The sequence below is a fragment of the Rhinolophus ferrumequinum genome, chromosome 3 (genome assembly GCF_004115265.2).
Source record: "Rhinolophus ferrumequinum isolate MPI-CBG mRhiFer1 chromosome 3, mRhiFer1_v1.p, whole genome shotgun sequence".
In the NCBI taxonomy this organism is placed as follows: domain Eukaryota; kingdom Metazoa; phylum Chordata; class Mammalia; order Chiroptera; family Rhinolophidae; genus Rhinolophus; species Rhinolophus ferrumequinum.
The window spans coordinates 36,368,676-36,512,854 of NC_046286.1; the positions used below are offsets into that span (position 1 = coordinate 36,368,676).

Here is a 144,179-nt window from a genome sequence, read left to right on the forward strand (position 1 = left end):
AATAAATGAAATAATGTACCATGAAATTGAAACTAGGTGGGGAAAGAAGAGAAAAAATAGAGTCAAGGTTTAGAGATCACAATGAGATTTAAAAAGGTCATAGTGATTATAGTTGTGAGGTGTTTTCTTTTTCTTTTTCTTTTTTTTTTAACTTTTATTTAAGTGTATTTTTCCAAGACCTATCAGTTCCAAGTCAAGTAGCTCCAATCTAGTTGTGGAGGGCACAGCTCACAGTGGCCTATGCGGCGATGGAACCAGCAACCCTGTTGTTAAGAGTACCACACCCTGGAGGTGGGATGTTTGAATTACTGTGTTTGCAAGAGAAGTAGACCCAGGGTTCAACCTATGGGTTGGTGACGAGATTAGGTGAGTTACAAGACATCAGAGAAGGTACGGCATTAAGGTTAGAATTTTGGGTGGCAGGACTTTTTTTTCTCCCAAATTTTCTTTAATGGACTAATTAGAAAAAAGTTTATTATATCCACTGTAATTAACCATCCATTAAAATCTAAAATCATTAACTTTTATTCATTATATTTATCCTTTATGTCAGAATTAAATTGTGTTTAATATGACAAGTTAGCTGACATCTGAATAGAATTTGCTAAATTTAAACAATAAAGACATGCTAGACTTTTAATAAAAATTAAATGTATAACTCAGAAAACTGGTTTTGTAATTAGTCATATTTCTAAAATTCAAACATTTTTAGTAACATCTCTGAGCTTCAAAAATGTATCTATAAAGAATGGCTACAAATTATTTGTAAATAAATATATATATACACATAGTACAGCTAAGTTTCAGAGACATATCCTAAATTTAAAGTTTTCTAGTTCCTGAAGGGATATATAATACTATCTATTCTTAGTCGATCATCTTCACATGAAAAAACAGTGGTTTCTGAAAATATCTTTAATCTTATATTTGAATAAGGAAAATTATAATTTCACTTGTAATTGCAAATTCACAGAATAAGAATAATTGAACTGAAAAGGAATTCACAGGTTGTTTAATCTAGTGGTTTTCATAGTGTGGTCCCCTGATCAGCAGCAGCATTTGGATCACCTGGGAACTTGTTAAAAATGTAAATTCTCAGGCCCACTCCATACCCATTGAATCAAAAAATCTAGGAATGTGGTAGAGCAATTTGTTTTAATAAACCTTTACATGTAATTTTGATGCATGCTGAAGTTTGAGAGCCATTGGTTTAATCCAGTACTTCTCTGTTAAAATTGGAATTACCAAATTCCATAGATTAGGTGAAATTAATAACACTTAAAAAGAAAACAATGGACTTTGTCTGAAAGCTCCTAACTCACATTGCTTAAAAGACATCTTTTACATAACTCTACCTTGTTTCCCATTCCATGTGTATTAATTTTCTATAATACAAATTACTGTAGCAAATTACTAACCTAGCAACTTAACAAAAAAATTATCGTTATAGTTCTGAAAGGTCAGAGGTTCAACATCTGTCTCACTGGGCTAAATCAAGGTGTCAGCTTTGCTTTCTGAAAGCCCTAGGGGAGAATCAGTTTCCTTGACTTTTCCAGCTTCCAGAGGCCACCCACATTACTTGACTTTTGGCACCTTCCTTCATTTTAAAAGCCTGTATGTATGCATTTTAAAATCAGTGATTATTTTTTGAAACTACTTTTTGGAGTTTGTACAAATAAGTCCAGTCACCCACATCTGCTTATTATCGACACGCCTCAGTAGCATTATACTGTCATTGGCAGAGACTATGTCATAGAGCGTTACAACTAGATTATGAAATATCCTCAAGCAACAAAAATAAATTATACTCGTTATATTTTATTACTCTTACTAAATTAGAAAAAAATAGTTCATTTTAGAAAATTTTTAAAAGTTTTAAATAAAAAGCTTTTCTTATACCTTGGTTAACAGGACAATTAAATTAGTTACAAAAGTTCATTCCCCCAAACACTGCATTTAATCGTAGTTCTTCTGTATCGTTTTAATTCTGTTGAATTCTGATATACACGGAATTTCGTTTTCTTTTTAAAAGAGGAAGAATGAGGGATTTAAGAAAATGTTGGCTTGGAGGACGACACACCTAAACGAGTTCAGTTTCAGTGATGGGACTAGTCATAACTTCTTTCCTTTTCTGCATTTTCCAAATTTTCATTAAGGAACGTGTCTCATTTTCATGTTAAAAAAAATGGGGGAAAAAAGAAAGGTAAAGAAGAAAAAGAAAAAAAAAAACCCACAAAGAACATTATATAGTCACTTGCAATTATAGGCCTGACTTGTAAGGTAGGGTATGGTGTTTAAAGTCTCAGGCATATAAATGACAGGACTTTTTTTTTTTTTTTTTTTTTTACAGTCATCCAAAGGGTACTGTAGAATCTTCCTTGATCAATTATTTCGAAACCTTCTTTAAAAATGAAGACCACAAATCATTTTCTAAACTTGTGATTGCCACTACTTCACTCTCTTTTGTCTTCAGTTGGCCATGGTTTAAACTCTAAGGCCTCCTCAAAGAAACAAACTTTTAACATTTCATAGGCAATTGTGGTGCCACGGAACCCAAATTCATCACCGGCCTGGCTTGGACGCATTCACACACTAGGTCTGCCATAAGGCCCTCGGCAGTCTGGATTTTGGACGAAACATGTCTAGGCCGAGCCGGCGCCGCTTAGGGCCAGCTCTACCGACAGCCAGGTCGGTGGGCACCACAAGTCGGTGTTCTGGACGCCGCAGACCGCTCCACGCGCGAGCCGAGCCTGGGCTCCTAAGGGGGAGCAGCGCTGGGGGCGGCAGCGTCGGGGCGGGGGCGGGAGCCGGGCGCCGGGCCGCAGCTCCAGCGCCCGTGGGGGAGGAGCGGCAGCGGCGGCGGCTGTAGCTGCTGTGGCGACGGACGCGAGGCGGTGGCAGAGACCCACCCCTGTCCACATGGACAGTCGCAAAGGCCTCCGCTGATGCATTCACGCCTGGGCGGGGTGGGCGGACGGCCGTAGCGGCGGCGGCGGCTGCAGAAGGAGCTAGGGGCCTGGGGGCGCCTGACGGTAGCGGAGACCTCGCCGCCACTGCGCGGCGGGTGCGGCCATTTTACGGCCTGGGACGAAGGGAGGCGTGTTTGTGCGCTCGCCTCCTACCTCTCTTCCTGGGGGCCCGCGGCTGGGGGAAGCTTCTCAGGCGGCCTGGGTGGGCGGTGGATGGGGAGTCGTGGGCCGAGAGGAACCGGGCCTGGGAAGCGCCGCCGTCGCCGTCGCCGCTCGCATTGCCCCGGAGGGGCCTGAGGAGGAGTCCAGGCCGCGGGCCTCGCCGCCCGCTAGCCCGCGATAGGCCCGGGAGCGCCTGGCCTGCTTTTGTGTAGGCCGGTGTGGACGTGGGAGCGCCGCCCGCCTGACGGCCGAGTTCTAGGCCCGCAACCCTGAGGCGGCTACCCTCCTGCGGCGCGGCCCCTCAAACCGGCGAGCGCGGCGGCGGTGTGAGCCATGGATTAAGGAGGCGGCGGCGTGGGAGGAGGAAGATGGCGGCTGGCAAGAGCGGCGGCAGCTCAGGGGAGATTACTTTTTTGGAAGGTACATCTATGTCTGCCCTTGCCGGAGGGTGGGGAGTGGGTATGAAAATACAGGAAAATGTGCTCCCCTCATCACCGGATATTCGGTTATTCACGCTGGGTAGTTTGGGGGCGGTGGAGGTACCGGGGGGCGGGGGCTGCCGGGGCGATGGTGGGGAGGGAGCGCGCTGGGTTCGAGTCCGTCGGTGCTGGGAGCTTGGCCGGGAGCGGGGAAGGCCGAGAAGGTCCGGGTGCATCGGGCTGCAGGCCGGAGTTGGTGGGTGGCCTTCGAGGGTGCTCGCCTGAGTCTGACATTTAAAAAAAAAATTTGGTGGTGGCCTAGGGATGAAAGTAGATTGCGTTCAGGTCTTGTTCAGGGAAAGTTTCAAATTGCTAGGGTTGGGTGAAATTGGGGGCCAATCTAAGTAGGGAAGAGAGAGGGGCGGTTGTTACTGAGTATGATTTTTACTCCCTGGTCTTTCTGTTTCGCAGAGCTTTAGGCTTTTTTGCAGCCAGCGTTCATATTAGGCCTGGCGTTGGTCCGATAGTCTTAAAATGTGTTTGCTAAAAATATTTTATAAAGTAATTTATGTGAAAAAAGAGAATGAGATTCAGTCTCAACTTTGGGACAGTCACCAAAGCTAATAGAGTGTGGGTGATCCCATTTTTATTCACTTGAGAAAGTTAAACATTTGCTGTTGGTGTACTAAAGCCAGTCTTAAGAAAAACTGTGTCATTGTTGGGGATGGTGGTAATGGTAACAGTATTGGCTCTTTGACCACATATATAAATAGGGACCCTCAAAATACAGCTACATTCGTTGTAACTGTGGACCAGAAACTTGAATTTCACATCGCTTAGTTTGATTATGGGTGGGGGGGTTCAGTGTTTACATTGGTAATTGAATTTATATAGATACATTGTTTAGGAAAATGAGTATCTGTGCAGTGACTGTTAAAAAGGATTAACTACTCTTTGGGTAATTTTGCAAGATGATTTTCATATGCAGTATAAGCGATACTTAAACAATAATTAGAAACATTTCTAAACTAAGAAAGTATAACTTAACAGTGGTAACAGGTTCTTTAAGAGGGTGTCAAGGGATGGGTATTCCTTGTTTATGGTTTTATTAACAATGCCTGGAACAGTGCCTGAAACACAGTCGGTACTCAATATTACTCTAATGAATGAATAGGGACTAGTAGATGTGGATGGGAAAAGAAATCTTAATTTTTAAAAATTCTTCTTCCATGAGTATAGCAAAGCAAAAGGAATCTTACCTTGCTTTGAAAGCCAGGCTTTATCTAAAAGTAATGAGAGTTTATGATATTTCTAGTAAGGAGATTTGGAAAGCTTGTAAGTTTTTCTGGGTTCATTTCTTACTACCTCCATTCTAGTTTAGGTAGAATGGATGACTGTCAGAGTCTGAGAGTGGTGCAGCTTGTGTTACAGGTGGTGATAACATGCGTTACTTTTTGTTTTGATATTTTTGTTTTGATATTGGAACCTCAAAAAATGGCTTACTGATGTTTATCATATTCTATATGCAGATAATTGTACTTCTGTGCTGTGGTAAGTTTCCAGCTTCTATACACTTCTAATTCGGTTTAAGTTCTGACTAAATGAACATAGGATAGAAAGAGCACACATAAAGCCAACACATATACAGGGCTAATGTGAATTTCAAACTGTTCCTTTTAGTTTAACTTAAGGGTCTGTGAATGCACAGGTGTGACAAATTTGAGTTTTATCATTTCTCCTTCAGCATTCTCATAAATAATTGTATGGTAACTTTAGAATATGAGCAGAAGGAAAAGCTAGGATTTCAGTTTCTCATCCGATTTTCATATATTGTACTGAATTTTTAAAAATAAATGAAATGATATTCAGCACTAATTGTATTTTTTTGTGTTTAATTTTTTTGTCTTTAATTCTTTTGGCTCTTTACACTTTTAGTAATAAAATACTCCACTGTAACTTGCCATACATTTTGTATTACTATATTTATATGTTTTCAAAATGTTTCCCCATAGGCCCTTAGGATTTCATACGTAAACGTATACATGGTATACTTTCCTTACTCTCTGGTAGACTTGAGAAACTGAAGTTGGTTTTAATTCACTCATCAAATATTTATAGCAGTCTACTCTATGCTAGGCACTGTACCATGGTAAATATAGCAGTGCATAATGTAGCTAAGGTCCCTGCCTTCATAGAACTTATATTTTAGTGGGAGGGACTCTTAATAATTTACTAAAAACCCATTTAGAACAATCTTACCCCATCTTTTCACATAGTTCTCTTCTTCACTTTATTTAGGTCAACTCAGACCTGACAACCGGCTAAAAATGTCATACTATGGCACATACATAGAAACACACGGTATTTCCTTTTACTGTTTTACTTTTTGAAATAGCATTTAACACATGAATTTATATTTTCATGTTTTTCAGTCCTAAAATACAAGCTCCATGAAAACAATGACTTTGTTTTTTCACCATCGTATTTATATTTGCACCTGGAACATATTTGTTGTTAATTAAATAAACAAGATAACAATATGATAAAGGCTGTGGAAGAAGTATATACACAGAACAGGGAAAGAATGGGAAAGTCATTTTACGTAGTGTTAAAGTCAGGAAAGGCCTTCTTGAGGAGACATACCTGAGTTAAGTAAGGTTAACACCTTAATTATGGGACAGTTCAGAGTATGGCAGAGGATGATGCCTGTAAAGTTTCTGAGATGATACATAGTTCCTTTTGTTAAACAGAAAGGTCATGGCTGAAATGTAGCAAGCAAAATAGAGTGATATGAAAGAGAGGTAGCAGATCTGTTCTGCAAGATTATACAAGTTTATTTCATTTTGAGAAGTGGGAAGTCATTGAAGAGTTTGGGGCAAAGTGTTATGATATAATTTATCTTTTTTTTAAACTGCTACTCAGTGTGGAATGAATTAGAGAAAAGCAAGAGTAAAAGCAGGGACGTGAGTTAGAATATTTCAGTAGTTTAAAACAGAGGGGCTTGGGATATGATGGTGGCACTGGAGATTGGGGAAGAGGATTGATAGAAGGTATGTTTGTATGTAGAGCTAACAGGATTGTAATGGATTGAATACTGAGGATCAGAGTAAGGGGGGAGTCAAAGATGACTCCCAGGGTTTTTATTTGAGGTGTTGGTGGGGGGTGGTTATTCCATTTACTGAGATGGAGTAGACTGGTAGAAAAAGGAGAAGCAAGTTAATAGCTGCTCTGGTCAAATTGAGTTTGAGATAAATATCTTTGTTACCCATATTCTAAATTGTTTTACATTCTTATTACTGCTAAGTAAAATGCTAATACCATTTCCTTTTCTGGCTTCATTAGGGAAAAGGAGACCTATTGGCTACTATTATATTGTATGTGTGAGTTTAATTAGGCCACAGCTTGTATCAAATTTTTTTCTTTTCTCCTCTTTGACTTGTTTCTTTTCTGTATATTTAAGGGTGTTTTATTCTCCTTTTTCCGTTACGATAGTTTGGCAGTTTTTTCTTTTTTCATTCAACAGATATTTATTGAGCAACTGTAATGTTGTAGGTACTGAGGCACAGTGATGAGGGGGGAAAATGGTTTCTCCAAGATGTCTAGTCCAGGGAGGAAAGTGATCAGATAATCACACTTGTAAATGTAAAATTATAACTGTCAAATTCTACAAAAATGGGAGTATTCGTAATAATGAGAATTTGATCTGTTCAGGGCGGTTTGAAAGGTGAATAAGAAAAGGTGGGGAGACAGCTTTTCAGGCAGAGGGAGTATGGTATGTTAGGGAACTAAAAGGAGGACAGTATGGTGTCAGCAAGGAGAGTAGTCCAGATGAGACGAGGTAACAGCATCATCAGACTTGCTTCAAAAAAAGGTCATGGTCCACCACATGGATAAAGCTTTAGAGATGGGCAAAATATTATCAGTAAGACCAGTTAGGAAACTTGCAATATAGGGCAGAGGTGATGGTGGCTAGCTTGTTTTTGTAACCTGTCTTTTGATATTTTCTCCCTTCTCTCTGGAACCTCTAACAAGTCTACTTCCTGTCACATTTCTTTCTTTTTTTTATGCTGCACTTGTTCATATCTAGTTTTCTTTCTATTTACTTTTTTCTTCTACCAAATAATAGTCTCACCAGTATTCTCCCAGTTTTTTCTGCCATCCCTTTCATGTGTGTACACATATGCGCATGCACACAACTACTTTGTTTACCTTTTCATCCTGTGCCAATCTCCCTTTGTGGACTTTGCCCACTAAGTTGAAAAGAGTGCAATGTTGTCCTCTCTATACCAGCAAAATTGCTTATATCTCTACATGAAAAGTGTTTTCCATTTCCCCTAAGCCATACTTAGCCTTACTTAAATGGCTATAAATGCAGTTCGAACCTAATCAGTTTGTCACTTTTACTGGGGACAGGGAAAACTTCATAATATCTCTTCAATAAAGCATAATTTCTCCTACTAAATAATTGGCGTTCCATGAATGTAAGCAAGGTCTTTAGTTTCAGCCTGCTTAGAGGAACACAACACAAAGTTCTCCATTTAGCACTGCATGTGTCATTCCTTATTCCTTACGTGTATGTATTTCCTAGTTTCATCCCAGTTGAATTGATAAATTCTGCTTATCACTTGATTTCATGTACTCCCATGAAACAGTAGAGTAGAAACTCTACTTGAAATGCAAATGATTTTCATTAGAAATCCATTGAGAGCATGAACTCAAAAGCCAGCATGCTGGAATTCAACCTCTAGCTCTACTGCTTATTAGCTGTGTGATCTTGTATAGATTCCTTAACCTCTGTGTTTTCATATCTGTAAAAAAAAGATAATTGTAGTTATACAGTTGTTATTGTATAACAATTATAGTTATACAATATAATACTTGTAGTTACCATGGAGATTAATGTGTTAATATATATTAAATTCTTAGAACAATTCCAGGCATATAATTCCAAGTACTTTGTATTAGTTGGTATTACTGTATTTATTTTCTTAGGGAGAGAAGAGAAAAAGAACTTCCTTTTCTTGCTTTTCCTTTTCTTCCTCCTCTTATTTGAATTCTAGTTTTTATTTTATTTCTTTCACTTACTATTTTTCTTTTTTTAGGTATTAGTCGATTGTTTTGATATTCTAGGTTGAGTGGTATAGTGAAAGAGGAAAGAAAATGAAATTATGTATTCCATTTGTCTAGACTTCATTAAGTTGATTGTTCTGTTGCCATTACAAAAGTATGTTGAATATTTAAGGAAATCAAGAGGTATGGAGAGTTTATGTGACCTAGATAGAGCAAATTAGTAGGGAAGTCAGAACTAGAGCCTGGGAACTGATTTATATTGTAGCCTTAACCACCTTCAGCATTCCCTCCCTGTCTCCTTCCCTCCCTCTCTTCTTTATCCCTTTACTTCCCCATTCTTCCTCTTTCCTACTTTATCTTTGAGGGGTGGGGGGTTGGACAAGAGAAGGAAAATAATAGGGAATTATGGGAAATTATCATTTATGATGGAGCAGCACTCTTAAGAGGGGGAAGCAGAAGCCATAGATCTCTTAAGGTACAACTTCAGAAATTACAGAGTTACTTCTGCCACATTCTGTCGGCCAAAAGTTCGCAGAGCTAGCCCAGGTTCAATGGGAGGGGAATTATACCCCACTGTTCCAGGGGAAGAGTGGCAAAGAATTTGCAGTCATCGTTAATCTACACAGCCATCTTTCTTAGACATATGTGTAATTTTTTTTTTTAAATTCAACAAAGTCATAGTATTTAACTTGACTTTATCTCTTAAACTTGAAAATGACAGTGCTTATGAGATCCAAAAGCTAATTTCTGGACAGTTTAGGAAGCTAAAGAAAATAGAGACCACACAATTTGTAATTTGTTTCAAAGATATGAATAACAACATAAGCAGTCATTGGTTTGACTTTTCTTTGATCAGGGATTGATTCGAGAATTTCTGAAACCAGGCAAGTATAAGTAAGAAGAAAAGAGGAAGAATGTTAGAAACTTTTCCTTTTTTCTTTCATTCAGTGATGTCTGGGTCATGCTGAAGTTACTGTAATCTTTCTCATTTTCATTACCTAAACTCTTAGAAGACATGATCACAATATTTATAATAAAAAAAATTAACACTATGTCAGTACCAAATACAACAGTTATTCCACAAAGTCAATGTCAGACTGTTAATGATCACAGTTACAACCCACCTAAGTTACATACTTAAGTCACATTACTTGGAATGATGCCACATCGGATGATCCACTATTATCAACTGCGAATTATGGTTGCTAACATCAGCTAAAAAAGACAGTGAGTACAGAAGGGAGATAATCTATGCAGTATTCACTTGACACTAAAATTGGTGTTGCTTTCAGCCCCTATTTTTTGGGCTGCCTTAGGGTTTTGTACTTCCCAGAACCTTTTGCATCCATAACCAAAAATTAAGACCTCTTGTCTCCTGAGGATACAGACTTCTGGTGCTAAAATTGGGACAGTGCTAGGCAAACTGGGACATTTAGACACACTGCCTTGTCCCAACTTAACAACTACCTTGAGGCCATCTGAAACTACAGGCTTGTGTAGGAAAAAAAAGCCATATTTCGTTCTTGCCTTTGGAGTTATTTACTATTTCAAATACATTTCATGCTTGCTTTTGAATATAGGTTTTGTTTTGTTTTTCTTTTCCTCCCACATTAACTGCATTACAGTCTTTGAAACACAGCAGGGAGAAAAAACAGTGTTGGTGTCCAGTGTATACTAGTATAGTAAATTCACTTTTTCATTTTTTGCAAAGGTTGAAGCCATTTTTCAGGACACAAAGAGCTAGAAACTCCCTAAGACTTGTTTGTAGACCGTGTAGTAACATTGTCTTTCCTCCATTCAAAAATCTGCCATTTATTTTTTTGCCCCCACAACCTTGTATGTATGAATCTGCCACTAAATCTTGGAGATATACTGAATATACTACCTCATTCCCACCATGACCTCTGTTGATTTTGCCTCTATAGAAACTAGTATCCTCTGCATCTGTAACTATTACAGCCATAGTTTGGATGAAGTGGGGTTACAAATGTTTTGGCATTTAATCTTTTTTTCTTCAGTCCACATTGCTTTCCATTCTCTGTTATCACAGAAAATACCAAAGAATGATTTAATTTTGTCATACTAGCTATTTTTTTTATTTTTTATTTTATTTATTTTTTTCATAATAGCTATTAAGTCTGAGAATCTTCAGCATTTTCTTCACAACTTTGAGGATCAACTTTTTTTTTTTTGAGTATTAACTCTTGTGTCTCCATTGTCTTCACCATTTACAGGCTTTACCTATTTCTCAAGTTTATCTTCTTTTAAGTTTATTATAAAACTGTCAGTTTTCTCCTTGTTGAATTATGTATTTGTACTTTCTTTCTAAAAACTTTTTAAATTAAGTTTATTGGGGTGACAGTGGTTAATAAAATAACATAAGTTTCAAGAGTACATTTCTGTATTACATCATCTGTATATTACATTGTGTGCTCACCACCCAGAGTCAGTTCTCTTTCCGTCACCACACATATGTGTGTCTGTGTATGTATATATATATGTATAAAAGATTTTATTGGGGAAGGAGAACAGGACTTTATTGGGGAATAGTGTGTACTTTTGTGGCGTTTTCAAGTCAAGTTGTTGTCCTTTCAGTCTTAGTTGCGGAGGGCGCAGCTCAGCTCCGGGTCCAGTTGCCATTGTTAGTTGCAGGGGGCACAGCCCAACATCTCTTGCCAGAGTTGAACCGGCGACCTTGTGGTTGAGAGGCCGCGCTCCAACCAACTGAGCCGTCTGGCCACCCAGGAGCTGAGCGGCAGCTCATTGACTTCATTCTAGTTGCGGTGGGTGCAGCTCACTGGCCCATGTGGGAATCAAACCGGCAGCCCTGTTGCCCAGAGCTCGAGCTCTAACCAACTGAGCCACCTGGCCGATCCCCATCACCATATATTTGACTCCCACATTTGCCCTTGCAGAACTAAAGTGTTTCATTGGTCCATCCCAATGCTGAATTCCCTTGTCCCTTGATGGTTCTGTTCCCCTTTCCTTGGAGCTGAAGGAACATTTGGAGCCACTTGGCTTTTGCAGTCATTTCAACCTTTTGAAATCATTTGGTTTCAACCATTTGAAATCAACATTTTGCCATCATTGCAACCTGTTGTGTATCAGCTTGAGACAACTAATTTTAGAAATTGAATATTCTGTGTAAACCAACTGCATTACTTTGGGATAAGGTACCACCCCCTGACATTAATGTTCCTTAGAAGATCAAGGAGCTTCCAGCAATACATAACAGCACCAATATACGTTCTGTGGAAACCATACTTTTTTTAAAATATAATTTTATTATTAGTTTCAGGTGTACAAAACAACATACCGATTAGACATTTACACCCCTCACAAAGTGATAACCCTACCCAGTCTACTACTCCTCTGACATCGTACATTGCTACTATTACAATACCATTGACTATGTATATTCCTTATGGTGTACTTTACATCCTATGAATATTATATATTTGACTAAATATAAACTAGAAGCCATACTTTGAATTTTGATCATTTCCTGGGCTAGTAGTAAGCTATACTCTGCTGATGCTGGGCAGCAACAGTGAGTACAACTCCCAGACAGGCAGGCAGGTAGGCCTCAGAGTAAACCACTGGTGATTCTGCGCGGTGTATTCGTTGTGTTAGCTGAGTTTGCTGAACCGTAGGCTACGTAAGTGTTCTGAGCACGTTTAAGGTGGGCTAGACTAAGCTATATGATCAGTAGGTTAGGTTTATAAAGTGCATTTTTGACTTAGGTTGTTTTCAATTTAGGATGGGTTTATTGGGACATAACCCCCAATGCTGCTTTTGTAAGTTGAGGAGCATCTGTACAGCAGGTCCTGTGATAATGTCGCTTCATTCAGTGTCATTTCATTATATTGTTGATGAGATGCCATTGAAACTTAATTGTTGTTTATATCAATTAGCCTATGGTAAAATTATACCATGGTTTGCTATACATCATTTCATTTAAAGTCACAGAACATATCAATGATGTTGAGGACTTTCTGTATTTTTATTGCTACATTTAAAAATATTAATTGTTCATGCAAAATTAAAAAATATTGAGTGCCAACCTAGAGTTAATCCCTATTCTGTGTGTGTGGGATACATGAGAAAACTAAACAAAATGCCCAAGGAGTTTTGTGTTTTGGTTTTTTTTGTGTATTTTCCTCAGTTTTTAATTGCTTGTTCATATCTTCTGCCATTTTGTTTTTCTCTTGGAATGTTGGGGTTCTTTATTCTGGGTAGTAAATCTCGGTTGAATTATGTGGATTAAATATATCTTATGAAATTATTACTTGTCTTAGTTTTTAAATGAATGGAATAATTTTATGAACAAAATTTTTTAGATTAGTTATTTTTTTAATGTCTTGTGCTTTTTGTGATACAAGAAATCCTTTGGTCTTACTGATCCTTTGTATTATAACTTTATTTTTTTGTTCTATTAATTACTGTTCATTTCTTTAGTTTCTATGGCAGCAGGAAAGTGCCAGTCAGCTATGCAGACGTAGTAACAGAATTTGAAAATCTATTTGTAGTGTATGCCTTACATTTCTTTACACTGAAAAATATTTTTAAAATTTTATTAAATATTTGCAAACCATATATCTGATAAGGGGGTAATAGCCAAAATATATGAAGAACTTGTACAACGCAATAACAACAACAAAAAAACAAATAACCCAACTAAAAAAAATGGTCATAGAACCCAAATAAACGTTTTTCCATAGATGACATGCATATGGCTAACAAGTACACTAAAAGGTGCGAAATATCACTAACCATTATGGAAACGCAAATCAAAACCACAATGAGATAGTCACCTCTGAGGCCTGTGAGAATGCCTATCGTCAAAATGATAAAGGGTGGCTGGTTAGTTGAGTTAGTTAGAAAGTGGTGCCAATAGTTGAGTTAGTTAGAACGTGGTGCCAATAACACCAAGGTTGCCGGTTCAATCCCACATGGGCCACAGTGAGCTGCGCCCTCCTTTAAAAAAAAAAAAATCTTAAAAAGACGAGATAACAAATACTGGAGAGTATGTGGAGAAAAGGGAACACTTGTGCATTGTTGGTGGGATTGCAAATTGGTGCAGTCACTATGGAAAACAGCTATAGAGGGTCCTCAAGAAGTTAAAAACAGAACTATCATATGATCCAGTAATTCCACTTCTGGAAATGTATCTGAAGGAAATAAAAACACTATGTCAAAGAGATATCTGCACCCACATGTTCCTATCAGCATATTTGCAGTAGCCAAAATGTAGAAACAACCTAAGTGCCCGTTGACTAATGAATGGATAAAGATGTTTTATATTTACATACACAGAGGGTGCCAAAAAAATGTATACACATTTTAAGAAAGGAAAAAACTATTAAAATTGTAATACAATGAATGACACTAGCATTCATTTGATTAAAACCATCTTTTGAACGAACATACTACATATTGCTATCGTAATTCAATTCAACTTCGAAAAGTAGTACATAGATAGCATCTCTTAAAATGTGTACTTTTTTTGGCATCCCTCCCCCGTATCTGTGTATATACACAAACATATGTACAGACACACAATGGAATATTATCCAACCATGAAAAGGAAGGAAATGCCATTTGCAGCAATATGAATGGATCTTGAGGGCATGCCAAGTGAAATAAGTCAGACAGAGAGACAAATATCTGTAATCTCACTTATATGTGGAATCTTAAAAAAAAAAAAAAAGCTTCATAGAAAAAGGTCAGGTTTATTGTTACCAGAAGCAGGGAGTAGGGAACTTGGATGAAGGTGGTCAGAGGATACAAACTTCCCGTTATAAGATAAATAAATACCAATCTGCATCCCCACCAACAGTGTATGAGGGTTCCTTTTTCTCCAGCCTCTCCAACACTTGTTATTGTTGATGGTAGCCATTCTAACTTGGGTGAGGGGATATCTCATTGTGGTTTTTATTTACACTTTTCTGATGATTGGTGATGTTGATCATCTTTTCATATATGTATTGGCCATCTGTGTGTCCTCTTTGGAGAAATGTCTATTCAGGTCCTCTGCCCATTTTTAATTGGATTTTTTTGTTGTTGAGCCGAATGTGTTGCTTATGTTTTGGATATTAAGCCCTTATCGGAGGCGTTATTTGCAAAAACTTATCCCATTCGGTTGGTTGTCTATTTTGTCAATGGTTTATTTTGCTGTGCAGGAACTTTTTAAGTTAGATACAGTAGCATTCATTTATTTTAACTTTTACTTCCTTTACCTTTGAGGTCAAATTCATAAAATGCTCTTTGAACCCAAGATCCATAAGTTTAGTACCTATGCAGCCACTATGGAAGGCAATGTGGAGGTTCCTCAAAAAATTAAGAATAGAATTACCATATAACCCAGCAATGCCTGTCCTGGGTATCTACCCAAAAAAATCTGAAAACGTTTATCCGTAAAGATATATGTACTCCTGGAACAGAAAAAGGACATTAGGTTAAAAAAGAAAAGGTGGGGGTAGTAGATGAGGGTAAAGGGGGTCAAATACATGGTGATGGAAAGAGAACTGACTCTGGGTGGTGAGCACACAATGTGATTTATAGATGATGTATTACAGGATTATACACTTGAAACCTATGTAACTTTACTAACCATTGTCACCCCAATAAACTTTAAAAAAAATAGTAAATAAGTACTGGGGTAATGTACAAAATGATCACTATAGCTAACACTCTTGCATAGTATATTTGAAAGTTGTTAAGAGTAAATCCTAAGAGTTTTCATCACAAGGAAAAAAACTTTTTTTTTGGTATAAGATGATGAGTGTTAACTGAACTTACTGTTGTAATCATTTCACAATATATGTGAGTCAAGTCATTATGCTGTACTCCTTGAATTTGAACAGTGCTGTGTATCAGTTACATCTCAATAAAATTGGAAAAAAGACTTATTTTATCTGTGCATGCAAAAGGTTTACGTTTTTATTTTTAAAAGACTTTTTTTTTTTTTAAAGAGCACTTCTAGGTTTACAGCAAAGTTGGGAGAATGGTACAGAGGTTTCCCACATGCCTCCTACCCCACACATGCACAGCCTCCACCAATATCAGCATCCCCACCAAAGTGGTACATTTGTGACAATTGATAATCCTGCATTGATACTTCATAATCACCCAAAGTTCATAGTTTATATTATGGTTCACTTTTAGTGTCTGTGGGTTAGGACAAATGTATAATGACATATATCCATCACCATAGTATCATACAGAGTAGTTTCACTGCCATAAATATCTGCTCCATCTACCCCCTATCTCACAACTGGCCAACTATTGATTTTTTTACTGTCTCCATAGTTATGTCTTTTCAAGAATGACATACACAATTTTCTCCTCATATCTACAGGTTCTGCACCACCGATTCAACCAACCATAAATTGAAAATATTTTTTAAAAAAGTTACATTGTTGCTGATGTGTGCTATGTAGTTAGGCCTACCATGGTTGTGTCTGAACATGTACAGACTTTTCTTGTCGTTATTTCCTAAACAATACTATGTAATAACTATTTACATAGTTTTTACATTATGTTAGGTATTGTAAGTAATCTAGAGATGATCTAAAGTATATGGGAGGATGTGCATAGATCATTTTATATAAGGAACTTGAGCATTTGCAGATTTTGGTATCCTAGTGGTATCCTGGAACCAATCCCCCATGGATACTGAGGGATGGCTGTAGTTGAAATCATACGGTGTGTAGCCTTTTCACTTTGGTTTCTTTCACTTAGTAATATTTGTTGAAGTTTCCTCCTCATTTCTTTTTAGTGCAAAATAATATTCCATTGTTTGCATGGACCACAGTTTATTTATTCGTTCACTTACTGAAGGCCATCTTGGTGGCTCCCAAGTTTTGGCAGTTATGATAAAGCTGCTATAAACATCGGTGTGCAGGCTTTAATGTGGACATAAGTTTTTAAACTCGTTTGGATAAATACCACCAAGGAATGCAATTGCTGGATTAATTACATGCTAACAGTATGTTTAGTTTTGTAAGAATCTGCAACTGCCTTCCAAAGTGGCTGTACCATTCTGCCTTCCCATCAGCAATGAACGAGAGTCCCTGCTGCTCCACATCTTCACCAGCATTTGGTGTTGTCAGTGGTCCAGAATTTTACTAGTTTAATAGGTGGATAGTGGTATCTCGTTGTTTTAATTTGTGGTATCTCATTGTATTTATTTGATGAGCTGATGTAGAGCATCTTTTTATATCCTTTTTTTCTATCTTTGTATCTCTTTGGTGAGGCATCTGTTAAGGTATTTGGCCCATTTTTTAAAAATCAGGTTGATTTTTTTTCTTATTACTGAGTTTTAAGAGTTCTTTGTATGTAATTTGAATGAAGTTCTTTGTCAGGTATGTGTTTTGCAAGTATTTTATCCCAGTCTGTAGCTTGTCTTCTAATTTTCTTTCTTTCTTTCTTTCTTTTTTTAAGGAGGGCACAGCCCGCAGTGCCCCGTGGGGGATGGAACCAGCAACCTTGCTGTACCAGCACCAAGCTCTAACCAACTGAGCTAACTGGCCACACTGTCTTTTGATTTTCTTGACATGTCTTTTACAGAGTAAAATTTTAAAGTTCAGCTTATCAATTCTTTTCTTTCATGGATTGTGCCTTTGTATTATATCTAAAAAGTGATTAGTGAGGTGACCGGTTAGCTCAGTTGGTTTGAGCATGGTGCTGGTAACACCAAGGTTGCCGGTTCAATCCCCACATAGGCCACTGTGAACTGCGCCGTCCTTAAAAAAAAAAGAATAATTAAAAAATAAAAAGTGATTACCATACTCAAGGTCATCTAGGTTTTCTCCTAACTTCTAGGATTTTTATAGTTTTCACTTTATATTTAGGTCTGTGATCCATTTTGAATTAATTTTTTGTGAAGGGTGTAAGATGTATCTAGATTAATTATTTTGCATGTGACTGTCCAGTTGTTATAGCACCATTTTTTGAAAAGACTTATCTTTTGCTTCATGTATTGCCTTTTTCCTTTGTCCAAGATCAATTGCCTATATTTATGTGGCTTTATTCTGGGCTGTTTATTCTTCTCCACCAATGCATTTGGCTATTTTGCAATACCACACTGACTTGATTACTGTAGTTTTATAGTAAGTCTTGAAGTTGGGTAGGGTAGTATTCATCCTCCAAATTTGTTTTCCTTAAATATTATGTTGGCTTTTCTGGGTCTTTTGCCTCTCCAAATGAACTTTAGAATCAGTTTTGCAACATCTACGAAATAACTTGCTGAGATTTTGATTGTGATTGCATTAAATCTATAAAGTTAGGAAAAACTCGACATATTGACAGTTTTGAGTCTTCCTATCCATGAATGTGGAATATCTCTCCATTTATTTAGTTCTTTGATTTCATTCATCAGAGTTTTATAGTTTTTCTCATACAGATCTTATGCACATTTTGTTAACTTTATAACTTAGTATTTCATTTGGGGGGCATGCTAATGTAAGTGGTATTGTTTTTTAAATTCAAATTCTGCTTGTTCATTATTGGTATATAGGAAAGCAGTTGACATTTTTGTGTTAACTTTGTATCCTGCAGCCTTGCTATAATTTATAATTGCTTATTAGTTCCAGGAGTTTCTTTTTTAATTGATTTTTTGGATTTTCTACATAGTTGATCATGTCATCTGCAAACAAAGGCAGTTTTATTTCTTTCTTCCCAATCTATAACCCTCTTATTTTCTTGACTTGTTTTATTGAATTAGCTAGAACTTCAAGTACAATGTTAAAAAGGAGTGGTGAGAGGGGTCATCCTTGCCTTGTACCCAGTGTTAATGGAAAAGCTTTGATTTTTCACCGTTGATGTCAGCTATAGATTTTTGTAGATATTCTGTATTAAGTAAGGGAAATTGCCCTGTATTCCTGTTTTACTGTTTTTATCATGAATAGGATTTGCATTTTATTAAATACTTTTACTGCATCTATTGAGATTTTTCTGTCTTTCTTAGTCTATTGATGTATGGATTACATTAATTGATTTTTAAAAAAATTTTATTGGGGAATATTGAGCAACAATGCGTTTCTCCAGGACCCATCAGCTCCAAGTCGTTGTCCTTCAGTATAGTTGTGGAGGGCGCAGCTCAGCTCCAAGTCCAGTCGGCCGTTTCCAATCTTTAGTTGCAAGAGGCACAGCCCACCATCCCATGTGGGAATCGAACTGGCAGCCCAGCTATTGAGAGCTCATGCTCTAACCAACTGAGCCATCCGGCCTCCCCATTAATTGATTTTTGAATGGTGAGCCAGCCTTGCAAAGCTGATACAAATCCCAATTGGTCATGGTGTATAATCCTTCTTCTGCATTGTTGGATTCAGTTTGCTATTTTTTTCTTTTTTCTCTCTTTTGAGGATTTTTGCATCTGTGTTCATGAGATATATTGGTCAGTAGATAGTCTATGTTAAGTAAGGGAAATTCCCCTGTATTCCTGTTTTACTGTTTTTATTATGAATAGGATTTGTATTTTATTAAATGCTTTCTTATAATGCCTTTGATTTTACGGTAATATTGGCCTCACAGAATGAGTTTGGAAGTATTCCTACTGCTTCTGTCTTCTGAACAAGATTGGTGAGAACTGATGCAATTTCTTCTTAAATGTTTGGTGGAAGTCACCAGTGAACCCATCTGGGTCCTGTGCTTTCTGTTTTGGAAAATAATTCATTATTGATTCAATTTGTTTAATAACTTTGGGCTCTTATTTAGATTGTTCCTTCTTTTGTGAGTTTTGGCAGTTTTTAAGGGATTAATTCATTTCATCTAGGTTGTTGAAGTTGTTCATAGTATTCCTTGATTATCCTTTTAATGTTCATGGGCTCTGTAGTGATGCTCCCTCTTTTACTTCTGATATTAGTAATTTGTGTCCTCCCTCTTTTTTCCTAAGTTGGCCTGACCAGGGGCTTATGATTTTTCTCTTTTTCAAGAACCAGCGTTTGAGTTTGATTTTTCTCAGTTGATTTCCTGTTCAATTTCATTGATTTCTGCTCTAATTTTTGTTACTTCTTTTCTTCTGCTTATTTTGTATTTAAATTGCTCTTTTTGGTTTCTTAAGATAGAAGCTTAGATGATTTATTTCAGGTCTTTTCTAATATATACATTCATTGATGTAAATTTCCCTCTAAGCACTGCTTTTACTACATCTCACAAATTTGGTAAGTTATGTTTTCATTTTCATTTAGGTCAAAATGTTAAGGTTATCTTGATTTCTTCATTGACCTATTTGTTTAGAAGTGTGTCGCTTAACTTCCATGTATTTGGGGGATTTTCCAGTTAATTTTTCTGTTCTAATTTAATTATGTTGTGGTCTGAGAGAAGACATTGTATGATTTCTGTTCCTATAAATTTGTTAGTATTTTATGGCCCAGAATGTAGTCTATCTTAGTGAATGTTCCATGTGAGCTTGAGAAAAATGTGTATATTTCTGTTGTTTGGTGAAGTAGTCTATAGATGTCAGTTATAAGCATACCTTGGAGATATTGTGGGTTTGATTCCAGACCACCACGATAATGTAGCTACTGCAATAAAGTGAGTTACGTTTTTTTTTGTTTTTTCCTGGGCATATAAATGTTATGTTTATACTATATTTTAGTCTGTTAAGTGTGCAATAGCATTATGTCTAAATAGCCTTAATTAAGAAATACTTTATTACTAAAAAATGCTGTCCATCATATGAGGCTTTAGTGAGCTGTAATCTTTTTACTGATGGAAGGTCTTGGCTCGATGTTGATGACTGCTGACTGATGAAGGTGGTGGTTACTGAATGTTGGGGTGGCTGTGGCAATTTCTTAAAATAAGACAACAATGAAATTTGTTGCATTGACTCTTTCACGATGATTTCTCTGTAGCATGCAGTATTGTTAAGTGGCATTTTACCCACAGTAGAACTTCTTTCCAAATTGGAGTCAATCCTCTCAAACCCTGCCACTGCTTTATCAATTGTGTGTAATATTCTAAGTGCTTTGTTGTCGTTTCAACAATCTTCACAGCATCTTCACCAGAAGTAGATTCCATCTCAAGAAACTACTTTCTTTGCTTAGCCATAAGAAGTAACTCCTCATCTGTTAAAGTTTTATCCTGAGATTGTAGCAATTCAATCACATCTTCAGGCTTCACTTTGAATTCTAGTTTTCTTGCTTGTTTTACCACATCTGCAGCTATTTCTTCCTCAGTTTGGCTGTTTGGCACAAGAGGCCTAGCTTTTGGCCATGCCTTTCTCACTAAAGCTAGTCATTTCTAGCTTTCGATTTAAAGTGACAGATGTGCAACTTTTTCATTTGAACACTTAGAAGCCACTGTAGGGTTACTAATTGGCCTAATTTCAATTTTGTTGTGTTGGGAGGTCCAAGAAGAGGGAGAGAGATGTGGGAACAGCTGGTTGGTGGAACAGAACACATACAACATTTATAAAATAATTTTGCCATCTTATATGGGTATGACTCATGCCCACCCCCAAATTACAATGGTAACATCAAAGATCACTGGTCACAGATCATCATAACAAATATAATAATAATGAAAACGTTTGAAATATTGTGAGAATTACCAAAATGTGACACAGACATCAAATGAGACAACTGTTGTTGGAAAAATGGTGTCTAAATACTTTTTGGATGCAGGATTGTCACAAACCTTCAATTTGTAAAAAACACAGTATCTGCTAAGTGCAATGAAACGAGGTATGCCTATAGCTCCAGTTCATTGATGGTGTTATTGAATTCATCTACTTCCTTCCTGATTTTCTGCCTGCTGGATCAGTCCATTTCTGATATAGCAGTCTCCAATCTATGGTAGTAGATTCATCTATTTCTTCTTGCAGTCTATTAATTTTTGCCTTACATAGTTTGACACTGTTGGTACATACATACATGTTAAGGATTGTTATGTCTTAGAGAACTGACCCCTTTAATTATGTAATGTCCTTCTTTATCTCTAATAACTTTCCTTTGACATCTGCTTTGTCTGCAATTAACGTAGCTACTTCTGCTTTCTTTTGATTATTGTTAGTATGGTATGTCTTTATCCTTTTACTTTTAATCTATATGTGTCTTTTCATTTAAAGTGGGTTTCTTGTAGACAACATATAGTTGGGTCTTGCTGTTTGACTCATTCTAACAGTCTTTCTTTTTTAATTAGTGCATTTAGACCATTTACATTCAAAGTGATTATTGATACAGTTGGATTAATGTCTACCATATTTGTTACTATTTTCTATTTGCTGCCTTTGTTCTTTGTTCCTGTTTTTGTCTTACACTGTTTTTCTGCCTTTGAACATTTTTTCTGCGTTGAGCATTTTGTATGATCCCATTTTTTTCTTACTTTGCATTTTAGTTACACTTCATTTAAAAAAATTTTCAGTGGTTCCCTTAGAGTTTGCTGTATACATTTACAGCTAATCTAAGTCTACTTTCAAGTAACACTGTACCACTTCACAGATAGTCTAACACTAAACCTCCAACAATTCATCAATTTACAGTTTAGGTTTTCCTACCATGGCATTAGATCTTATGGTAGTTTCTACTTTTTTTTTTTTTTGAACGAGTGGGCAGCTCACAGTGGCCCATGTGGGGATCGAACCGGCAACCTTAGTGCTGCTAGCACCACACTCCAACCAACTTAGCTATGTAACAGGACACCCCTCTAGTTTCCACTTTTGAGTGGAATAATCTGATAAGCCGTGATTATTTAAAGTTTTAAATAATCTGATAAGCCGTGATTATTTAAAGTTTTTACTTTTTATTTTGAAATAATTTTACGTGTAGGAAAATTGTAAGACTAGTACAAAGAATTCCCATATGCCCCTCACTTATTTCTGCAAATGTTAACATTTACCACAATTGCTTTACCATAGTCTCTCTCTTTCTTACTATGTATATTTATATACACATAAACATAATTTTTTTTTTTTTTCTGAACTATTTGAAAGTAAATACTCCACTGTCCTACCCTCTTCCCCTTTTTAGGAACAGAACATTCTCTTAAATTACTACAGTGCAGTTATCAAAATCAGAAAATTAGCATTGATGTTGTATTATTATCTGATCTACAGACTTTATTTCAGTTTCACCCGTTGACCTGAAAATGTTCTTTATAGCAAAAGGATCATTTTTTGCATTTATTAGTCGTGTCTCTTTTGGTTCTTTTAATCTGGAATAGTTTTTCAGTCTTTCTCTGTCTTTCTTTACCTTGATATACTTGAAATACACTGAACAGTTATTTTGTAGTTTGGGTTTGTTTGATGTTTCCTCATGATTAGATTGAAGTTGTGCATTTTTATAAGGAATGCAATAGAAGTGATCTTTTGTACTATTATTGATGAAATTGACTTTAATCACTTAGTTAAGATGATGTTTGCCAGGTTAGTCTACTGAAAGGTACTATTTTTCCCTTGTAGTTAATTAATACATATTTTGTGGGAAAATGCTTTGAGACAATGTAAATATACGGTTTCTTACCAAATCGCACTCATTAGCTTCAGCTTGTCCTCATTTATTTGTTTTAGCATCCATTGATGGTGCATGCTTGAATCAGGTATTACTCTATAATGGGTGATTTTTTTCCAGTTTTATCCTTATACATGTATTAGTTCACATTCTACTAAGTATATGTTCTTTAAAAAATCTTTTTCTTCTTTCAGATATACCTAGGGCCTCTAATTTTTGAGCCTTTCTAGGGTTCTGTACGTGAGTAAGTTTGCTTCTGTTTTGTTTTCCTTGCTCCTCACAGGCATTTTCTCCCCTTGCCTTTACTGTACTAGCTAGGACCCTCACTACAAAGTTGAATAGAACTGTTTATAGCTTATTGTAGGGGAAAAATTATAATGTTTGCTGAAGGTTTTTGTAGTAACTCTTTTTCAGGTTAAAGAAGTTCCCTTCTGTTCCTAGTTTGCTAAGAGTTTTTGTCTTGTGGATTATGTTAATAACTTTCAAAATTTAACTCTTGCTTTTGGAATTAACCCTCTTTGATGGTAATATATTATTCTTCATCACTGGATTTGATTTGCTCATATTTTTATTTAGTATTTTATATCTGTCTTCATGAGAGAGTGCTTGGTAATTTTCCTTTCTTGAACTTTATTGTCAAATTTGGGATGAGGTATTTTGATTTCATAAAATGAGATGCAAAGTGTTCCTTGTTTTGTTTTCTGGGAAAGTTTACGTAAATTTGTTGCTATTTCTTAAAAGTTTGAAAGAAATTACTGGAGAAGCCTTCTGGGTCTGAATTTTTAATTGGAAGATTTATAATAATGAATTCCATTTCTTTTATTGATACAGCAGTGTTGAAATCTTTTTTCTTTTGTCAGTTTTGTAATATTTATGCCTTCATAGGCATGTAGGTTTGCTTTCTCTACTCAACTAAATCAATTCATACCCATCTATCAAATTCTCATCTTTCATTGATTAGTTATACAGGTGCTGTTTTCTCCCTTGCTGTGTTCTTTTGTTCTTATGGGTTTCTATTTTCCTTCTTCCCCTTCCTTTTCTGTCATTTTGGTGGAGGGTATGGAGAAAAATGCATGTATTTAATTTGTGATACTTAAGTGGGATCGCTCAGTGTTTTTCTTTCCTCTCAATTTTGGACGTGGGATATAGTGGACATAATTTTCCACTCTCATTACGAACGCCAGCCACAACAGGATTTTGAAACGTGATATTCTCAAGGACTAGAGGATTTTAAGTTTTTGTCCCTACTCCAAGTTATTCTTAATGTTTTAAAAATTTGTTTGCTTTTTAGATTTTTTTCCACCGGCAGTTATTACTTTTGTGAGGTTATTGTTCTTTCACTTATTATTGTATAGGTTCTACTCTATAGATTAGGAAATCAAATGATTAGATTTGTTAGAATTGTGTGTGCAGAACCCCAGTTATTTAGTACGTAGAATAATCTCTTTTGACTTTTCACTGCCTGATGACGTTTTTGATTAACTTGCTCTCTCTTGGTTTTCAGAGCTTTTCCCATGTCTGCTGTTTCTTAAAATTAACCAGCCTAAAATAATCTTTATGCCAAAGAGACATATTTTGAGGTGACAAATTCTGTTCCCCTACAGCTTCTAGGCTACATACGTGTATTTGTGTAATGCATTGCACTATGACATTAAAATGGCTATGGCATTACTAGGGGATTGGAATTTTTCAGCTGCATTATAATCTTATGGGATCACCGTCATGTATGTCGTCCATCTTTGACTGAAACCTCATTATGTGGTGCATAACTGTATGCTATAAATAAGACATCACTTTTGATGTTAAAACCTTGAACACCTGAGATAGTGATTATCAGGTTTCTCACTGTCAGTTGACTTCAGTGAGTTACCAAATCTAGTGTATACCGAAGGGAAGGGGAATTAAGTTTCATTACTTAGAGGAAACAGTTTGTATATATATCATTTGGAATTCTTTTGTAAGGAAGACATGTCTTTTCTCCTTGTTTATTATTTAATTATTTATATCAGTATGGACTCCTGAAAATTTATTTTATTTTGGGAATTATCCATTACTGTTATTTAATTTTGCTAAAATTATTCCACCTTTGTTTGGCTATTGGGAGGCTCTTTCAGTGAGCTCTTTTAACCTTTTGGCGTGCTCCCATGTTGTTTTTTTAAAAGCACCTACTTGCTTCCTGCCTCAAAAAAATATTCCAGGCTTATCTTGTATTTTTCCTGCTTCATCCCTCGAATAAGTCGTTTCTCCTTGGAGCCCTGACTCCTTTTATTGGTGAATGGTATTTAGAAATCAATTTGGTTGTAGGTTTGCTTGTTGCTACTGGAGTGTTACTGTTCCTAGACCTTTTCAGAGGATAGAGCCTGAGTTCTGTATACTACAATAATATATCTACATATGCTTCTACATATGCTACATAAGCATATCTACATATGCTTCTGTATCCATCCATCCATCCATCCTTCCATCCATCTGTATTTGTATCAAATATGAGCTCATACTGATAATCTGTTACTCTAATGAACTCTGTTAATTCTGGCTTTCCTCTCTTGCTGATTTGTAACCTCTTTTTCTGACAAGGAGAAACTTTGCTCCCATTATCTATTTACTTATTTGTCCAACCCCAGTATATATGTAAAGATTTGCTAATGATGACTTATTTCGTCCTGTTTAATGTTATTTTTGATTGTGAACTCATTCTTTGAAACTTTTTTTGAGGCTTGAATTGGAATTTTATAGTTTGATTTTGTCAGTCATTTAGAATGTTTTGCTTTTACAGTTTTTTTTTAATTGTGGTAAAATATACTAAGTATTACCATTTTAACCATTTTTCATTGTGCACTTGTGGATTGGCATTACGTATGTACATAATGTTATGCAGTTATTGCCACTGTCCATTTCCAGAACTTTTTCATCATCCCAAACAAAAACTATACCCATTAGAAAATAATTCTCTATTCTCTTCTCCCTTAGCTCCTGCTATTCTACTTTCTGTTTCTGACTTGGTCTATTCTAGGTACTTCATATAAGTGGAATCATACAATATTTGGCTTTCTGTGTCTGGCTTATTTCACTCAGAATAATGTTTTCAGCGTTCATCCATGTTGTAGCATGTATCAGAATTTCGTTTCTTTATGGATGAATAATATTTCTGTGTGTGTGTACACAGAGAGCATTTTGTTTATCCATTCATCTGTTGATGGACATTTGGGTTATTATTGTGAATAATACTGCTGTGAACCTTGGCGTACAGGTGTCAGAGTCTATGCCTTCACTTCTTTGGGGTATATACTTAGAAGTGGGATTGATGGATCATAGGGTAATTCTGTGTTTAACTTTTTGAGAAACTGCCAAACTTTTCCCATAGTGAGTGCAGTGTTATACATTCCCACCAGCAATGCATAAGACTTCCAGTTTCTCCACATCCTTGTCAACGCTTATTATTTTCTGTTTTTAAAAATAATAGTAGCCATCCCAATGGGTGTGAAGCAGTAACTCATTGTAGTTTTGTTTTGCACTTCCGTAATGTCTAGTGATATCAAGCATCCTTTCTTGTGAGACTTTTTAAAACAATGGGCTTCTCTGGGCCATGTAGGGAATGACACTTCTGGTTTCAAACCTGAGTAATTGTGAGCTTATAGTTAGGAATTCCCTAACCATAGCGTGGATATACTTTGTCTTCAGTTCAATCCAATAACCCAGAACCAAGGACAAGACATCATAATTATTCCTTCTGTTGAAAAAGAAACTTCTTTAGTGAGTTTCTTTTTTCCTACTTTACCTAATCAAGGTGTTGCCCTGCAGGTGTTCTGGTCTTCAGTCTGACCTCTCATCTTGCTGGGGCCCAAACTAGATCTTCTTAAAGCCCAGACTTTAGGTCATCAGGGTTTTGTCACCTGGTTCCAAATGACAACTTCAGAATTTCATTTATCTCTCCATGTTCCAACTTTCCAGTTGTTTATGGCTCAGGGGATTTCAGCCATGCACTTAAAATATTTTTTAAACTCATGATGAGCAAGTTTGGTGTTCTGATTTAGAGAGTTTTGTTGTTTTTGTTGTTGTTGTTGACAACATCAAGGTTACCATATTGTCAACACAGAAGTTCATTTGTTTCTAAGGCAGAGATGAAAGAAGCAAAGGAAAGGCGAATGGTCTGGGTATGGTTTTATAAATAAGGCAAGCAAACTGATAGGCACTGATTTCTAGAATCAGTCATGAAATATGGAGATATAATGTTGATTTTTATATATTTCATACCATATTCATGTGCGCCCCCAACCTCATTTTTATTATACCTGATTTGAGCCTCTTCTTTAGCAGACACACACGGACAACTGTAAATTAGCAAAAACAATTTTTTTCTTTTTGCGAAAACAAATTTTAATGTGTATTTTTTCTCTTTAGAGTAAATAAAATGTTTATAAGATAGTCAAAAGGCAAGCAAATCTAGATTAAACAGATGTTGGGGAATGCTCAATTTTATTTTGTATTGAATAGTTCTATTAATAAATGCTTATCTCAGTTTGTTTTTATTTCAGCTTTGACTAGATCAGAATCTAAGAGAGATGGAGGTTTTAAAAATAATTGGAGCTTTGATCATGGAGAAGAAAGTGAAGGAGATACAGATAAAGAGTAAGAACTTTTTTTCCCTCAGATATTTTATAAAAATGAGACTTCATTAGGAAAACAATTTATATTCCATGGAAATATTTTTAAGAATATGGTATTCTTAAAATACTGAACTCTTTTACAGTAGTATTAAGGAAAAAGCAATCCTTTATTGTAAATAATTTTGCTGTTATATTTCTCCATTTTTTGAAATGTATAAAATACGTGCATGTAACCTTATTAAAAATCAACCGTACTACGGAAGATTTCCAACTAAAGAAATTGTTCTTTAAAAAATACATATATATAGCACTCTATTCATATTTGAGTAGATTAAATGGTGGATTTGAAAAGCCACCATTTATCATGAATAAGTGAACCTAGATTAAGTCCCTTGAATTTTGTATGAAAGTTTATGTTATGTCCTATAATATCCTTCTTCTCAATTGTAAACCCCCGCCACTACCACACCCATCTTAGATCAGATTCCCGCCAGAGAAAGCAGAAACACTGTAAATGATAAACATAGTTGCTGACCCAGACAGAAGTTAAGCAAAGTGTTCATTACACTTTGTTAATGTTTAGAATTACTTTTGTGTAAAATTTTAAATAATAGTTTCAATAGAACCTTTTGCATGTTGTGAGATTTGTATTATAAATTCAGCATTGCTATTAGTTTCTTGGTTTATTGATCTGGTTTTCCCCAGGCCAGAACAAACAGCAAATTCAGAGAAATACAAATATGTACACTAAGTTCTACCAAAACTATAAATATGTTTTAGAAATTTTACACAAGAAGTCATTCAGAATATATTGGCTAAATATTGTAGGTGCTTCACTTCTGTCTGGGCAACAGCTCCATTCATCATTACTACTTTATGTGCCTTCACCTATGAGATGTTGAACTGAAGTTTTATTTGAAGGAGAACTTAGAGCTGGTAAGTTTCTCACTTAAAATTGGTACTTTATGGTCTTCTTTTATTTCTTTTTTCCTTTTTATTTGATTATTTCCTAATTTGAAATATTTTTGTTACATTTAATATTTATGTAGTTTTGAAAAAATGGAATTAAACCTGAAATTAAGTTGAGTAGGAAGTATACCATTTTTAAAACATTTTATAAAATGTTTGGAAGGAGAGAATTATTAACATTAAAATGCTGAGATGTGTATAAACAGTAATGAAACTAACATTTTACATTTTTATTATAATTAGGCACGATTTTACTAAAAATAGCTTAGAGTTGTCCTCACAAGGGTATATTTTGAGTTTCTTTGTGAGAAGATTTGTCATGGATATGTGAAAAATTCGTCTTTTCAGGTGCTCCCTGTTTGTATGTTTCATTTATGAATTGTACTCTTTGGTTCGTCCTTATAAGTGGATCCTCAAGTGGATGGTTTTTGAACATGTTGAGATTAATATGAACTGTTTGTTAATGTGTCCATCTGGTCACTTAGAATCTCAGGCCAATGATTCTTAGTGAAGGGTTGATATTTCCTTCAAAGTGGTAGAGGTATAATTATTTTACTATGGTAATACCATTGGAAATACTTTGCATTAGTTAAGGTCTTTATACCAGTTTATTTCTTCTCTAATTGTTTCATTGTCCTTTTCCCCTAATTTTAAATCCAAGAAAGAAAGTAAAAAACCCTATATGAAATCCATCGTTAAGAAAACAAATAATGTGTTCATTTATGGCAGGGATCAACAAATGATGGCCCACAGGCCCAATCTATACCACCACTGGATTTGTTAATAGTTTTATTGGAACAGCCACACGCATAATCTATGACTGCTTTTCAGACTACAATGGCAAAGATGAATAGTTGCTATAGAGGCCACAGGGCCTGCAAAGTTTAAAATATTTACTCTGTGTCCCTTTACAGAAAACATTTGCTGATCCCTGAATTATTAGGTGTGCAGAAGATAAAACTTCTGAATCTGAAAACTAATGTATGGGTTGTAATTTTCACTTAAAGTTTGTTCCCCCTTTTTTCTATGTAGTGAGGCAAATCTACTCAATGTAGATGAAGATGAGGATTCTGGAACCTCAAAAGGAAAAAAGGCAAGTGTTGCTTTTTTAAATTTTAAAAAATTTTAGGTTATATACTAAGACTAAGTAATTCAAAAGATGGTTATATTTTTAAATTCTAAGTCCCACTCACTTCCCCACCCCAGAGGCAAATGGTGATCCCAGTTTCTTGTTTATCCCATCAGAGAGATTTTATGCGTTAAAATGAAAACATATTATCTCACCCCCTTACACAATTGCTAGCATCCTGTACACACCTTTTCTAATCTTACTTTAAAAAATTAATATATCTGGAGACCATCGATAAGAATTCATTAAAAGCACTCTCATTCTTTTTAATGAATGCATAGTATTCCATTTTATGTTGTACTATTATCCAGTACCACGACGTTTATTGTGTTATCCACTTTTCCTCCCCTAAAATAATGTTGAATGAATTAGCCTTCTATAGGGTTTATTTTGCACACGTACAAGTATATCTATAGGATGAATTCCTATAAGTAGAGCTGCGGTATTAGGAGAGATACATTTCTAATTTTGTTATACCTGATTTACACTTTTATCAGCAATGTCTGAGTGTGCCTGTTTTCTCATACTTCTGTTAGTGTTACCAACCTTTGGATCTTTGCCAGTGTAAAATAGTATCTCAGTGTAGTCTTAATATACATTTCTTTTATTATGAGTGAAATTGAAAACATTTCATATGTATAGTCCATTTATTTCTTTTCTAATAGTTGTCATTTAGTATCCTTTGCACATTTTTCTATTTGGTCTTTGTAATATTATTGATTCATAGGAATTCTGTTTATATTGAGTCTAAGATACACATTTTTTCATATTTTGAGATCTCTGAAATCTATCTAGATGCATATTATAATGATGGCATGACATGGTTCAATTAAAAATGTTTCTTTGCATATTAGTGCATATAACAATAATGCATCTTATAAGAGTTTCTTAGGTTTGACAAAATACTTTTGGAGAAACTGGTCAGTTCCTGTGATACTAGTTGCTAATACTTTAAACCAGTTTTTTTCACTAGTCTTTTTTCTTTGCTTTTGGTGATTATTGCCTTGGAGAAAATGTATTCTTATGTTGTGAAATGTATCAGTCTTTTTCTTTTATGGCTTTTGGGTTTAGTGTCTTGGTTCCTAATGATGTTAACTTACTTTGTCCTTTTAGATGCATTAAGTAATTTCACAATACCAGTCCAAATATAATTACTAATAAAATGACTTTACAATTTTTTATTCTGTTTGTTTCTTTGTTGTTGGTGTTTAGTGACACCCCAAGGTATATCTCTCTAGAAATACATATTTAAATTACTGTGTTGAAATTATTTCTGGTTGGTAATTTCACTAGCTGGATGAAAGCTAGGGTTTTTTTTGTTTGTTTTTTCTTTTTAGCCTTTTTTTTTTAATTTTGAGAAACTGCTTTTTTTAAAAAAACAATTTAATTTGTTTTATAACTATGGAAAAATATTTACATGGTTCCAAAGTCAAAAGAAGGTTTTTATTCACAGAATTCTAGCTTTTGTCTTGATTCCCTCTATCCCTTTTTCTTTTACCTATAGGCAGCCTGTTTTAAAATTATGTGGTTTAGCCTTCCATGTTTTTTTTTTTTTTTTAAATTATAAGAATATACCACCCTTCTTGGAGAAGGTAGTCACACTGTTCAGTACCTTGATTTATTTTCATTCGCCATATTTTGCCATGTGTAATGCGCTCCCATGTATAATGCACACCCACGTCTTTAGCCCAAACTTTCAGGGAAGAAAATCTTTCGTTTTGATTTTTGAATTCAAATTTTTATTTGTTTACATTTAGGTACTTGTTTTTTGTATTATAAAAGAATTTTATCATTTACTTTTTAACATAGTACAAGAAATTTTATGTAACAAATAATTACAAAACACAAGAACAGATAAAAAGGACAATAAATTTTATGTACTGGTAACAAATTTACGATATTTACACATCATAGAAGGCCAAGAACTCTTCGTAGTGGCAAGTTCTTCATAAGTTCACAAAACTGATGATCATATTCCAGGGTATTATTTTGCTTATGGGTATCGTTATTGATTTCTAGAGTTACACTTTTAACTCGTAAACATAAATAAAAGAATTAAAAACATTTATATAGATACAGAATTCGTACTAACCATCTATAATGCACATCTTATTTTTCCCTCACAAATTTGGGCAAAAAGTGTGCATTATACACGGCAAAATACAGTAACAGTATAATCTGTAGATCAATCTACAGTAGAGTATTTAGAGATCTTTATCTCTTTTAGTGCTCCATAGCGTTCCAGGTAATGGATGTAGCATAGATATTCAGTTGATCTCCTATTGATAAGCAGAGGGTTTTTCCCCGTCGTTTGCTTTTACATGTAGTGCTTTTAATAAAGCCTTGTGCTTATGTCTTTTCATATCTGTACAGTGTAGTTGTGGGATAGATTCCTAGAATTGTAGTTATTATTTCAGAGGGTAAATTTACAGGTAATTTTGCTAGATATTGCCAAATGCCTTATTCATAGGGGTTAGCACTTGCCATTCCGCTAATAACATATAAATGTTCCCATTTCCTGTAACCTTGGGGAGTTTATGGTCAAATTTGAATTTTTGCCAGTCTGACATAGCAGCACCCTCTTCACATAGTTCCTGTACTCACCATTGAATAATTTTTTAGGAACTTTAAAATTTACTCCCCTTCCATCTTTGTAAGGGTGTTTTTTTTTTTTCCACATCTCTATTTTGTCATAATTTAGGGAATTTATAGAATTTGCAGTTTTTCTCTTAGTACTCTAAAGTTTGTCTTTATAAAATTACGCACACTGAAAAATTATAATAAGGTTTTGCACATTGCAGTTTTCTCAAGCTTTTATTTTACATCTCGATTCCTCAGGGTACTACTGTTGAGATATTCTTCAGGGGGACAAAAACAGTGAACTTTGTGGGGAAAAATAAAAGGTGTTTTCCATTATTAACTTCTATGACATTGGTCTTCAATTTTTTTTTTTTTGCTTGCAGATGTCCTTAATTAAAAAAAAAAAAGTATATTCCCTGTTACACATTGTAAAGGATGTGAAATGTTGATATTTTACAGTCTGTTTTCGTTTTTCATTTCAAATATGCATATTAATTTGTGTTTTCATGAGAATCATTTCACTTCAGAATTCTAAGGCAGGAAAATATGGCCTTGGTTTTGACTTGAATTTGTTACCTCATTGTAATACGGCACAGCAGATTTCAGTCTTTTTTTTTTTTTAAAAAAAATATGCTTTTTTTGAGTTGTTCTCGCTTGATTTTTCCTTGGAGTAGTGTTTTTTTTTTTTTTTTTTTAATAATTAGAGTAGAAGATACACAGTTCATAAATGCAAATTTTCATCACTTTGTCTTTCCATTTTACAGTATAGCTGAATTAAGAAAATCCTACTGTAGTCCAGAATACCCAGTTTTCTAATCCATGGTTCACTTTTAACAGAAATATATGTAAAACAGGGAAAGATATGAAGCTCTACTACTATTTTATGTGCCAAAAGAGATTCTAGATGCTAATATTTCAAATTGTTCCTTTCAGGAGGTTTTTAGATTCTTAATACAGTAGGTGAGAATTATGTCTTTGTTTTATAATGTGGGAAAAGGTCTATTGCGAAATGGGAGATGGGGAAGGAGATATTGTATAATGCCTTTTTTTTGTAGATAGGCTTTAAAGTAAATCAGTTTTTTTAAGAAAGTGTGAAAATGGAGATTGAGGATTTAGGAGTTGATTTCTTTAAGCTGTCCATGCCTGTTTATCCTTTTACAAAATCCATGTGTATCCTATGGCTTTATATATCCCTGGATTTTTAATGGTTTATGGGCAATATATAGTTCCATATGGATTACTGATTTAAACTAATATTGCTCTTTTTCTCCATTTGAAAATGAGCATGGAATTAGGAGAAAGACCTTATTTTGGTTCAAAGTGTCTTAATATTCTTCCTCTTCTCTTTCACAGAATGACCTCTTTGCATTTGGGCTTCTGCCCTTTCATTGTGCCTCCTTAGAGTGCATGTCTTTCATTAATTCTGAAAAAATTCAAGCTATTTGTGAATATTGCCTTTCCACATTCTTTTTGGAACTCTTAGTAGATATAAGACAATCATTTTTAAAAATATTTTTTAACCTATATTATATATATATGTGTATGTGTGTGTGTGTGTGTGTGTATGTGTGTGTGTGTGTGTGTGTGTGTGTGTGTGTATGAAAGGATAAAGGACAGAGAAAGAAATTATCCCTGTATCATAGTCTAGGTAATTCCTTCAGTTCTAGCTTTCAATTCACTAAATTTTTTTTAAAAGTCTTAATCCTTTTTGACTTAATTGATAAATAAGTACAGGAGAACTGCTGTGAAATCACTGGCAATGTGGTAAACTTTAAACTGAAATATATGTAAAACAAGGAAAGATAGGAAGCTCTAGTATTTTATGTACCAAATGAGATTCTAGACACTATTTCAAATTGTTTCTTTCAGGAGGTTTTTAGACTCTTAATACAGTAGGTGAGAAATTAATTGATAAATAAGTACAAGAGAACTGCTGTTAAACCACTGGCAAGGTGGTAAACTTGAAATAATTTATTTCAACTTGACTCACTTATTATATTTCTTGGAATGGGAATATATACATTTTTTCACCAAAAATGCATAATACTTTAATTTTACAATTACCCTATTTGCAGAAATTTGAAAATCATTCCAATTAAATGGAAAAAAATACAAAAAATTTTTATTCTCTTACAATTTAAAATGCATTCAAAATAACATTTTACAACTGCCAAAACCTTTAACCCAAAATTCAAAACTTCAGTCTCATAAGCTTAACAAAAGGGCCACATCCTGATTTAATTATCTTAATTATTAACACTGAAAAATACAGTGGCTCCTAAAACAAGGCAGACTAGCAACTGGTACAGTTTTCCCTTCTGGGCACTCATAGCTTTGTCCTTCATTATTATTTTTATTTCTTTTGTTCAAACACAGACAATTACTCCAACTTTAAAGGAAATTGAAATGGACTTTGGGCATTTAATATTGGTGATGCTTGCTAAGATTTAAGAACTCCAACAATAAGAAACAGAAAATTACCTACAATTAAAATTATCCTAAAGGAATTCCTACTACACAATATAATTTGTATTCAACATTAATAGTGTTTTTGAATTACATGATTTTTTCACAAACATGGCGACTCAGTAAATAATCTGATAAACACTTTGCAATCACAATAAGGATTGAGAGACTTAGTCCAAAGAGAATCATGTGATTCGTTTACGATAACATTGCAAGACAAGTCTCAGGCATAGTCAAGATTGGGGATGCAGTCTGGTGGTTCCCATGCTTTAAAGTGGTGCTCATTTACATTGGCATCATCTTATTAAGATGTGGTACTATAGTTCCAAAATCCAGGGAGTAGCTACACAGTGAAATGGTTTGCTTTACAAACTATTAATTAAATGTACTTATAAAACAAAAAAGTCTTCAAAAAGGTCAAAAGGGGTACAGTTATTTTATCTCCCTTACTCCAGGTAATTCTGTTAAAAAGATACGACATGAAGTCCAATTTTAATTTGTAAAGTTTGGTGTAAAAGCAAATGCATTGAAATCCAGTAATGTTTAGCTTTCATCTAAATTAACAAAACAACTATTCATTTTGGTGAGTTTTCACAAGGTGTACTCTTGACCTGAAGAATCACTTTTTTTTTTATACCCAGGGGATGGAGTGGTCTTTGTAGGGGATGGGGACGCAGTACCAGGTGAGTCAGTCCCTCCATCGGAAGTACTTGGGAACAAGGCCAGATAGGGAACTTTCTTTCTTCCAAGGAGTCCTCCTCTTCCAAATAAGGGAAGTTTCTTTCTTCCAAGGAATCTTCCTCCTCCAAATCCTTTCTTCGTTAACTTCATTTTATTTTCATTTTCATCTTCTGATGAGCTTTTCTTGGATTCTAGACAAGCTTTAGCTATTTTATGTGCTTCCAATCCAATATCTGATTCTCTCATACTTTTTATTTCTGTTCCAGGAGACTTTCTCTCAGACACATTACATTCCCGTTGCTCACTTTACTTCAGCTTGTGTTGGACCCAAGTTACCATTTTCAGGCACAGCTCCTTCTAATTTCTGTTCAAATTAATAGTCTGGAAGCCCCTATAACTGAAAGCTCTTGTTCCTCCTTGCTCTTGCTAACGGACTCTCTCTGTAAGGCCTCATGGAACCATAAGTAGCGACTTCGTGGATGGTTTCATGGTACTGGAGCTGAAGGCTAGAATTTGGTTCATGAAGACGGCTATGCTGAACCACAGAAGTTGCTGGATTGATGTTAGATGTAGCACAGAGAGATGTGCTCAGATCACACTGATCCAGTAATTTTAGTAGTTCTTCAGTGGGACCACTTATATTCTTATCTTCACTTTTGTTAACCATATCCATGGCAGTGGTCAGATTTGAATGCTGCCATTTGTATGGCCTGTGAACAAGTAGTGCCTTAGCCTTGAACCCATTCTACTGGACCCCTCACATTCTCTCACTGTAAGTGAGAATATTGTAGTATAGTCAACAACTTGGATCTGACATAGCCTTTTCCCAGTAGATGAGAGTTTTACAAACAGCTTGTTAGAGATGGAACAACTTTCTTAATAAACACCTGTTGATCATCTCACTCTCCAAAAGGTCTTATGTCGTTTCCAGAGGAATAGCTTCCATGATTTTCTATCTCCTCCAGAGAAAGTATCTTCGGTGAACTGTAAAAGTCTAAAAAAGCTGAGGGCCTGACCCAACTGTCTCTCGGTACTCCACAATAACTCATACTGCTCCAGAGTTCATACATAGGCATTCTCAATCCAGTTACCACTGACACTTGTTTTGGGTGTGAGGTAAACAATCAAAGCAGTAATAGCATTATTTGAAGGATCATCGTAAAGTCCAGTTACAAGAAGATCATTATCTTCATTCACAAAGGAAACTTCTGCATTTCTATGCACTATATTGATCCGTTGTTACATCCTTGTAGAAGGAATGACCCAGCAGTGTCATAACTAGTTATAGGAACAATATCTTGAACCTGCCAGTGCTGAGTGACATTTCCACAGTCCCACCTTCCCTGTATTACTTCAGGCCACCAACTGGTTACCGATAAAGAAGCGAGCATCTACAGGAACACCAAAGCTGAACACTCCAATGTCACTTCCTCTATCTTGAACCCTCCATAAGATGATGCTACTGAGGCAACAGCAACCAGTATGTCTTTGTCTCCATGTGGACCTCCGACCGCTTTTGCATTTAAAGCTACTCATTCAGTCCAATCCAAATATGGGATTGTAAACACTTGTTACCATCCTTAAGAGTCTTTAATTCTATAACACACAACAAAATGGCCATATGCAGCTACAATCCAGTTGTGATGGCCGCCTATTATAGCACCTTTCATTGATCTACAGGAAATTCTAGCCTAACAGTCTCTTCTCCATTTCCAACAGTTTGGGTACCATTTCCCCCAGCTTCACCTTCTGTAGAATTCAGTCCATTCCTAGAATCAGCAGAGTATCAATTGTGTTGTTTGAAAAAAGACACTGCCTCAAGATAAGTGCTCCAATTCACATAAGAGAAGGCTTACTATTGGAGTGATTGCTAATTTACTAATGAAAATTCTGTATCATGCTTGAGAACATTAATACTCCCCTTAAGCCTAGTTCTTTTGTCTGGAGTAAATTTAAAATGAGTGTAAATGCTGCTGGATCTGTATCAATAAATATAGCACCAGTTTCATCTTGAAGGGTTGTAATTCTTCCATTCAGCAAACTGGAAAGAAAAGAATCTGCAATCCACCTAGAGTTTGTTTTGAGGTACTAAATCTGGTCCCTCTGCGTTCAGCTTCAGGATCTCGTCATTGCCGACCACCGCCATAGTGAAGCTGGTACCACAGTACCCTCCCGCCATCTTCTTGGGTGCGCACACCCCCCTCCTGCCCCACCTGGCCGCAGCCGGTGCGCTGAGCCTCCCCAACCTTCCTGCAGCCTGTGGGGGCTCTCTCGCGTTGCCTCCTCCCCTTCACTTTGTACGTCCTGGCCTCCACCTCTCTTGGACCTGGCCTCTCCTGGGCACTGCCACCCCAATTCACTTTTATCTGCCGTTTAATCTATCCATTGTTTTTTTTAAACATTTCAATGACATTATTTGTAGAACTAATATTGATTCTCTTTCAATAATTTATAGTCTAGTTCTTTACTGTTTCCATTTTGTTTTTAAGAATTGAAATGCTTTTAATGTACATTTTTAATGTCTCTACTGATCAACTTAATAGATTCTTTTAGGTTATCATATCTGAAGTTCTTAGGTACTAAATTTCTCGCATACTTGGTTTTGGTAAGATTGACTATGTGATGTGTGATAAGTTTGGGTGGAAAATACCACATGTTGATAATTTTTGCACACTTAGCAGTACTAGTAAAATATTCAGGCGGCAAATATGTATTGAGTACAGCATTCTAGATGCTAGGGAGCAGAACAGACAAGTTTCTTGTTCTTATAGAGCTTAATTTCTAGTAACTGGCTATGCTAGCCAGTCATTTAATGGTTAATGTTATAATATAGTGGTTGGCAAACCAAGGCTCACAGGCCAAATCTGGGCCACAACCTATGGTCTATAAACTAGAATAGGAATAGTTTTTACATTTTTTGAATGGTTTAAAAAAAATCAGAACAATACTATTTCATGACATGTGACAATTATATGAAATTCAAAGTTTTGTCCATATTGGAAAAGCTGTGCTCATTTGTTTATGTATTGTCTATGACTGCTTTTGTGCTACAACAACAGATTTAAATTATTTGGACAGAATTGAGTAGTTTTGATAGCGACTATAAGACCCACAAAGCCTAAAATATTTGCTATCTGACCCTTTAGAGAAAGAGTTTGGTGATTCCCTATACTGTTGTTTACACTGTGTAAATGTGTCGTATATAGATTGCTATCAAGTGAGGGAAATGTATAGCATTTGGATGGGTGGTATATTAGAGTAGTTAATCAGACAATATTCTAGGCCTGCTAACTGCCCACTTTATAGGATGGCTGTGAGAATTATGAGACTGTAATCCACATAGTGCATGACACTAGCAAGTCTTCCATAAATAGCAACATTAAGCATTACTAAATGCAGTATTATTGAATCTTTGTAAACTGGTTTTCTTTTGCTAATTATGATGTGTTTATAGTTGCTTATCTGACATCAGTAAGGCCCATGTTTATAATTGGTTTTGTAACCGCGTGATTATTTTGTGCGAATCCACCTGTACACAGTAGTTTTCCCGATGTTTTGCTTGTATTAGCTAGAAAACTCTCAGGTTGCTAAAGAGGGGATCAGAGGGGAGGAAAACCTCCAGCCTGAATATATCATCTTGACTCGAATAGTAGTAGTGCTCTAATCTGTGAGACAGCGATAAGTGGCTCAGTTTTTACTTATTTACACCTTATTTCCCCCAGAGATTTGATGTAGATTACCAAGAGCACAAATAAAATAAAAAATAAAAATTGTTTCTTAGGCAGAGAGAGGTAGATGTGCCAGGCATGGAAAATGATTTTTATGTTGTATTTTAATTAAAACAGCTCTAAATTTTCTAGCAGCTGGAATTCTGTCCTATAGGTATAATTGTGTTATAGGAGAATCTTTTACAAATTTACATCCTGTGATTCTCCTATGGAGTGATCTCGCCTCCCCCGCACCCCTTGCCCCCAACTATCTTCTAAATATAACATGTTAGGGAACCTTGTCTAAGGGAATTTGACAATATATGTTTTTCATGAGATATGGTTATCTGACAAATCTAGAAGTATTGGTTGGCTTATTGCTGATTGAAGTGGTTGATCCTAGTAACCTATAGGCAACAGAATTGGGAAATTTAAGAATTTGGCTTATATAGATCTTGCTTTAATGATGGGCTTTAGGTTGTCAGTCGCTATGCCCAAATGTGTACTCAGAAGAAAATTTGAAAATGTATGAGCACTTAATCAGAAATACAGTTGGATTAGCTGAGTTATGTGCCTATATAATTGGGTGAGATAATTTTAGTTCTTAAGGGGAAGGATTAACTTTCTGCATGTATATATGGAACTTTAAGTATAGTTCCCTTATTTTTTGAGATGTTCTATATCCTAATGTATTTGAACCTTTTTTTGAATAACATTGTTTGTTTTTGCCTCTTGTAAAGAATCAGTATTTATATTTCTACAAATAACACTATAAAAATTTCTCATGCACTGTAATAGGGGAAAGCATAGGCTTTGGAGTTAGATCAGTCCTTTTTCAAATCCATTTAACTATTTTGGAGAAGTTACTTTGCTTTTTAAGCTCAGTGATCTTTATTTAGTTTGAGTTTCAATAAAGTTTAAATCACACATGGTAAGGAGATTTTGTTGAGAAAAAAGAACTGAAGTGAGAAATTTGAACATGTTAGTCCTGTGTCATTCAGTAGTGTCAAGTAATTGACTTGATATTTCCGGTGCTGAATCCCAGTCTGAAGGACTACTGAAATGTATAAAATATGGAGATTAAGTGAGATATTGAATATAAAGTAATTAGCATAATGCCTACTCATAGGAAACACTGAATAAATATTAGTTGTAATTACCTATATAGAGGAATGAAATCATATGATCAGTCTTTTTTTTTTTAATCATGCTTATCTCTTTATTCTCCCTCTTGAATTATTTTGATACAAATCGCAGATATTATTTATTTTAGTGTGTAAACACTTCAATATGTGTATCTAAAATATAATTGCAATCCCATTATTACATGTACAAAATGAACATAATATCCTCAATAATATCCCATTTGGTGTTCAAATTTTCCCAATTGTCTCATATTAAAAAAAAAGTTTTAATAAGAATCCAAATAAGTTACACACATTGTAATTGGCTGATAAAGCTCTGAACTTTAAAAAATATATCTATATAGGCTTCTCTCCATCTCTTTAGATATTATATTTATTGGAAAAAAAAGTTATTTTTTTCTTAAATTACCTATAGCCTGGCTTTGCTGAGTATTTCCCAGTGATGTCCTTTAATATGTTCCTTTGTCTCTTGTACTTTCTATAAATTAGTAGTTGAACCTAGAGGCTTAATCAGATTAATGTCTAATCCTTTCAGCAAAACTACTTCATAGGTGTATTGTGTACTTCCATTAGGAAGTACATAATGTCTATTCTCTCTCCTCTTTCTGATATAACCTAGATCTAGTTATTTCTTAAGGGTTTCAAAGTGGTGATATTCTATAACATAATTTCCCACCCCATTTACCAGTTGAAATACACACAGCTGTTTGATTATGCTATGGTACAGTTCATATGGAAAAGTCAAGATGAATACTTGATTCATTTGTTTTACTTACTACTTTTCAAAATACTAATATATTGTTGCTTAGAATCCTCCAGTGATGACCAATGATCTTTTAAAAATGTCATTATGAATTTATAGAGTTAGACATATTATGTGTGTTTCAATATTTTTATTGCTGCCCAACATCTTCCATTCTTGGCAATTGGGAGCCTAATTTGACTTAGGCTTCTTTTTATTCAAACCTCGCAGGCTTTGATTCCTTTCTTATTTTCTGGCATAGTGCAGTGTTCTAAACTCATCCTCATAAGACATTTAATCGGCCATTTCTTATGGAGCCCAGGTTCCTTTTTAGTGTTATCCTTGTTTTAAAGCTGAGAAGATGAATTTGGCCAGGGTTTTACAGCTTATAAATGATGGGACTGACATTCTGGCTCAATGATCAGTCTTTAATGGAGAATTTTTCCTTCCAAGATTCTTAACATGATGTGTATCAGACTCAACTAGAGCCGTGGCTCCCCAACATGAGGGTACATCAGATCAGAATCACCTGGAAGATTTCATAAACAGATTTCTGGACCCCACTCTCAAGAGTTTCTGATTTAGGTCTGAGTGGGGCCTGATAATTTGCGTTTTAAAGTGTTTCTAAGTGATGCTGATGCTGCGGATTGAGCAACCACACTTGAAGAACCATGGACTGAGGGCATTTAAAAAAAATAATATGGGAATAGACCTCGATCACGGTGACTGGTTGGATAGGCCTAATTTTTCTTGGCTGAATGCAGCTTAATGACCAATTGTTCATGATAAAATAATTTGTGGGTTTTTTAATTGAAGATATATGTGCTTGTAATTGAGCGGGATCTAATAGTTACTGAATTCCTATCTGCCCATTTCAGCGCTAGGCAATTTGAGTATTTCTTTGTTAATGTGTGAAATAACCTCAAGGATTACAAGGAAAGTTATGTGTCTAGAAAGTGACAACAGGTCTGTTTGATTCCTAAATCATTATCTTTCCACAATAACACGATGTTTTCTGTGAAAAAAGCGTTACCAAATGCAGAATTGATTGTAGTCGCCTACTAATGGAAATGAAAGAGTTTGATAACCTCATTATTTTTATCCCCTATAATTCTGTTCACTATTTTCGGTTGTTTCTCTTGGATTTGATTACATTTTCTTATTTCTTTATGAGCTAGTTTATGAATGGTAGATACTGATATGAAAAATCACAGATAATTTGAGGCCTAGTGTAATGCGGGGACTCTGCTCCCGCTCCCTGCACAAGAACGAGGATATGGTGAGACCAACAGGAACACCAACGGAGCCATGGATGGGGGATTAATACCACTATATCCTCGCTGGCGGCTGGTCGAGACACAAAAGCAAACATCCACCAGTACCCCAATGAGGGGTCTTCCTGCACCCCAGTCTCGCTGGCGGCCGGGTGAGACTCAGGAAGTAGGATCCACACAATCTGCCGTGTAATCTGCTTGCTAACCACACTTGTTAACCACAATCTGCAGTCCGCTTCTCTGCCAAAACACCCAGCCCCCTTGCTAGCATAGCCATGGCAGTTATATCAGTGGCTAATGGCTAACTGGTTACAGCTGATGGCCATCTACTACCCGAGCCAGCACCTTTCCTCATGAGGCTGAGAGCCTGGAAACTGCTCTCTGGGACTCCGTCCCTACAAAGGCCATCTGTACTACTTGATAGATCTTGAACTCGACTTTTTGTCTCCTTACTTCCCTGAATCTGTTGGAAATTCATCTTAGCTCCTCAGCTCTCAGCTGCATCTACTGGAATCAAAAGGTGCCTTAGGGAAAAATAGGAATCTGGGCTTAAACTTTTGAGTTTTCTTGTCCCTGATCTTCAATTCTTAATTCTTTATGCCTTGGTAGCCCTCAAATTCCTGAAATAGATTTTTTTTTTTTTTAATTTGTAGTTTGTCCAGCTTTTCTAGTTGGTTTCAGAGAGTGGAGGGAAGATTGATCTGCATTACCTAATATGCCATTACCAGAAGGAGTCTGAAGTACATGGCTGTAAAAGATTAGGAAGTAAAGAAATATCTCAAGGAAGAGAAAGTGACAAGCAGCATGTCCAAAATAGATCTTTTTGTAATTATGTACTGTAGATACGCCTAAAAACAAGAATGGTGCTGGTACCATGAACTCTCTCCTTAGGACTATTTCAGTGTGAGATTTTTTTTTTTTAGTGAACTGTTAGGTTTCTATAGAAGTAATTGGGAAAAAAGCAAGTTGCTATCATCTTATGACTATATTTTCTTGTAAAAGAGTAAAAACTAAAATAAAATATTAGACTTGTTTCGAAAATAAAATTAAAGTGTATAAGAATGACTTTAAAATTTTTGTTTTGGGTAAATCATCACTAAGAACTGAAGACCTTTGTCTTGAATGTGAAAGCAGCTTTTAAATGTTCTGTGCAATGAATGTAATAAAAGTAGTTTTCTTTGTTGAGAACTTCCCAAGGATGGTGCATTCTGTTGTCAAATTGTGATCTACCTAAAGTGATTGTTATTGATATGTTTATATTATCATTTGCAACTGTGAACTTATGAAGATAACTTGGGTTCTGTGTTTATATGGAAACTTTGATGCTAAGGCCAAGTCCTGGTATAAGTTAAAATGACAACTTATTACAGTATTTGTCTGTAGTGCCCTACAGATAGCAGCAAGACCTGTTCAGCAGGGGAAATGTTTACTTTTTACTCTTGGAAAAGAGCTATCCTAAGATCCTCTATCCTCACCCCTTCTGTTCTTCTCTTTTAACTTTCCCGAATATCTTTTGAGATATTTAAGTCAAAGGAAAATAATGTCATAAAATACCCATGTTCCTATATATTTGTGTTGTCCTTAGGAAAAAAGTATTATAGTTGAATTACTCTTAGATCCATGTCACTGCCATCCTCCCCCATCCCTAATAGCTGGTACACTTTTACTACCTTTTTAAGGAATGGGTTTTCAAATTGTTGATAAATTGTCATATTGTGGTATTTATTGACTCTTTAACGTTTATGGATTTTTTTTTGTACAGTTAAATCGTCAATCTGAAATTGTTGCTACTAGTTCTGGTGATTCCTGGAAGACATATGCAAGACGAAACAAGACTGAAAGTTTAAAACCTTTGAAAGGCAACCCAATTGGACTTCATATGTTGAGCAACAATAAGAAATTGAGGTATAGGCATTTCACCACACCTTCCTACATAAAAGATTAAGGGTTTGACACTAAAACTAACTACCTTTGTTGGCCAGTTGACCCAGTCTATACCTTTTCTTGTCACTTTGTCAGTAGGGCTAAGAGGTAGAGTTTTCCCAGTGTTTGAATTCTTTGCTTTGAATCTTGAGAGTATGATTGACTTCAGTGATTTCTTGGTTCCAAATAAAAATATTGCAAGAAAAATTTCTGTAGACTGGAATTTCATAAGAGGAGCTTGCTTTCATATGCTTAGTAAAATCTCGACCATGATATGAAAAGTAGAAGGCATCATAGGGTGGATGATCATGTCTCCTTTAGGGAATTCTTATCAAGACTCTTTTTATTTTTCTTATTTTAAAGATTTCTTATTTCTCTTCTAGTTATAGCCCACTTTTCCTAGTGCTTGTCATAGTGAACCACTGTTACTGATATGATTGGGCTGTTAAATCTACTAGAAATAGGGTTGAAAATCACTATTTCATTTCTACTTTGTTTTATAGGCAGACAACAGGCACATAAAGGCTAAGCAACTTTTGGGTCAGTGGCAGAATGAGGTGTGGAATTTAGGACTCTTTTTTTTTTTTTTTTTTACAATTAACATTTTTATTTGGGCTTATAATAAAACTTTGTAATCCTCATAGTTTTAAAGCATTTTTATAAATAGTCCCTAAATAGACAATAAGGAGAGAAAATATATGAGAATTAATTTATCAGAAATCTTATAGTATAAAACATTTATTTAGGATTCCTGATTTCTAGTCTTGTATTCGTCTACTCTTTATCTTCTTTCATGAACTGGATTGGAAATATTCAGAGACAAATTCAGAAAATGGAAAACTACGAATGGATAATTTAACATGGCCAGTTAGGTTTATCTGTACATTTTTTTTTTTTAAGTAAACGTTTTTTGTGCATGTGCTCAGATTTTCAAGGATTTATTTTGCATATGTGTGTGTAATTTTCCCCTGTTCAATTTATTCTTTGTTTCTTGAATCTGCAGTGAAAATACACAGAATGCTTCACTATGTTCTGGAACTGTAGTTCAAGGTAGACGTTTTCAACATGCTAATGCACAGACACCAATAGTAAAAACAGCAGCTCAAAGGTAAGGATTCTAATTGCCTCTGGTGTACATATACTATCCCTTTCATAAGCGGTTTTTTCACTTTCTTTTTTTCTAACTATGTGGAATTTTACTGTTTCCATTGTAAAGGTATATTCATTATCTCCGAAATAATTCATGTCTTAGAATTTTGTTATTTTATATCTACTTTTGAATAAATCACATTCTGTAAATAGAGACTTTTTAAATAAAAGCATTTCTATTGCATTATGTTCCCATTAAATCTTCCTAATTTTACAGCATTGAACTTACAACATTTGAGAGAAAAATCTTCAGTTGGTGGTTTAGCTCTGATGAGTAAAACTACAGTTATTACCTTACTTTGTAAGATTTATAGGATTTCATAGTATCAAAATAAATCATATTATTAGTTTTAAATGTTTGAGAAAATTTTGTTTTAGTAGATTTGGATGTTTTCATTGATTGTGAAAATACTACTTCAACCTTGAAATAATGAGAGTAACAGTGGAGAAAACTTGGTGTTTTAAATGCTTTTGAGGTTTTTCATTACCATTTTTGGATAGTTATGAAATTTCAGTTCTGAGTCAATTTCCGTTGACTAAGAAATTCTTAGACTCCAACAGTTAAATAAATAATCCCTTTATTTCTTGCATTATGAATTGCATAAAATTTTTTATAACTAGTAAAATTTAAAGATTTGGTACGTATGCTCGATGCTGTTCATCATTATCTAAAAATGTCACTTTAGACTGCTACTCATTCAGAAAATGTGTCCTCTTAGAAACCCTTGCTAATTTATTATTTACATAGATTTGCTATATCATAGATTTTTGACTTAAAAACCTTAACTCTTTTTCGTATGTTAGTAAGAAAACCTTTTTTTGCTTCAATATATTTTTCTACCATAGTTTTCACATAACATATTTGAGAAATTCAACTAAAAAGAAAGTTAAATTACTGCACATACCAAAAATTGGCTTGTTTTACTGTAAAGTATACAAATCAAGTTCTCTGGCCTACATGTGGCACATTCATGAGAATAAATAATAAAAGGAGAATATATAGGGGAGAGGAAAGAAAGGTAGGAGGCATAGTTTCTCACACACTAATCACACTGATAGAATACATCGCTGATAAATATCTGTATTCTGAATATTCTGAAAATGTGGTCTAAGTTGAAATACTAATTTATAATCGAGTGATATGTTCTACAACCAAAATTATTATTGCTTTTGAAGTTATCTATTAGTTTGGAATTATTTGCACTGTGTCCTATTTTCCCCGTCCCTCCTTTCGTCATTGGTTATGTTAAAAAATCTGATTTCAGTCTGGAAATTGGTTTGTTTTGTTTTATTCTGGGTGTCAGTATCTGTTACACCTTGCATGTGTATCACTGCTCATCTGTATAAAAGATTCTGTTAATAGGAACTGATATTAGTAGTGAAATATTGTTTCTTTTTAAAAAATAAAAACCTGAATTATTTTGTATTTAAAGAAGTAATCCAGAGTTAAAATACTTGACAAGAAGTACTAGGGTCAATAAGAAAAACCTGACAAGTCAGTTCAGCAGAACAGATTCTACTTATGTTTTATCTCTTATTTACAGAATAAACATTTCTTAGTCCTATTGCAGTGTGTCATTAAAAAGATTTTGAAATTCAAAGACAAGTCATTGAAAGTTTTTCCAGTTTTTTTCCTTCAAAAACATTGAGTGATTTCATTCTACATACCATGCATAGATGAGGTAGAGTAGTCAAAGGAATAGGACAAAAAGTCCCTGTCTTGAAGCTCAAATTTGACTAGGGTAGAAGTCAGAAAGACAAGTACACATGATTGCGTGGTAGGTGCGGTAGTAGAGATATACAAAGTATGTGTAATACTGTTTACAGAGAAGGGAGTAGTAAAGCATTCACAACGAAGTATTCAGTAGCTTTTGAGTGTACTAGCTAGAGGAGAATACTGCATGCAGTAGGAACCACATCTTCAAAGTCATGAAGAAAGACTTCACCTAAAATGTTTGCTAGAAGCCCTTTGGTTTTAATTAGTGTGGTGGTGGCACAGTTGTCAGGCCTCAGATGAGGGTAAGCACACTGGCTTCTAATTTTTCTTATTTTCTTAACTCTTAACTGAAATTAAAGGAAATGCTACCAGCTGGTAAATTCACACACAGTCTACTCTAGGGATAAGTGGTATAACTTGTCTCTTAAGTTAATCAGACCTACATTTTGTATAATTTAGTTCTTTAGTAAGATAGGAGAACAAGTGTGTCACACCTTTTTAATCTAAAAGGAACGAATGAAAATTGTTAAAATCTCAGATCAGATTAGCCACTATTTGGGAGAATATTACGATTCCAGTCTATTTTCTTACTGCTATTCCAAATATTAATTTAATTCATATGTAAAAGTTAGGTTGTTTATGCACTGATAGTAATGGAGGATAGTATTGGTATGGAAAAAGAAACGCAGAACTTAAAAAATATTTATCACTCTATACCATTTTCACCCTTAACTGTAATCAGGCTTGCTAACTTTTGTTTTTTTATTAAGGATAGGTGAAAAGACTTGTAAGGCCCATAGGGGAAAATGAATGAAACTGTATAAAAACCAAAAATGGGAAAATGGGCTTCTGGAATAAGCAAGACTTAATTATTAATTAAAAGCACTACTTTGAAAAAGTATTTTTGAAGTCGTAAATCAGCTATAGATTCCAGAATCATACAGTTTTATTTCCCTTTTTTAAAAAAAATTTTAAGAGCACTATTACACCACTAGTTCAAGAATGAACAGTCCAACAAGAATGTAAGTTGAGATTTTTACAAAGCCTTAGATTGCTAGTTATGGCTTCCCTCCATTTTTTTAAAAGCTTTAAAAAAACAAACAAAGAACAAGTAAGTTCCTCTAGGGCAGGGCTTGAAATAAACACACATTGAAGAATCTTGTAGAAGTGCAATGACTTACAAATTCAGTATCGTGTCATAATAAATGAATTTTTCAAGAATAAGAGAAAAGAGCGTGTGTGTGTGTGTGTGTGTGTGTGTGTATTGGAAAGAACCAAACCTGTTTTTTCTACTACTAGTTATTCTACCTCTTTCTTTTACTCTATACAGGTGAGTTTAAAAAACAAAACAAAAATAGGAGAGTACTAAACTCTTCTCACTTCTTAGGCACAGAGTATAGAGATGGAAATGGCTAGATTAGTACCTAACTTTTGGTTTTCATTTTAATTTTCCTGAAAATAGAATTCAGTAAGAAATAAGTATATAAATAAATATATAAAGTTTATGCTTATAGTTTGTTTCACTTTAATGGGTATAATAATAATATTCCCTCATTTTATGTTATTTATCCAACATAAACTTATTTTATAGAGATTATCCCATTTTTTAATAGCAGAGGTAAAAATTGAAATGTAATATCTTGTAAATTTATACTTTTTTCCTTAGTATTGAGAATATTTCTTTTAAAATACGCGTTTCTTTCCAATGTCATATATGTAAAACCAAGTTACCGTATTAATTGACTAGGATTAAATTGCTATTTTACTTGTGTTCTCCACATGACACGAATACAAGAGTTATGGGGACTTGGATTTTGTAAACTTTGTTTTGTTTAGAGTTCTGAATATTTAGTTCCTTTTATAATAAAGAGGAATATTTCTAGGATGTAAATCTTGTCCTAAATTGAGGGTTTTTTGTAAGTTTTGTAAGTTTAAATAATTGCTATTAATAGCTTTTTAGATTTTCTATGAACTGTGGAGAAGGGTGGATCTTTTATACACTGGACTTTTGATTAGAGACCATGATTTTAAATTCCAGGCCTTTCCTATATGGTTTATGTCTCAGACCATATATTGTATTTAAGGCTTTTATGCAAAAGTTTAAACCTTAATTTTTTTTTTTTTTTTTTACTCAGAAGCAAATAATCACATCTAATAACAGAATTAGAACCACTTTTCTATTGTTCCTTGAAGACTGTTTACATAGTTACTCTAAAATAACATGTATCCTCAAATGTTGGATGGTTAAATAAGGCTCTTTTAGTAATTTTTCGTATCTTTGTACGCTCTTTTTTCTTCCTTAAATATATTTAGAAATAAAGTATTTCCTGTATTGACAAAAACTGAAAACCAATTTTTATATCTGACAAGATTCAAAACGTAGTGTATACTATGTATATATATAATGTGTTTAAAAACTTAATAACTTTAGAGTTTTGCCTTATTGACTGCAGTTACTAAAACTACAATGATATATCACAAATGAGGTCTTGCCTCTTACGTTTTTTTTCTTTTTCATGTTTTAAGCACTCGGGACCAAAAGGAAAGGTAAGCCTGATATTGATGAAACTAGAGCATGGATAAAACAGTAAAATATCAGATTATTTATATGCTTTGAAAAGTATCCACCGATCTGAGTCATCATTAAAGCTTAGTAATTATTTTAATAAAAGGCAACATTAATAGCACACCATATTTGATTTATGTGGTTAGTGTTTCACCATAATTCTTAATACACATTTTTTCATTAGTGGTTATTATATATTTATACAGATGTGTGACTGTTTCCCTTTTAAAAATAGAATATTTCAATGCGTTAATAGTAAATTTGATTTCAGTAAAATCTTTCTTGTTATATTTTAGTAATAGTACTTTTGTTTTTACACTTCAGTAGAGTGAGGGGAAAAATGGAATTAGATTACCTTAAGCTTGGAGTTAAAACTTTAACATCAAATGTATTCCTATTCTGACCCCTAAATTTATAACAGAATTTTATGATCACTGTTTTGTTCCCTTTGTGACAACATTGGCAAATACCTTGTCCTTTAGCAGAAATGTGGAATAATATAAATAACATGGAAACAAGTTTTTAAGAACATACATTTCTTTGAGTAGTGAAATGGTTGTAATTGTTCTAAAGCACATGTCCCTAAGAATAGTTTCTCTCCTCAGTGTATATATGTAGAATACTTTGTGGGTATGCATCTTTTTTTCTGGCTTTCCTGAGAGTCTCAAAAGCATTGTGTGAACCTTCTCCCCTAAAAATAGGTTAATAGCCCTTGTATTAAACAAGTACTTTCAAATAATTGGTGAGGTCAAAAGAGGGGATGTTTTATAATTTTAATTATATAATTTTAACTCTAATTTTGTTTAAAGGTATAGAGGAGGCAAAGAGGATAACTTCCAATATTTTATAAAATGCATATATTCCATCTTGCTTCATGAACACTTAAGTTTCTGAAATATAAATTTAAAGGTGACCCTGTCAGCAAGATTTATCACTTGTTTTAAATGAATGGGTTGTGCAAATATTTTACTACTTCTGGGAAAGAAAAATTAGTTTCCTATTTTGTCTATTTTTCTTTTTTGAGCGTATCGTTATTAGATATAGAGTCATTCTGTATTAAAAAAAATTAACTCATAAATGACTGTTTTTTGGAAGGCTATTAATTAGATGTTTGTAATAAAATTGCTAAAGAATATATTCAGACGTTAAATAAGTCTTGATACAGTCATATTGAAAAACTCTTGTTTTATAGAAATAAATTCTTTCCTGTATGCTGTACCATAAGATAGATAAAATATAGGTACTATTTATATTATCAGAAGATTTTACATTATTCTCTTATTCACAATAGCCTTGAAGGGTTTATATTATTTTTCCCCATTGTTTTGGCTTATACATATTTCTATAGAGGAAACTTATTCATTGCTACATTCAGCAGATATTTCAATGACTCTATGTGCCAGGCACTCTTCTAGGAGCAGAGAGAAATCTCTACCCTCTTGGAGCTTACATTCTTGTTGGAATAATACTGGAATAGAAATTAGAGATGTAGAATTAAGTAACCAGCATTAGCAATAGACACACAACCTACTCTAAAATGGGGATAATAATATTTGCAACTTGAAAGGAAATTTGTGAGGAACAAGTGAGATAATTATTTAAAATTGACTTATATACTGTAAAATTTGAAATTTCTGTAACAGTAATAGATACCAAAATTCTTTCAGTCTTTTGTACTAAGATTAATGCCAGGGACTAAATAATGCAACAGCAACTGTTTCTGAAATGCCTGGTAGTGACTACACGAGTGATTTATTCAGCAGCTTAGTTACTGTTAGGTTGAATTGAGCCCATTTGTTCTTTAGATCCTTACACCTAAAATTATTTTATGTTGAGCTTTGTCAGAGATGAACTGAGAAGAGCTTTTGTGTCAGTAGATTTTTACTTTGTAAATATTTTTTCACATAATCCTTTTTCCTCCCTTGTGAACACTAAGCCACATTTTCCTGAATGTTGAAGAGTAATGGAAATCCATTAAAATAAGAGGGACTATAAATCTCTGATTAAATGATTTATTTATAAGAGAATGCCTTATCTAAAAAACAAAAGTTAAGTGGCTCTGGAAGGTTAATCTTTTCCAGGCTTTTTCCACTTGTACTATATACGGGGCACAATGAGGTGAGTTTTAAGTTTAAAACCAAGCTGGACTAAATAATAAATAAAACAATGCTAAGATCCAGAGCTCACAAACTTAAAAAATTTGCTGCCAGTTCTTTGTTGTGGGTGACTTTGACAACTTGAATGACTCAAATTCCCTTCTGACTCATGGACAGATAGTTTGTGAATACAATGTATGTGGTAGCACCATCAATCTAGAATATTTAATCTGGTATTAGAACTTTTTTTTCCTCCCAAGATAAAAAGAATCTGTTGACCCATTATAAAGCTGAAAGACATAGTGATTTTCAAATTAACATTTTTTTATATATTTATTATCTTTTATTGTAAAAGCTGTGCGCATATTGTAGAATTTTAAACAATAAAGAAGTACAAAGTTGGAAATATACAATAAAATATAAATACAATACTAGAAATGTTTACTTAAAGGGCGTGTTTGAAAAGATGAGTATTATAATTAGAAAATTTATAATTTTTCAAAAGCTCTCAAAATAGAATATTACATTAAATCCTGATGCATTTCTTTCTAATCATTTTTTCCTAATGACTTTTTAATATACCTAACATGTGGAGTCATAATAAAAATAAAAATACAGTTGTGTATTCTGAATTTTCACCTAACAGTATGTCCTAGCATTTTTCTCCTATCATTAAGTTGCCTTCTACAAATGATTTTTAATGATTGCATAGTAGCTTGTCCTACAGATACATAATTTATCTACCCATTTGCCCATTTCTGGTTGTGTTTCACTGTGGTATATGACACATTGGTGAACAACTTTGTACATAAATTTCGAAATGCATCTCTGAACTCTCTTAGAAAAGATTCTTTGGGCTAGGTTACGAATGTTTTTTAATGTTCTTGATAAGTTCTCAAATTGTTTTGCAGATAGGTAGTACCAATATATAACAACATTATAAATTGCTGTCGCAAGGTATCTGAAAATAAAATTATATTCAGATGATAGTGTTTTCCTTGGATTTATAATGGTCATCTGAAACCTTAGAAATAATAAGAGTCAAGCATGATGACAGGCTATAAGACTAACATTACTTATAATTTTTTCATTCACTTCTGATCAATTAGAGTATATATTAGAAAGACCAAAATTTCATTCACAGTGGCAAACTAAAAATAATGTCCAGTAATAAAATTAATGATGAATTCTTTATAAATGTACCTAAAGACCCTAATCTGAAGCATGTATTATGTTCTTGGTTGGTTATTTGATATTAACCTTAAATAAGGTAAAATATAAATTTGTATTTATTTACCTCATATAATAATATAAATAATATGTATTATTAATATATATATTATGTTACATAACATAGACATCCTTAAAATAAAGTAAATTTAACGCAGTTTTAGTCAAAATCTCAGCAACTTTATTTTAATAAATTTGACCAACTTTAAAGTTTATTTAGAAGAATATTTGAGAAGAACACAGACTTACTTTTTTAAAAAAGAATAAATGGGGGAAGAGAAGAATGATTTGTCTTGCCACATAATGAAACATACTGTGAAGAAAACAGTGATTAAATATGAGAGCACGAGAAATAGTTTAGGGGGTAAGACAGTAAACAGACTAGAGAGTCCAGATATATTCAGTTTCCAACCAACCTGTGCAATCAAATATAAACAAGTTCACAGAGCCTTTCAAATATCTGAATTTTGATATTTGTACATTGGCTGACAAATTAATATTTTGAATTACTACTGTATGATGGCTGTGCATGGTGGCCTGTGGTTCAGTTTTGACAACATTACCATTCTTGTACAGCAGTGTCTGTATAATTATTTGACCTGATAAATACACTTCTAATTACATTCTGCATTTAGATATACACATTTATTCATTCTAACTATTTATTAATGCCTGCTATGTTCTAGGCATACGGATACAGTGACGAACAAAGCAGACAAAATCACTGCACTCCTATAGATTATATTTGATGGGCAAAGATTGGTAATGAACAAGTAAAACATGAAATAATAAGTTCTGTGTAAACAAGTATAATTGGATGATGAGGTAGTAACAGTATGGATTGCATGTTCAGAGAAACTCTTTTCTATGAAGCTAACATTTAACCAAGGAATAAGTAAAGAGTCAGCCATGCCATGATCATAGAGATGGCTTTTCTAGATAGGGGAGAGGTGGTGCCAAGATATTAACGCAGGAATGAATTTGGCATGTTCAAAGAACCAAAAGAAGGGCCACTATGTCTGGAGCTTGAGGAGCAAAGGGGAAAAAAGAAAATGTTATGAGGTGTGTTTGGTGAGGTCAGCTAGGATCCAGATCATAAAAGGCTTTATAAGATGATCTGAAGATTTTGAATTTTATATTAGTGCACTCACTAGAACCGTTTAGGGCATTTTAGGTAGGGAAGTGTTATTACCTGATAAATCTTTAAGATTAAAAAAAATAATTTTTTGTATATGATTTATAATTTGGCACAATTAAACTAAGTCAGTGACCTTCAGTTAAGGCTAAATATGTTGTACTTTCCAAATAGAGATGTTCTGCAAAAGAAAATAGTCTATGACCAAGTACTCAAAACTATCCTAGCAAAATCTAAAGTTGGGGAGATGGAAAGGCAGTAGTAAAAGGAGTCTTAAGGCCTTTTTTGGGAGGTAGTTTGAGAGGGAAGTAAAAGAATTTTAAAGATCTCATCTTATTTGGATGCAGTAAAACATCTTGCTTGAGGAAATAATTAATAGAATCTTGATAACATATGAACAGAAATATGCAGTTGGAATAAGGGTCCAGAGAAATTATTTGTTAACTAGGAGGGGAAACAATGAATAGCTATTGTGCAAACCAGTAAAAATAGTGGAAAAGAGGAAACAAAGTAAAATAATAAATACAAATATAAAAAAAACTAATAAGTAAGATGTGAGGAAAACATGAAGTCTATCAGCTGTTATAGTAATTGTGGTCAGGTTGAATACATTTAATAAAATAAACTAATTGGGTTAAATCCAGCTATACTATGCTTCTTTTCAAGAATCAGACATAATTAGTAAAGGTGTATTTAGGTCACAAGAGATGCAAACAAAAGGAAAGCATGAATAGAATTTTAATAACAAATGAGATGGAATTAAGAATTAGAAGTACTACGAGGTGTGATCAAACAATACGGTGCATGTTTAAAGTAAAAAAAAAAAATTATAGTAAAATACACATTGCCATCAATCCCCCACAGAATATCCCCCCTTGCTTCAAACACTTATCCCATCATTCTTGCCACTTTCAGAAGCAGTTCTGGAAGTCCTCTTTCTTGAGTGTCTTTAGTTGTGCTGTCGTGGCTGCCTCAATGTCCTGAATCATTTTGACTTTGGGGAAGAGCCAGAAGTCGCATGGTGCCAGATCCGCTGAGTAAGGTGGATGAGGGCCCACCATAATGTTTTTATTTGACAGAAATTACCGTACCAGAAGTGATGTGTGACATTGAGAGTTGTCATGATTAAGGATGATTTACGGCACATTTTAAAAAACACTTCTCAACCGTAGCTCACACCTGACAGACTTCACTGAACAAGTTGAAACTTGTCACACACTGTTACTAAGGTTTGACACTCCGCTTCCCATATTGAAGATCTCTCCCTTTCTGTTGGATGGCACTCGGCAGCAGCATTCACCATATTTTGTGATTACAGTGGAAAGACTCCATGTCACACATTGTTTCTAGTATACGGCAATTTCTCTCCAATAAAAGCATTACGGTGTGTCCTCATCCACCTTATTCACTGGATCTGGCACCATGACTTCTGTCTCTTCCCCAAAATCAAAATGATTCAGGACATCGAGGAAGCCACAGCAGCACAACTAAAGACACTCATGAAAGAGGACTTCCAGAACAGCTTCAGAAAGTGGCAAGAACCATGGGATAAGTGTGTTCGAGACAAGGTGGAGTACTTTGAGGGGGATTAACGGCAATGTGTCTTTTTCTGTAAAAACTTTTTTTTTTTCAGTTTAAACATTCACCATATTGTTTGATCACACCTCGTAAGATAGAAGAGCACATTTTATAATGGGCACAGTCTGTAAGAGCATAACAACTAAATGTTATATAACTAAATATACTCCCTAAAATGAAATATGCAAGAAGTTCTTGGTTAGAGTATGGCTGTAGGAAATTTTAATACATACTTCAAAAATTAGACTGATTTATGAGTTTAACATGAGTTTGGAATAATGAATTTTAACTTTAAAATTAATATGTTTTATAGAAATTTACATCTTTTGAGATTAGAGCAATGGAAAGATTAATAAAACTGACATCACTAAAACAAAACCTATCCCCCACCCAAAAGCACCAGTGCCCAGATCCTGGTTTCTAATACCGCTCTATAATAGAAGGAACTTGGAGAAATGGCTGATTCTAGGGATGGGTTCAGGGGAAACAAAATGAATAGAGCAATTTATAGTGTCAAAAAACCAAGCAAGTACTCTTGGAAGAAACAAAAGGGCTCTTGCTTCAACAGCATATATACTAAAATTGGAAAAATACAGAGAAGATTCTCATGGCCCCGTGCAGATGACAAGCAGATTAGTGAAGCATTTCATATTTTTGCAAATTTTATGTTGCATATATTTTACCAGAATAAACAAAAGAATGAGGTCACATCAAAGGCACACAAGAGCCAACTGAAAGAGCTCCAGAGGGCCAAAACTGAAACAATGGGATTATAACCAAATTATAAAAAATACCCATAAATGATACTGATATAAATGAGTGGATAAATTTATGGAACTATCCTAAGATGTTACAAGCTGCAATAACGTGAATTGGGGGAAATGGACAGCTATTTATTACAGAATTCCAAATAACGTGTAGATACTCCCCTTTTCAGGAAGTGGAGCTTAACTGTCCTTACCCCTTTTGTGGGATGGACTGACTGACTTGCTTCCAAATAGTGTCGAACGGGAAAAATAATAACTTTAGAGTGGGGAAACCGGCAAACACTCTACATAAGCCAAATGATCAAGGTTAATGTGACAGTGATAAATTGCGTTGATATCAGGCACCCCCCGGTATGTGATGAGAAGGGCACTTTACCTCTGTGATATTCTTAACCCAAACCTACAACTTCAGTCTAATCATGAGAAAAACATCAGACCCAGATTGAGGGGCATTCTGCAAAATAATTGATCAGTTTTTTTCCCCACAGCGTCAAGATTATAAAAACATAAGACTGAGAAACAAACAGGAGATTAAGGAGACATGCTGACTAAATGCAGTGGGTCCTGAACTGGATTCAGGAACAATATAACAATAATAATTTTATAACAATAAAAGGATATTGTTATAGCTCGTGAAATTTGAACAAAGTCTGGAGTTTAGTTAGGAGTAGTATACCAATGTTGGTTTCTTTTTGACATGTATAGTGGTAATAAAGGTGTTAACATTAGGAGAAACTGAGTAAGGGATATAAGGGAATTTTAAATTGTCTTCAACTTTTCTGCAAATCTAAAATTATTCCAAAATTAAGTTTATTTTGAAAGCTTTCGGGGCTGAGAACTATCTAACCTTTAATGAGCAGAGCATTTTAATGTTACTTGAACAAGCCTGCAAAGAAGAAAAAAAATCCTCTCCCAGTTCATTATATGCAGCTTGTAAAATGTTGGGTCCATGAGGTGAGGTTTTCTCTAAAACTCATATGCAAAACACAAACCCTCAGAAGCCCCCAAAAAACCCTCCCACCTTGTATATGAGAGATGACTGGGAAGCTTCTCTGCTTCTGCTGGTTTCAGATGGAAAAGAAATACCACTGAGAAACTAAATTCTAGGCGTGAGCATCATATCAGTTTGTACTTTGAAATTTTAGTATCTGTAGAATGATGGAACCCTCAAAACAAGAAATTAACATAAAATTTGATTTCTGATCACCAAGCAGAAATTTTTTTACAACTGAATTTTAAAGAACACAAGATATTATGGCTAGAAAGTTCTTTTACCGTTTTTATCAAACTATTAATAATACCTTTATCTTGAAATTCTTCTATTATTTTGTATTAAATTTAAGGTATGCTTTTATTTCTGTAATTTATTCATTATAATAAATTTTTAAAAACAAAACTTAATTTGCCCTGTTTGTATAGAGAAACATGTAGCAAATATTGGATATAGTGTGGCCGTAAGGCCGAAATGTTGGCAGATATGCATAATAGTTTACTAACATTACATTGCAGTACATGAGAAAGTCATGGATATTACATGATATATTCAGTGTGGTTGTTCCTCATTAGCAATGCAGGGCTCAGTGCACTGTGTCAAATTGCAAATAGTACATTAATGCAGTATTTTCATCAATCCCTGTACTTCTATGATTTGCTGTCTCAGATGATTTATGACAGTTACTACTGAATAAACCAGTGCTTATAGCATTCCCCAAAATATCTGTATTTCCAGGTTTTTTGGCCACTCTGACTTACAAATAATTATTCCCCTTGTTGATAATCCTTTATTTAAGAATGTCAACTGCTTGAGTTGTCCTCTACTTTTAAAACTATACAATACACAGAGTTTTTGGAGTTTAACATAATAGTATCATCACACATTTTTTCAGAATCATTGTCTCTGTTGTATTTTAAAGTTGGTATCTTTATTTTTCAAACGTGTAGAGTTTTAAAAATTGGAGATTTAAAAATTCAGTTATGTAAAGAGAAGACTATATTAAGACTAGTAAGCTGAGAGATTTTTTTTCCTAAAAAAAGTGAAAGTGTGTGGAATAGAAAACCAGTACATTTTATTTTAAGCTAAATACAGTGTAGTTAGCTGAAAACCTACCTTTTTTATAGCGCTAGGACTACTGCTGCCTCTTAAGGCATATTCTTATCTTCACAACTCATATGCTCACAAATATTAAAATTTTGGCAAGATGGAAATTGCCCAGTTTTATCAAATGCTGCTCAATAACGATGGAAACACCATTACTCATCAATATTAATGCAATTTGCCAGGATTCAGATTCTGGCATTGTAATTTAATAGCTATGTGACCATGGGCTAATTAATTAACCTCATTGTGCCTCAGTTTCCTCATCTATAAAGTACTAATAATAGTATGTGTTTATAAAGTTATTGTGAGGATTAAAGTAATTAATAGATACAAAGCACTTAGAACAGTACCTGGCACATGATGCTCACTATTTGCTAACTGCTATTACAAATACATGACTATCACTACTCTTATTTTCTTGTGTCATTTTCATATTTTGTTTCCAATGTAGGTGCTTTGACTTTTACAATAGAATATTAAATCTGTACAGGGAAATTCAGGTTTTTAAATTAATTTAATTAATCTGGATTAATTAAAGTGAAGTCTGACAATGTAGTTTAATATATTTTAAAAAGTATAATTATAGTCCCATGTTATAAGACTAAAATACTTGTTCCATAATTGCTGCTTTTGTAATTATGCAAAATTACAAATGTATATAACATTTTTTGTACTGGTTTTGGAATTGTCGTCGAGGCCAGTATCTTATTCACCATGTATTCTTTTATTTATTGATGTGTTTTTAAACAGCTAAAAACATTTACAACAAAATTGGGCAAATTGAGTATTAGTAAGCTGAGGGATTTTTTTTTCCTAAAAAAATATGTGACAAGTATTATGAGTTTTTGTTTTTTCAATGTGGTTTTTACAAACCAATTATGAAGACAATTCCAAAAGAAAACTTCTAAAGTTTTGTGCATTTTGAAAATAAATATATAACTTTCCAAAGGGACTACTTTGAAAGGACAGTAATTTGGATACATTTATTAAGTATTTATTTGAAAGTTGACCTGCTATGGACTTTGATAGAATAACAGTCTAAGTAAAATATAGTCACTGACCTTAGAGATCTTACAATGTATTAAGCTTTAGTATATTTCTGTAATACAGCTTTATTATTTTTATCACTTTATATGGCAAAGAAGTTATGCTTTGCTTTTAATAAACGTAAATGTTTCCTCATTTTGTTTTCATTTTTAAAAAGATTATTTCTGTTAGAATACAATTGTATAAACTTCCTTTTCTAGGAAAGAGTACCCACCTCATGTCCCAAAATTTGAAAATAACCCTGTAAGGTTAAATCGGCCGCAAGGTGTTGGTAAGTATGCAGTTTTTTGTTTGTCACACGTGTAGAGAGTTTTGAGTAGTTTAACAAGGTATGATACTGGCTTTAGAATATTTACAAATATAATAGAAGTATGTAGAAGACCATTTTTTATAACATTGGAGAGTTTAATTATGAATGAAATCATGGACTGGTTGCACATTTAGATGATTACAATTTGAAATTTTTTTGATTATATTAGCATTTTTGTTACATTCAGAATCCAAATATCAATTGTAATTGGGTTATAGCTTCAAAATTGTGTTTGTTGAACTGTTATATATAATCTTGTTTCATGTAATTGTGTTGACTTAAAGTTTTATTGTACATGTTGAAACATTTTAATTAAAGTATAATTTGATAATAAAATTAGTATTTTTTTCCCATAGCAAAGATCCTGAGGAATTTATAAAATTTAATTTCAGTATATTTGGCTTTTCTCCTTTAGATCGCATAATGAAGAAAACAGAAGAGTCTGAATTACACTCGGAGTCTGAAATTAAAAGGAAAGTATCACAGAAACGTCACAGTACATATCAGTGTACTTCTCTGTCTCCTGCCTCGAAAAAATGTTTAACTGATTTAGAGGTGGGTAGAAAAACTATTCTTTGTTGTTAATCAGGTGGTCTTTTTATTAATATTATTTTTAGTGTTTACTGAATTCTAGGTTACCTTTTCTCATAGGACTAGAAGAAATCCAGAAAAGTTAATTAGGCAGACTTTTCTGCCTTCATTAGATAATTTTTAAACTATCCAAAATCTATAATAAATCTTTTTCTGAAAAGAATATATCAGTGCCTCCCTGAAATATATTCCAAATAATTGCTTTGAACCAGAAAGTTTTTGAAATAATTTTTAATTTACAGAAAACTTGAAAAAAATAATAGAAAGGCTATTCACATATCCTTTTATCAGATTCCTCAGTTTTCCACATTTGCTTTATTGTTCTCCCTCCCTCTGCCTTCCTTCCATATTCCCCCTCTCTATATACATATGTATATAAGTATTGTTCTGCACCATTTGAGTGTAAGTAACAGGTACACTGCTTGTTTACAATTGAATATTTGTGTGTTTCCTTTAAAAAACAAAACAAAAGAACATTGTCCTATATAACCAGAATATAACTGTCAAAATTTAAAAATTAACCTGGATCCAAAACTACCACATAATTCACAAACTCCATTGAGATTTTACCTAATGTCCTTTAGTAGTACAGGATCCTATTCAGGATCATATGCCGTGTTTCCCTGAAAATAAGACTGGGTCTTATATTAATTTTTGCTCCATTAGGGCTTATTTTCAGGGGATGTCTTATTTTTTTTTCATGTACAACAATCTACATTTATTCAAATACAGTCATGTCATCTTCTTCTGGAACATCGTCATAATGTACTAAATGCATCTGTCTGGCTGAGATCTTAACTGGGGCTTATTTTTGGGGTAGGTCTTATTTTCGGGGAAACGCGGTGTTACATTTAATCGCCGTCATCTTTAGTCTTCTTTAGTCTTCCCTTCTCTTTCATAACCTTGATATTTCTGAGCAGTATAGGCTGCTTACTTTGTACATTGAGTTGGGTTTGTCTGATATTTCATGACTTATACAGTTTTCAAGAATTCTCAGTAGTGATGTTGTAATCTTATTGTATCATATCTGGAGGCATACAATGTTGATTTTCACATTACTGATGGTATTAACTTTTTCATTAAGATAAATTTTATAGTGCCCACTATGAATTTGATTAATAGGTATTTTTATATTGATTTATTAATAAGACTTCTATAAGGTAGAGCTTTTCCTTATTCCACATTTATTTACGTATTCCTTTATTTATGTCAGCATAGACACATAAGTTCTTATTTTACTCACTAAGGTTATACTTTCTGTTGTTTATTTTGATGCTCAAATTGTCCCAGACTTGACCTGTGGTGATTTCCTAAATCTAGCTCCTGTTTTGTTTGTTTGTTTTTTGACATATTTCCATATTCTTTGAGTAATTCTTTACTTTTTGGTATAAAACCAGATAGTCATCTAGATTTCTGTATTTTCTCTGTCTCAGCTCTAGAGGCATACATTTCCCCAAGAAGCCATTGTTTCTGTAAGTGGAGGGAATATATTTGGGCATTGGTTTGCTCATTGCTACTGGGTGTCATGTTTATAGGCCTTATCAGGGTACAGAGCTAGGAAATATGTATGTGTGTAGGTGTTCATATTAAATACATATTAAAATTCAAGAATTCACACTGATAATTCTAGTTCAATACCACAATGTTTATCTTAGCCTTTCCCACTTTGCTTATTTGTAACTCCATTCTGTGACAGTAAGAAACCCGGCTCCCATCATCTCCACTGTATTTACTTTTCTCAGTTGCCTTTTATGTGACCAGTCTTCTGGCATGCCACACTAAGCTTGGCGTAGGCCATATTGGCATCCCTGCACTGTTTGGCTTACTGTTTGACCTCAGGTAAAGGAGGAGAAAAGAAAGTTCCTCATCAGACCCACCATCCTTCCTTCATTGGGCATACCAACTGAAAACATCCGAATTTATTTTTAATATCTAAAATAAATCTTCCTCTTTTACTGTCATGCCAATTACTCTTTTCTTAGTGGAAATAAAGAATAGATTGTAGCCACCCTTTACATAATTTTTAATTCTTGAACAAGATTAGTGGTTTTTCTTTCTGTTTGTAGTCTGTGAAATTTCACACTATTACTGCTTGTAAATTAACAGGGTCTTTGCTATTTAATAAGATTATATAGCTTTAGGATATTTACTGAAAATGACATTGTCTCAGTGGTGTCTCATCAAAGACAGGCTCATTCTTATTAAGGATAGTTGGTTATTATTTATGTGTAGAGACTGGCAGATAGTATGTGATATGTAATTTGGATTTATTTTATTTTGTAAAAGCCTTTCATTAATCTTTGTTTTCCGGAGGAAGTTATACTTAGCACAAAATTGTTATGAAAATTACTACTTTACACATATGGTATCTTAGTAAAAGTTATTGAGCAGTGTTGAGATTCTAGTTTTTAGATCGCTATGTTGGTAAAATTCTTAACCTCTGGTTTTTATCTTGAAAAATTCAATGTTGTATTTGGTTCCGCAGATATGCATTTAAATCCTAATTGTTGCAAACAGTTCCAAAATAAGTGTTTCTTAGCAGATGGAAGGCATATGGTAATACCTCACAGTATTTTTCCTTCTGTATTTTAATATTAGAAATTTTAATGGTAGGGATATGCTTTTTGTGTTTCAGTCACACTTTTAGAAATAAGTGGAAGTGTTTCTTTCCATGGGGTTATTTTCTTTGACATGTATCTATTTATTATAGACAATAAAGTATTGGACCCAGCTTGATCACATCCTCAGATTCTTAAAAGACAGAGTTAACTTATCTAGAGCTGATCCCACCGTAGCAAATGGGTGGGATCACCCATTACATAATGGGTGAAGTGCTTACATAAATGAAGCTCTCTGAACTTTGTGTGCAGCACAATGTTTTTTAAACCTAGCTAGTAGTGGAAATAAGGTTTTGCTTATCATGAAAATAGTGGGGTTTAATGGTGGGTTTTAGATTTTTCTTAGAGGATTAGATATTTCATCACAGAGTGGTATGTAAGTAGGGACTAGACCATTACTTAGGGGTTTCTCTTTCAGACGTAATGGGACATGGCCAACCACTTGCATTGTATTTCATTTAAGTATACTATTCTTTCTCTATTTTCTTTTTTTGGCAGTAGGCTAAAACATGAGAGGCAGATCATCTCTGCCATATTTGTGTCTAACCAGTTGTTTACCTGTTATCTATACATTCTAAATACACAGGGCCCTGTTGAAAGTGCTGTAAGAAAAAAAATTTCCTTATACCTGGATTCCACAGATAGCATAACTGAATTCTTCTATGTACTTGCAGAGAAAGAGACTTTTTTTTTTTTTTTAATCACATATGCTGAGATAGTGACCTGACGTTTTACTAAGTTCAGTTTTTTGCTGGTTAAAGCTTGGTTTTCATTCCTTTTTGTTATCTGAGGTAGATCCTTGAAGAAATAACATGCTATAGAAAAAGGCTTTGTTATTGGTCTCGTTGGGCAAGGTAAACCATTTCTTTGTTAGTTTTTTCATCTTTAAAACGCAGATAAGACATGAGCAGTGATCTTTGGATCCTTTTTTGCTTGTTTCTTCCTACATATTTTTAATTATAAATTGAGAATAAAATATATAGAACTTAAGCATTCAGTTAAAAGAATTTTGAAATTTATATATACACGTTAATTTTTTATAGCTACGACATACCAGTCCGTCCTCTTGCAGCCATTTGATGAACTTCTATAACTTAAAAGATCTAAAAGAATTTTAAACAACTATGTGTTTTCTTATGTATTTTTAAGTTGACTTGGAACATTTTTCATCCAAGTTTAACTGGTATCACAGGATGTGATGGTTGACACAGTGAAAGGTGTAATGTTTTTAAATAGAATGGTTAGATCTCTCACATATGGATCTGGTAGCATCAAAATACAATAGCACTTGACAATTACCTTCCTATTCTGTCATTTCGTTGTCACAACAAATATTTATTCACTTATTTCCTATGATACAAGGCTCAAAGTATTAATTTCTTTCTTTTAGATTGAGTTATTTCAGTTATTAAATAAAACAAAAACAGACTCATAGAAACAGATCAAATGGATAGCTGCCAGAGTGGAGGTGGGTGGGAAGATGGGTAAAAACGGTAAAGGGGAATATAGTCAGTAATATTGTGATATGTTTGTATAGTGACAAGATGATTACTAGAATTAGTGTGGTGATCACATTGTAAGGTATCAAATGTCGAATCGTTGTATTGTATGTCTGAAACTAATACAATATTGTGTATCAGCTCTACTTAAATAAAAAAGAACACAGTATATAACACATATACAAAAATAATAGATTAAAACTGTATTATTAGAGTTTAATAACTAATTATTTGGCATAAAGTAAAATTATTGGATATACATCTTTTAATGAGAGATATTGACGTTATTCCAATTCCATGAACAAGTATGTTACATACTGAGACAGGTTTCAACACCTATTCATATGTTTCCTTCTTATAGACATAAGTGCTAAAGAACTTTGTTTACATAAATAAGTACATGAGTATGGAAAAAATTATATGACAGTAATGTTACTGAATACCTTGAACTTCTTCTAAGTTATATGCCCCAAATCGCATGATAATCTACTGTCAGGAAACATTTTTAATTATAATCTAGATTAGGCCTTCCTTAAAATATTTTTGAAGCACTGTCTTAGAAATCAATTGTCTTGCAAAAGTTGTTGTTAACTAGTACTTAGAACCAGTTCATTTTTTTCAACATTTAAAATGATCCTTTGGTTTAGTTTGGTGGTTTTTATACACCAAGGCAGCACACCATTGTAGTATTTTAAACGGAAGACAGGTTTAGCATTTTTTTTAAATTTTTTTTATTTTTTTTTAAGAAAAAGAGCACTTCTGTCAGGAGATGCCTTAACATCACAAGCATAATCAAATCAGCTTTTGGAAAGATTATCTTTATAAATTGAGAATCCTGGTACTGATTCCCTTAAGATTTATGCTCTGTATGCCTTAGATGATCTTGATGTAGCCCTTGAGTAGTATACGCAGTCCGATTTGGAGACTGCTGGACTAGACGGTCTAAAAAATTCCTTCCAGTATGCTGATGCTAAATCTTAACTAATATGACATACTCAGGATTTTTTGGTAGCCATGGTGATGATGCGAATAGGAAATGAGAGTTAATTTTGAGATTTTTGTATTTGTTTCGTGATGTTGAAATAAGATGCTAAAGTCTTATTTTTTCGGAACTTAAATTTTCTGTACAGTTTGAATATTGTCCAAAATGTGGAAAAGATAAAATCAGACCAAATGCCAAAGTTGTGGTATTCTTTTTCCTAAGGATTTGCAAAGGAATTGCAGACAAGCTGTAACTTTGAATGAATCTACTGGACCATTATTAAGAACGTCAAATCATCAGAATTCTGGAGGACAGAAGTCACAAAACACAGCATTATCACTCAAGAAGTTTTATGGCAACAGTGGGGGAAAGGTTCCAATTGATATTATTGTGAATTGTGATGATAATAGACAGAATTATTCACAGGCTAATGGAAAAGTCGTCTTACCTAGGGCAAAATTAGCGAAAATCACAAACCTGAAAGAAAGGAAAACAAGCCTGTCAGACCTAAATGATCCAAGTAAGTACTTTACTCTCTTTGGTATTGCTGATATCAGTCCAATATTTTTCATGTATATTTTTAATGTGAGTGTGAGAATATGAAGAAGTCTAGTTTTGACAGGTATCTCGTGATTTATATAACATTTTTTGAGTACGTCATTAAAACTGTCCGTGTAATTGGAAAATGCGGACTCTGTTCTCATCCCTTCATCTTAAGTAGTAAAAGCACAGACCTTGGCCCCAGTATTAGGTAAAGTGCTGGTTATGCCCAGCTTTTCAACTTTGGCCTGGTTAATTTAATCTCTGATCTGTAAATGGATATATTTTCTGCTTGATAAGTGTTTTTAGGGAGAAAATGAAAAAACATATCAATTGCCTAGCATAGCCCAGTAAAATATTCGATACATAGAAAGGACTCAGTGAAAATTAGTTCCCCCACCATTTTTATTTCTTCCTTAAATCTTTTTCATATCTTTAGACATGTGTACGTATGTGTGCATATGGAATGCAGTTCTTTTTATAATAGCAAAAGATGGGAAACCATCAGGAACTGGTTGAATAAATTATTGTATATGTACTTGTAAAAGGGGAGAAAGGTATGATTTAATAGTGTGTAGAGTGTTTTCCAAGATCTTTTAACCAAATGAATAAAGCAACGTGAAGATGAGAGTGTATAGCATGCTACCCTTTATTTGCAAAGGGTAGGAAAATGAATAAAGGATTTTTTTTTTTAATGGAAAGATATATCAAAAAGTAATTTTAAAAGTAGTGATTGGAAGGGGAGGAAACTGTAGGAATCAGGGATAGATGCTAGATTTCTTCCAGTATACTTTGTTGTATAGATGTGACTTTGGAATCAGGTGAATATTTTACATGATTATAAAAGGAAATTAAATTGCAAATTTTAAAAAACAAAATAAAAACCAAAATGAAGTAAATGAACCTCATTATATATCTAGTTGATGGCTTGAACATACAGAAGAATTGTTTCAGATGAATTTAAATTAAAATAGTACTGTATTGTATATCCCTAATGTGAGACATTTTAAGGTCAAACAGAATTGCAAAGAAATCCTCAGTATATTCAGTAATATTGTCAGTAATATTATTGGTGTTGGCATTTTTAAACACACATATTGATAAAACAGTTATGTTATTGCTCCCAGAAACCAAGATTTTCAGTGTAAGAGAAAAGGAATAGAAAAGTAAAATCAAAGAAATGAATATCCTATAACTTTATATTTGAATCGGAGATAGTATAAACTTATTATATATTTTCTCTTAAAAAGAAAATATTTCCTAGCTTTACCCACAGAAAATGCCTAAAAAACAGTAACCAACCCTAGTGTAGAAATAAACAACCCTAGTTTCTGTATTTGTGTTTTTCAATATCATTTCTCACCAAAAATAACCAGAGTTCTTCAGAGAAATTGCTGACTTCAGGTGTACAGCATGAATGTATAAGATAAATCGAGATCATCTAGTCATATCAGGAGGTATGGAAGCTGTCAAAAACTACTATGAACATGCCAAAAGGACACAGGAGGTAAAAATGAAAGAGCTCCCACTGACCAATGATGGGAATACTTGAGTCACAAACAGAATCATGACGACTACTTTTTGAAATATGTCAAATATATTTAAGTTAATCATTTCATAGTGATACCCCCCAACTGCCCCCAAAAGAAGAAAATTCTCCATTGGTTACTTTTTAAGATTTCTTAAGGTTTGTAATGATTTTTCTGAAAACTGGTAAATAAAAGGGATAAAATTAAGCTTTTTTTAACTTCAGAAATATGTCAAATTCTATTTTTTTACCAAAGTTATTTTTTTACACTATTTATTTTGATGTCAAGTTCTATTTTAATTCAATTCAATATAATAACCATAGCCCAAACTAACACATTAGCTTATTTCTCAGAAGAACGGTTAAAAAGGATACTGTCTGATAGCTGTCCAGCCAACACATGGTGATAATATTTGATGAATATTGTATGATACATTTTAGTGTTACACCAATGCAATGTTAAATATTGTTAATATCATTTGAATCTTTCCTAATGGTGAGGCTTTTATATTTTAATGGTAACATAAGAAAAGCCTGACTTATTAGGCAGTTACTGTGTATATTATTAAAGAGCCAAACTTTACATAGGAAACAATATTCTCAGGAGGTTTCCAAGATGAGGGGAACTGGAAGTTCCTAAGTCTAAGTAAAAAAGTACAAAATAATTACCATGTCTACATCAACCATGTAAGTTGATAATATAAGGAAGTAAATTCATGTGGTTCTTAGGTGCATTAAGCAATTTACTTCTCAGAGCTTAACGTAGGACTGAATTAACCATGAATTAAAACCATAAAAAAAATGCCACATAAATTTGTTCCCCTTTCCTGCTCAAAAAAAAATATTGAACACTAAATATTTCCCGTTAAATAATATGAAAAAAATGTTCTATTTTAAGAACAATTTCATGTTAGTAATAAAAGGTATCATTTATTGCATGCTAATGATTCCCTGCTTTGCAGTAAAAGTTTATACACTAACCCATTTAATTTAGTTTTCACAATCATATGAGGTAAGTACTAATACCTGCCATTTTATAAATGTGGCAACCTAGACTTAAGGAGATTGAGTAACTCCTCAATAATATATACATATGGAAAATTGGAGTATAGATTTTAAAAAACAATTTTCTGCTTCCAAAGTCTGTTTTCTTTATATACTTAATGATTCTTATTTGTATTTTTATTAAAATAGTTTCTTATGAAACTTCTATTCTGTTGTAGGTAGTCAAATAATAAAATGTACAGTGTCTCAAGCAGTGATTAATTCTATGTAGAAAAGTGAAGCAGGTCCAGGGAATAGAGATTGACAATTGTCAGGTATCGGGTAGGGTGTTATTTTAGATAGGTGGTGGAATAGGCACCTTTCATAAAGTTTTGCACAGAGCCCAGAATGAAGAGCTGATAATCTATGGGAACAAGTTTGGAATATAAGTATAAAAACCCTGTATAAATCTACTCAGATTGCCATAATAGCATACCACAGACTGAGTGGCTCAAACAACATAAATTTATTGTCTCACAGTTCTGGAATCTGGAAGTCCAAGATCAAGGTGCCATCAGGACTCTCTTCCTGGGTTGTAGATGGTTGCCTTTTTGCTGTATCCGCTCGTGGACTTTCTTTGTGTGTGTGCGCGGAGAGAGATCTCTTGCATTTCCTTTTACAAGGTCACCAGTTCTGTCAGATTAAGACCTCACCTTTATGACCTCATTTAACCTTTATTACCTCCTTACCTCCTATCTCCAAATATATAGTCACAATGTGGGGGTTAGGGCTTCAACCTCCTATCTCCAAATATATAGTCACAATGTGGGGGTTAGGGCTTCAACTAAGAATTTTGAGGGGACACAATTCAGTCCATACCAGATTCTGATGAAGAATCTTAGACATATATTTGTATACTATTTTTTATATAGTATTAAAGCAGCTATAAATAGCTTTTTAACTATATAACATCATCTTTGCATACTTTCCATTTGCTCTGCAAATATGGTGACATTGAGCACAACCCTCATTTTAAGTTAATAAAACGAACTGTGTAGTACAATGCCTATTGCAGCATTGGGGCTTTAAAATAAATTTTTGCTATAATAGGTAATAGAAATTTTAATGTCCCTTAAGCACCATAAAAATAACTGTAGATAGGACACTGGACTTAACCTTTTAATACATGTTTCTAGGTGGTTTTTCATAAACAACATAAATAGTTCATGGACTTTTTTAAAAGCTTATACATGTCAGGCGATGTGCTAAACCTTTTACATATTTTCTTGCGACAGTTATTTGAAATGGGTAGCATTATTGTTCCTAATTTTACAGAGAGGAAAAGCTGAGGCAACTAGCTAGTAAGTGGGAAAACTCTAACTTTCAAATATGTGTAAATCTGGTTAGACCATCCAGTCTGGCCTGTTAGGTATTCTATCAATGAAATTCCAGTTCTGAAAAAGATCTGACTTTAGCATTTGCTCCTGAGGCTGGACAGCAAAATAAAAAAGACAAGAGGAGTGATTCTAGGGATGACACATCTTTGGGAGATGTATATTCCTCAAAAAATATTAACGAAGCATTTATGTGTGAGGTACTAAACAAGAAAATTGCTTCTAGAAGTTTATGTATTTTTCAGCAATGATTTTTTTGAGTGCTTTTTCTATGCCAGGCACTGTTTTAGACTCTGGGAATATAGCAGTGGACAAGACAACATCCTTGCTGTCTTCCAGTTTATATGTAGTGGGAGAGAAAATGAGCAAGTGAACATGCACAATAAAAAACAACAACAAAATTTACATAAGTTGTGTGAATAAGCAAGTACCCATATGCTTACTGTAGGTTGGCTAGTCAAGCAGAAAGTAATATTTAAGCTAATATTTGATGACAAAAATGCAGAGTTAGGGAGAGTTGCAATCCAGGAAGGAACAAGCCTGTGGTATTTGAGGAACAGAATAAATGACTAGTGTGCCTGGAGGAAAAATGGAGTAGTGTAAGGAAGTTGGAGAAGTAGGAAAAGGACAGATTATATACATTTATAAACCAGAGAAAGGAGTTAGGATTTGACTCAAGTGCAGTCTGGGTGGCTCTGGGGAATATGATAAAGAGATGGATTTGATAAGATTCAGTAATGAGTGCAAGGTATAAGAGTAAATTACCTTCATAATGTCTTTTCTTGCCCACCTTCATTTACTCATCAAATTTATTAAGCATTAGGCACTGGTCCAAGTTCTTCCAAGGACCAGTTGTGATTTTCGTGATTTCCTGTGTGAGATAAAATTGTGTGGTTACATGGAGTTGTTAACAATTTGTATGCATGTTATCTTTATACTTTAGCTTTTGGAATTTTGAAACAGACCTAGTGATAAACATTTAATTTTTGCTGTAACTTGTATGTTACTTTGTGGATGATGGTGATAGGCTACAGAATCGATTTCATATTTGTAAATTGTCAAAAAAAAGCCAGTTCTTATGCTTTCTTTATTTTTAATTGTTTTCTAAATTTTCATCAGAGTGGATTGTATCTTCATTTGTGTTTATTAATCTCAGATCTGGAGGAGATACAAAGCAAATTTGGTATATTCCTCACTTTGATAATGTATTTACATTTTTAACTGCCAGAAATGAAACACATGAAGTATTTAACATTTTTTTTAATAGTCATTTTGTCCAGTGATGATGATGATGACAATGACAGGACTAGCAGAAGAGAGAGCATATCTCCTCAACCTGCTGACTCAGCATGTTCTTCCCCAGCACCATCCACTGGAAAAGTAGAAGCCGCACTGAATGAAAATACCTGTAGAGCAGAGCATGACTTGAGAAGCATTCCAGCAGATTCAGAGATAAATACAGTTCCTTTGCCAAGAAAAGCAAGAATGAAAGACCAGGTACTTTTTACACTTACTGATATTTATTCAGAACATTATGTCTCCCCTTTGGGATGTAAATATTTGTTTGGAGGGTAATTTGGCAGTGTCAGTAGGAGAAAAGGGTGAATTAAGTGGGCTTAAAATACCACTTGGAAGATTATTTGGAAGAACATTAAAAGATATACAAAAAGAAATTTCAATTAAATTGAAGGATTAAAGTGTAAAATATTCAGCAACAAGAAACAATATCAGTCTTACAATGTAATGTAAGTATAAACAAGTATACCTGTATTTAACTACATTGTTGTTTTACTATATTATATTTCATTATATAAAAATTTCCAGTGTTCAGGTGGAAAAGATAAAAGTTACATCAATAGACAAACAGTAGATCTAGAGAGGAATATTTAATGCAGATGACATGCACTACATTAATACATGTAATAAACTAAAAGCTCTTAAAAGTTTGAGAAAAAACTGGAATAGACAAAAAGAGAAGAAAATTCAGATAATAAACTGCCAACTGAAAAATGTTAATTAGTAAGGAAGTACAAATTAAGGAAAATGAAATAATAACCATACATTTAACAGACTTTCAAATTTAAACAAAGTCAATATATACTCGTATTGCTGGCAAGAATCTGAGGGAAAGAGTACTTTTGTAATTTGCTGATGGAAAAGAAAGTTACGACCTTTTGGGAAAGTAGTATAAAAACATCTATTAAAAATTTTTAAACGTATACCAAATGACCAAATAATGTGTTCCCTAGACTTAATTTCAAGGTAATCTTTCCCCCTCCAGTACATAGATTGTATATATAGACATGTTATTGGCAAACAAAATCATTGCCCATTAATATGGATATGAATAAATTATGGTAAATCCACATCGTGGACTGTTATGCAGCCAATAAAAATTAGAGCTATATCAATGACTTAGGATTTCTACCCGGTACTGTTGAGTGGGAATACCAAAATGTAGAAATATGTACATATTTTTTTTATTTTTGTAAAAAAGAGCTTTTTTAGAAAAAAACTAGTAAAAATTATATATATGTATATACATATATGTCAGAGATTATAAGAGTATAGATAAAAACATGGAAACATACACACTTGATTGTTAAGATGGGAACCATAAGAAATAAAAAATAAAAAGCAACTATCAGGATAATAGAAAAAATATGGATTAATATTTTTAATATAATTTTGAAGGATGCCTTTCCAATGAAGAGATGGATATATTTGATTAAATGAAAAGTATAGAACAGTGTACCAAAGCACCATAACCATAATTTGATAGGTAAATGCAAATGGAGAAAAAACAGTCAACTATGTGACAGAGCGTGAGTTGGTCTTTTATATGTTTTTAACTTTAAAAATCAAGAAATTGAAGCACTGCATAGAAAAATGGAAATGGAGTTCAAGAAAGATAGTGAAGTATTGAAAATGAAATTAAAACAAAATACATTTTGATAACTGTCATATTGCTGAAAACTTTTAAAATACAGTAGTATCTCACCTTGATTAGTGTTAGGAGAAATGGAATGTTGGGCGTGTAAATTGATAGTGCAACTATGCTGGAGAGCAATTTGGCAATAAGTATATATACCAGGATTTAGCTTAAAAAATGCTTCTTGGAGAATAGTGTATCATGGGAAAACATCAGCAAGAACTCAGATGTCCAGCATAGGAGGGTTTAGTTAAATAACGGTTTCCATATGATGGAATTTGTAGTTGAGCAGTTTTCAAATGGACACACTGGCAATTAAGGTTCCTCAGAGATCTTTTAGAGGCTCCTTGGGAGGATGTGGACCACCCAAGTTCTAGATTCAGTCCCTGTGCTATGGATGCAGCTGGAGCAGCTCTTAACCGAGTTTCCCTGAAAATAAGACCAGATCTTATATTAATTTTTGCTCCAAAAGACACATTAGGGCGTAGTTTCAGGGGATGTCTTATTTTTTCATGTACAATAATCTACATTTATTCAAATACAGTCATGCCATCTTCCTCTGGAACATTGTCATAACGTACTAAATGTGTCCGTCTGGCTGACGATCTTAACTGGGACTTACTTTCGGGGTAGGTCTTATTTTCAGGGAAACATGGTAAATTATTTTGTTATTGAGTTAAATAATGTCTCATTTGAAGAAAGAATTATAAAGCCAAAAAAAAAAGTTTTTAAACCTCTCTAATAGGTTTCTATTAATAATCAAGAAAAATAGTCGTGATAAATCTGTTAATGAGCCCGAAAAAGCAGTTTACAGAAATAAATGGGTATGTGTGTATGTGACATTTTGTTTTAATACATGTTTTTTTCCTATGACACAGATCACAGAAATTTCTATAGGTGTAATGAGAATAATGCTTATCTATGCATTGGACATTTTTTTCCTCTTGTTTTTTATCAAGATGATGTTTTATTCTTGTAATAATGATTACGTTTTTAACATAATAACTTTAAATTTAAATTAATATGCTTATAAAATATTAGATCATGCTTAATTTGCATTTGGAAGTGACTGAAATCTTTATTTAACAAATCATGTATTTAAAAAATTTTAAATATATCAAGTATCATTTTGTAATGTAAACAATTCCCATAAATTACCGGTTTCCTAAAGAATTGTTGATTTAATCCAAGTACTACAACCACTACCATTATTATTAGCAACTTTTATCCAGTATTTTACTGTGCATGAAGCACTGTGCTAAGCTGCTTACATGCATTAGCTTATTTGAAAAGATACTCTTACTCTTCATATTTTACAGTTTAGGAAACAAAAACTTAAGGAGTTATTTTTACAAAATCAAATCATTAAATTGTGTTATAGCTGTGAAACAGTCTGATTCCCAGAGTACATTTCTCACTGCTGTGCTATTACTTGAATTTCAAGTAATGACTAAATTATAGCTATATAAAGTAGAAAGGGTTTACTATTATATAAAATCAGTAAATTTTTACTTCATCTAACACTGTTGAACTAAAATTAATCTTATGTTTTGATAATTACATTTCTCATATTGGGTCTTCTTTGCGTATGTGTACTTAGTTTGCAGCCTTGTTTTAGTAACTTATTAAGTGAATTTTCTTTTCTTTTCCAGTTTGGTAATTCTATTATCAACACACCTCTAAAACGTCGCAAAATAATTTCTCAAGAAACTTTAGTTGATCCTGTGTCTTTAAGCTGCCAAAGTTCCTTTGAGAGTGTCATTTTAAACTGTCGAAGTATACGAGTAGGAACCCTCTTTCGGCTATTAATAGAGCCTGTAATTGTAAGTACATCCTTAAGCGCTCACTGTCCCAATTATAAGATTAAAATTCTGAGGCTAAGGCTAATATGTAATACTTTAAAATTTGTAAGTTAACATATTTAATTTAATAGAATATTAAAATTATTTTAAGATTTTATATTGATTTAAGAGTATATAAACAATTATAGGTAGTTCTTCACCATAAAAATCAGTGGGTACAATATTTTATCATAATGTAATGTTCAAGGTAGTGACCTATTATTCTTCATAGGAAGATACTTACTATTTTCACTGAGTTAGAAAACCCTCCAGTATGTTACTATTTTATTCTCATGCCAGCTCAATGCATGAAAAGAGTATTTTAAAGAATAATGAGATTAAGAAGAATCCAAAAGCTTTGGAGTCTGCAGAAAAATGTCTTGAAGTACTAAGACTCCTAGAAATAGATTACTGGACTGTAGTAGCCATCCAAGAGGCACTGGACTAGTTCAGTGTCCACAAAACCGAAGGCACTTCCTGTAGTTCTTTTATCTTTACCTGTCTTCTTCTTATTCTGCTTTCACCATCCAATTCAAGTGTGAATTTTCTATTTGAAATTTGACGTAATCTCAACTAGCCTTCTTTAGTCATCATTTTTCTTCTTTCTAATGTGTTCTGTACATTGTTGGTAGATGAATCTTCCTAAAGCACTGCACTATTTTGTAAACCTTTATTTTATAACTCTTTAACGTGGTGTCCCTGGCTATCTGTTTCCAACTATTCTTTCAAACTCTACATTGTATCACTTCAGGAAAGTTAAAAGCTAGTTTTATGATTATTTAAATTATGGTAAATAACAGCTATTTATTTTCTAGGATTTGTGGTTCTAGGATAATTATGGTCAAAAGGAAAAACTTGACAGGCTTTATAGAAGAAAACAAGTATGTGGACCTGATTTTGTTATGAGAGCAAAGCTGTATGGGAAACCAGCATTTTTTCTCTTTCGTCAAAAAATTCCAGCTTGTCAGATTTAAAAACTAGAAAGTCAAGTACTCCAGAGATTTAAAGCAAATTATATATAGGTAGACTATCAATTATTGCCCAATAATGGGGTAATATATACACATACCAAGGTTTTTCAGGGATTTATGAAACTACTGTTTTGTTATGAGACTTCACTGTACAGATTATCTTTTCTGGTTACTGTCAGTTAACAAAAATGTCATTCTATATCACTAGACCTCAAAAATTTGCAGGAGTACCCTATGGGTTTTATGGTTTTTCCCCACATTAACACCATTATTCAGAACTCGTTGGTATGATAATTAAGGCTTTGCTGATACATTAGACATTTCGCTGCAAGTTGCATATTTAGTCTCAAGGCCACCTAGCAAGAACTACATCAAAATTTGAATGTTTTTTTACATTAAAGTTATCGAGTATATATATGATCTGGTGAAGAAAAACTGACTGTAAATTTACTTTAAGAAATTAAAGGCATTTTGTATAATGTAAAATGTATTGGTACAGATTTTTTTAAAAAATAAAAAGGCTAAATGAAATATTTCAGCCAAAAAGTAGTTGTGCTTAAATGTGGAAGTTTGCAACCTGTGTTACTATTTTATTTTATTAGTTTCAGGTGTACAAAACAATGTAATAAACATTTATCATTTATACCCCTCACACAGTGATAACCCCCCTCCCCACATCTACTACCCCTGTGACATCACATATACCATTACATTTCCACTGTCTCTATTCCTAATGCTGAACTCCACTTCTTGTAGCCATATATATATATATATATATATATATATATATATATATATATATATATATATATATATATATAAAATTGTAGTTGACATTCATTATTGTTCAGCTTCAGCTTCAGGTGTGCAGTGCAGTGATCAGGCATCTATATCATCTCTGAGGTGGTCTCCCTAATGGGACAAGTGTCAGTCGGATACCCTACAAAATCTCTACAACATTATTGATTACATTCCCCAAATTGACTTTTGTGTCCCTGTGGCAATCTTGTTGCAACCTGTGTTATTAAATCTTCCTTGTATGATAGGACTTTCACAAAGAACATTCTTTGATGAAGTATAGTGGATCTGTAAATTCTTTAGTGTATTAAAAAGATGATACGACATTTTCTTTTTGAACATAACTTTCTTATGTTTTGTAGTGAAAGGATATGTCTGCCGTATCATTAATCTGAGAAAGAGATTTTAAATATTTTACTGTTTTAAATGTTTTATCAAATTTCAGTCATTTATTATAGGTAATTTAATTATTTTAAATTCACTCAATACTGGAATTGGCACCATTTAGAATTGCCAGTTTTATTTAAAAGTAAATACTTCTATTTAACAGGAAAATGACTTACATGATTAGGAATACCATATATTTGTTAATATTTGTATGTAATTTAGTTACAAACACATTTTTAAATGACAGATATTTAGACATGCTTTTCTATTCCTGTATCATGCAACAATTTTATTCAAATGTTTCACATTAGTATTTATGTCATCCTTATTGCTGCCTTTTGAATCATCTAACATACTTTTCTAAAGGATGTAACTTCAGCTTCCATGTTTGTTGGAATGTTTCCCAAGCTACAAGTACCCTTTCTTGAATCTCCAATTAACATGTTACTTTCCAGTGAAACCAATTAATGTATTACATTTAAATACAATCTTTAGAAGGTATGTTAATTCTAGACTTTGCCTTTGTTGTAATTACTAAATATATTTTTTGTTTCCTTGCTTTTTTTACATTGTGAAAATTTTCAAACAGATTTGAAAAGAATTTTACAGTGAACTCTCATAAAACTTCCAATTAGATTCTGTCATTTTAACAGTTAACTAAATTTGCTTCTCATGTATCTGTTCATCCCTGAATATATTGATCCAGCTTATTTTTAAATGCCTTTTGAAGTTCTTGCCTCCTTTTTTGATTTTCTTAACTTATGCAAAAATAACTATTAATTCAAGGTGTATCAGGTTTAATATGTCTTCTCCACTTTAAAATAGTTATAAAATCACCATTTTATAACTGCCAATAATAAATCATTTAGGCAAGATCTTTAATAGATGTTGAAATTATTGGGTGAAAGGTTATTAGGGAACAGGTTATTCACAAGCTTTCAAGTATCTCTCCACAGATCACCATTTAATTTAAAAGGGGAAAATATATTTTTACAGAGGAAAGACTTGAAACACTGCTTTCACCAAATGATTAAGCTTGTATCAATAGTGGGACAGCTTGACATCATGGGCCTTCCGATGTGATTTAGTGGGAGTTATAAAACATCACCTACGTGCTGTATATGCTGGAAATGTGTGGCCTGAATTTTAAAATGAGGAAACAGAAGTCCACGATGTTGTATACTTTATAGATCCTAGATTGGATTTTCCAAAGGCCATGTCATGAACAGAGGGAGGTTTCTGGTGTAGCTAGACAGAAGTAGACAAGAGAGACTAATGTAACCTTGACAGAATCATGGATTGGAGAAAAGTTAAAATAGCAATAAAGGACAGTTTTTAGCAGTTGGGGAAATTTGAGTAGAACTATATGTTGAATGAAGTTAATTTTGATTTTCTTGGTTGGGGTAATGATCCTCTGCCTGCTTTTTGCTGGTTTAGCAAAAGGGAAACGACTATATACATAGAAAGAATGATGGAGTAGGTCTGGCAAGGTATTAACAGTGAGTGAACCTGGATAAGAATATTCAGGTGTTTATTGTAATATTCTGTCAACTTCTCTTTAAAGTTATGAGAAATAAATCACTAGTAGAAGAATGTTCTCAGTATTTGTATATAAAAGGTGAAGCCTGCCTTTCTGGGAGATAATTTGGGAAGCAGGGTGGTGGTGGTGGTGGTGGTGGTGGAGGTGGCGGAGGAGGCGGAGGATATCTATCTCATTTTATATTTAAGCATATGGTTCAGTTTTTCTGCCCTCTGTAGTCTTAAGTCCCCTATGTCCTTAGGGTGTTTGTAGCAAAATCTTCATAGATCTAGATTTGTACTAATTTGTCTTATTTTTTAGTTTTGTTTAGATTTTATCAAGATACAGCTAGAAGGTAAGCTATTATATGTCTTTTTACTCACCAAAACTTTGTTTACACAGAAGCACATTACAGAAATAAAAGATTAATTCATAGAATTAATTAAGATGATTAGTTATTACATGTATCTTAACAAAGGGCATACATATATCTTAATAGTGTAATTTCATTCTGTAACATCACAAAACCTATCTTTAATTTTGTAAGTATACGTCATTAGAACTCCCTTTTCATTTGAAAAAAAATGTAGAAACTTCTTTAAGAAGTTATAAAGATTTTTCTTCATTTCACACTAGAGTTACTATTTACAGTGCATAATAAATGTTTAACTTTAAACTTGTATTTTCTCACTATTTCCTCCACTTATGATTTTGCCCTTTTAAAGAATTGATTCCTTTTTCATTTCCATTTGTTTTCCTTCAGAACCAGAAAATGATCCTGTAGAGATTACTTTAAATACCTCTGATCTAACTAAATGTGAATGGTGTAATGTCCGAAAATTGCCAGTAGTGTTTCTTCAGACGATACCAGCAGTTTATCAAAAGCTGAGCATGCAACTGCAGATGAATATGGAGGATAAAGTTCGGAATGATTGTAAAGGAATAAATAAGTTAACAAGTAAGTTATGTAGAGCAGATTATAATAATGCATACAATGCATTGAATAGCAGAAGTGAGTGCACGTTGATGGATTCCTTAGATGTATATTATTTACAGTTGTTACGGGGATCTTGTAAGATGGACACTACTTCCCCCATTGTACAGATGAGTAAAAGCCCATAGAAAGTGGAAGGTCTGAAGGGAAAACGCAGGTTTACCCATTTAGAAAGTTTTAAAATGGTTAAGTTTTAAAAATGGTTAAAACTGAAGAGGTTTGCAGTCTTTATTTTAATACTATTATCTGAGTAAAATGATTTTTTTAATACGCAGATAGGTGCTAAGTGTAAATCAACCATATAAATCTGGAATCTTTGAAACTAAGCCTGAATAGGAAGTTTGCAAGTTCATAGACTATATCTTCATCTCTATAATAAATGATTTGGTTCTCCAGTTTGTTTCTCTTCATGTCTAATATTTATGGCATAGCATGAAGAGTTGTAAAATAAATACTTTTCAGCAGTAATTGCTGCTTCACCTTAATTGTGAATAAATGATAGCTACTGTTAAAGATGTAAGAGTTGGCCCATTAATGAATAGGAATTTTGCAATTAAATTCTCTAGAGATACTACCAGTTCACTTAGCAATTTATTTGTTTGACAAAAATATTAATTGATATATATTTAAAACTATAAATGTATTTGGATCCTATTAGATGAAGTAAATTAGTTACACCCATGAATAGATTTGTTCTTGAGCTGCTGCTAGAGTAATGTGTTCTGGTTCCTTTCGCTTAATAACTTAGGTGACTTTATCAGGTAACACTCACTGGTCTTTATTTCATATTTATTGTATATGCACTGTATGCCAAACATTGCTTTGAACATTGATACCAGGATTGCTGGTGATATTCTTGGAATAACTAGTTGTTGTTTTTCTAATATCTACCTATTTACTTACATTTTTTCTTTTAGATTTATAGTTATATTATTTCTTTTCAGATTTGGAAGAACAATACATAATTTTAATTTTTCAAAATGGCCTTGATCCTCAAGCAAATATGGTATTTGAAAGTATCATTACTGACATTGGTATAAAGAATAATGTGTCCAATTTTTTGGTGAAAATTCCCTTTGAAGAAGCCAATAGCAGACTTATGGCCTGTACAAAAACCCATGAAGACAGCATCAAAGGAAGTTGTGTGCAAAAAGAAAACAAAATTAAAAATGTAATTATGTTTTTAAATTTTTAAAATATAATCTTTAATGATGTGTAGCGCTAAAGGGAAATACGTTTCATTGTAATGCTCGTTTCGGAGTTAGAGCTTTATTTTTCCATTTCAGAATTGTTTACTTTTGTATGTGATTTGTAAACTATCTTATGTCGAAACATTAATGGTGGAGAGGTGACTTGTGACACAAATAGTACTTGATACAGTTCTCAGAAGCTTTTCTAGTTCCTTTCCACACTCTATTCTTGTCTTTTCATCTTTAATTTTCCTCTCATCTTTTTTTTTTGCCCTAACTCCCACATATGTATACATACACTGCTATATTCAAATCTATTATTACTCTGTTTCTTAAATTTACCAGTGGTTCCCAGGGATATCATTGGCTTCAATACAAATAAAGGAATCTTGGTCCCTGCATACATGGTAGAAAACTTGGGAAGTGAAGATCCGGACTCTAAACATATATATCCAATTCTAGAATAACTAATATAGTAGGTAACTGAATCCATGTGAACCAAAGGCCACAGTACTATTGTAACACCTAGTATGATGTTAAATGATAACAAATATAACTTAAATACTCTAATTTTGTCCCCTACTGCAGCAACTGAATTTTGCTGACTTAATTTATTGGGCACACTTAAAATTTTTCAACCTGGCTACAAACTTGGAGATAGGACTATTCTAGGCACAATCTCAGTGTAATTGGGCAAGACCTCACCAGAGAAGAGCTATTCATACATTAGTGGGTTGAGGAAAAGAACAGAAGAAGGAAGGGGAATCGTTCCCCTTCTTTTACAGAATTGGCTACAGGAGATAATTCCAGAGGAAAAAAAGAGCAGTTATAGCCACAAGGCAGCTGTAGTGGGCTCAAATTTTAATTGAAGGCTCTTCCTTTAAGGACTTCTTAACTCTGGAGGACTGAAGCTCATTGAACTGTGTTCCCTGAGCCTCTGCTTCTATATCCTATGGATTGTCTAGCCACTGAATTTAGGTAGAAGGAAAAAAATACGATTTCTGTTCTTTAGATTTTACTAACAGTCTAATTTGGGTAGTGGAGATCTCACAAAGACAAGATACCAGAAAATTATGTTACAAAAATTAGAAGAATATTGCTGTACTAGAAATTATAGATTAAAAAAACAAAAGTGGACCCTAGTTTTTCCTGTTTCTTTTCAATTTTTAAAAATCATACATACTTTTAGATTCGTATTTTAATCCTTTTTAATTGAAAAGCATTCTTGCTTTGTGCTTGCTGTTTTTATTGAAAATTTGCCCAGTTGATTTTGTGAATTTAATTTAATTTAATTTACTTTAATCATTTAATTTCCTTTTCCAGGTGCCCCTTGAATCTAAAATACAACTTAAAAATAAACAAGAATACCAGTTTTTTGATGATGACGAAGAAACTGGAGAGAGTCACACCATCTTCATGGGCCCTGTAGAAAAGTGAGAGAATTCCTTTGCATTTGTAACACCCTTAAATTTCTTCTCAGTTTTATTATTTTTTAATTATATACTTACATATATATTTGATCATTTGCTTTTTAAAAAATTTTTTTTACAGACTGATAGTATATCCACCTCCTCCAGCTAAGGGAGGCATCTCCGTTACTAATGAGGACCTGCACTGTCTAAGTGAAGGAGAATTTTTAAATGATGTTATTATAGATTTTTATTTGAAGTAAGTTAATTTTCTACTAACCTTTTAGCAAATCTTTAACATTCTGTAATGTATATCTTCATTTTCTAGAGTGAAAACTGTTTGGGTTTTGAATTCTGTCATTGCCACTTATTCTGTGATAGTTGGAAAGTTATTCAATGTCTCTACCTGTGTTTCCTCGTTTTATTTTATTTTTTTTTGGGGGGGATATTGGGGAACAGTGTGTTTCTCCAGGGTCCATCAGCTCCAAGTTGTCCTTCAATCTAGTTGTGGAGGGCGCAGCTCAGCTCCAAGTCCAGTCACTGTTTTCAATCTTTAGTTGCAGGGGGCGCAGCCCACCATTCCATGCGGGAATTGAACCGGCAGCCTTGCTGTTGAGAGCTTGCCCTCTAACCAACTGAGCCATCTGGCCACCCTGTGTTTCCTCATTTTAAAAATGGGGAGACTAATATCAAAAAGGATTGTAAGGATTAAATAAGATAATACATGTTAAGCACTAGAAAAAATACCTGGCAAATGCAAAGGTGTTCTTAAATGATAGCTTATATTTTTACTGTTACGGTGTTATAAGTCTTTACAAAATTACTGCCCTAGTTTGGTAATGATTTGTTGAACAAGAACAAAAGTATGATTTCACTCATTTCCTTTAGTCAGTGTTCACCAAGTGCCAGCTATGTGCCAAGTACTGTGTTAAAAGTTTATGGTCTTGTAGGGAACACAAATAGAGGATTAAAGCAATTGACAGAAGACAGCAGAAAAAGAATGCTTCATTCTCTTTGGGGGTTGTAAAATATGAGGGATAAAGAAGCTTTCCAGGAAGAGCTTATTACATCATGACCCAGTATACACATACATACGCATGTATGTGCAGTGTGTTTATACATGCATAAATTTGTATGTGTTTACTGGTTTGTGATAGAAAGTGGGTGTGTATATGAAACAACTTAAGCATCAGTGTTCCTAGTGCTCTCCAATACTTTCTAGTTTATTCAAATGTATTTCATAAAACAAAACAATTTAAACAAAAACTGATTGTCAAAAGCTGCTGAGTGATTTTATAGCCTACTAATGGTTGCAACCCATTGTTTAAGGAAAGAAAACATTGTTACAGAGAGTGATAGGTTTTGATCAGATAAGTGATACTGTAATTGAGTTTCCTTAAGATCATTTTGACAAGCATGTTTATTGCGGACGTCTAGATGAGAGATGATTTAAAGAAATTTAATGAAGGTGATGTAAGAAGTCTAATTAAGGCATTTTAGTTGGAGTGAAGAGGAAATAATAAAATTTTAAGAGGTAGAATTTTTTAGTAGGACTCCAGGACTTACAGAATTGATATTAAGGAGAAAAATAGGTGCCAAATAACTCCTAGTTTTCTGACTAGTGAGACCTGCTAAATGATTTTGCTACTAACTGAAACAATGAATTCAGAAGCAGAATAGTTTTGGGTCAGCGGAGGGAAGATGTCTGGTTTAGATGTCTGATACAAAAAAAGGGGACAGTGCTAATAAACAGTTAAATATATGGTTCTGAAGATCAGTTGAGTTCTGGCCTGGAGAAATATAGAGTTAGGAGGCTTTTCTTTGCAAGTAGTAGTTTATGAGAATCAATGAAGTTGTTTAGGTAGGGATACAGAATGAGATCAAAGGACAGAACCTGGGCAGTAGATATAGATAGACAGGGAGGAAAAAGGCTCCCATGAATGAATTTGAAAGGTATTTGAGAGGTAAGAAGAAAAATCCAGAGAGAGTAATGTCATAAAATTGAAGGGAGATGAAAGCTTTCAAGGAAGATACATTTAGTGGTATCAGTAAAGCAAAGGTCAGAGCAGATAAGAGCTAAGAATAACTTTGAGGTCACAATGACCCTAAGCTAATTAGGGTAAAGTGTAGAGCCAGGCTTGACCCTGGTCCCTGGGGACAATGAGGTACACCTCCCAACACACCATGCAGTGGAGATACTATCAGTGGAGACCTAGTGGGGGAGCCTTCCACCTCCATCCATCACTAACATGAAGCCCCTCCTTGTTAACAGTAGCCTAATAGAGAACCTGAACCTCCACCCCCTCACTCCATCCCAGTCCCCCAACCCCCACCCCAAGCAGTAATGCGGTAATGCCCACTTCACCCACTGGAGTGTGATGCCAGGGTAAGCCTTAAAACACAAAAATTAAATAAGATCCAGAGTCTTAAAATACTCAAAATGTTCAGATTTCAATTTAAAATTACTTGCCCCACCAAGAACTACAGACATTTCAAGCTGAATGAGAAAAGACAATCAGTAGTCAACACTGAGATGGCATAGATGATAGAATTATCTGACAAAGATTTTTAAAGCATCCATTATAAAAATTCTTTAATGAACAGTTATATACACATGTGAAAGTTATTAGCAGAGTGGATTAAACAACATAACCCAACTGTCCTATCTATAAAAAAACTCACTTCAAAGATAATGATACATGTAAATTGAAAGGAAAAGGATGGAAAAAGACATAGCATCAAATATTTAAAGAAAGCAGGAGTTACTAGAAAATATATTAACTCTTTCACTGTGTTAATTGATTTCAAGTTATTTTTTCAAAATGTGTCAAAAATCCACAAAAAATAAAAAGTTAGTATTTTGGCTATTTTATGCATTTAATAACAATTTGAGTTGTTTGTACATAAATGACATTATTTTTGTTTTAAGCCTTTTATTATATAGTAATAAATTTACCATTATATTGAATTTTGGCAAAAAATACTCAAAACATACTAAGTGGCATCAGTTAGATTTAAGTACAGATAAATTAGAATCTAATGGCATTGAAGACATAAAAATTTATTACAGAATGTTACACAATATGGCATACAAAACATCTTTGTTGTTGATAGTGCAAGCCACAGGAAAACATACCCAAACATCAAAGCAAAAGAGTTAATATCAGATAAAGGAAACTTCAGAGCAAAGACAATTACCAGGGATGGAGAGGAACATTATATAATGAATAATAAAGGAGTGAATCCACCAAGAAGACTTAGCAGTCCTAAAGGGCATATGCCATACAGCGGAGCTACAAAATGTGAAGCAAAACCTGATAGAGCTAAAACGAGAAATAGAAATATAGCTGGAGACTTCAGTTCCCTTCTCTCAATAATTGATAGAACAACTAAACAAAATCAGTAAGGATATAGAAGAATTCACTAACATCTTCAACCAATAGATCTACTTAACATGAGAGGGTAGTATTATATTCCTATTTATGTTAACTATACTCTCTTTTCAAGGGCACTGTTTTTCCTTTTGAAGAGTTAATAGTAATGGAACATACTTCAGTAAATTATAAATGTGTCATAGATTTGCTGGCAAGAGAAACTGTCTAGATTGTAAATGCCTAATTTTGCAGATGTAGACCCCTTTGAGACCTAACAGATACATTCAAGGACAATTTGAAACAAAGTTCTTGATAGCTAAATCAAAAGATGTTATCTCATACAAATGGCCAACAAGCATATGAGAAGATCCTTGCCATTATTAGCCATCAGAGAAATACAAATCAAAACCAAAATGAGATATCACCTCACACCCATTCGGATGGCTACTATTAGAAAAACAAAACAAAAAACAAAAACACCCAAGACAGAAAAATAGCATGTTGCCAAGAATGTGGACAAATCACCCTTGTTTACTGCTGGTGGGAGTGTAAAATGGTATAGCCAATACAGAAAAACAGTATGGTAGTTCCTCAAAAAATTAAAAATAGAGCTACCATGTGATCCAGCGATCCCATTTCTGGGTATATATCCAAAAGAATTGAACATAGGGTCTCAAAGAGATATTTGTACACCTATGTTTATAGTAGCACTATTCATAATAGTCAAGAGGTAGAAGCAACCCAAATTGTCCATTGATGGATGAGTGGATAAACAAAATGTGGTATATATATACAATGGAATATTATTCTCCCTTAAATAATAAGGAATCGTGTCACATGCTACAACATGGATGAATCTGGAACACATGCAAAGTGAAATAAGCCAGTCACAAAGAAACAAATACTGTTTAGTTCCACTTAGGTAACTGAAGTTACCAGATTCATAGAAAAAGAAGGTAAATGGTGTTTACCAGGGGTTAAGGGGCAGGGAAAAGGAAATTGTTATGTAATGGGTTAGAGTTTCAGTTTCACAAGATCAAGTTCTGGATATCTGTTTTACAACAGTGTGAATATACTTAACACTACTGAACTGTATTACTTAAAAATGGTTAAGATTGCGAAATTTGTTATGTATTTTCCCATAATTTTTAATAAAAAGATGTTATCTGTTAATACTAATGTATACTAACTTCACAAACGAAACTACTGAAAAGTCTTAAGTGAATAAATAGAACTGCTGTTGGATGAAGTGTTCTGTGAATGTCGATTAGGTCAAGTTGTTTGATGATGTATTCAGGTCATCTTTGTCCTTAACTGGTTTTACGCATACTTATTCTATCAGTTATTAAGAAGGTTGTTCAGATTTCCAACTATAATTATGGATTTATCTATTTCTCCTTTTACGTTAATCAGTTTTTGCCTTAGTATTTTGTAGCTCTGTTGTTAGGCACATACATGTTTATGCCTTATTGAAGAATTGACCCCTTTATCATTATGTGATGTCCCTTTGTATCCTTGATAATCTTCCTTATTCTTAAGCCTACTTTGTTCAAAATGAATACTTGTATAGCGACTCCAGCTTTCTTTTGGTTATGTTTGCATGGTATATATTTCTTCACATCTTTACTTTTAACCTATTTAAGTCTTCTATATTTAAAATTTTGTTTTGTTTTTGAAAGCATATAGATGGATCTAAAAAACATGTTGAACTCTTATATTTTGTTTATATTTTAGTTTATTCCATTTCATACTTGAATAATCTATAATTTTTATGTTACAGTAGACATTTTTGGTCATGTGATTATACTCTTGATATTGTTTATATTATCTAGAGACTATTAACTATAGTTTAAAACAAATTTCATACAGTAAACTTAATTATCTCTAAGTTCTGTCTTTTTTTGACGCAAATCAGTATTCCAAATAAAAAAGAGAACCTAACAAAATCCATGATTTTTAAAAAATCTGTATGTTTCCATTTGTTCCATGACATTCTTAGAAGTGAATTTAAAAAGGAAACTTTTAAAAAATTTCACTATTAAAATAAGTTAATTGGCTGCTTGCTACTAAAGCTGCTCATTCTTTCCATTTTTCTAACTCTACAAATTAGAGACAGACTTTCAAAGTTTGCCAGTATTAAAAGAAGTATAAGCACATTGCATCTAGATAATGTTAATAAAATACAGAGAAGAAAAGAATTACTTTAATAAAAATTACTTTCGAAGTCAGATTTGCAAATTAACCTTAAAAATCATCTTTTAACTTTATCCTACAGTTAAAGAAGTCATGATTTAATTGTTATATTGTCCACTTTATGAAATAGTAAGTAAACAGCTTCACCATGACATCAAATATTTAAATGATTTATACACTGAAACAAATTCACCCAAATGGAAGAAATTCCCACAAGGTTTTTGTAGTAAACTTCAATTTTTCCCTTTAATTCTAAAATAAGAGATGTGGCTGTTCTAAATAAAATTAATAGTTCTAACATATGTACGTTAAAAAAAAACTGTCACAGAAATACTTATGGATATGTATCAGATCAGAAAGATAAAACTAGTTACTTTAAAAGGCATGGATTTGTTTACATATGAAGTTGAGAGTCAGTTTTCTTAAATAACAAATAACTTTTTTAAAGTTGAATTATCCCTTTGTCTGTTCGATTCAGTTTTACAAAGTAGCCATTATAGTTAGGGCTGATAAAAGCTGCATGGTTCACCCATTAAGTATAGCCCCTAAACTCAAATCTGATTCACTACATGCTCTGTTTTGAGTATATTAGTGTAGAATTCAGTCGTTGATTTAAACTGTGTCATGATCTGATTCACTGTCTTACTATTTGTTTTGTGTGGGCACACTGAGTTGCCCTAAAGCAAGAAATTCTGTAGTTAGGTCCTTTTCATTAGAACTTAAGAACAGGTCTCAAGGTGTACCCTCTAGGTCATCATAGTTGCTGTTTCTGTGTAAGATTTCACAAGGCTTTCAGACTATCTTGTTCATTTTAATAAAATGAATAATGATTATGAGCTTGAATTCGCATAGCTCCTTTGAGGGAGTTTGGAACAAACAATTAAGTTTAAAATATCATAATTTCCTTTGTGATATAAAGGAGCCATTGCTATTTGTTTTGGTATAGATGTAAAGAAAAAAATTAAGGCAAGGAAAAATTAGATCCAATGTAAGATAACTTTAAAGAGTCGTTGTTATAACCTCATTACTGTACAGGTTCTTCCTATTTCTTTTCTGTTTTTATAAAAAGTAAAACATGGTTGGGTCTTCATGGTTTATTAACTGAACTGTGTAAAATAAACAGCACATGAAGATAATAGCTTTATTGAGCTATAATGCACATACCATACAATTAATACATTGAAAGAGGTTTTAGTGTATTCAGTTTTACAACTATCACCACAGTCAATATTAGAACATTTTTGTCCCCCAAAAGAACCCCAGTACCTATTAGCATCAACTCCCCATTTCCCTCCAACCCCACTCTCAGCTCTAGGCTACCCCCCATCTCTTCTCTGACTCTGGATTTGCATATTCTGAACATTTCATATACATGGAATCATACAACATGTGCTCCTTTGTGGCTAGCTTCTTTCACTTAGCATATTTTCAAGATTCTATGTTACAGCCTGTATCTGTACTTCAATTCTTCTTGTTGCTGAATAATATTCCATTGTATAGATATATCTACATTTTTCCATTCATTAGTTAATGAGCATTTTTGGCATTTCCACTTTGTGGCTATTATAAGTAATGTTTCTATGAACGTTTGTGAATATGCCCTTGTTTTAAAATATTAGATCTTTAAAATCACAATTTTACTCTCAAATATCACTTTTCATTACTTAAGAATAATCTGGTAGTTATTGTCTAGAATATAAAGTAAATTTTGCTAATAACTTCTTTCAGTTGTAAGGAATAGAGATTGATGGTGGCTAAATAGATATTTCATCACTGCTTGACTGCGTTTTGGTATGAGGTAAACTGTTAAACTATCATATTGGAATTTTTTTATAAAATAGATATTTGGTGCTTGAAAAACTGAAGAAAGAAGATGCTGATCGAATTCATATATTCAGTTCTTTTTTCTATAAACGCCTTAATCAGAGAGAGAGAAGAAATCATGATACAACTAATCTATCGTAAGTCAAGCTCTTTGAAAATATTTAACAGATGTACTAAGTCACTTAAATTTAACTTAGTAAAAAATCATTTGTATTGATGCAAATCATTTAATTCTATTATCAATTAGCAAAATTAGTATAATATTGTATTGGATCCAATATAAATATAGATCAATATCCATAATATTCTAAAGCCTTACGAATACCTGGAATTCATAAAGATTTTAGGTGTAATATCTGGATCAGTGTTTCATCAATATACCTGATAGTATAAAATAATTACTTAGATACCTGTTAAATACGAATTGCCCTGTTTTACCCTAGATGTTCTATCCATACTATCTAAGAGAGGAACCTGTGAATCTGTACTTTTAATAAGTTCTTTGGATGATTCTTCTTAGACAAGTTAAGGAAATACTATTCTACTTGAATACTTCCGTTTTATAATTCCTCTCCATATAGTGATCGCATCCAATTCTAATATTTGCTGATAATTGGTCAAAAGATACACACAGAGTTGGTACATTTTTGTCACAAGTGCTGTTAAGTATCTTGAATTGATGGCTGCTGTGCATAATATAAATATTTTCTATTTCACTGATTCCTAATTTTGCATCTTTGACAGTGATTGGTTTGGACCAATGATCATATTGTATCCTCCTTCATCTGCTATAGATAATGCTCACTTTTCTTCCTCTCCTCAGTTTTCCTAGGTCACGATCTGATTTGCTTCTCAGTATGGTTGCTTGTGCCAGTTCTGCAGTAATAAAAATAGTAGCACTGGTCTACCCTAGTACTATGTAGTAGCAGGAATTAAATATCCCTTTCTTTCAGATTCAGGGATGGGCAATTTCATATCTTGCTAACTCTACCTCAGATGTTCTATTTTCTTTCCCCGATTTGCTGACCCATCTTTTGCAACTGTTCAATCTGTTAACATCTTAATCTTTATATTTTGTAAGTTATTGCATATAAGCTGATGCACTAGGAACATTTCAGCAGCTTGAGAGTGTATTTCTTATCTTACAGAATACAGCAAAAGCGGCATGGGCGAGTAAAAACATGGACCCGGCATGTAGATATTTTTGAGAAGGATTTTATTTTTGTACCACTTAATGAAGCGTGAGTAAGAAATTCCTTTATGTAAACATGATGGCAATTTTTAGAAAATGTGTTTGTCATGTGAAGATTTCATCCATTTTTAAACTTCTTGAAATTTGTTTTGTGTATCTATTACTTATACTGTTTATTTTATGAAAATTAATGCAGTTTTCCAGTGAATCATGTAAGATTGAATTTTACAAACACCAGACAAGAGATCTTTCTAATTTTGTTTTATTTGTCAATGTGGAATAATGTCATTTTAAAAAAATGGTGCTTGTGTTCTAGCAAACATCCTATAGAAAAGGATACTTTATACAGAAAGATGATTAGGTCCCATAGAAGAATTCAAATCTTTAGTTTAAAATACAACTTTAGCTCTTAACCAAAAAGAAGAAAAGATGACTAGATTTATGCCATTTTTCTCAAATTGAGAACCATGCTGACTTACTTGAAGTTATTTTCTAAGTAAATGGGTGAGTTAAACCTTTTACGTTATTTCCCCCCAATCGCTAGCGAGGCATTAATGTGTAGGATCATTATACAATTTAAACTTGAGGGTATTTGTATTTCATTTTTTGTTTTCCTATGCCCTCCAGCTAAAGATCCCCTGTACTTGGATAACTTGGGTTTATTATTAGCATCAAAGAAAAACAACACACACCATGGGCAGCCATGAAAGTGTTTGAAAGAGCCTGTAAAAGAATTTGGGCTTTGGTTTGGTTTGGGAGAAGATCGAAGGAAGCAGTGGTTTGCTTTGGTAAAGAAGTAGCATTCACTCTTTAGCAAAAAAGGGGGATGTTTGATATTTTGGGGGTTGAATTGTGACCTTGTTTGTCTCAGACAAATTATGAAATGGCCTTGCTTTGTCTCATTTTATCATGGTTGCAGACCAACTTTTTTTAAGTTTGGTATTCTGTGAGATTGTTTATGTCTAATAAGCCTAACTGTGCCAGGCTAGCTTCTAAATGTGCTCTTTTTTTTCCATCATTATGAAAATAAATTTACTGTATAATTAAACTGTATTTGTTTAAAATCCTGCTTTGATTATAAGATATGTGCTCTAATCAGCCTAGCCAGGATAGGTAGGCTAGGTCAAAACATTGGTTATGGTTATAAAGCCCCTCCATTTTTTTTAAGTCAAACATAGTTTAAAACTAATTTCCCATTTCTTCATTCCTCTTAAAATAAGGTTTCTTGACACATATTTGTTACATAAAGTAACATGTGGGCTGCCTACTAGGTGAAAGGGAGACTATACCTAGAAAGTCATTTGTCAGAAATGAATTATAAAAATTTAAGATAGAAATATAATTTGAGGTACATACAATTGAGCAACAGAGGCACATCCCTCTTAGTCACTACATCAAGTAGAAACTGAACAAAGATGAGAGTCAGAAAAGCATTCTGCAAGAGTACTGTACCATTTGTGATGGAAAAAGAGCCTCAAATCATGAGGGCTCATTTTGTATTATCTTTTTTTTTTTTTTTTTTTTTTTGGAAGAGGTAAAACCATGAATAGTTGTATACACTGATTATATTAGATAGACTGCCATATATTTGTCATCTATCTATTTTCAACTATCCTGATGGTGTTAATTTCTTTAAAGTTAAAAGCTATTTGTTCAAAATTGTCACAGTAATTGACACGGGGTAGAAATTTGGAATTTGGATCTCATCCACCGGAAGATAAGTGAAATGACCTGTTTTAGCCTCGTCTCCCATTGATAATTTAAGCTTAATATAGCTGTTACTAAAAGGGATCAGAAAAGCAAAACCCTGGCTCTGCTTAGAGGTGACATCAGGTATTTCTGATTCAGATTCTTTCAACTGGTGAAGAAAGAATGTTTTCCTAGTTTTTAGGTGAGGCAACAGAAAATGTGTGGCTTATCCATGTTGTTAAACTAAGAAATGTTAACTGTGGTAGACTTAGGTTACAGCTGTAGGTTGAAAATCACTGTATTATACTGTATTTAATCAATTTTAAAACACATTTTATGACATTTTAACATTTCCAAAATTGAGATGTGATTTAGTCAGCTGTGTCTTAGAAGTGAAGAAGTGAGGAAGTTGGTGTGCTGCTCTTTCTACTGCCCCCTCCAGAGCTAAGTCCACAGGATCCTGAGGACTAGTAATTAAGAACAGGAGTGAGGCATTCCCAAATCTGCCCTTTACAGTATCAAGGATGAAGCCAGTCTCTGATTTTTCTACTTATACATCCTGGGAAGAGAGAGTGCTGTTTCTTAGTATTACCTTGGGGTGATTTAATATTTTGCAGAAATGAGAATGTAAAAAAACGTTTATCCATGTCAATACATTCATTTTTTCATTCAGCAAATACCTAGTGAACATATCACTATATGACGTGACAAGTACTGTGCTTACCTAATAAGTTCTCTGACATCTATAGCCTATTCATTTTATCTCAGCACATAACACTATGCCTCGCAAGTAGTAAGCCCTTAATAAAATTCTTCAATATTAATGACTATTTGCTAATATTAGCTGTATAGCTGCTTACTCATGGCTTATATCGTACTCTTGGGAACTGTGATACCTGAATTCAGCTATATCATAAGCACCCACTTGATAGCTGGAACTCGACTAATACTTAAGTTGTATAATAATGTTTAGATATATGTTATTTCATTTTAGTGTATTTACGTTTCAGTAAGCATGAGACAAAAGATTACTTAATATTTTCATGGTTAAGCAGTTCTTACCTTACTAATAAAAACAGACATGGTGAAAGTTTTTAAAAGGCTCTATATGTACAATGTTTAGAAAATGTTCAAAGTTATACAGTCTAATTAGATTTTTGAAGGCATTTCAATCTTAAAAGCTAGATAGGTTTCTATTCTTTGACATAAATAGGGCAAAGAGAAGGTAAATGGGAATGATGAATTGCAGTGATATAATTTACATTTCATTGAATTACCTGAATAAACAATGAATTTTTCATTCCACAAGCAAGAAAAGGTTTAAAGGATTGTTTGCAAAAGTGAATACAGGCTACAAATTCTAACAAAATACGTTACGTATTCTGTTAATGAATCAATGATCATACAAACAAGTGGATTAATTTGAGAATTGAAAAAAATTGGGCATTCTTAATAAATTTATTCACAAAAGCTCTAGGAAAACATTTCAATTGATATTTATTGCCAAATATAATATACTTTTCTAATAATATATTTAGTAGTTTCATTTGTTTTTTACAGTGCACACTGGTTTTTGGCTGTTGTTTGTTTCCCTGGTTTGGAAAAACCAAAGTATGAACCTAATCCTCATTACCATGAAAATACAGCCATGCAAAAATGTTCAACTGTAGAGGACAGTTGTATTTCTTCTCCTTCAGCCAGTGAAATGGACAGTTGTTCACAAAACTCTTCTGCCAAGCCTGTAATTAAGAAGATGCTAAACAAAAAGCATTGCGTAGCTGTAATTGATTCAAGTGCTGAACAGGAAGAAAGTGACCCTCGTTATCGGAGAAACATATGCAGTGTGAAATGTAGTCTGAAAAAAATAAATCATACTGCAAGTGAAAATGAAGAATCAAATAAAGGAGAATCTGCATGCCAGAAAGTTGTTGATAGGACTAAAAGTGAGAATGGCCTACAGAATGAATATTTAAGTTCTATGCACCATACAGGTATGTTTCTAAATGTTTTGAAAGAATCAAGGAATTCAAAGTAAATTGGACTTTTTTATAAACAGGATTAAGATTTCAAGGCACACTATTTTTTAAAGTCAGATTTATTGAGGTATAATTTACTTAAAATAAAAGTCACTCATTTTATATGTATAGCTCAGTGAGCTTGGATAAATGTATAGAGTCATGTAATCACTACAGCAGTCAAGATTTAGAACCTTTCCATCACTCCAAAAAATTATTTTATGTGCAATCAGTCTCCTCTCACCCCCACAGAGTGCAGTTTTTAAATTGTAGTACAAGGTCTACATTTTCCATTGAAAGGAACTTGGATTTATTTTTATTTCATTGGAAATTTACTGTAGTCAACATAAACAGTAGTTGCACAGTCTTAAATCTGTAAGGTGAATTAGGTCAGTCTTTTCAATTTACAAATAGGCAAATTAAGATCAAGTGGCCAGAGGCAGAAATTAAAGCTTTCTCCTCCAAAATAATTGTTGGAATTCAAATTAAAGGTGAGTTTCTTATTCCTCACTCGCCTTCATTGTTTTCAGTGGGAAGAAGGGCACTGGTCCGACCAACCTCTCTTATTTCCCTTCAGTTCTAATAAATTGTTTTTTCCTTGAATCAATTCCATATTTCTAGCACTTGTTATAAAAATCTAAGGTTTCAATTCAAATACTTCAACTTCATATCAAATAAATTATATAATTTCCAACCCTAAAGTAATCTACTTCATAAAACCCATAACATGCTATATAGTATGTACCTTGCAAACTTAATAAACTGTGAATAGATCCTAACATTTTCTTTGGAGGAAAACACTCCATATAAGGCATAAGAGAAATTTTGTGAATTTAGAAAGAACCTAGCAAAAGTTGTGAATGCTGAACATACTCTTGGTACTTAACTTCTACAGCTTATATTATTTTAGTAAGTCCGAGAGCTATTGCTGAGTTCTTATAAAAATATTTTTTATTCGGTTGACATGCTAAGCTGCATAAAGCTGACAATAGTCCTAGAGTGTTTTTTGTGTCCTGTGGAAGATAAGCAGCAGAAAGGGGGGGAATGGTATGTGAATTATATCTCTGTGGAACTATTTTGTTAAGTTCCCTTTTGATCAGTAATCTCATATACTTTGATGTGAATTCAAATTAAAAATGAATTAAAGTGCATGATTTAAAACAAAGCAATGGGACAAAGCCTAGGGCTTCATATATACAAACCCCAGAAATTCCTAGTGACCTTCTACTACAAATTAATGTGCCGGTGCCAGCAGTAGCCAGTTAAAGTGGAGTAAATATTCTCACAAATGCTAGTGGAAATCAAAGTGAAGAATAATCTGTTTTATGTAGTTTGTATTTTTAATATTTTTTTTAATTACAGTTAAAAAAACATTTGTACACTCGGTTTTTTGTTTTGTTTTTAGTATGTAACCGTATCGACTATATCTTCCTTAAAGGAAATTAATTTACCTTTATTGTATGTGATACAAATAGTTTCTGTTCCTTTTTAATGTTTGTCTTAATCCAATAATGATAGTGCCCCATAGTTTGAAAAATGGTGCTGTGCAGTGGGTCTGTGCCCTTTTCAGGAATGAGGTCCCATAGCTTTTATCAGATGTTTCCAAGAGATCATTTACCAACAAGTTCATTAAATGTGTTCTCTAAAGGTGATTTGACTACCTCAGAGAGGATGGTTAAGCAGTCTATCCTATATAAAATGATGACGTACTAAAAATTAGGATACAAAGAGCTTATAAAAATTTTTGTGATATGATTAATATCTCAGTAATTGATTTCTATTTGGGCTGGGAGTATAGTTGCCAGGATTCAATGAGGCGTTTTAGATACTTTTAATATAATTTTAACCATCGAACACAGAGTCATAAGTTGTCTACCGATGTCAAATAACATACTATAGTAAATAAGTGGAATTGCATCTTATCACAGGAATTAGCTTTTTAAGATCAACTGTAGGAAAATAATGTGTGTAGTATCACTACTTTCATTTGGGCACCATATGAAATAGTTGTATGGAACATGAAAAATGAGTATGTTTAAACTCTAGAACCACATTCGGCATCTTCAAATGATCTCTCACTGTATGAGAAGCTCTCAGGAACTGGGACTGATTGAGAGAACAGCTGATGCAGTTATCACCTCTCAATTTATACCATGATACTTGTTTACAGAATGAAATAATTGAAATAACTGAAGTCAATACTACACTATTGAAATTATTTTTCTCCATTTTTTGAAATACAAGTATAGTTTCATTTGTATCAGCTTCATGTTTATATAACAGTTTATAGATAGAAGTAATTTGTTACTTCTGAATTGCCTGAGAATTTGAACAAATTTGATTCAAATATAGTTGTTTTAGCTTCAAACATTAAAATACAGATTTTTGTTTTAAAAAAAGATAAATTAGAAAGGTTATTTTTTGCATAACTAAAGGATGTACCATAGTGCTTTATTAGTTATTTTAAATAGTATGTTTCTGATACATTTAGTTTTTTATATATGTCTTTTCAGGAAAACCTTTTATTTTTCTGTTTTTCCCATCCCATCCCATCCCATCCCATCCCATCTTGCTTATATTACTATTCTTAATTCCCTTGTAATAACTATGCCAATGTACATTTTATCCCATCTAAATTCCTTAAAGTTATGCTTTATAACTTGGAAATGGTATGCTGTGTAATAGACAATATTAATATATTTAGTATTAAAGTGCCTGACTCAGTTTTCATTATTTTCATGTAAATCTTACCTTTCTTTGAAACATTTTGTGTGATCAGCTTCTTTCAGCAAATTAATTGATTTTTAAGAATTTAGATTCTTGAAATGGACCTTTAAAAGTATAAATTTTTTTTATGAGTCATTTGTTTTCATACTACCAGCACCTACATCAGGCTTGTGTTGTTTTATTTTATTGAAAAGTCTGTGAATATAGCCAAACATGAAGGAAAAATACAATTGGGGAACTTGTCCATAACTACTAACATGATGATTATTTTCATTTTTGTATTTTTATTTTTATCGTCCAAAAGCTAGCCTATTTTACTCAATTTTAATTGTTTATTTTTTACTTTATATCGTATACTTTTCTATATTTTTCACAATTTTAATTTTTTAAATGTACAGTATTTCATTTTATGTTCTACAGTTTGCTAACTGTCCTGTTACTGGATATTTAGGTTATTTTTTTCTATCGTAGCTTCCATTATTAAAGATATCGAGCATATCTAGCACAAAAATATTTATTTATATACATACATACATACATACATATATGTATTTAAATATACATATATTTAATCTTATAATTGATACCTAGTTTTTAAATTTTAATACATTTTAGAGTCTGAATAGTAGAAATAACTCTGTAATTGACATGTCAATCCAGGGTTTTATTAAAATAATTTATATTTGTGATATTATATTCTAAGGTAAATTTTGTATCCTTAATTATTATATCACTAATAGATTACTAGCCTAACATCATATGCTATAAATTATATGCATATCCTTTTTCATTACATAATGTTTCTTATTGGTACAGATGGCTTAAGCAAAATCAGACTAAACTATAGTGATGAATCAGCTGAAGCTAGTAAAATGCTTGAAGATGAACTCATCGACTTCTCAGAAGATCAGGATAACCAGGTGAAACCTGCTTGACAAAAAGTTCTAATGTTCTATCTAATTAAAAGTTTTTCTTTAGAGTCCTGTAGTCAGTTCCTTGAACCAGTAACTCATGCCTCTGGACTTGGGTCTCATCTCAAAACAGAAATTCAATTTTCAGTCAGAAGTTGCTAGAATAAATGTATTAGCACTATTTTGTTTTAGTTTTGAGGTTTCCTTCCCACGATGTGGACTAAACTAATATTACCCACCTCAGAAAGTTTTAATATAAAAGTAATTCTTCCACCCCCCAACCCAGCCACCAGGACCCCTACCATCCCTTTTTCTTTCTCTTTTAAAGTATTTATAGGCCATACTTAACCTTTGGTCTAACTTGACATTCAAGAGGCAAATGTTTACATTTTTGATTACCTGGTGCATAAGCATAGCAATATTATATTACTTCTTCCATTTTCCCAGTGATTCTTTTCCTTTTGTCTAATGTATATGGCAGGACCAGATAATACTTAGTTAAAACTAATATAGATCAATTCTTATATTTACTTAGCATATCACTTGCTCTAAGAAACTTTACTAACATCAAGAATAAAGTATGTTATTGAAAATATTTTATCATTTCAGTTAATGAAGGTTTTATAGTGAGAGAAAAGTTTATACGAATCTACAGCTTACCATTTTTTAATTCTCTAACCTTTCTTTAGCTGTTAGGACAAACTTTGAATTTACTTAGTAGTGAAGATAACTTTGTACTGCACTGCTTTTCCTTCTTGCTTAATCCTCTTATGAACAAAAGCCTTTTTTTGTGATTTCTTGATCTGCAATGTGTGGCTGTGAAATACAATTTTTCTCTCCAACATATACAGACACATATACGGATTACATTTAAGATTTATAATGAGCACTTATGCTGCTTTGGTCATAGCAGTTATATGAACTAGCTAATCTAATTGTGTATTATTATTAATTCTTTCTGTTGATTATTTCATTTGTAAATTTGCCAGAGCTTTCTCAAAGAACCAAAAAAAGAAACCTTGTTTGTTTTACATTCAAGATAATTTACAGAACAAGACAATGTCATTACACTGTCTTCTCTCAAGTGAAGTGGATATATGGTTTTGTTAAAAAAAAATAGTGTTTCCAGAAACCCTTGAAATATTTCTGATTTGAAAAAATATTTATGTAAAAGAATAATAAATATGTCATTCATGTCCTGTTATCTTAGCCAACAAAATATATTTTCAAAAAATACCTAAAATCAGAGCAGTAGTATTTGACTGGAGAAGAATCAGTCATAATATATTCAACCTTTAAAAATTTATTCTCAGTTGAGTAAATGATGTAACAATTTTTCATAGACCTCGATTGGTAGTTCCTTTTCATTAAAATGTCAGTGTTGTGGCATTAGATAACTGGTATTGAGTGACATTTTGTAGTGTCTGATAACCCAAAAAAAAAATTTTTTTTTTTACATATTTGTTACAAAGATTTTTATCCTGAATAGGGCTCCTTTGTTAAGGTTATTAGTTATTTAGATTGTATGTTTTCAATACTAACAGGAATCTCTCTTTTATAGGATGATAGCAGTGATGACGGATTCCTTGCCGATGACAATTGCAATTCAGAAATAGGACAGTGGCATTTAAAGCCTACTATCTGTAAACAGTACGCATTAACTATATATCTTATAAATTACATGATAATTTTTATTTATGTACCTTCATAGTATAAAACATGACCAGACAGTTTTTATTTAAACAAGTACTTAAGCAAAAGTCGCAGTGGTTGTCAGAGTCAGGGAGGAAAACTGTGTCACGCCCAACGTCCAAGGATGAAATTGGGGAGAAAAGATAATCATTTCAGTCCTCTATTGGCCCATTTTCTATGTGTGTGGATGAGCATGCACAAACACACATACATTTTCATTGAGAACCACTATTCCTTTTCGATATAAAGTGATTTGGAACAGAAAAGGACACACAACTGTCATTCAGATCAGTAATATGGGGATTGGAGTTGACACTGGTTCCATAGCTACAGTGTGAAGGTTGTGGAGTGACTCAAGGCAGTCCTATGAGAAATGTTCCAGATGGAACTCCAAATGAGGATGAGTCTGTTTTGGTTTTCAGAAATAATAATATGTTCTGAGGTCTCTCCAGGGGCTCCAAACTTCTTAGGTGATGAAGTATTGCCTATTTCTAGACTTCATCTTTTTTGACTTTTTTTGCAGAAACTGTTGGCTGAAACTCCATTAACAGCTTTTGAAGAGCAAACTTCATTTTTAAGGAAAATATAGAGATCTAGAGCAGTTAAGAGATCTTCTCCAAATACCATAAAATTTTAGCCAGAAAGAACCTAGATCTTTAAACATTCCAGGACTTTTTGTACGACATTAGACTTCCTCACTTAATTGGGGTATACAACAATTTTTGAAGGTTTGAGTCTTATTTATAGTGAGTGTTCAAAGTGGAATCTTGCAAAAATCACTGGATCCTAAACTAATTCTTTTATGTGATGATTACCTGTTTTGTTATCTATAGTAGGTTTTATTTAAAAATGAGATTATTTTCTAATACTTTTGCATGGTCCCACTTTTGGTGATTTGGAATATGGGGGTGTTCAAATTTGAGAATTGTTTTGACTTTTACTAAATTTTGAAGTATTTTTAGAAAACAATTATGAAACTTTAGTGAACTATATTCATAACTAAGACATGGTTAATATTCTATTTGGTATCTAATATAACCATGGAGATTTAAAGTATTATAAGGGTATATGGGTTTATAAGGTTTATTCCCTCCATCCCCCAAGTTTTACTGAGGCATACAAAGGGAATATTGAAAGTTTTAAATTTTATTGTTAATGTACATCTCTTTATATCCTTTTAACATGATAAAGTACTAACATTTGGTCATTTCTACCCTGCAGACCTTGTATCCTATTGATGGACTCACTCAGAGGCCCTTCTCGGTCAAATGTTGTAAAAATTTTAAGAGAGTAAGTTCAAAATCATACCTTGTACTTTGTAGTCTGAAGGACTTTGGGAAATGAAGGACTTTGTGTATGTATGTACATATATTCTTACTATATATTCATTATTGCAGGTATTTAGAGGTGGAATGGGAAGTTAAAAAAGGAAGCAAAAGAAGTTTTTCCAAAGATGTCATGAAAGGCTCTAATCCAAAAGTACCCCAGCAAAACAACTTCAGTGATTGTGGTGTATACATATTGCAGTATGTAGAGAGCTTTTTTGAGGTGGGTTTCAACTTACTGGATCTGATATAATAAATAATAAAATAGTATATTTTATCTTATGTTAGTATAAAAACACAAGCAAATATGTTAGAGGGTTTGACAGCTATCATTTCAAAAATTATTCCAGGGAACCAAAACTCCCAAATTGGAGAATTTTTAAGGTATAATAAAAAAGATTGTATATTTCATCACAGCCAAGGCTTGTTGACCTCATTACTCATCACTGATCAACTCGCCCTCTCCTCTGGCTCTTTCCACCGTAAGAAATCTCTCCCTTGATTTGGACTGCCTCTTTCACCTGCTTTTCTCTTCACATATATTTTGGAGAAGTATTTATATTCACTGTCTCCATTTCCACAAATTTTACTTGCTTCTCAAATCTCTATAATCTGACTTCATCCTCACCCTTACATTGAAATTGCTCCTGACCTCACAGCACCATCTGACACTGCTGACCATTCTTTCCTCTAACAGTCTCTCTGACTACAGAGGTATGATACCACGCATACTTCTCTTGGATATTTGTTGCAGTTACCTGGACTCCCTCCTCTTCTTTACCCATCATCTAATATACTACTACGTCCCATGAAGTCTTTCACTTCTTCAGTTCTTTATCCCTGCTGCCACTTTCGAAATTCAGTACACTTGGATTACTATTCTAAACTACTGCATCAGTCTAACCAGGTCTCCTGACTTCTGTTTTTCACAGTATTTTTCCAAAAACCCAAATCTAATCATATTACTTTCCTGCTTTCAATCTAATAGTGGCTTCCTATTGCCCTTGAATTAAGACCAAAATTCATGTGGCTTGAAAGATCTGACTGCTGTCCAAGCTCTTAGCCTCATTCCCTATCATTCTCACTCTCGCATTCTATATATACCAGCCACTTGAATGTCATTCAGTTTCTCATATTGTGTCATGTTCTTTCTTGTCTCTAGGCCTTGATACATATTTCCTTACTTGGAATATCCTTTCCTGTTGCTTCTGTCATTTATCATTTGGCTAACTCCTACTCATTCTTCAGGTCTTAGGTTAACCATCACCTCTTTTTGGAATTGTGTTAAGCTCCCAGATATGTATTCTTGTAGGACTCTCTGCTTTTCCTGTCATAGTATTTGTGATATTGTTTTAATTGTTGCGTTATCTGTCTAGATAGACAAAACCTTTTATAAAGGGCCAGATAGTAAATGGTATTTTAGGGTTTGCAACCATGTGGTCCCTGTTTCTACTCAGTTCTGCTATTATGGCATGAGACACATGTAAATGAGTTAGCGTGGCTGTGTTCCAATAGGCTTTATTTACAGAATTTGGCCCACTGGCCACAGTTTGCTAACCCCCCGATCGAGACTATAAGATCTTACATCTCCAGTGCCTAGTACGGTGCCTGGCATGTGGTAAATAATGAGTATTTACTCATGAGGTACTGATTTTTTTAAACTCCGGAATGCTTTTGTAATTGAAACTAAACTATTAGTTCTTATAATTTTCTAATGTGTATTTACTATGTTTTATTTTTAGAATCCAATTCTCAATTTTGAATTACCTATGAATTTGGCAAACTGGTTTCCTCCCCCAAGAATGAGAACAAAAAGAGAAGAAATCCGAAACATAATTCTTAAGCTGCAGGAAAGTCAGAGCAAAGACAAAAAGAATCATAAGGACACTTCAACAGAAACATCTGTCGGGGAAGGAACAGAACAATGTGTCAACAGTGTCGCAGATTGACCATTTCTGATTCTTGTCAGTGTTGTCTTCAGAAACTGAGTGACTTTCTCCTTTGGGTATAGACAGTAAAAAACTGAAGGGTTCACTACTCAGAGTGATTTTTGAAATGTTAATGCTTGTAAAAATGTCATATAATTAATTTCCAATGGAGTATGTATTAAGTAAATGTCTGTAAATATGTTAATGAGGCCAATTTTTCCAGCATTTATAATTATTTTTTTCACTTGTTAGGAAGCTTTTGTTATGTATTTTCTGTTAATAGTACTTAAAACTGCAACTTCTAAACACAAAATAAATAAAAAAATATTTATAGGAGGAAATGATTAACTTGATATTCTTTAGTGAACTTGTATTAAATTCCTTTGTGGGTGTGATACATTTCATGGGACTAGTCAAGTATCTATGATAATTTTTTGACCTTTTGCCTTTGTTCTAAAATAACTTGAAATATCAAAATAAGGTTAACACTAAGGCATTTTGAACAAGAAAGACATATATATGCTTGTATAGCAGGAAAAAAATAACTTTTTAATTCATACATTCTTTTGTGCTCAGAGAACCCCAAAAATGGAATAAATATTTATAATTTTACACAAATATTTAAGAAGAAGCAGTATTAAGAGCAATTCAAAGAAAAATAACCTTGAATTATACTATTAAATAATAACTATACTTTACCATACATTATTGTAAAGTACATTTCTGAAGACAACTAAGACTCAGGTTAAAACTATTTTGGTAAGCACAGTTCTAATTTCAAATATCCCGTGCTACCTTTGTATATTGTAGCTTAAAAAGTATGCTACAATCTGTGTGATACAGTTAAATGGTAAACATTTTTAATCTGTGTGAGCACAGGAATTTAAATAGGAGTTTACTATTTTTTATAATGGCTTTTGCTGTTTTTTCATTGTTCATTTTGTTCTTATTTTTGATAAAGTGTCAGACATTGTGCTTGAGTGTTTTAGTGTAAATTATTGTTACATGTAAAAGTATTATCTTTAATCAGTTGCAAAATGCAGGGGGAAAATCTCTTAACCTTGAATTTCCCTTTAAAAATACTAAACTGTGATTTTTAATGACAGATTTACGGCTCTTGTAGGAATCTTGCATATATCTGCTGAAACTATTATTTTCAAATGAAATGTCATACATTTCTTTTGAATTAACTTTGAGACTTGAAATATATATTTTAAAAGTCATTTTTTTGTTAAATAATGAATTTTAAAATGCACATATAACAAAAATAATTGACAATAAAAGGAAGGCCATTTTCATCATCTGCAATTATTTTTTATCTGGCATTTCTGGAATTGCAACCAATATTTGAGGCTATTTTCTTGAATTTAATACATGGATTTGGTGTGGACGGAGATGTTGTCAATAACAACCAAAAAAAAAGAAAATCTGAGACACACTCATTTAAGGAAATCTTAAAATGTAAGCGTAAAGAAGGCCACCATTAGCAGTATCAATTATAGATTTGTTACTTATAAACTATAACATTTTTAAATTTATGATTACATTCTTTTTCTTTCTTTTTTCTTTTTTTTTTTTGGAATACCCTAGAGCTGTTAGCTCAGATGTGAAAAAATAAGCTTAATTTTATTTATTGAATATGAACAAAATAATAGAAATTGTTTAAAAAGCCCAACAGCAGTAAACAAAATAGGTATATTTAATTTTTTTAATGTACTATATTTTGTCAGAATTTGAAGGTACTGAAAAAACTATTTTAAAACGCTTATTTTTGTTTTAATTTCTAATAGTTACATTTTGCACTCTTAATTCTTGATAAAAGAAAAAATATAAATTTTCATTTGAGTTGTCCTTTGGGCCAACTCAAGTTAATCATGTTTTGACATGAAAATATACTTTGATGCCTGTCAACTTTCTAGAGGTAGAATATTCAGATATTTGATATTTCTTCCTCCCTATGTAAAATTCTATTTTTTAAAGTTATGCTAATGACTTTGTTTTATATATATACTGAATTTGGAGACTGCCAGGTTGAGCTCCAAAACTAGACTTGAGAATCTTTGGTGTGTATTCACATTTACTTGATAATTGTGTACTCTGGTACTTCTATATGTAGTTTAAAGTGGTTATCAACCTTTTAAAATGTGTTATTAGTACTACAGAAGTTGTGAAACAGAATTTTAAAGTTTCAAGTTTTGTTACTAGACACTGAAACCGCATGATGAGTATCTGGTGTCTTAACTAATTAGATAGATCTCTTGTATTTGTTTTCTTGTTGGATAGAATAACAGTTAATCATTTTTAGAAGAGTTTTAGGTTACTTGCCATAAAATTTGTATGCGTCTTAGCTCTTGGTAGTTTAGGAGCAAAGATGGCATTTAACTATAACTAGTTCTTTCCCTTTGGTGTTGCTAAGACAGCTGAAAACTTAATGGTATAATTTCAAGTTCACATAAACCTAAATCAGTTAAGCATAGTAACCTGTGCTTGTACTCTAAGTTAATTAAATGTAGGACGTTTTATTTGAAAGGATAAAATATCTAAATTATATCTTGTTTTAAGTACCAAAATAAATTCAGTATTTTTTCTTTAAAAAACTATGATCTCTGAAGACTGTAAGATATAATATAAAATGAATAACAATTTTGGGGAATGATCCAAGATGGCGGAGTAGCTAAACGTTGTGCTACTCCAGTGACCACATTAAAATTTCAACTAAATTATGAAACAGTCAACCTGGAGAAACATCTGAAGTACAGCTAAGCAGAAGTTTTTAAGGATATAAGAAAAGCCACATCGAGACTGAATAATATTGAATGTCACTGTAAAAAAAAAAAAAAAAAAAGTTTTAATTTCCCAGCTATCACAAGTTGCACTTAAGTCTCAGACAATTCACTGAACAGGAATCATGAATATATTTTAATATATAATATATGATCAAGAGTTGGTGCAGTAAAGCTACTGGAATATAACGACAGGGAATAACTTGGTTAGAAGAAACAGACCCCTTATGAGATGAGGTAGGGCAGTGCTGTACGTTTAGGAGAGATACAGGTAACAAGGTTGCCCTGTAGATCACTTTGAGGACTAAAAGAAAGGGAGGAGATTATTATGGGGGCATACTACAGACTGTCTAGCCAAGTTAATATAAATTGCTAGCTTACCAATAAATAAGACAACTGAACTCAGAGGTAAGACCAGACTGTATTAGGAAATGTAATTACTAAAGAATGTGCTGAAATACTCCTGCAGGACTTTCTGGTATATTTCTCGTTTTCCTACTCTCAGGAAGAAGAAAAAGGGTTATGAAAACTACTCTTGGAAACTTAAATTTAACCACAGAGGAAGAATTGGTTGATAAAGTGGATGAAATGTGTACCTTGGGGAAAAGTCCTATCTTAATTCTGATAAGCCAAATCGAGGAATAATGGTTAGAGTACACTGAAGTACTATTTAGGAAGACTCGGTGTACTTAGAGAAAGATACCCTAGACCCATGGCCTGAAGCAGAAAAATGTTAAAAGCTTAGAGGTTTTTACTACAAATAGCAATTAAAGTGTCCTTATTGCAAATGATTAGTGAAAAACATATCCAAAACAAAGATTTTAACCTAGAGATAGGTATCAAAATCACCTAGGGAGGTTTTAAAAGTAACACATACCTCAGGTCTTTGAAATGCTTTAAAATACCACTTCACCTTCTCCCCCCAAATTCTCATTAAGAACTTGATGAGGTTATTAAGTTGCTGCTACTATGCCTTGAATTATAAAGAAAATTACTACGGTACTCAAAGGTTAGAGACTAACAGATAATCTTGTTTTTCAAAAGGAAGAAAGTAGATTCTGCCAATTATAAAACACATCTACTCTTGACAAGATTCTAGAGTGAATTATTAAATGGATGGTTTGTGAACTTTTAATGGTGACCAAGAGCTTGCTGACCACTACAATCAACATTGTTTTATATTTTTAATAGAATTCTGGACTAGTCAATCTGTAGAAAGTAGCCACACTAGCAATTGTCAAAGTGTGTTTGATAACTCTAGTTTTGAGGATATTTATAAGTTCTTTGGTCAAATAAGTTTGTAAAACATTTAAACCAAGTTAAGCAGGTTTCTTGGAGCTTTTACTAAGCTAATGCGCAGAATGACTTAAGAGGCAAATAAAGAACACAGCATGCTAAATACAGCATTTGGCCATATCCTCTTTACCAGCTGGTTCTCTAAACGGCCTTATAAATACTACCCATCAGAAGACAGAGTTAACTATTTGGGGGTGTTTATGAACTGATGCTTTTGAAAGTTACCTGGGATTGGTTATATTTTTACATTTCATTTCACTAATAGTTGGTAATTGATTTGGAAACTTGAAAATAAGTGACTAGTACTAGTCTTGGGAGAATGAAGTTGCATGAGAAGCATTTTTCTATGATTGTTGTAATGAAAAAACTCCAAGTCTAATTTTTGTATACAGGTGGATTCTTCTAGAAAAAAGCAGATTTGATGATACCAATCTTTTGGAAGGTCACCAAACCCCCTAAAATCATACACAAGTAGAAATTGTGTAAAAATATGAAAAGGAATCGAAAGATTATCTGGAAGCTTTTTTCGTTTATATTTAAACCACTCAACTGCTAGCTTACACCTTTCCTGACTTCTATGCCGTTATCCTTTACTTTAGAATTAAACTGCCACAAACTATACCTAGAAGCATTTTTTAAAGAAATCTGAAAAAAGACACTTTATTAATATACTTTCAATATTTTTAATCCCTCAAATAACAGAAAACAAGTTGTTTACGCCTATTATAAAACTTACTGCATTTATCATAATTACCTATGTACCTGTTGACAGCAGAGGATTTGATCCAAAACAAATTAGATGAAAAGAAATTGATCCTTAAATACTGAATAAATGTTTTGAGCTCCCGCTCTGTACTAGGTGTTGGGGATTTAAAACAGCCAAATAGATAACATCTCTTCTCATGGAGCCTCCTTATAGTGTAATGGAAAAGACATCTATTAATCAGCCTCACAAATTAATAATTTCAAATAAGTGCAATGCAGGAGAGGCATACAGTGTATTCAGAAAATATAGCCTGATCTCGGAAGGTTGGGGAAGTCTTCCCTGAAAATATGATATTTGAAGTATGGATAAACAAACTGAACAATGTCTGCGAGGGCAAGAGAAGAATTGTGCTTGTGAGCCCTGAGGTATGGCGACGTGTGACTTCTCCTAAGTCCTAATGGCCTCACTTACTAACCGTGTGCTACATGCCGGACACTGTTCGAAGTTTTTTTAAATGTATGAATTTGCTTCTTCACAATGAGCATATGAGATATGTACTGTTATTACTCCCAAATTACAGAATGACAAACTGAGGTCCAAAGAAATAATTTCTCCATCGAGGCTGGGTTTTGAACACACCATCTTATGTTAGAAGCTAGGTTAACCTAGCTAGATTAAAAAAAAAGGAAAGAAATAAGATGTCCACACTTTTTTAAAGATGCAGTATGGCTAAATCTTGATTATTATGGAAACTGGTAGTATGGGGGTTCATTGAACTGTTACCTTTTAGTATGTTTAAACATCTTCATAATTTTAATAATAAAATTGAAGCCCTGTGTAACGAGCACAGAGTTAAGGGGTAGACTGGGACCTGATCATGCAGGGCCTTAAAGCCACGTTTAAGATTTTGGTCATTGTCCTAAAAAGTCCCTGAAGCATTTCAAGCAGAGGAATAACATGATCAACTGTGAATATTGAAAAGATCGCGATGGTGGTAATGAAAGCATCAGGGGGGCAAGAATGAGTGCAAGCCTGTACTATAGAAATTAAACTAATTGTGAATTACTTAACTATAGCTAGGGTAAAAGATACAATTATGCTTGTGATCGTAGGATGCTAAAATAATAAAATATAATTTGGATATTTCATTTGAAATGTTCCTTTTGGAAACATGCAACAGAAACAGGAGTGTTCCTTTTCCCTAGTCAGAACTTTGTTTTTAAATTTTATGAACAAATTATTGTCAAAGATACTTAACTATAAATGAAACATACAGCTGAAAAATGGATGGAAAATGATTAACTGAAGATATTGATAGAAAATTGATTTTAAAAACGAAATTAAAAAGCCTACCATAGGAAAAGCATTTTTTTAAACATCAGTGTTAAAATTTTAAAAATATAAACAATGAAAAAGTATAAAAATAGCATAAGTATCAATATTCCATTGTCTTCACAGCAAGTGTTTATCAATGTAAAATTAAAAATTACAGTAGGTGATTTGTTGCCTGACATTTCCAAACATGCTTCTCAGGGAAACTGCCCAATGCACCTGTACCTGCTAGTTCTCTCCCATCCCAGTCCCCTTTGTCACAGCTAACTGGATTTAGGATGGACCCCTGTTCTCATGGAAAGTTAGTTTACTAACTTTCACTAAGTTCACTACTTACTCTGTCAGTAGTGATATGACCTAGCAGATAAAAAGAAAACAAAGCCAGATCTGATCATTGGGAATTCATATTGAAAGAAAATAATTTGCAAATTAGAAGTAGCAGAGAGAGGACACTGTTAAAATGAGTTACCTTATTTCTAAGATAAACTTTTTGTTTTTTCACATCGTAACCTCTGTGTTAAGGTTACATTTTATCAAGTAAAGAACAAGTTTGCATCAGAATCATATGAAAGGCTTGATAAAACATTACTGGGCCTCATCCTGTTTCTGATTCAAGATTGTCTTCAATGGGGCCTGCAAACTTGCATTTCTAACAATTTCCCAGGCAAGACCACAGTTTGAGAACCACTGATATATTTCTTCTCAGCATTTTCAGGCAAATGTGTGAAAACGTCTTGATGCAGGTAAGACAAAGAAAGCACCAATCAAAGCATCTCGGAGTCAATGAAATACTGTATGAAATTAATTTGATAATACCTACTCAATAATATTTGTAATTATTACAATTAAATATGTAAATAACTGAGGCATGTGAACATACCATACAGTTTTGCTTGCTATCCTTTTTTTTAATTGTTACAGTCTGGATTTATCTTTCCTTTATAACCTATTTTAACAACTTTGTATTCTTTCGTATTTTCCCCTATATTCATATGATCTCTATATAGTAATATATGTTTAAAGATGTATTAATTGTTTTTCTTATAAAAACTGGGATAATATAAACATTTTTCAGCATTTTTTTTTCTTCTCAGCACTATCTGGTGAAAATCAATCCAAGCTGAAGTCAATTATACGATGGAAAATTATTTAGTCATTCCCTTACTCTGTCAGTCCTGATCGGCTTAGTTAGGCTGTAGTAACAATTCCAAAATCTCAGAAGCTTACTCTCCCCTAAAAGTTTTCTTTCTTTGGTCATGCTACATGTCCAAAAGAGGAAAGCAGGGGAGCCCTGCTCATCAGTTACTCAGCTACCCAGACGAATGAAGCTCTAGGTTGATACAAACTTCCATGGCCATCACAGTGGGAAGGGAACCTGGTGAGCAGCAAAATGACTCTCAAAATTTCTACCAAGAGGTGGCACATCACTTCCACTCACACTGCAGTGGCCTAAGCTAGTTAAGCAACACCCCTAATTTCAAAAGGAACAAAGAAGTTCACTCTTACCGTGTTTCCAGGAGGGGAATATTTTTTTAGCAGCTTAAGTGACTACCACACCTCTAATGGGCATTCACTTTGTTTCCAGTTTTTTGCAACCATGACCATGTAATATAGTTCCCTGTTTTTATTTCTTTATATGCTGGTAGTTTTATTTCTTTGGAAGAGATGGCCAGGGGTTGCTGGATCAAAGGTCATATATAGTTTTAATTTTTACAGATGTTACCAGCTTGTTTTCGAAAAGAATATAAGAATTTACATTTCCCCCCCAGTTTATTAAAATACATTTTTTCCTACATCCCCAACAGCAATAGGTATTAATAGCTCTTTTTAATTTTTTAAGTCTTGTGCATATAAAATTATTTTCATTATTAGTTTGATTTGCATTTCCCTGATCTCTAGTTTAAATTTGAGCATTTTTTTATTCATGACAGCTGTGACTACCATTTGTCCATTTTCCCATTGGATTGGTAGTTGTTTTTTTTCTTTTATTAGTATTTAAGCCTTCTGCATGTTACATTAGCATATATGCTATAAATGTATCTTCTCATAATCTAACATTTGTAGACTTTGTAGTGTATTTTCCATACCAAAATATTTTTATTGTTATGTATTTTCTGAGTTTTCAATGTTGTTTAAGAGGTTCCTTCTTGACTCATGATAGTACAATTAGTCACATAGTTATTGCAAGATTTTTTTTTAAAACACAAACAAACTGGAATTTACTTCTGTTTATGGCAAAAGATATAGTTATTATATACTTAAAAATTTTATTTTCTTCAATATAGTCATTTGTGTCAGTATCATTTATTAAAAATCCTTTTTGGCATTAAAATGAATTTCCATCTTTGTTATAATTAAATTGTTACTAATATTTCTGAAATTTCTGTTAGTTTCTTTGATTGGTCTACTCATTACTTCATTATACCTGATAACTATCAGACATAGTGAAAGTTGTACCCAAAGGAAGTTTATAGATTTAAACACCTTCATATTAAGCTCAAAAATAAAAAATGAAGGACTAAAACTTCATGTTAAAAAAAAAAAAGGAACAGAACAATAAAACACATTTTTTAAAAAAACTAGGAAGAGGAAATTAAGGAAGATAAAAATTAATGAACTAGAACTTACTCCACCACGCTACCATACCCTGTAACAACAACAACAACAAAAACACGAATCTTTTTTTTTTTTTAAATTTATTGGGGTGACAATTGTTAGTAAAATTACATAGATTTCAGGTGTACAATTCTGTATTACATCATCTATAAATCCCATTGTGTGTTCACCACCCAGTCCATCACCATATATTTGATCCCTCTTACCCTTATCTCCCACCCCCTACCCCCGTTACCCTCTGGTAACCACTAAACTATTGTCTGTGTCTATGAGTTTTTGTTTCTCATTTGTTTGTCTTGTTCTTTTGTTGTTTTTGGTTTGTATACCACATATCAGTGAAATCATATGGTTCTCTGCTTTTTCTGTCTGACTTATTTCGCTTAGCTCATACTCTCAAGATCCATCCATGTTGTCACAAATGTTCCTATTTCATCTTTTCTTACCGTCGAATAGTATTCCATTGTGTATATATACCACAACTTCTTTATCCATTCATCTATTGAAGGACATTTTGGTTGTTTTCATGTCTTGGCCACCGTAAACAAAGCTGCAATGAACATTGGAGCACACTTGTCTTTATGTATAAATGTTTTCAGATTTTTTGGGTAGATACCCAGGAGAGGGATTGCTCGGTCATATGGTAATTCTATTCGTAATTTTTTGAGGAACCTCCACACTGCCTTCCATAACGGCTGCACCAGTCTGCATTCCCACCAACAGTGTATGAGGGTTCCTTTTTCTCCATAGCCTCTCCAACACTTTTTTTTTTGTTTTAAGACAAACAAATTAGATAAACACTTGAGCCTGGTCAAGGAAAAAAAAGGAAAATAAAAAGGAGAAAGGAGACATATAGATACAGAAAGGATTTAAAATTGACTTTAACATTCAACTATTCCAGGCCATAGAAATGGGTGGAAATCTTCAAATTCATTTATGAGGCCAGCATGTCTTTAATAAAAAATTCTAGGAAAGATGTTGGAAAGGAAAAATAAGCGATTATGTAATATATGCTTCAAGATTAATAAAATCTAAATAAAATATTGGAAATTAGAATCCAGTAAACAGCAAATAAATAATGCCCTATGACCAGGTTCAGGGATGTTCAATATCATAAAATATACTGGAATGTCAAAGATTAAAGGAGGAAGTTTATATGATCATGTGAAAAATTCAGTTATTCATAACAATCTTTAAATGAGAATAAAGGTATTTATTAAAATACACTATAGACTATAACATCCTAATAACAAATATATCAAATGGTGAAACACTTAACACCAATTAATATCAAGCTCTAGACTGGCTCCCACACTATTCAATGTTTTAGCACTTACAGCAAATGTACTAAGACAAGAAAATGAAAGAACCTGTATAATTTGGAAAATAAAAGAGTAGGTGATTATATAACTAGGAAACTTAAGAAACCTGTTTTAAAGGAAGAAGACAATTTGGTACATTGCCTGGATAAATACACAATGGGAATCTAGAAAAGAAATTTAGAGGGAAATTATTCACAATAATGACCAGGAACTATAAACTACTTAGGAATGAATTTACCAAGAAAAGCATATGACCTGACTGAGAAAACGACACGATTTTATTGATGGCCCTAGAATAAGACCTGCAGGAACGGAAAGATGTAATTACGTTCTTAGATAGGAAGGCATAATACTGTGAAAATGTTAATTCCTTCCTAATATTATGTAAGTATAATTCAGTTTTATATAATGCCACTAGTGTTGTTTTAGATTTTAAAATCTCAAAAGCTTATATAAAAGAAAAATAGCCTGAGAGGAGCCAGGAAAAGAGATACCAGAATGTCTGACAAAGCCACTGTAAACAAATCAATATGGAATCTGAGGAGCAAGACAATAAAGTGAGGTCTATTCAAAGAAACAGAAGGAGGCAGAGGAAGACAGATGAGACCACATGTAGGAGACCCCACAACACACAACATGAGAAGAACCTGGCACATACTAAGGTAAGCCAGTAATCCAGCTGTTCATTATTGCCCCTCCTCTATCTGCTGCTCATTTAGCTTGTGGGCTTCAGAATAAATTAGTTGCTGTTTCTCATCTCTGCAGTATTTGAAGTTGCATTTGCATATTGTAAGAGTCCTTTGGTTGTTTTTACCTTTAAGTTATCAGACACTTGGCTATAAATAGGATAACTACAGGACTCCTGGGAGAAATTATTCTCTAGCCATAGCACTGGTTATGATTTCCTCAAGTTGCCAAGTAACCTAAAAAGCCCAGGGCAACACAAGTTTCATGAACTGGAGACTCTGTCCTTTCTAGGATAGGCCATAGCTGTCAGACTTTTCTTGCCTTTGTTGGGTTTTTTGACAGTGGTATCACTGATAAATATATTTTAGGTTTTGTCCCCATAAAATCCAGTTGTCTATACAGCTCCCTCCCTCGCCATCTTTCCCTCCCTGTCGCTCCAGCCCCTTCCTCTCGCTCTCATACATACACACAACTGAAAAGTTTGGGGAAATAATTCTTACACTTTCTAAAGAGATGTATACTGATAATTTCTGTTTTATTCTTCTTTTAAAAACGGTCCTTAAAATCCACTACCCTGATATTATTACTTACAGTTTGAATAACACTAAGTTTTTAATCTTATATACACAAATCTTAAATACACAAAAGTAAACTTTTATCTAACAACAACTTGGATACGTTGATATATCCCTGTTGCATAAATTGTGATGACTATTTTTTAAATTCTCAATTTTTGGTTTTAAAAATATATCACACTTATTTGATGATACATGAGTTTTGAAAATTTTGGGGGTTATATATTGAGGCAGATTATTTTCTAATTCTGTTATTATAATTATTATTGGCATGATCAAATGGGCATCAGTACATTTCTCTACAAACATTTGTTTTAAAGTATCCAAAAGCAAAATTAGAATTTTTGATTATACCCAAAAATGACCTTAGACATTTTTACAAATTTGTTTGACTTAATTTAGTTTGGTTATCTTCACATTATTAATAACTATGCAAATGTAATATTTATTTCATATTAGGAATATATATTATTACTTTGGAAAAGCAAGTTTTCTCACAACAATTTTTTTAAAAAGACTTTCCTATTCAAGAATCATGCCATTCATTTTAATCCGACTCTTCTAAGAGAAAGTAACTAAACATTCAGAAAATTAAAAAAATACTGAAACTCTCAACTAGATAGAGCATTTTTTTAAATATAAGCTTCTATCTGAAGTCTAATATTTATAGAAAAAGTATACAGATCATGCATGAATATATATACATCGATGAATTATTGCCAAGTAAACCCACCTGTATAACTACTGCCCAGGTTAAAAAAATAGAACATTACCAGCATCTTAGAAGCCTTCCACATGCTTCTTTTTTATACACTAACACTTTTTAATATATTGTTTTGAATAACTAATTAGTACAATAGACTAGACTATTTAGATTATTGTTCAGCAAACATTCACTACCCACGAGTACACCGTTACCCGTGACAAGATCCTTCATCCTGCCTCACTGATGCTAGGCTTGGTGGCCTGACTTCCTTTGACCAATGGAATGTGGGCAGAAGTAGCAGCATGCCAATTCTGAGCCTAGGCTTTAGGAGACATAGCATGTTTCTGAGCTCTGCCACAGGAAGAACATGCCCCAGGTGTTACTGGGCCTTCATCTTGAACCCCAGAATGAGACACATATAACAGACCTGAATTTACCAACAGCCTGAATTAGAGGTACCTGCAGAGATCTATTTTTTGCCAGGGAGAAAAATAAATGGTTTTTGTTATTGCCATTGAGATTTTAAAAGCTACACAGCAAAGGCTGACTACATAATATAAAAATAATTTTTATAAATCTCAATAAACCCTACGTGAAGGAAGTCAGGTCATTACTCAGTGAATCCATTTAATGCTTTGTACACTTCAAACTTAAGTTTACTAACTTAGTAGGATAATATTTAACTCTGCCATGTATTTTATTAGACACTTCCTGGTCAGTGATTTCTTGATACTTCCTTGATCTATTTCAAGAAACTACTATTTTGAAGGAAAGGAAATGAGCCACTACCAATCTTTTCATTTATTTAACAAACATTTTTTTCTGAAGAATATTGTGTATCACTGATTTGCTTAAATAGTACTTCCCAAACCCAGTCTTATCCTGTTTTTTAATATTATATACATAGTATTTTTTTGTATTACATAGTATTAACTTGGAATATTTCATTCATACTTGAGAGAAGATACAACTTTTTATATTATACAATTTTTATATTTTTTGTAAGATAGCAACATCACAGAATGTCTAACGTATATGACATTGAAGGATAATTAGTGAAAATAAAAATAAGTTGTGAAAGAAAATTCATTTTTTAGAAAAATGAGATAAAATGTATACTGTATATAAATTCTTTATAAATATTGAATCACCTGTGGAATAGTGATTTAAATTTGAATTCATGTTCCCATGGAGAATTAGCAAATCCCCTTCTTTTCTATAACAAAATTCTAAAATGTTCTCAAAATATTCAGTTCTGAAGGCACTTCATTATCAAGAGTATGGACTTGGCAAAGCTCAAGTTCATTGAGCTCAGTTCCATTCCACAAACATATGCTGAGTGCTTGCCTTTTATGTCCCAGCTGACTCTAGATGTCCAAAGACAGAGCTCACAGATATGTAAATAAAAACATTCAATAATAAGGAAGGGTGTTAATAATAGAGATGTGCACAGGATTTTTCAGTGGATATTAAATCCAGTTCTGAGGGTTGAATCATATTTATGGTATTAGTATCTAAATAAGGATCAATCAATCACTGAAAATGATTAACTTTAACATAATCAATTTTGGATTAATTTATAAAAATATAACTGCAGATTTCAAACATCATTAATTTCTGGTATATTTTCTAGACTATTTATATAGGCTGTAGAGAACTGACCTTTCTAAATTGTGTCTCTGAATTTTTTATGCAAATTATCTATTTATAACAAATGCATATTTATGGTTTCCTTTCTTGAAATTAATTCAAATTTGTTTTTCTATTTCACAAAGCTTCCTTAAATTTTATATTTGATTTTCAAAATTAAGTAATATCCATAAATTTGTGTAATCATTTATTCATAATATGCAACAAAAATAGATATTCAATTACTTTTCATATTGTATTATTGGAAGTAGTATGGGGATCGCAGGAAGACTTCTCTAGACTAGGAAAAATATTTAGAAGTTATGTTTATATAAATTTCTATGAATTTTATTAAAATCAGATTTCATCAAAACTGCACATAAAAGGCAATTCTATAATTGATTTCTCATATTAATCTTTATGTGAAACAAAGAGATTACAAAAATAATTTCTAAAACAAAACTAATTTCAAATGTTTTAGCATTGGTTTTAAACATTTACTTTTTTCTTGCTCAAATGTATTTACAAACTTTTCCAGCATGTCACAAATTCAAGATTATATGTGAAGGTATTCTTTTAAAAATATTTATTTGTTCACATTATTTGTACATGGGATTGATAATATGCTCTTTATAAACCTCTGTTTAGTTTGCAAAATGCTTTTATTCTTGCATTATCTTATTTAGTCCTTTCCCTAAGGAGGAGGTATTATTATCATTGCTATTTTATTGATGAGTAAATTGAGTCTCAGGGAGATTAAGTGACTTATACTGGTTACAGGCCTGGACACTCAGGCCTGGGAACTGGTTCCTCCTCATTCTATTCACTTCGTGTTAAATAAGTCTTAATATAATTCTGCACCTCTAGCATGGCCTTCACTCATTTGCTTTCTTTTCATTTCTCCAACATAGTTAGGCTACATTTGACCCATACAACTCTGAAAAACATAATCAAGTCTCCTCTGCCCTTCTTCAAATTACTGCACTGAAGCTGAAGATCATAGGATATGACGAATTAGATGAAAGATTATTTTAAAGACATTTTGACAGTTCAATTAAATTCTTTGAGGTGATGATCTTTGCTTACACTTGTGCTATTTTTTCCGTTTTAATTATAATGACACTAGAACAATTCAGGGAAAACTAACTGGGAGTTTAAATAAGAAACACTATAGTTACAGAAATTTCCAGGAGCTAGAGGAATAAGAGATGTACAGTGATCTAGTCAAAGAATTAAAATATATATATATATATATATATATATATCTATTGATAAATGACATTTTAGCTTTAATTTTAGTTTTTTATATTGAAAATATTTCTAAAACAAATTGCCTACTTTCTTTCTAGAGTAAGTTCAGGAATGAGGTTTAAAACATCACTCTGTATTTTTAAAGAAATGATTTACGATTTTATAGTGATTACACTAAACATTAGTTTTTCTTGATGATGTATGGGAAATGCAGATGTTGATGGTTTATGAGGATGAGCTAAGATATATCCTAAGGAAAAAAATCCTAAGACTATCTCTTTAGGGAGCCACTTATTTCCTGTAATTTAATTTTCCTACAAATTCCAGATAATTACCATTAGTGCAAACTTGCTAATAACTGAGGCAATGATCAAAACTTCCTTTAGAAGTTATAATGTAAATATTCACTTCTTTATTCATTAAGTAAATTATTGAGCACCTACTCATTCCTCTTTTGTAAGATGGGGATAATGATAGAACTTTTCTGTATCAGTTGGGGTTCTTGGTTGAAGGTAACAGAAACAAACTGGCTAAATTATGCAGAAAAAGAATGTATTGGCAAAATATCATGTAGTTCACAGAATCACTGGGGATGGTGAAGAATGAGGTGTGTAAAATGTGCAGGGCTATCGTTTACGATGTCACTGTTGGCATTGTCACAACCAGACCTTGGTTACTACAATTATCCACACCACTGAATTATCTCTCTCTATCTCTGCATCTTTGTATTCCTTTGTACAGATTCCAAGTTTCAGGTGAGACCATCCAATTGACTTAACCTAGGTCTCATGCCATGGCTATTCCTTAGTTGCCAGATCGTGGGTAGGCCTTTGGCCAAACTCACTTTCCAAAGTGTGAGGTGGGCCCTGCTCCCACCAATTCTCAAAATTAAGTATTTCCCACAAATAGGATGGGAGTTCAGAAATAGGACAAAGAACAAATGCTCACCACATTACCTTATAGGGCTGTGAACATTTAATGGGATGATTTGTGTAAAGTGTTTAGGACAGTGCTCACACATAGTAAGGATTTAATAAATTTCGGCATTGTTATTATTATTAATTCAATGATACAGGCCATGTGCTAATCATTAGGGATAAAAAAATAATAGGGCAGAATTTCTCATTAAAAAGTTAAGTATTTCAGAGAGTTGTAATAAGTGCTACAATATAGATATGAAGTGGGTGCTCTGCAGAATAGGGAAAAGAAAAAACAATTCTGCCAGAGTCAGGACAGAGAAAATAATAGACTGAGTTTCTAAGAGTGAGAGGAGCACCATGGAAGGCATGTTTGAATTCCTATGATGTGGGTAGGTTCCGGGTTGTGAAGGATTCTGTATATCACATAAATGAGTTTTAACTGACCTGAAAGTCACCACGATTTAGTATAGGGGGTGACATAATCAGATTTGGGGAGAAGGGGGAACCTCTCTAGGAGTGGTGAAAGAATGAACTAGAATGAGCAGAGGCAATGTCAAAAGAGTTCAGATAAAAGAAAATGATGGCCTGCTCTAAGGGAAGAAGAAGAGTAAGACATCAATTTAGAAATAACTTATGACATAGAATGAACTGAATTCAGTGACTCCAAAATGAGGAGGAAGGGAAAGAGTCCCGAGTGACCTACAAGCCACAACTTCTTGAGAATAGTGGCTGGTAATGCCATCATTATAATAGGGTCTGTTGGCAAGGGAATCATGAGGCAGTTGGGAGGGAAAAGAGAATGTTTTTTTGGGATGTTCAGGCTGCCTTACTTTAGGAGTTGGTAAAACAGATGCAATTGAAGCTGTTAAAGTAGGTATCAGCCAGGGAGAGTGTAGAGACTCTTTAAATACCTATGATATAGATTCCTATAAAAATGAAGGAAAAAAATCAGAGAATTTTGCATATGGTTTCAGAGGGGGCTCTTGGAATCCCCATCTCTATTAAAATAGGATCCATGGATCTCAGCTTAAGAATCCCTGGGATAGCACAAGGAGACTCTGGGAAGAGTCTTACAAATATTTAATACGTGAGAACAAAACTGAAAAATTTACAAATGTGAGTATGGAATAAATTGTTAAGATGAGTTCTGGCAGCAAATATGACACAGTCGCATCTACCATGATTAACAACAGTATATGCAATTTCCTAGAATTGTCAATTCTCTTGCTGTTTGTTTATCCATCTGTCCCATTTATTCAATAATAATAATAATAATAATAATAATAATAGGCACTGTTTAATGAGTGCTTAACATGTGAACGTCATCATGCTTGACAGTTGGGACACAAAGACAAACAAGTCCCCTACTTTGCTCTCAAGGAGCTTACAGTTCAGTTGGGGGATACTTGTAAGTAAACAAGTGTAGCATTAGTGAAATAAGTGTTGGAAGAATTATGTGTAATGGGTGCTAAAAGAGATAGAAAAGAGCACCAAATTGCACCTAAGTTTTGGAATACGGGAGTTAGGGAAAATTTCTTGGAGGGGACAAATAGACTTTGTTATGAAGGATTAACTGAATTTAGCCGGGCAACACTCCAACGTAATAGTAAAACTGTGGGTTCTGGACACCCAAGCACGTCAGACTGGCTTAAATGTCAAGTACAAGAAATGCAGAAGAGCAGTGGGTCGAAATGAGATTGGACAGGTAAGCAGCGCTAAAACAATGGTTCAAAACGCAAGTGATTCTAAAGACAGGCCGGTGACATTGTGTAAGCTTTATGGGGTATAGGACAATAACGAACTGGGCAATGATGAAAAGGCATTCAAATGTAGTAGACTTTTTAACCTGAGATCCCTACTGTACTAACTAAACAAAAACAATAGAAGGATTATATACAACATCTTAAGGAGTTTAGACTTTATATGAAGGGTAGTGGAGTGCCACTACAGAAGTTTAAAAGGAGGAGTATATAATCATACTTTTATTTTATAAAATATAAACCTGGTGGCACTGTAGAGACTGTATTAGAGGGGGACAAGATTGCAGCCTGGAAAACTGGTTAGGTGACTAAAACAGTATACAAGACCTGAAACGGTGGCCCAAACAAGATAATGGTAGTGGCTAGCAAGAGGAATTGGATACCTCAGGGAAATATGGAACTAGAAGCAAAGAGACTCAGTAATGGAGTGAAAGTGGAGGACAAAGAAGAGAGAGGAAAAAATTGCAAATCATTACTTACAATAAACTGTACCAGCTTCTCTTTTGTCTGTCAACGCTTTTAAATCTTAAATCCAAAATGAAGTCAAAGCATTAAACTTTCTTTTCTCTTTATTTCCTCTTTCTTTTCGCTTTATTTCCAATTTGTTTTGAAATCTAGTTTGATATACTTAAGATTTACCTCCTGGCAATCTGGAATTAAATTCTGAGATTGCTATAAATTATTTCCTTTCTTGGTTTCTCTTCCTCTTTTGTACTTCCCTATCTGATTAATATTTTTTCAGTTGTAGGCTAAAATATCTTATCATAACTTAGCTTTTCCATTAAGAGAACTGCAGAACATCTGACTACCCGAAACTAGTCTCTTATCAGAATCATGTAGATTTCTTGAAGTTTTCTAGTTGCTACTCAGAAATGTTGCAGAAAAAAACATAATTCTTACATATAGGTACCTAGCTTTTCCCAGCGGAGACATTTAGCATTACTGTTTCATTTTCTTAAAAGATAGCTTCTTTTTGTCGTAAAGGCAACGTACGTTTTCATCATATAATTCCATTTTGCATAACTACTTCATATTTAATTTTCAAATATGACTCACAGGTATGTCACTTACAGAAACAGTAAGATGTAAACAATAGAGAAGATGGGATTTTAATAAGTAAATGGGGGAGGCAACGGGGGCCAAAGAAATGCAAATTTTTCTCTCAAATCCCCTGCTCCAAAAAGCAAAATAGCCAGTTTGTTGCTCAGGAAATTTACTCTTTTCATAGGGCAGCCCAGCTCATGCCGACCTGGACTGCAGCCGAGTTTGCCGTGGTTCTACCCTCCGCAGCAACACTGCCTCGCTCCCGGCGGCTCTCTTAAACAAGTCGGGATCCTTGCCCCTTCCCTGAACAACTTTCTCCCTCCTCGATCTGATTCTAGCTGTGGCCGGACTGCACAGTCCCTGCATCCAGTCCGGAGAGGACTCGCTTTGCAGGGCTGCAAACAGTAACCACTGTGAAGAAGGCCGTTTCGCAAGGGGGAGGAACAAGGACTCGGCTAGGCCACGGGCGGCCCCTCTCCGCGCGCAGCGCCCACCCCACGCCCGGAGGCTCTGCGCCGCGGTCCCGGGCGAGCGGAGGGGCGGGGCGCCCCGGCCCTGACAGCCCCTCCCGCAACGCGCCCCTGCGCCCCCGCGCGCCGGGCTCCCGGCCCGCCCCGGCCCGCGGCGCCCCCGCCCCCTCGGGCGCTCCGTAGCAGTGACGTGCGCGCTGCAGGGCCGGGGACTCGGTGTGGCACCGGCCGGCGGGCGGAGACGGTCCCGGGATCTGTCCGAGCAGGAAGCCAGTAGGAGCCCGGTCGCCGCCGCCTCCCTGTGCCTGTGCTCGTCCGCGTCGTCGCCCTCTTCCCTCACCCCAGCACCTCCCACCCCGCCCTGAAGCCTCACCTGCGGCAGGTAGCCCGGCCACCGCGCACCTGCCTTCGCATCCGCGCCGGTGAGTGTCCCGGAGCCCCCACTGCGGGGCGTCAGCGCCGGGGCCTCGCTTCCCCCGGCCCGGCCGTGCTTCGAGGCCTCTTCCGGCCGCCCAGGTGGCCGACGGCTGGTTTCACCTCCGAGGACGCCGGTGGGTGAAGTAGGTGATGGGTGGGCCGAGGCGGCGGTGCGCCGTAGCGCAGGGCTGGTTCTCATTTCTACCGGACAATGAGAGGCTCCTTTCATGGGTTTATCAGCACCTAGATACCTTTGTGTGTCCTCTCTGGCTCCCAGGTAGAGGCAGAGCACTCAGGTGTCCATCTCTAACTTGGACACTTTGTGATAGTTTTGTCTTTCGTAAACAAGCTTAAAATTCAGTGCAGGAATAGTGCCGTTTGTTCTGGGATGCGAGGATCAGCTGCTACCACTAATAGTTTAATCGTGTAGGAGACGGGGTTCGGATTGCCTGAAACTGTAGTTTTAGTCTTTAGGGGGGTCCAGTACTTTGAGTATGTTAATTTGTGTATCTGTTACTGAACAGTACATTTTTTGTGTTTGTTAATTTCCAAGAACGCCTTGCTACTATTAAAACATTGAAATTTGGGGATTTTAAGTAGGAAATCATTTGATAAGGCTATTACTTAGAACATCCGTCTCAGAAATATTTCCATTCAGTTTCAGAAAACATGTTACATTTTATCTGGCATAAAATTTGTGGTGGAGGAATGCTTCATTTCTAATCTACAGCTATTCCTCAGAGCTAGGAGCACTGCCCCAACTTAATAGATGGCTGTGCATGCTAAACAAAAGTTTCATTTGCTGTTACACGACCTTGTGGGTGTAGACATGGTATATCTAAACAGTCAGGGTTTGTGAGGTTTAAAAACTAATATTCTTAAGATTTAGCTGACACTATTTACACCATAAAATGTGGATCTTGAACTTGGGCTGGTAATAGTCATGGTACAAAGGTTGGCAGCAGAAGGCATTTCTGTACAAATTAACTCAACTTCACAGATGTCAAGTTGTGGTTTTCCAATTGGAAATTGTTTAGTGAAAAAATTACCTTGGTGTCTTTTATCATTCATTTTAGAAACACCATAGATTGGGCTATAGCCAGAGCTTAAACAATGCAACTGTTCAAAATAACTCATTGACTTTTAAATATCCAGCTCATTTTGAGTATTTTCAGTTGCACAGGAATTACATGCACAGTGGTAAACAGAAGTCATTTTAGTTTTACGCAGATTTGCCTGTTGCATTTGTATGTTTTCTGTGACATGCTATTTATTGTTCTCCCAGCATTTTGCATTTCATTTTTGTTTTCAAAAACTAATTTTAAAAGGGAGTAACAGAAGTGATGAATGACTTTAAGATTATCGTAATTAAAAAGTTTATACAATATATAAAACTATATAACATATATTCTTCATTAGTGCCTACAGATATGAGTAAGAAAAATGTAATGAACTGTTGCAATATTTAATGTAAATTAATGCAAAGTATTAAAAACAGATCATAAATCATAACCCATGCGGCTTATCCAAAATGGATTTTTTTCTTTCTGTTTATGTTTATGTGATCAAGTTTTAAAATAACAGGGGCCAGGAAATCTGAGAGAGGCTGAAAGCTCTTTTCTCATCCTGTTGTGACTTTGCCTGGAGACTGTGGTGTATCATGTAGCCCATTGTTTAGATAACTGGGCTGTCTCTGGGTTATAAAATACAGCTTTCTTCAGGAAGTTTTAAAACTTTGACCATGTAAGGTGTGATTAAATATAAGCACCCCAAACATTTTTTAAAAAACGAACCAATTTTCACTATCTGTTTTTAATTGAAGCTCCATCTTTGATATACAAAATGTCGGTTTTAAAAAGATATCCAAATTTTGTGAATTTTTCACTTCGCTGTATTAAAACATTGTAAGCAAAAGATTGAAAAGAGTATTACAACTGTAGTAAATCTCATACAATTTAATTGTGATCCCCATAATGAGATACTTCATAATAATTTGTGAACTGGCCCTTTAGTAGTAAAAAACATTTGCCCATTTGTTAGGCATATGCCTTAATCAGAACACTGAGGGACTTGATCTACAAAACATTTTCGGGGTTGGTGGTCTTGTCCTTTGACACATGAGGGCAATTTAGGTTTAGAGAACTAAATAGTTGCTCAAGGTCATGTAGCTCCAGAAGGACAAAGTCTGCATTCACACCCAAGTCTTCTGACCTTGAACCCCCTCTCCTTTCCACCAGACCAAGATGATTTGATCTCAGTTCACTTGGTAGACTTCAAGTAAACCTGCACAACTGGTAAATTGTGTTAAAAAATGTAGTTTGAGGTCTGAAGAAGGCACCCAAGAGTGAGGATGAGGTAGGCCATGAATGTGGTTCTGGAACTAATTTTGAGTTCTGCACTTGTTTCATTCTTCAGATGACAGCCTTGAACAAGTGGTAGGATCTTGCTTTATCCTTTCTATTGTAAATTTCAGAATATTATACATATTGTCTACTTTTTATTTTGATGGGTTTATAGGAACAAAAGTAGTCTTTAATGTAGCACTGGTTTTCATTGTAGATAAAATGGGTAGTATAATGTTACTAGTTAGGATAGAACTTTAAAATATTTCCTCAAATAAGATAGATTGTTGCCCATAAATGCAGTAGCTGTCTTTTAAATATTATGTAACTCTGTAATCCTAGGGGGGAAAATAGACTTGTTTTCCGATTATGATTAAATTGTTACCTGTATTATTTAGACAGTTTCTTTTTAATGGCCCGTGTTTATTTCAGGAATGTCCCTTGAAGCTATAATAGAAAGGACCAAAATGAGCACACAAAGTCTATCTTTTGTAGCAAACTAGGAGTCATTTCAGCAGTAGAATGTAGTTGGGTAAATGAGCAGAAAAATGGCAGGAAGGCTGAGGTGGGTGACTACTTTTACAGGTGTTTCATTATTTGGTTTGAATTGCTAGGAATTTTTCATCTTAAGAATACTCAACTGTATATGAATATCTCAAGGATATTCAACTGTAAATACAAAACCATCATCCAGGAGCTTAATATAAATTATTAATGGATGATCTGTAAGACACGTGTGTGTGTAATCAAGAACTAACTACAGTTAAATAAGCTTAAATTTTATTTTTGAAGCATTATAGAATGTTCAGAGAAAGCAGGATGTTTTGCATTTAAAAGTTATGCTTTCATTTGACAAATTTAGTGGACTGTTAATGATCTTAAGATGTAAGTATTAGACTATCTTCCTATTTATAGTTTTCAAAAGGAAACTTTTTCTGAGTGTTATAGGAGTGACATAATGGCTTGAGAAATGACAAGTCCACCAAAACTCCTTTCTCAGTTCTGAAGCATGGAAGTCAAACCAGAAGAACAAATCTGGCATCTTTAGAAATCTTACTAGTGTTAAAGAGAGGGGAAGTCTTGCTATGCAGAAAGCATGTCTCCAGTGAAACCAAAATACTGAAACACATTCCTCGGATGATATTCACGTAGGTTAATGTTCACATCCACGCTGAGTAATGTGCACAAAGGAAGGTGGTGCCCTGGCAAAACCACAGGCATCTATTAGGTATGTTACGTCACTTGTTATTTTATGGGAAAGTAATCTGCTGCTTAACCTTTATAAGGTAAGGTATTGCATATAGCAGAATTCTAAAATTTCTATTATATGTGGATGAGCATCTTTTTTTTTTTTTTTTTTTTAAGGATTTTAAAAAAATTTTATTGGGGAATGTTGGGGAACAGTGTGTTTTCCTAGGGCCCATCAGCTCCAAGTCGTCATCCTTCAAACTAGTTGTGGAGGGCGCAGCCCAGCTCCAAGTCCAGTTGCCGTTCTCAATCTTTAGTTGCAGGGGCTCAGCCCAGCATCCCATGCGGGAATTGAACTGGCATCCTTGTTGAGAGCTTGCGCTCTAACCAACTGAGCCACCCAGCCGCCCCACTTTAAAAACAAATACTATATACAGCCCACTTACTGTGTTTGTAGGATGGCTGTAGGTGGGAACTGGATCTTCCCGGTGCTGGCTGATCTTTGGATCTGAGGAATAGGAGTGGCAGAGACATAAAAAGAAAGACAAATAGAAACATTCATTTAAAATCTGAAGATGTTTGTGTCAGAGGTTATATGGTGCTTAATTTTTTTGGAGACCCTTGTATGTGCATTTGGTCCTTAAAACAACTTAATGGAGTCGATGTGGTAAACTTATTCCTATACTGCAGGTAGTAAACAGAGACAGAAAAATTACGTACTTGTTCACAGTCACATATGTAGCTGCTTAGAAGCATAGCCGAGAACGGAACTTCTGTCTGTGCATATTCCCATAGGACATCCGCTCCTCCCCCAGTTCTCTTTCTGCTAGATGTTAGGGTTAACCTCTTAGCATTGACTTACTTCATTTTATGGCTTCAATTTGGATGGTTCAGGAAATTCTGGACAGTCAGGGTCACTACAGTGATAATTGCTAATTTTTTTTTTGATGTATGGTAGAAGATGAGCATGATATATTATTATAGAACCACTTTAACATTTTTAATAGATTAATGGTGCCATGGTTGGTAATTACCTTTTCTAGTTGGAGAGTTTTTAAAGTCAGCAATCAGTTAAAAAGAAAGAAGAAAAATACTCTGGGGGGATTTTGAAAATCACTTACAAGTTGTTGGCACATTGGGCTGATGATTATGCCTGTTTTTATACAGACTTGCTAATGAGCTACGGTTGGTACCTTATATCTTCATTTAACAAACATTTGAGTATCTACCATGGGCTGGGCGCTGTTTGAAGTGCTGACAGTACAGTGACAGATTAAGACCAAGTCCCTGTACTGAGTGACATTCCACTGCTGTTTTGAATGAAGTTAATTATAGACTCTTTATACTAGTATGTCATCAACAGGGTGACTCTCAAGTGGGGAAATAGACAGCTGTCAAAGTGGTACAATTGGAGGGCTACCACTCAGAAGACTCATTTGCTCTGAAATATTCAACGCCTGACCTTCAGTCCGTTGAGTTACAGCTCTGTCACCAGTCTACGCGTGATAAATAAGAGTACGTTCTGTCTTTCCTCACAGTCTCGGGAAACGGCTGAGAGAAAATAAATTGTACCTAGGACTGGTATGTTGGGTTTTGTAAGAGAGATGGTTGGCCAAGTAGAGTTTTAATAGCTGTTGTTTATTGAGCTCTTGCTATGTGTCAGGTACTATGTCAAGCAAGTACTTTAACCCATTAGCTCAGTTAATCACTATGTCACTTCAGTGCACTTAACATTGTCACCCTGATGTTACAGATTAGGTAACTGAGGCACGGAGAGGTTAAAATTGCTCAAGCTCACAGACAGTATTTGGTGGAGCTAGAATTTGGAGCCTTTATAGTACTTAACATGTAGTAGGTCTTCATGTGGAAAGAGTGCTGCTACACACACACACACACACACACACACACACACACGTGATATTCTACCATATGTGGTGGCACATCACATTGGTGAAAGGCCTTGGTGAGTGATGGGTGGGGAAAGAGAGCTTGTTGGGTGAGTGGTGGGAGTTGGGGGGAGGGAGGGCACGGGGGGGGGGTTAGTGCTTGCCTAGCTGCTTGGCCCTCAGCCTTAAATCCTCTTTAAATACACAAATGCTGCTTATCCAGGAAACAATGTAATCCTGGCTTTGCCACTCATCACCTTTGGTCAGATAACTTAGTTTCTGTGGGCTTCGGTTTTCTCATATATAAAATGAAGGCAACAATATTACCTACCTGGTGTGGCTCTTGTGAGGGATGAATTAGATATTATATGTAAAGCACATAATCACACTGGCATTTAGTGTGCATTATTATTATTATTATTATTATTATTATTATTACTGTGGTTCTTCTTTTTTTCTTTTTTGCTATGGCTAATGTGAAATGTGTATCCAAGAGGAAAAAGGCAACATTCTGGGGATTTTTAAGTTGGCTAGAATCTTGAAGTTGGCTAGTTTTAAATAATTCTGAAATTTAGGTGTACATCAGAATTACCTGGGAACTAGTAAAAACATATGTCAGGGTGGTGTGGGTGGGGCCTGGGTATTCACATTTTAACAATTGTCTGGGTTGATTTACTTGCACACCAAAATTTGAGAACCATTAGTTTAAACCTTTTTTCCGTCCTGTGCTTTGGGAGGGCTTCAACAATAACAACAAAAAAATGGTTTGGATTAACCAGGTAGGGTATGGTAGAGGGAAGCTAGTTATATTTAATTTTTAAACAATTACACAAAGGCAATAATATATAAGTAATGCTTATATAGGTCTTAAGTCCTTATAAAACTTTTACGTTGGATTTCATTAGATAGTGGACTGTATTTGAATAACCAGATTTGGTATTGTTAGCCAAATCAGGTAAGGCCCCAGCAGGAAAAGAGATTTCATCCTTGATGTTGCAAAATGAAGAGAATATAGAGGTTAGAGAACAAACAAGGGATGGTGAAGCACCTAGGGAATGGTAACTATGAGAAGCCCTTAATTCCCCAGAGATTACCAGAGCAGAGAGCTGGCTTTGTGGTGAGGGCCCATGGGAGCTGTGGCTTTGAGGGAGGCAGGCAGGGAGGGAAGGGAAGTTCCCTGACTTCTCTCTCTGCTTTAGGTTTCTGCCAATGACTTCCATTTCGAGAACCCAACTAGAGAGCCTGGGTCATGATCTATGCAGAAGGCTCGTTGTTACCCTGCCACCCCTCTCCCCTCCCAGCTGCAGGAGCAGAGCAGAGGAAGGATTGGGGATGCAGTGAAGCCCCAAGAATAATTAGGGCATTGATTATAACTTTTGGGAATTTGTTGCATTTCCTTGGTGCATATAAACAAACTTTTAGCATTGTGATATACCTGCAAAATGCTTGAGACTACTTATACATGCTTTTGGAAAAGTTTATTCACTTTCTCATTTAATTGAACAATTATTTTAGGAACTTTCGGTGATTCCTATAACCCCATGAGAACCATAAATTAGATTTGTTAACCCAGAGCACTTTTATTAATATATTGCTAGTTCTTACGGTTTTCTGAAATTGTCTTGGTTTGATAGAATAAATGTTTTTCATTAAAAAAAATCTTGTAATGACTGCATTTAAAAAATTTTGGCAAGGACAGTCCTTTGCCTTCTGGAATTTATACTCCGTATTCACCTGGACTCTTGATAGCAAAAACACCAGAACACAAGTTTAATGTATAACAGTCCATAGAAGTAAGACTATTACTAAATTGTTCTTCCTCCCTCAGTCCTTTTAAAGACACATTAAATTTCTGTATAAATCTATTGAAGTTTTCTTTTATTCAGCTGTCTTTAGCTAATGCTAATATTACCTAGTTAATCTGAATTCTAGTTAAAAGTCTAAATCCATGCCCTTTATTTTGGACAGATTCCTGAAGATTACTAAAGATTGACTCCTTAAAGAGATGGTATAAAGGTCCCTAGTATATGAGCAGTACTCCCTCCAAAACAGTTAGATTATGGTCTGTCTTCTTCATTCTTTTCTTGAGGGTTCCAGAGAAAAAGAAGTACAAGATTTTATTCAGATTAAGCAGCAGCTAGACTGGGTCTTATTCAAAGCTTCCAGAAAAGGCAGAACCATATTGTGTGGAGTTGAGCAAATTAATCAAATAACAAACACCTGGCTATGAGACTGGACCATCCAAATAAAATATACTTGTAGATGTAAATGTTAGAATTGGGTCATTTTTTTTTTTTTTTGAACAAGTATGTGTCTCATCTTGTCTTTAAAGAGTATGGTGAAAAAAACAGGTTTGGAGTAAACTAAGGTTTTTATTTTGGGCAGCAAAATTATACTCAGACTGATTTTGTCTTTGCCAGCAATTTATTTAGCACAAGTTCACTGAATAGCATTTCTTTTAAAAAAAAAAATTAGTGTACAGTTGACATAAATATATTAGTTTTCTGGTGTGCAAGAAATGATTCGACATTTATATACCTTACGAAGTGATCACCACACTGTCTCGTAGCCATCTGTCACTGTACAGTTACAGCAATATTATTGACTATATTCCCTATACTGTATATTGCATCCCTGCGACTTATTAGAATTATGTCTCTTAGTTTAAGTCAGTAAAGAAATAATGTGCTCCAAAGCAATAACAGATTAATTACACTGTTGTTCCAGCCAAGGGGAGATGAAAGGAATAAAGTCCAAATTTAGATGAAGTGTACGTTTTTATATGAGTAGGCACTCAGGAAAGACTGCTTGGCCAATTGAGAACTGACACCCAGCTGCTCTTGTTGCTAGAGCACGTTGCTAGGGAACCATTCTCAGGTGTTGATGGGCAGGATGATTTTTGCAGGGGCTGCTTCTTGGCTTTTGTCACTGTGTAGGAGGAGTTACCTCACCACGACTGCAGGAGCTAATGCCTCCGTGGTCTTCAGAGAGCTATTTAGGTCAGCAAACTGTCACCTTGCCCACACCCAAATTCTCGAATAGTCTTCACATTCTCAGTGTAGTCTAAATGTCCCTTTGCCATAGGTGCTTCTCCACTTGTTCTTATTCATAAGCCCCCAGCACGGGCCCCTCAGTAGGTGACCTATTGAGTGCTTACCAATGACAAGAGAAGATGACATTCTGTCACAGCTTACTTCATTCTTCTATCAAAACAACTTCTAAAAACAACCTTTTTTTTTTTTGCCTTGTCATAAACAAGTGAATTAAAACAACTTTACTTCAATCATAAAAAAATGAATTTGAAATCATATCAAACTACTACATAGCAACCAAATAGAACCTATGCTTGGAAATTGTACACTTAGATATTTTCTCTGTAAGTGGACTTTTTTCTAAGGAGAGATTTCAAACTTTTGTGGTATCTTCTAAAAACATATTGTTCATTTCGATTTGACACTGATAGAATTAGTATCCCACAGGAGAGCGTTGAGGCTGTTGGTTTTTCCATGTTATGCTCTTTGAATTTCCTTGATTTGAGGATTGAGTTATTCCAGAGAGAACTTTCTCTGGTTCCTTGTTATTTTTTTTTCTAAAATTAGATGAAGCAGCTGTGTTTTGGTTTGTGGGCATGATTTTCTGTCTGCTATCCTTTTGGGATGTGGGGAAAGAACAAAGTGTATGCGTATGTATGTGTTTAGAAGAGAAATGTATTAGCTTCTCTGTTTCTCCTGTCTATCACTGTCGACCTGAAAGTGAGAAGAGCAAGATGATTTGTGCATCTATTATGCTTGTGCTTGAGGTCTCAAATAAATCTATGGGTTGTGTTGGCCATTGAGATGATGGAGACAGTAGCTGAGTGGAAAGTATAAAGCTAGTCATCATGTACTCGGACTAATTGAGGAGGTTTATATTAGTTTGAGAAAATTTTTCTATCCGGTGTGGTAGGGAAGGGAGAAGAGGAAGGGAATGGAATGAATTTGAACACATGACCAGATTTCACTACAGGAGTTTTAGAAATTCTGATTTCTAATACTTATTTCAGTCAGAATTTTGTATTTCATAGAGACACATTTTACTGATAAATTTGCTTTTTTGACGGGGGTGTGTGTAACATAAATTAGGAATTTATAAATCAGTTGTTTAATTTGGTGATTTTAATGAGGTACTACCGTGTTTCCCCGAAAATAAGACCTAGGCGGCCCATCAGCTCTAATATTTCTTTTAGAGCAAAAATTAATATAAGACCTGGTCTTATTTTAATGTAAGATCGGGTATAATATAATATAATATAATATAATATAATATAATACTGGGTCTAATCTAATATAATACTGAGTCTTATATAATATAATATAAGACCGGGTCTTATATTAAGTTTTACTCCAAAAGACACATTAGAGCTGATGGTCCAGCTAGGTCTTATTTTCGGGGAAACACGGTAGCAAAAATGGGCATAGCCTAATGGCTATAGACAGGAATGTTACTGTGTCAGAAAATGGGCTATTATTTATTTAAGGGGTGCTTCTGGAACTGGTCCAGAATCTCATGCACTTTGGTTCTGTTCTCTAGGATACTATTGTTTGGAGTACAACATTGACAAAGATTAGTATTTCTAGGATATACAGACAGTTGAGTAAGTCAGCATGATTTAACAGTGAAAGGTTTATCTCATGGGTTGGGAGGTGGCAGTATATTATGATGGATTAATTGAGTGATCCCAAATGACCCTAGAACAGTACAATTCTAATAATTTTTGAGGGCCAGCGATATGCCACCACTTTGTATGTTTTATAGTTCTTTCTTTTTAAATTCTAATGTTGACCCTATGAGGTGGCTCTTCTTATCCCATTTTACAGCTGAGAGAGCTGAGGTCTACCTAAGTAACTTGCTAAGGTGATTCAAGTAGTGAGGGGAGAGCTGAGCGAGGCCGTCAGGTGGTCTGGATCCTGAGCCTTTGCCCCATTTAGAATTCTAAGTTACCTTTTTCTTTTGTGTGTTCTTTTAAAGATTCAAAGCTTTGAAAACCCTTTCAGGATTAATCTGTTCTGTCTTTCTGTATCTAATCAAGGATGGTAACATCATGACTCTTCATGCAGTCATTGCCCGCTTTCAAGTCTAAGGCACACGCTCCCTCTGTAATAGCCTCTTTTGTCCTCACTCTCAGGTGCCTGCCCTCCACAGTGCTCCAATTTCCCTGCCAGTTGATGAGAGAGGGGAGACTTCTGGCCTGCAGGATCCAAGCCATTCCTTATGGTTTTTAAGGCTCTTAACAACTACCCATTTTAATTGCACCTTTCATGAATTTACTTTAAACAAATGTAGTCTTGTAAAGTTTTGTGTAAATTAAGTAAATAAAGAATTCAATTGTAATTTTTTTATTATCCTAGAAAAGCTTCATATTGATTGAAAGGATCTCAATAGAGATTTCTTTTGTAAAGGGAAGAATCTTTTTGTAAAGCAAAGCATTGTTTTCTAACTTATACTAATGAATATGGATCTTTCACATATTGCCTTTGCATAAACATAGGTCTGGCTACATACACTAAATTAAGTGTGAGCTCATATTTTGTTTGATATTACTAATAAAAAGGGATTGGATTATAGGGCTTTTTAAATTAAATGAATGCTATTTGTTGGATTTGCACTAAAATACATTTTAGTAGGCTTATCTACACTAAGAATAATATTCTTTTAAGTGCTAGATTGAGGTTCAATATATAGCACAATAGTAAATTCTTTTTGTCATAAAATTTATTAGGTAAATGCTAGTGTTCTGCCGTTTAAAGGTTAAATGCAATGTTTTACGTTACTGTGAAATAAATTCTCTGAAAATAACAAATTTTAGAGAGAGAATTTTATTAAAAAATTTTTATGTTTGAAAAGCAGGCAGACTATTGTTTGGAAAACATATATTCAGGTAGCCCTGGGTAAAATACTTGTTTCCTGTACCTAATACCATGTTAATGAGGCTGTGAACCCAGATTCATTGTAACCTGTGTTCTGTCCCTAAACACTCAACAGAGACTACTCTGTAACTTCCTCGTTAATAGGTCCAGTGGTCTCATTTAGATCATTATTCTTTTCCAACCTCTTTAGCTACTGACCAACTGATTCTTCTTGAATTCTTTCCTATTAGCTATGGTGGTCATGTACTCTCAAGTCTCGGACTTTTCCTATTTTGTTTTCGTTGCTTAATTTTCTCTGCCCATGTCTTTACTGTTTATGTCTCATAAAATCCTGTGCTTTGCCCTTTGCTCTGCTCATTCTGTTCTTATTTTTGATAATTATATCATCCTGATGGTTGCAACTCTAATTTGTATGCAGATTTTCTTCCAAATTTCTTTCTGTAGCATCTTGACCACCATTTCCAAACTGATATTCTATAAACATCTTAACATTTCCATATTCCCATCAAATCCACCTCCTTTCAGAAACTTGCATCATCTTGTTTCCCTTATCACACCCCCATTATCCTAGTTGTTTTCTCTCTTCACTTGGCATATTCTGTCAGTTGCCAAACCCTGTTCTGCTTCTGGAAGGTTGTCCTTCACTTTCTTGCCCCTCTGACCAAGTATAGGTCATTTCCTTGAACTCTATACACATCTTCCTATATTTGGCCCTTTTCCTCAATGGACAGTCGGTCTGCTGTGCATCACCATTAGGGTTCTATGTCAAAGTAGAAATCAGATGGTAATATTTCTCTTGCTCAATAGGAATCCATGTTAATATGCCCTTTATTAATACATTTTAGTATCCAAACTTTTATTATGGGATTTGAAACCTTTTGTGGCCTAATCTCTCGGCTCACTTTTCCACCTCAGCACTTGTCACACATCTGCCATTGTAGTATGCTCTAGCCCCATTGACCTATTCCCCAAACATGTCCCCATTCTCCCATCTCGCTAGTCTTGTTCAAACAGACCTTTGTCTGGAATGCATTTTCCTTTAGTCAATCTTACCCATCTTTCAGGACCCTCCTTGAATTAAATCTTTCAAAATAGCTTTCCCAAATTTAGTGTTCGGGATAACACCTGTATTATATTCATTACAGGTTATGTAATATATGTATATCTTCTTTCGTTCTCCCCGACTTTACCTAGGTTGTGAATGACTAGAGAGTGTGAACCACTAGCAAACAATTTGGTAAGGTTTTACATAGACCAGCGGATCTCAGGTCTTACGACTCCTTTACACTCTGAATTAGGAGTCCATAAAAATTTTGTTTTAGCTATTTGATATTTACCAATATTTGCTATGTTAGAAATTACAATTTAGAAATTTAAAAATTGTTCAACCTATTTGAAAATAAAAATTATTAATAAATGCATGTTAACATAAATGACATATTTTATGAAAAATAACAATTTTCCAAAACAAAAATTAGTGAAAAGAGTGACATTGTTTTACATTGTTGTGAATCTCTTTACTGTCTAACGTAATAGAAGATAGCTGGATTGTCATATCTGGTTATACATTCAATTTGTTGTGTTACGTTGTTTTGTTTTGGTTGAACTGTATATGAAGAAAATTTGGCCTCACACAGATATATCACTGGGAAAAGAAGTATTAATTTAACTCTTTCAGGTAATTGTGTATATTTTTCTTTCATCCTTCACCAAAACTCAGCAAGTGGTAACTTCTTAATGTTCCAGAGTAGAATCTTTGAACCATTATCAGTGAACTTTTTGTGCTGTTACATTGCAACCCATTGGTTTATTTTGCAGTTTGAATAGATCTTTTACCTATGTTTGATTCCATAACATGATATATTGATCATTTGGGGCATACTGTTTCACTGAATTATGCAGATTTTCTAAATTTATGTAATATCAAAATCTTATTTTGATCTCATCAGAGAAATCTTTTAAGTATTTAAACAGAATAAGCTATTATGCTCAAAGTGGCAGATAACAAGTTTTCCCAGATTCTACTTTTTACTTGAATTTTATCACAGTCAACAAATACGTGTCAGTTGCTTTCCTTGAAATGACAGGCTTCGCTTAAAAAGCAAAAAAAATAAACAAACAAAACCTGTTTGCCAAAAACCCAAGTTTGAATAACCAAGGTTTTTAGTCATTCTTTCCAGTGAAAATGGTGTTTTGTGGAAAAAGGTCAGATCCTAAAGATTAGAACTCAAACATTTGCACAATAATTTTCCTTGGGTCAACCATCATACTTGGTACTTTATGCACAATTTCTATTTTGTCATAGAGAATAGTAAAAAGATGTATATTTGAAGATCAAGATCTAATTAATAAATTTTACTGCTTCATCAAAGGTATTCTTAAGTGAAACAGTATTCTTTTTACTGTTGGTGCAGTGACCACTGGTATATGGTTTGGTGCTACTACTTTGATTCTAGCTTAACTGGTAGGAATTTTACCCATCACTGGTTTTGCATTATTAGGGTAAATAAAACCACAGTGAAAAAGGCAAGTGTCTTAGTATTATAATGAAAATAGTTTTGACTTTGTTGACTCTCAGAAAGGGTGTCAGTGATTTCAAGGGGTCCATTGAGTGCACTTGGAGAACTGCTACTGGTCTAAATAATTGTCCACTTGAGTTGTGAATATGTTCAGGTTTCATGTAGACTAGATATGTAGAAGCCTAGAAAGTTAGAGTTGGACATTACCCCAGAGTTAATTTAATTCCAATTCCTTATTAAGAAGTTGAGGAAACTGAGGGTTAGATTGGCTAAGAGATTTGATAAAGGTCATTTGCCTAACTGAAAAGATAATTCATAGGGCTTGATTAATTCAGAGTTCATTTTTTTCCCCATTAATATTGTGCAGTTAAAAAATAGAGAGGTAATTCCAGACATATTTTATATAAAGCTATGACTAGAAAATAAGCATTTATTTTATGCTATAATATGGATACTGTCAAATGGAATTCCTTAGTGGATAGATTTTTGAACTCTGAGAACTCTAGATTCAGCTTTCATCGATTTTCTTTTCACCTCCTTTTTTTCATCTAGTTGAGTATGAAATTGCTTGCTGTGATCATTTGGAAGGTGAAGTGAGAAATTGAGATAATTCAGCAATTGTTGTGTAATCATTGCTAAGAAAAACCTCAAGATAATACCTTGATAAAAAATAAATATCAGTTGACACTTAAGAGCAGCATATTATAGTATATAAAAGTGAAAAATGAACATCTTTTAGAGAATATTTCTTTTAAAAAATCATTTTATTATGGAAAGTTTTAAGCATATTCTCAAAAGAAGAGAGGAGCATATGAACCCATGTGCCCATCACCCATATTGAACAGTTAGCAACTCATGGCTAATCTTACTGTAGTTTTTTTCTTTATAGTTATTTCTCCTCCCTCTGGATTACTTTGAGTAAAATCCCAGATATCATCTAATTTCATCATCTATAAACATTTCAGTTTGTAGAAGAGTTATTTCTTAAAACTTGTAATTAGGCATATATAATGAAGTCAGGACTTGATATCTAAAATAAACTTGAATTACCCTCTCAGCAGTATTTTTCTAGCTTAACCAACAAAAAACAGAAACAAATGAAAATCTCCTGCTTTTGATCCTGCTGTATTCCTTATTCTTTTGCCTTAGTTCTCTTTCCCTTACTCTAAACGTCTTAAAATAGAAGGTTCTGTGAGCTGTTTTTTTTTCCCCTCTCTTCATTCTTTTACTCACTGCAGTATCATTTTTGCCTGTACTATCCTGAAACTGTTCAAAGGTTGGGTACCAGTACTCTTCCTATTTTCAAACCCATTGGCTCACTTTCAGTTGTTAGCAGCCTCTCTGAACCATTTCATGATGTTGACAGCTCCTCCTTGTTGAGATTCCTTCTCCTTTGGCATAGTACTCTCTCGGCGTAGTACTCTCTCGTAAGGTACTTTCTGTCTACTTCCCCGTCCCTCTCCACGCCTCCACTAATGTTCCTCATTCTTCCTTTCATATGTCAGGTTTCTGGCCTCAGTCCTATTCTCTTTTACGGCACGCTAGTAATTATCTATTCTGTCAGACTTGGTGCCCCTTTTTAAAACAATTATTTTGTAATACCCTATTTATTATACTGAAATGAAATTAGTAGACACAAAACCTCCACATGTGTACATATACCAGGGATGCCAAAAAAATGAAAGATGTGTACAAGTGGACACTTTGGTTAGCGTTGCTCAAGCAGTAGTTCGCTGTAATCAGAAGTGTCTGGACACTGATGGTAACTATTTGGAGAAGCTCTTGTAATTCAAGAGAAGAAGAAGTCAAACATGACATTTATTCATCTTTTGTTATTGGTATATATTGAATATTACAATTTTAATAGTTTATTCCTTTCTTAAAATGTGTATACATTTTTTTGGCACCCTCTGTATAGACATATACATATGTCTATACACATATAAAATTAAAAATTAATACAGGAGCCTAACATAAAAGCAAGTAATTGTAAATTATGTTTATCACAGTGATTAAATATATTAATGCTTATATTAGTAATATTAACATATTTATATTACAAATAGAATATAAATTTGAATTTAAATATACATTTATTTATATCAATTACATTAACATATGTATTTCAGTATGTGAAAGCTTAGGTACTCCAATACTATAAGATAGAATAATCAGATGGTGATATACATATGTAGAATAGTCATGAATGCAGTTGCTGTAAATTAGACTAACAAACAACTAGGTATGTTATATTGATGACTCAAATACCATGATCAGCACTGCTCTATAACGTGATTTTTTTTTTTCCAAAATGATGAACACCTTTAGGTAAGGTTCCAATTAAGGACAGTCCTTTTTCCATTTACGTGGTATTGTATTTTTGGATAATTCAGTGTGTATTAAAACAGGGAAAATATTTTGCATATATATTCACATATACTGGATTACATTTTGGGCTTACCTACCTATGCTAAATTTGCTATTTATGTTGTTTTCTATGTATCATTAATGGCATTGAAATAATTTGAAATAAAATGCTCTTATATTAACCCTTCTCACAGGAGCCATATAAGTATGGGCTATCCTAGACAGATATTTATTTTGGTTGTAGTAGTTTCATTGACTACTTCAATTTATTCTTGAATGTTGTATGACTGTCTTCAAGTGAGACACTGAAGCTTTTAAATTCTGAGTATACAAAGAATTAGTGAAATAATAAAAACATTTAGACTGATATAAATTAGAAGCTATATTAGTTATAAATAGTATATATTTACTTTTTAAAATAACACATGATTCACAGATTACTTGAACAAATTGCCTCCCCGAACATTTTACTGTCAGCATTTTTAAGTTCATACTTGTAGCAAAATGTATAAATAACTTTTTTACCTGTAATTTTAGATTATTGACGTGTCCATAGTAGTTTTAGATTATAGACGTGGTCTACTTTGGATCTGAGTTTAAATACAATAATTTTTTCTTTCTGTTATGAGACAGTTCTGCCCCAGATGTCGCAATCTATTTTTTGCCTTCAAGGTGGTTGTGAATCTGAGAATGAACAAAGGCTAGAAGGAATTATTGCTGTAAAATATATTAATTATTTTGCCATAAAGAGATACTATAGAGAAGTTGCTATAAAGATAAAGAGATACTTATTTGAAAACATGGCCAGAAATAATTTTCTCATGTTGTTTATTGTATAGAGTTAAGTATCTGTTGTTCTCTATGTAGTATTTGAACTACCCCCCTTATACCTTTACTTTTTTCCAGTGACTATTATTTATGTATTTGAGTGCTAGATATCTTTTATTTGACTTATCTTTTAATTGATTTTTTTGAAGTCAGATTGACAATTTAGCTGAACCTTGATGGATAACAATATAATTAAAGAATCATAGTGTTAACGAGGTTAGTGTAGATGGCTTTGCTCAGGAAATATATAGAAATGTAAACTTATAAGACACATATATAAGTTAGCAATGCTTTTCCTTACAGAAGCTTTCTTTGTAAAAAGGTTCTGCCAGGGGCCCTTTTATTGACCTTTCCTAAAGTGTGTATATAGCTCCAAGAAATTGATTAATGAACAAAAAGAGATGAATGAATGTATGTTTTAACTGGAGATACATTTATCTGTAGTTGCTCCTCATCAGAGCGGCAGCATTTATATTTGGATACCAGATGCTAAAAGTATTTCTCTGTAAATAAAATTTAAGGGAAAAATTCAGCTAATTAAAGTTACAACCTGAACATTGAAAATTCCCCCAAATTGTATAAGATGATGTAAAATCTTTCCCTTATTTCTCCCTGCAATGCAAATGAGAATTTGGGGTGACTTTCCAAATAATTACTGTACCAACATGGAAATGATTGCATTTCTATTTGTTACTATTAGAAGTGGAAGACTAGATTCTAGGATAGTTCTCAAAGTCCTGATGGGCTGGGCCACAGTCTAGACTCTAGACCCATTAAATCCCAGACCTTGGATTGGATGGTGAGACCTACATTTCACTGTCTTCTCACAGGTCTGCAGGTGATTCCAATGTACAGTTCAGATGTTTTTACCTTTTTTTTAATATATAAAATTTGTGTATATAAAACTTTCTGTCAAATACTGAAGAAACTTAACTCTTGGTGACCAAAATATTTTAATGATTTGGTTTTTGTACACTATTAAAACTTTTAGTATCTTATGGAGGAGTTAAAAAATGGAGCACAGTCTATGGTGGAGACTTAAGAATCATTGAAAATTATTAAAATGGTGTACTCCTTACTCGTTGCTAAATTTGGAAGTAGAAGTTAATTCTCTTGAATCTAGTTTTTTGTTTCCTGGCAGACCGTATTTAAACCCCTCAACACAGGTCATTCACTGTTTTATCTTTATCTTAAACAGCTCCTGAGATGAAGTGTCTGTAACTCTTTTTTTGTCTCTTGTTCTTCATGAAGATTCTTCATGTCTAACCTAATTGCTCTATCTTGTATATTTTATTTCTGGAGATGTAGGCCATTTGATTATTGGTGTTTATGTATACACACATGCCCCTACATAAACATATTTTTCATCCTTATCATTCATGTACTTGAAGACTGAAATGATTATTTCTTTTTAATCTAGACAGCTTAAGTTAGGTTAACTTTCTTCATAATACAATTAGAAAATTCACCGTTTTGGCTTCTATTTTAGGTGTTCATATAAAGTAAACATTTTACTTCAGGAATCATTGTTTTACTAATCCTGATGGTAAAGAGAAGGTAGTGGTGAGTAAATGATTAAAACCAGTTTAGAGACAGTATGGAGCACCCAGATTCTGAAAGGGCTGGGAACAGATGGTGTCAAGAGCACATATGGAGAAAGCAGCCCTGAAAAGAGCGGGGCAAGGTCGGCTATGGATGAAGTTACAGATGTGTTTTCAGTTCAAGAGGCAGCGTATTGAGGATTTTATACCTTCTTGCATTATTTTCTTTTCTTCCCCGTCAGGTAAACATTAGGTCACAAGTTTTTACAGGAGAGAGGTAATATTGAGGCCTTTATTGGAGTGCTAACGTTTGGAGACAGCATTATGAACTGTGTTAGTGATCTTGTAATTTTAATAAATATACTGGTTATTAAGGCAAATTGTTCAACAACCCTGTTCTAATATTTGGATGTTAAGTATATTTACTTTTTGGAAAACATTTAAATTGATTCTGTGAGATAGGAAAATGACTATAACTTTACATGTTTTTGATAGTCACTTGAAAACAGATTAAGAATTTGTCATAATTATGACAGAATCTGTAAGATGTGAAATTATATATATATATATAATATGCATATATTATATATATATAGTTGGTGTAAATACTGTGCTAGTGAAAGTGGTGAATGGTGAGAATTATACAGTCTTAGCACCTTGAAATTTCATATTCTGAGAATGCAGGCTGTCCACATTGTAAACACTTGACTGCATTTGCCCAAATTTTACATTAAAATTATGAATATCCCTTCAATTATAATAGCAGTAAATAGGAGTTAGAATGTTTGGCTTAAATACCAAACTTCACAGCTGAACTATTGTGGAGAAACTAGGGTTCATAATAGCCACATAACTGGAGAAAATTTTAGGGAACTGGAATTAATTACATTGAAAAAAGAAGACTAATGAGGTAGTTCAGACGTGTTTTTAAATACAGAAGATCGTCATCGAATGTCAGCCAGCATTTTTTAGTGAAAAGAGGGGAATGGTTGCACTTCCACTGTATTCTGAAGGATTTAGACCAGTTTGTTCATTCATTTACAACCATTTTCCTGCCTACTATGTGGAAGCACTATGCCAAGTTCTAAAGATGCATCTGTGACCAGTACAGACAGACCCCACCATGTTCTAGTAGGGAGTCAGACATTAAACAACAGTTTATCATATGGCTGTACTTCAAAGGAAATATTCTGTGGGTGCTGAGAGCACGTGACAGGGGAAAGATGTGAGAAAGGATAGTGTAAGGGGGTAAAACATTAAATTCTTTATAGAATATCTTGTAGACTAATCAATCTCCTTTTAAACTCCCCCCAAATTAACTCGTTCGTTCCATGTGGAAATTCCACATAACCAAAATGAAGTGAATAAGAATCTTTAATGTTTCTGCCACGTAAAGATAATTACTGTTGTTGGCATTTTGGTGGCTATTTTAATTTTTGTGTGTATGTGTGTGCCTATGTATTCTTTACAAAAATGAAATTAAAGTAAAACAACTCATCTCCCCTCTTTGGAAAGCCTTAAAAATTAAATGCATTTTTATTTCTATAAGCTGATTGGAAAATTTCATTTCTGTACCTGGAATTTATGATTCTTGGTTTCTCTATTGCTGCTGTATAAAGAAAAATAATTTTTCCTAGATACTGCCATAACACTTTGCTATAGCCCCACTTAATAGCTGCTTGATGACTTATGTAGATGAATGTCCATTTATAGTCCAAAGCAAGTATGTGTTTATTGAGGCATTGTATATAATAGTTAATATAAGTGTTTTTTAATTTTTACATAATGAAATGGTTATTAACTATGTATTTTTCCAAGTATATTATTTAAAAGCATGGTTGTTTAATATTTTTGCACCAGATAGGATTAATGAATTCATATTAATTACAGCCCTTTACAAATTTAAAGAACTGATAGACTTCCCTCCCATAATGTAATAGTTTAAATAAACTTATATTTTATTTTTGACATGTTTTTTATATATTTGTGTGTTTTTCTGCTAAATTACTGATATCCTCCTATATTCTTTTAGATCTTTTTTGGCACTTCTAGAAAATGAATGTAGTTTAGTGCTTTATGAGTCTTTAAATTTTGAAATATACTGAAGCAACTTAGGCGGTTTTAATTTGTATGTATCAACTGACTTCTACCTTTTAAAAAATGGCTTCTTAAGTGATAGTTAGAATGTCATGGAGTATTTCTTAGAGATTTTCTTTAGTGAGCAAGATAGGAAACTGAGTTTTCCCCTTAGCTTTTAATCACCCCACTTCCTGACTTTTGTGAGGTGGTTCTTAAAAATTGAGTGGTTTAGATGGGGGATTATTTTATTGTAATGTATGCAAATTATGCTTTGCTATTATCATTTGTGCATTGTAAAGAAGGTGCTGTTTTTGCAGTGCTTAGTTATATGTCCCAACAGACCGAAATGCTCTCTCCAGTACATATGATCCTCCTGGGACTTGGAATTTGTGGTTGCTGGGTTGCCAGTGGTAAGGTTAGAGTCTGCATAATAACAGGGCTGAGCAAATTCTTGAATGGCTATTAGCAGGCGTGGAAGAATGGGTGCAGGTCACTTCTGGGTCGGGAATATGTACAGAAGGTACTGCCACCTTGGCTTCTGGCATGGGGGTTGGGCTGGCCCTTGTCCCTGGATTTTGAATAAGACATGTTGGCAACTGTCCAGATTGGAAATAAACCTTCTCAAGTTCCAGGCCTACCTTGGCTCGTCTGAGGGCAGTGTATGGGGATCGCAGCACCCTGGGTGGACGCCTGGCTTTGCCAAAGATCAGTCTCCCGTCTTGAGAGCTGTGCTGCTTATCTGTTGACAGTCTGGGAGCAGATTGCCAAATATAGGTCAGGAGGTGTATATGACCTGTAAAAGGATCCTCTCCTTTTCCAGTTAGGCTATTGAGGGCTTGAGCTTTAGTTGTTATTTGTTTAGTGTTATTTTTTTTATTGATGAACAATTTTTACATCTAGTCAAAGTTTATTAATACATTTGTTTGAGGGAATATGGCCTGTATCAGCAATTCATAGTGCTACCGTTATAAATGAA

At 33.9% G+C, this 144,179-nt stretch overlaps 1 protein-coding gene and 2 pseudogenes across 8 annotated transcripts; 2 read left to right on the forward strand and 1 right to left on the reverse strand.

Moving 5' to 3' along the window:
- Positions 1–3,161: 3,161 nt before the first annotated feature.
- Positions 3,162–105,085, forward strand: SENP6 (SUMO specific peptidase 6). Of its 8 annotated transcripts, XM_033096526.1 has the most exons (26): positions 3,168–3,551; positions 5,080–5,101; positions 5,849–5,911; positions 27,609–27,702; positions 29,682–29,742; positions 44,136–44,278; positions 45,300–45,404; positions 49,689–49,709; positions 59,880–59,950; positions 60,405–60,544; positions 65,902–66,199; positions 71,393–71,622; positions 74,710–74,880; positions 78,895–78,928; positions 79,337–79,531; positions 80,512–80,738; positions 82,081–82,190; positions 82,309–82,425; positions 89,575–89,694; positions 90,706–90,798; positions 93,999–94,429; positions 97,997–98,100; positions 99,653–99,741; positions 101,005–101,073; positions 101,181–101,331; positions 102,851–105,083. In XM_033096526.1, the coding sequence occupies exons 3-26, from the start codon at positions 5,878–5,880 to the stop codon at positions 103,055–103,057; spliced, it is 3,315 nt and encodes a 1,104-aa protein (XP_032952417.1). In that variant the 5' UTR covers positions 3,168–3,551; positions 5,080–5,101; positions 5,849–5,877; the 3' UTR covers positions 103,058–105,083. The 8 variants fall into 8 exon arrangements, with proteins under 8 accessions (XP_032952424.1, XP_032952430.1, XP_032952403.1 ...); XM_033096533.1 differs by lacking the exon at positions 5,080–5,101 and having other exon boundaries at positions 3,162–3,551; positions 71,489–71,622; positions 102,851–105,085; XM_033096564.1 differs by lacking the exon at positions 5,080–5,101 and having other exon boundaries at positions 3,379–3,551; positions 102,851–105,084.
- On the reverse strand, positions 35,416–37,684 carry LOC117016836 (BTB/POZ domain-containing protein KCTD3-like; annotated as a pseudogene).
- Positions 56,324–56,423, forward strand: LOC117020964 (uncharacterized; annotated as a pseudogene).
- Positions 105,086–144,179: the final 39,094 nt, after the last annotated feature.

Bases quoted from the DNA above. Each gene is read 5' to 3' on its own strand.
- SENP6 (XM_033096564.1), top strand. From the start codon at position 3,500: ATGGCGGCTGGCAAGAGCGGCGGCAGCTCAGGGGAGATTACTTTTTTG. The intron at 99,742-101,004 runs GTACGCATTAAC...TCTACCCTGCAG, and splicing joins AAGCCTACTATCTGTAAACA to ACCTTGTATCCTATTGATGG. The intron at 101,332-102,850 runs GTGGGTTTCAAC...TTTTATTTTTAG, and splicing joins ATGTAGAGAGCTTTTTTGAG to AATCCAATTCTCAATTTTGA.